Source organism: Sturnira hondurensis, unplaced genomic scaffold (genome assembly GCF_014824575.4).
Source record: "Sturnira hondurensis isolate 20B ecotype Veracruz unplaced genomic scaffold, ASM1482457v3 Scaffold0014384, whole genome shotgun sequence".
NCBI lineage: Eukaryota > Metazoa > Chordata > Mammalia > Chiroptera > Phyllostomidae > Sturnira > Sturnira hondurensis.
This window is the reverse complement of record NW_028087015.1, coordinates 24430783-24574961: the sequence shown is the minus strand read 5'-3', so window position 1 is coordinate 24574961 and position 144179 is coordinate 24430783. Positions and strand designations below refer to the sequence as shown.

The window sequence follows — 144179 nt, the reverse complement described above, 5'->3', positions numbered from 1 at the left end:
ACTGGTTAGTGAACCAGTAAATTTTGGGGGATCCTCTTAGGTATTTTCATTAGCTTAGAATTTATCAAAGTTCTTAAAACACCTAGTTATTTCTGTCCTCCTAGTTCATGGTTAGCCCAGAAAACACCCACAGTCTTGTTTGGGAATTTCAGAAAGAAGATATTTGTGCTGTCATCATGTTTATTGCTCAGATGTACCCAAATACTTGATTACTAACTGGACTCTGAGTCTTTGAAGTAACTCACGTCTGATGTAACTCTAATGCTTTGGCTGAATAGCCAGATCTCTGTAGGTGGAGCACCATTTTCCTGCCTGGCCAACCACAAGGTTTTCCATTTTCAGAGCTAGTGTAGACCTCAGGGTGCTGTATATCTGTTTAAGTCCTGCAGAGTCTATGATCAATTAGGGACTGAAAAGTGCTCTCTTGCACCACCGCTATTAATTACAGAAATTATATCCTGCATCTGATGTTTCATTAACATTATTTGGCCTTAACACCCAAGGATCTCATCATGACCATGGAAATAAGTCCATGGTCCATAGGTTACTATTTTAATTGCAAAATCTCGTATTAGCAAAACTCCTAGCTTACATAAAACAATCTCTACAATACTTCTGAAAGATATCGATGTGTCATTATCCATGTATTTCTCAATGCCCAGGTTAGAAAGCATTGTTTACCCTCTCTCAAGAGATGTAAGGAATAGGGTGAGTGAATCACATATAATAAAGTCATTCTAATTTCCCTAATTAAGTGAAATTTTTTTATACAGAAAATTTCAAAGGGTTTTAGGCATCTCAGAGTCTTTATTTAGTTCATATTTTAATTATCTAAGCAAGCAACAAAGCAAACTCCATTATCATGGGCAGAGGTTAGTATAGTCATTCTAAACTTTATGAGAAGGATGATTATGTTAATATATATTGCATTATAAAATTATGGTCTGCAATTCTTCATTTAGAATTTTCAAAATTTATTTCTATGCCTATTTTCTAGATTCTGCTAACACAAATCCATAAATTCTTGTGTTGTTTTTATGCTTAATCATCTCTTCTAGAATTTGAGTTTCTAATGGTCTCCCAGGGGCATGTCTGCCTCTAATTTAGATCAGGAGATAATGAGAAGTGGTGGAGGATGGGCATCATAATAGTTTTCCCTTACAAGGTAACTCTCAGATGAGTTTGTAATTGGATTTTAAACAAAAGCAAAAAGGGCCTTCTTGGATTCAAAAGGAAGGAAGGGCTGCTTCTGCACACAGCAAAGACTCGGAGATGTTTGGGAGTTTGGGGACGTGAAGCCATCTATGTTCTGTCACACTTCCCTGCTCCCGAGTAAGACACATACTCAGATCTTCCTTGTTCTCTGTCAGTTCGCTACCTTTCCCACTGGTAGTAATGAGACTACGTACACAACCAACTTTTAAATTTTATAATTGGAAGGGTCAAACTTTTGAGCTCAGTGCTCTGCCTTAGGTAGGTCTACAGTTGTAGATGATACAAGATCATTTGATCATCCATAAAATTCCCACGGTTTTCTCTCTGGGCCCTGAGCCAAGATTTAGGGCATTGATCTTGTTACTCGTTGTCTTCAAGCTGTCAGGACGGTTTGATACAACCAATTTACCTTCACAGTTCACACATTCCTCATGCCATTTATATTGTTCTCTCAGAGCAGTCAGCTGATCCCTCCAGGCTTCCTGTGAAGTGGGCATTTTACTCTGGGTTACCACCAGTCATAATTTAATTAGCTGTTTTGCTACTGCAAACTGTGAGGTGATGAAATTTCATTTTTAATTTCAGCTGAATTTTTTTTGGGGGGGAGCCATGTACTCTTCCAAGACTGATAAGAAAGAGAAAGTTTCTTCTGTTGCCCTGAGGTTTCCAGTGGTTTCCGACAACCAGTTCTCCCAATCTATGTCATTTCAGATTTTGATACATATCGTTTGTGAGGCCAGATTCACATGTGGGTTTCCTAACGGCAAAGAAAGCTAAGAGATCTGTGCTTTGAAATTATTCCTTGGGAATCAGGAATTATAAAGCAGGTCATTCAATACATTGGAAATATATGTAAAACAAACTTGTCAGAAAAAATAATGACAAATATGTAGTATGGTGATTCTTTTCTTTTGGGCATTACCTACTATTTTTCAGACTATAAGACACCCCCCCTTCACCCCCCCTCCACCATTTGGAAGAAATAATGGTTATTAATGCCGCTATTGAGTTCTATTTACATTTACATTGGTGAAATATTATGTTATTAAATGTACCACATTTTTTGCTTCAATTTTCTTCCTATTTTCTCTAAAACCTAGGTGCATCTTATGGTTTGAAAAATAAGGTAATCAATTTTTTACTTATTTTTAATGTGGTTCTCATTTTTTCCTATCATTTTGTCAAAGTCCTTTGTCTCTTTGAGATATTTATTATTAAACATATATGTTGCATCTTTTTTTCAAATATGCATGTTGTCCTTTAAAAAACTTCAAAGACTTAAAAACATCATCCTCTATCATTGTGTCATGAGCTTTTTTTAATCACCCTTTGATTAATTTTGTTTTAGATTTCATTAGAATGCTAAGTTACTATGTTTTGTTTTCTCCAAGTGTCATTGTGAAAGAGCCAAATCATCTTTTTCTTACTGATGTGAAATCAATGTATACTTGGAAATATAGGTAGAGTCTGTGTTTGTCAGTTATTGGTTTTATGTCTTCATGTAAGCAAAACAAAAATCTTAATAGTCCTTTTGCCACTGAGTCTCCCAGTCAGTTGGCCTAAACAGGTTGTGTGGCAGTGGAGTGACCGTGCGGGTGCCATCAACTCCACATGGAGGCTTTTCTCCTCGGAGGTTCATGGTAAAGAGCAGAGACCTGCTGTGCTGACAGAAAGAGCGAGTGAAGACTTACAAATGGTTATTTACTTATTTGTTTGAAATCTCTTCCATTGATTTATGGTTAACCAGTTTTGTTCTTTGGTTCAGTTTTTTATTTTAAGATCTTAAAATGTTAAACAATAATCTCACTTTTATATTTACCCTTGTAGTGATTTGTAATTTTTTGTTGACATGCGAGACGATGAGGATCCAGTTCTCTAATAATCAACTCATTTCATAAGCGAATTTGGCTGAATATTTGTATTTTTCCATGTTTTAAATTAGTACCAATTTTTTTTTAAGATTTTATTTATTTATTTATCTTCAGAGGGGAAGGAGAGAGGGAGAGAAACATCAATGTACGGTTGCCTTTTGTGCGTCCCCTGCTGGTAGTTAGCCTGCAAGGAACCGGCCTGCAACCCAGGCATGTGCCCTGACTGGGAATCGAACCGCGATCGTCTGGTTCGCAGGCCCGCGCTCAATCCACTGAGCTACGCCAGCCAGGGCAGTACCAATTTTTTTTTAATTTGGGGAAATACTATGAGTATTGAAAAAATCAAATAAGCCAAGATCACTAAGCCATCAAAAATACCACAAATGATGTTTTGTTGTGATTATTGCCTTCAAACCCAAAATGAAGACATCCTCTCCAAAAGGCACATTGAGTTAGTGCATCCCAGTGGGAAAGCCAAACTCCGAGGCAGGTGCTGGTGCAGAAGGAAAGAGGGTTATTCAGGTGCCACAGAAGCTGGGAGAATGGGGGACTCGCATCTCCAGGACCATCTCATCTTCCTGCTCAAGCCCACGGTTCTCATAGGAATAGGGAAAGAAGGACTTTTTTTTTCCCTATAGAATTATCTTGCCAACTTTCTGCAATATCAGGCCCTATCCATTCATCTTTCTGACTTTGCTGCATTCAGTGTTAGAACCTCTCCCTGCTGCCACTTTGGCCAATGGGAGAGACTTCCCAGTGCTTTGAATGACAGTGGACAGCAACATTTCTTACAGAAGGTGACTTTTTGAGCTCCTCTGAACCCGAATATTCTTGCCTCTACCTTCTCCACCACACCGTGAGTGCCAGTGTTTCCAGCAAATATCTGGGGCAATTATTGCACAATAGAACTTCCTAAGCTTTAACAAATACACGCTGTAGTATAAAGGAGATTTTTTATATTTTTGAGTTTCAGTTCAGTGTGTTACAGGATAGAGACTAAATGTGTGCTTCAGAGTGCAGGATCTTAGAGATTAAATGGGATGTTTTGGAGAGTATATGAACTATTTTAGGGAATTTGGTGTGAGACAGTCTGTAGTGTTTGGCTTTTGGATCAGCTAATGCCAGTATTAACCCTTGGGGAAATAATGTACCCTATGATGACTCATTTTTTTGCATTTATACAATTACTGATTTGGATTAGATTAACTCTAAGGTCATTTTGAACTTTAAGCTTTTATGAAAATAGCTTTGAAATGAGAAACAAAATGGTATTCATGAAAACTTGGCTGGCATTGTAAGTTTGCTTATGAATTAATTAGCAAACATATGCTTAAAACCTACTTTTTTTCAGCACTTGAGCCAGATCCTACTAATCTCAGTCTTTATCTTTCTTTAAACTGACACGTTTTTGTTTAGAGTTTACTTTCCATGCTCATTTTTGAAAAATCTAAATATAGATAATTTCAGGTTATGTTAGAATTTTGTGGGTCTTGATCGAAAGCTGATTTTCTCCTATTCCTCCAGGTAACCTTTGGTAACAGGTGGAGACAATCTGGTCTGTACCAGTTGAGCACGGGGGAGGTACCAGTGTTGGCTGGAGAGAGGCCAGCGATGCTGCACGTTCTGCTTTGAACAGCCTGCATCCCCTGACAAAGAATTAACCAGTGTACGATGTCCATAGTACTATTTTAAAAAAATCTCTGTTAAACATGCACTGTGAATATAACTCGATGCATTTGCCAGAGGCTAGATTTGCCATTTTGTTTTAGAAATAACTGTGCAAAGATTTTTGACTAAAGAGATATATGTTTTAAAAGGGTGAGGCCTTAAATTGAATCAAATCACAATAAGGAAAGATTTGGGTTATTTTTAAAATCACTATTTTGCTTTGACGTTTTTGGAAAAAAACAAGATATATTCATAAGATATTTGCCACGGGAATGGTAGTGCATGCTTTTACAGGGCCAGTGCTATCATCCATCGAGTGTACTTAGCTGACGTACAAATTGAGGAACACATGACATTGGCCTTAGTCCCGGGTTCTAATAGAGATATGAATTTGATACTCCTGTATATCTGGAATCAATGAAAACATCTGAATGCCTACCAAAACATTCTGAAGGATAAATATCATTTTGTTTCACATCTAAGTTCTCACAGAAGGGGAACGATTGCTTGTAAAATACTTTGAAAAATGGAAAATTAGTTATGTCCACATTTCCCTAAATAATTGCAACCTAGTGATAGCTCCTGCTTTGTACATTTATTGGTGTTACTATTTTTAAATGCTTATTTATTTTATACTTTATTTTTTTGTCTTTCAACTTTAAGAAACCTCCCAAGTATAGGACCCACAATCAGAGTTCTTCTTTAGAAACGCAAACAAAAAAAAATCGTGAAAACCATATACTAACCATATTCCATATTTATTGTTTAAAAAACAGTTTCCTGATTCTCATTAGCCTTGGCAAACAAAAAAATCACCTTTTAATGACTTACCTAGTGAACACTTAAATGTTACTTGGTCTTTGCAGTATAAAAGTGCAATAACTGAAGTCTAGTTTTTACTAAACCTGGATACGGATTAAAATTATTACACACAGACACCTTCTTCCTTTTCACTTGTTAAAAAGAACTAAATTCATCCAGTATGATGTAATACATCCTTTTTTGAAAGAGCATAACATAAAATAATTATAGATAATGTTGCACAAAAATAGCATGATTCTCACTGATGTAATCTGGAGTAATTAAAGTGGAAGGCACATTGGCACCTTGTAATGTGAAAGGATAAATGCAAAATGCCGTAGTCAAAATCATTACCTCTAATTTCCAAGATATTTGGGGAGTTGAACTGCTGCTGTGGCTGATCACAGTAGGAACCACTTCATGCTGCAAGGCAGAATTTCCAAACGATATTGCGTGCTCAATCCAATCCCCTCACTGAGTTACATAGGCGAATTAAATTACATCATTATAAAGAGTGTCATTCTAATGGGCAGGCTTGCAAGTGGGAATCCAGACTGTTCTTGGAAATAAAGTAAAAGTAAGAGAAGCAGAGAAGTCTTTTACATTGTTTTGAGCAGTATATTTACCAGAAGAAGCACCACTCATGATAAATACAAAAGGTTTTAAGGAAGCTCCCCTGTCTTAGAAAGGAGCAGAGTTACTCGTTCTTTGTCTCATTTGCTTCATTGCTGACAGAACATTGATCCACAATGGGCGGAACATTGCTCCTTTATTGTGGGTGCAACAAAGAGCAGTAAATCTTAGTCTCTTCTACTGGTGTAGAATGTATTTCAGGGTTAGATGATGAAGAGTTAAACAGTAGATGAAAATAACAATAAGATAATTGTGTGATAAAATCTTTGTGAACGAAATGGATGGGGTGAAGTGAGTGAGAATGTTTTTGAGGGCTAGCTCTAAGTGGGGCAGTCAGACATTTCTGAGGAGATGATATTTGAGTTCAGACTTGAGAATGTGAAATGTGAAACATGTAAAATGTGATCAAAACTGTCTGCACAGGAAGTATGTTTTTACCCTCCTTCCCCCACTACCACCACCAACTCGCACACAAAAACAAGAAATGTTTTGGACATGATGCGTATGTTACCACCTTTTTTGGTGGTGATCACATCAGGTGTATATGCATATGTTCCCACTTACCAAAATGTATGCATTCAATATGTGTGTGTGTGTGTGTACATATTTATGTCAATAGTTAACTTAAAGTGAAAGAAAGCATATGTTAATAGTTTGGGAAGGTGGCCATGCTTATCAGGATACGAGAATGCCTCCAGGTGCTTGACTTCCATGGTTGAAAATGGAATGATGGTTGAACCATTGTCTGCCCATGTTCCTCAGCCACGGTTCTGAACAATAGAAAAGCACAGGGATGCTGTGTTAAAAAAAAAATCCCTATTCTCTTGGATTTTCTTAGAACAAGCAAGTGGTAAAGTGAAGAATGAAAGCCAAGGTAAACATGGGGTGCCCTCGATTAAACATGTGCCCAGAGTTTAGACCCAAATACCACATTTAATCTAGTTGGTGGAGAGAATTATTGCAGACACCACTTACATACTAGTTGTGCCTGCTTCTCTCTTTGCCTTGTCTGGAAAACAAAACTAAATGCTTCAGCAAATGGTGGCACCAACAGTGAGAAGGTTATGGAAGGCAATGGCAAAGAAAAAATGAAGAGATTGATCCTGATCCATTTTATAGGCTTCTGACATGTCGTGTTGGCTGCTTTGTCAAATACTTATCCATCTTCTATTATTTAGAATTTAAAACTTTGAACTATGTATCCTTAACTATAGTCATACCAGCAGATAGAGCTTCATGATTCTTACCTTTTTTTGTTTCGAATTAATATTGTCTAAATTCTGGACCATCTGACTGGGAGGAGTATGGTTACCATTTAAAGGGTTCAAGTTCTAGATTTAATTTCATGACAATAAGAGGTATTTTTCTATTTCTCTGTCGCTTTGGAAAGGTACTGTGTTGCATGTTGTGTTAGCAAAGTTCAGTTATTCAAACATGCCTTTCATCTGTATTCGTTAGCATTTTCTTATTATGTTTTACATTTTCTTTGCAGCAATGTGGTCTATGCTTAGATCTCACAGATTTTGTTCTATCAATAGCGAGTAATTGTTTTTAACACTTTCAGATCCACCATGTTTGTATTGTAGCTATAAAGTAACATTGGCTACACAATAGAACCAGAAGCCACTCTTTTCTAAAGTATTATACAACTAAGTTTCTGCCCTGAATGGGGTGCCTTAATGGTGCTGGCTTGCAAACCTGAGTCACAGGTTCAATTTCCAGTCAGGGCACATATCTCGGTTGCAGGCCAGGTCTCCAGCAGGAGGCACACAAGAGGCAACCACACATTGATGTTTCTCTCCCTTTCTTTCTCCCTCCCTTCCATTTCTTAGCTGTCCGATCTGACTCTAGTCATACTTTTAAACTCCATATTTTTACCTGCAAAGCAATTTTATTTTTACTATTTAGATATCTCTCCAAATAGATCATCTCTTTGATTCCAAGTTGTTATTTGACATTTCCCTATTAAACAAATATTTTAATCAACAAACCTCTATTGATTGAATAATTAAGTCAAGGTGTTTTTGCTCGAGGTGGGGGAAGAAGAGAAACCCAATCCAAAACGTCTTTCTGCTAGAAGTCTTTCTGCTCAACGCATAGTGAAAATACACATCTGTGCTATGTACTGTATCTTCATTAGAGACTAATTCTTTAACCATTCTTTAATTCTCTTCATTAGAGACAATTCTTTAACCATTGACTAATTCTTTATCAATAAATTGTTTGCCCCCAAAATAGTTTATTTACAACCTGAGACGATACCCAGCATGTTCTACATAGCAACACTATTCCAGTCATTCAGAGAATGCCTTCACCAGCTGACCAAACATTTCCAAGGACATTCTTTCATTTAAAAAAATATCTTATTTATTTATTTTTAGAGAGAGGGGAAGGAAAAAGAGAAAGAGTGAGAGAGAAACATCACTGTGTGGTTGCCTCTCATGTGTCCCCTACTGGGAACCCGGCCTGCAACCCAGGCAGGTGCCCTGACTGGGAATTGAACCAGCAACCTTTTGCTTCACAGGCCCACGCTCAATCCCCTGAGCTACCCCAGCCAGAGCACATTCTTTCATTTTTATTGTAAATGAAATCTGTCATTTTCTTTTTTTTTCTTTTCAGTAAATGGGATGCTTGCAACTCAAACAATGGATTAAATAATACAATGAAAACCATGAACCAAATTTGGGAAGCTACTATATGGGAACGAAAGAGAGAACATAGAAAGAAAGATGATTTAATCTCCTTGCCAGAAAGGCTGTAAAAGTGAATTACACTGCTGTGAAAATGAGTCTTGTCTAACCACCCAGTTATTTATACTTTCTTATAGATACATTAACAGCAGAAAGTACAAATGTATTGATTTTTCCTTGAGTTTATTTTTTGAGATAATTTACTAACTCTGTCTATAGTCAAACTAAACTTGAAATAATAACAGTTCAATGCTGATACTACTCTCCACACATTCTCTACTGCTGCTTGGCACTTTAATTAGCATTCAGTTTTAAGAACCAGATACCTCCAATAAAGATGGAATAAAAACCACTACATTGCACCCTGGTTGGTGTGGCTCAGTGGATTGAGCGCTGGCCTGCAGACCAAAAGGCTGCCAGTTCCGGTCCCAATCAGGGAACATGCCTGGATTGTGGGCCAGGTCTCCAGTTGGGGATGTGCCAGAGGAAACCCACTGGTGTGTACATTGTGCACATTGAGGAAACCCACTGATGTGCCCTTTCTTTCTCCCCAGCTCTAAAAATAAATTTAAAAACACTTTTAGTCAACCTATTACATTACACTGTTTAACATTATTTTTCTCTATGGAAATGCTCTGGGATAATCCTAGATGGTCACAGTGCTACCGACAATCATTTACTTGCAGTTTGTCCCAGAAACAGAAGATACGAGTTAGATCTCTTGGAGGGGCGTGTTCTCATGCTTGGCAAATAGGGTACTTACTGCACACTCCTGATAAAGGAACACAATCATCCTTTAAAAAAGCCAAAAAACTTAATGGTAATATTTCATCAGAGGCTGTCATTACCACATACATCTCTTGATGGATTAAAAAAAAACACCCTACATTCCCAAAGTTTAATATATATCATATCGATTTCACTATATTGATTAAATGGGACCATATCAATAAACTTGGGCAACTGAAAAAAATAACTTTTTAAATTGCTGTAAGAAATATGTGTATAGTTTTCTGGGTTCTATATTTTCTTAGTTGACTTCAGAATTCCTCAGGACCACTGTGTTCAGAAACCTTGTTTTTATTCAAATATCGCAGAACAAATAAAATAAAAATGTATATCATTAACATAGTTATAAATTATTGTCCTTTATCAGTTGTATGAGTACTATATTGTTATCAGCAAGAGAATGAACTTTAATTCATTGAACTATGTCATTGATTGAAAGATATCTTCTACATTCAGAGATGGTAAAATGTGGAAAATTGCATTTTCGAAGTGGTGAGATAAAATCCTAAGAAAAGAGGTTTACACCAAAAAAATTTTTTTCCTTATCCAAGGACATGATTGTTCTTTTTCAGAGAGAAAAGAGGGGAGGCGGGGGAGAAGAAATATCAGTATGAGAAAGATACTTGCATGTGCCCTGATTGTGAACCAAACCCTCAACCCAACTGCGTGCTCCGACTGGGAATTGAACCCATGACCTTTTGGATTATGGGACAGTGCTCTAACCAACTGAGCTACATTGGCCAGGGCACACCAAAAATTTTTGTTAAAGCTTTTTAAATATGTCCGATTTGAAACACGTTTATTGCATTGAAGCCACATTAGTAATGACATTTATTGTCACTAAGGAGCTAGTCTTTTCCAGTGGGCCTCTTAGACACTCTGTACCCTTTCTACATGTATTTGTATGATGCTAAGAAACTGATAGTTTTATTCTAGACTAATTTATTATAAAACTAATGTGTGCACATTACATTAATTATATATTAATGTGTAACAAATTATTGCAAAGTTTAGCTTCTTAAAGCAACATGTGTTAATTATCATAGACTGGCTGTGGGTTATGAATCCAGAGATGCCTGAGCTGGGTCCACGGCTTTAGAATCGTTCACAGGTTACAGCTGAGGTGTCATAAGAGGGACTCAGCAGATGATTGTTGGCTGAGTTCAGTTCCTTGTGGGCTGTTGGACCGAGAACCTCAGTTTCTTGATGGTTCTGAGCCATGAGCTGTGCTCAGTCCCCTTCCAAATGATCCTCTTCAGCATGGGAGCATGCGAATGTAGACATGCAGGCAGAGTAGGCAACAGAGTCTGCTAGTGAGATGTAATTCACAGTCTTTGAAATTAACTAATTTCCCTGCCCCTCTTCTGTATTCTGTTGGTTAGGAACGATTCCATAAACCAGACCAAATTCAAGAGGAGTAGGTCACACGTGGGTGCAAACACAGTGAAAAAGTAATTACTGGGGGTCACTTACATGTGTACCTATCTCAACCATTAATAAAAATCTGCTCCAAAAAGTAGGAGACAGGAATTTTTGAAAAAGATTTCCAGTGATTCTGTTTTATTTTCTGTCTTATAACTATGGTTTGCTTTTTTGTTTTTGTTTTTGTTTTTTTTTGTTTTTTTATAAGTTACAAAGAGTCTATTGTTAGCAGATAATGTAAATAAACAGGAAAGAGACTTAAAATCCTAGGTTAGTTACTTACTAGCTATATTGTATTAGACATGTTACTTCACTCCTCATCCTTGAATGATTTATCAATTAAATGGGATTAATGTGTAATGTGCTCTAGTTGTGGGTATCCCGTGAGGGAAAAAGTGTTACTTTCTCAAAATTTATTGAATCACTACATATACAAGGATCCATGCTGGATCTTAAGAATAAGAAACCCAAGCAATAAATAACCTTTTCCCAGAGCAGTAAATAATCTAATATGAGAAACAGCACTTAAGCTGTATAGAACTGTATCTGGTCTATATAATAGGTACTCAGCTAATGTTGGCTCTGAAGAGGTTTTTTTGTTTCTATTTTCTTTTACTGTCCATTGATTGCTCATCCTTTAGTGACAACAAAAGAACAGTTATTGTACTCTGAGGACATCAGTTAAAGGACATCATCCCTTTTTTCTTCAGAACTCTCAGCTAGTATTTGCATTTCTTTACCTCCTTATCCTTTCCCATGGTTTTCCCCTGCCCTCCAAGAGTACAGGAACATGAACATGAAACACTTAAAATCTTGAGTATTTCAACTAGGAAAATAAAAGACTAAAGATGAGCATATCGCCAGGAAATACTTATTAACATTAGTATAAAGTTTTTATCATAAATAAATTAAACAATATATAATATTTTTGTTCAAGGATCATAGTTCCCTTTGGTAGAACTACTTAACATTGCCATTCAGAGAAAATGTAATGTTTTATTCATAGGTGTTTTTTAAATAGAAGCCATACATTCATATTTATAATATGAAAAACACATTAATATTTAAATATCTGTCTCTAAATTTAATCAAATACAATTAGCATAATGGAAGTAAAAATACAGATGACCCAAGTCAATACAAATTTTAAATGGAGTATAAAACTACTGTTTACTGAAATTAAGATTAAAGAATCCAATTTACATTTAAGAAGCTGTTTAATATGAAGCTATATTCTCTAGCTTAACACGTGCATCAGGAGGATTCTCTGCCTTTATTTTTCCCATTTATTTTATATAAGTAATGTAATTCATATTATTCTAAGAATTAATTTAACGTTTGTGAAAGTACCTTGATCAGTGTTTGGCATATAATAATTGGTTACGTATGAAAGTTAATTTCCCAGAACTGTCTTAAGATAAAATTAGACTCTACAATCCAGGGTCAGCTAGCTAAAACTGTTGAGCGTGTGTGTATTAATCTGGAATATTTCTGGGTCCAGGGCCTTCATAAAATATGCTGGTAACTTTTACTGCCTTCCCCTCCATGCTCCTCTGCTCTGCACTCCTGACTTGCATTATAATGTCCCCTAGATACTATTGCTTGAATCCTGGCACTGGTATGGAAAGTGAACAGATACCTGAGCGGCAGGCAGCAGTATGATCAGTAATTCTGATGGGTTCCTAACCATGGAGGCAAAGCAGGCTGACCTGAGAAATTAGTAGACAGTCTTCGGTGGGGAGGATGGCTCAAGCCAGTTTGGGGATTGTGTTTGCAGGGACAGATCTAGCAGGGAGTGATAGAGACCAAAACATTGCAGGGAAGCTCACATGGCCTAGTGGTAGTGGCCCCTGGTCTCTTCGATTCTTTCTGGTCTCTGTTGCAAAGTCACTAATTCTTAAAATCTGACACCATATGCTTTTGAGGGATGATTGTTTTGGTGGATACCCTCAGGGTGGTGCTGGCCTCTGATGGAGTGTAGGTGGCTTAATGCTTTTGTTACTAGAGTAAAGAGTCCTTTTGCCTGCAGGCATTAAAGCCTAATCAAATGGAAATAGGAGTTTGCAGCCCAGATGGTTTATTTTGGGGGGAAATGGCACCAAGCCCAGAGTAACAAGTGAGCTAGTGTCAAAGATATGGCTTACTGGTGGCTTCCAGTGGCTGGGTTATTGGGGAAACTTATTAAACATCGTGAGTAGAGGAGGTAGGGTGGAGGGCTCTACTGATTGGTTGGGGTCTGGGTAGGAAGTAGTTACCGTATTTTGCCTCATATAATGTGCACTTTTTTTGGTCCAAATTTTTGAAGGAGTAATAAGGATGTGTGTTATGTATGGGTCATACCTGAAATACCTTGTATCTGTTCTTGTGTTTTATAATTAATTATTCATTACATAAAACTTCTTTATCATAGTATGTTAAAAAATAACTGCTAAAATTCCTTTATAATACAAAAAACCCAAATAACTAAATATAAATAAATAAATAAAAATTAAAGTGAATTTTATTTTCTGAAAGTTTTGGCCAAAAACATGGTTGTACATTATGGCAAAATATGGTTAATCATTGTGTCGGGCCCAGATGTCAACCAAGGCTTTGTTCTAATTGGTTTCATGAGGGTGTGGTCTGTAGTGTCTTTGGGATTTCATGGGCCTGAGGCTGAAACACAACTGAAATCAAGATGCTATCTTTAGTATGACCAAAGCTCTGCGTCTGCTTTCCACAGACCTGAGGCTTTGTTCTTAAGACAGTTTGATACTGAGCAGAATGTGATATCCTAAGGGCTTAATGATAAAGGGAGTGGAAAGACAGAAAATAGAAAGGGTCATGTTAAAGAAATGGAGTTTCTGTGTGGTTGGTTACACTTTGTAGCAGTGTCCTGTGGTAATCTGCTGCTGAAGTCTGTGGTTACTTTTTCTGGTTGGTTTGTTTTTCTCCCTCCCTTATAATGTTTGATCTGGTTCACGGTGGCTTCCTCAGGCATGCTCAATTGTATGGGGCCGCGTGAGGCTGTCCTCTACCTCACTCACCCAGACGCATTCACCAACCATTTCTGTCTACACTCAGTCTGTGCTTCTAACTTTTCCTCCCCACCCCTCAGCCAAGCCACATGTATGTTGACTAGAGACACAGAGGAGAAAGAAAGTGCCAGAGGCCGGGAGACAAGGGCTCTTTGACCACTTGTCATTGTATTTCTCCTCCTGAGAGCTGAGGGAGACCACTGTGAGTTCTGAAGAAGAGCTCTCAGGAGGAGAAACAGTGGTCTCCCTCTTTCCAGTGGGATGGGAATTCCACATTCTGTCCTTGGTTCTCTCCATACCGAGGTGCTTAATAAAGCTTTACAGATTCAACAATTACTGACTTATTTAGGCATTTATTCTACAAATATACTAAAGAACATTTGAAACTTAATACTATATAATCACAACTTTATTGTATTTACACCTTTGGAGCCTAGCACTCCAGACCTACATCCCAAACAGTAATGTTAAATCAAATGGGGTATAACAATGAGCAACATGGGCCGATGAAAAATTTTAAATATACAAATCTTAATATCTTTAAGAATGCTACTTATTCAGTTTATAATGTTACTATTTCTCTCTGTTGAATTTTAAGTTTATGTTAAAGAGTGTGGTGCCATTAAATCTTAAATTCTCTATCACTGTATCTGCTTTATAGTAAGTATTAAATAGTTGTTCATTGAGTGGTTGAAGTGATGGGATAATACCAATTATAATGGTTCATTATCACTGAAATATTGGGACAATACAATTCGCATCATTATGTTCTATTATGAAGTCTTTTGGTATAATATTCAAAACTTAAGTCCAGTCACGCTCCCCTTAATTGGTGGGATGCATTCTGACAAAATGCATTCTTAGGTGATTCCCTCATTGTGTGGACATCAGAGAGTATACTTTCACAAACCTAAATGGTACAGCCTGCTATACACCTAGGCTGTGTGGCATAACCTATTTCTTGAGCCTGAACTTCAAGCCTCTACAGTATATTAGCACAGGACAACATGAGATTAAATCAAGCATGAGGGAAAATGATGCATTCAAGAGAAGCAGTCTGTTGCCCTGGCTGGTGTGGCTCAGTAGATTGAGTACCAGTCTGGGAACCAAAGGGTCCCCATTTTGACCCCTAGCCTAAGTCACATGCCTGAATGTGGGCCAGGTCCCCAGAAGGGGAAGCGTGAAAGACAACCACACATTGATGTTTCTCTTCCTCAATTTCCCCCTCCTTTTCCCTCTCTAAAAATAAATAAATAACATCTTTTAAAAAAAGGGAGATGCAGTATACAAGAGATGCATGAATTTAGGCATACTGTTGTACAGTAAACAATGTTTAATAGTGAGAAAAAGTCCATTCTAAAATAACAGTAAAGAGCACAGTATAGTACATGCATACACCAGTAACATAATTGCTTATTATTACCAAGTATTACATACTAACATAATTGTATGTGATAGACTTTAATATGACCAGCAGCATAGTGGTTTATTTGCACCAGCATCACCACAAACCTAATTTGTTGCTCTATGACATTATAATGGCTATGACATCACCAAGAAATAGGAATACTTATGCTTCACTATAATTTCCTGGGACACTATCATGTATAGGGGTTTGTCATTGATCAAAATGTTGCTCTAGAGCACCTGACTGTAAATCAAGCAACTGAAGATTCACATATATTGCGTTGACAAAGAGAGTGAGAAAAGTCAACAGAGATGGCTCAGTTTCTACCAGAATCTATTAGTGTTGCCTGGCCTTCCTCATTACCACTGGTTGGAAATAAGATAATTCTGTTAGCAGTCTGTTAAATTTTGTAAGAATATATCTATGCTATTTTTTTTAAATACAAAATACTGTTTCACATGCACTGTTTAGTGTCCTTTCTCTTAATACCAGCATTTCTTGTCGAGGTTATTTCAGGGACAAATTGAGGATTCAAAGCCTTGTCAGACAGCTAAAATGTCCAGGTTGATTTTTATCAAGTAATAATAAAAACAGAGGGCTTGCTTTGCAATATAAAATTCCTTTTGGACAGTTCTGAGCTAACACTTTTTACCACCATATAATCTTTAATATTTAGATCAGGCTGCAAGATAAAACATTTAAAGTTTAATGAAAATACTATACAAATCACAGAATATTTGCTTCTGCTTAAATGTGAACAAAACTTTCATTTGTATGATCTCATGAAAAATTCTTCATTGTTCTTTGAATGGTACATAATTCAACTCCTTTTTTGAGAAATTATTAATTTGACTTTTTTGCATATAATATTAAAAGGTATAGGGTATGCCTTACCAGCATGGTTCAGTTGGTTGGGCATCGTCCTGTAAAGCTAGAGATGGCTGGTTTGATTCCCCATCAGGGTACATGCCTGGGTTTCAGGTTCGGTTCCTGGCCAAGGTGGATGCAAGTGGCAACCAAACTATGTTTCTCTCTCACATTGATGTTTCTCTCTCTCTCTTTTTCCTTCCTTTCCCTTCTCTCTGAATAAATGCATAAATAAAATATATTTCTTAAAAAGGTATAACTAATGGACATCACCAGGCACTAAAGTGTAAAATACAATATTTGGAATTCTGACTCATAGCTTTTTAATTTCTCTGTGATTTTTAAAAGGGATAATTAGAAAGCTTAGCATACACAAGTATGTCATAAAACATTACTTTTTTGTAATTTTTGTTCGAAATCTTTGTGTGAATAAAGTGGTGACAAGAGAAGCCTGTTGGTCTCTTTCATAGCATCTTGCAGACACTACAATTCTGTTGAGTTTGTTTCCCTGGTTGTCTTTCCCTAAAGTACACTCTCCCCTATTTTTTGCTGTTCCATCAGATACTTGTATGTCTAAATCCTTTTGAGAATAACTTTCCCACCTTTGTGTCTGTCTCTAAGGGATAATGTAATCTTACTTCAGTCATCTAATTAGCAGGAGTCTGTGTGCTGCAGGCTTCCACATCAGCACAAGTGTGATGAGCCAGCGCGCTGACATCAATGAGCACCATTAAATCACACACTCCCCTGAGCAGGCATGGGCTTTCTGAGCCCTGATATTTTATGCATCATTGCACGGACTCCCTGTTTTCTAAACTGCGAGTGTCCAGGCCACCCTGAGGGTATGAAGTCCTTATGAGATTATGTAGCTCTTTTTCAAAAAGATATTTGGCACACCATTAGGTGTTAGGTTTGGCCTGTTGTTTTGACAACTTAGAAATAGCTAGGATTATAGGATAACAGGAGATGATACTGGGCATATAACATGAGATGTGCCTTTCTTTACAACACCGATATCTCAGAGCAGAATAAAGGATCCATTGGTTTGCAAAAATTTTCAAAATGATAAACCTTTTCTGCATTCTGCATACATAGATTTGTAAATAGTATGTGATAGTTTTTGCTTCCTCAATAATTTATAGAAGTACACATTTTTATTTTGTATTTACTCAATAATTTATTTATTTATTTATTATTTATTTATATATTTTTTTAATTTATTTATCTCTAGAGGGGAAGGAGAGAGGGAGAGAAACATCAATGTATGGTTGCCTTTCGTGTGTCCCCTGCTGGGAGTTGGCCTGCAAGGAACCAGCCTGCAACCCAGGCATGTGCCCTGACTGGGAATCGAACTGCGATCGTTTGGTTGGCAGGCCCGTGCTCAATCCACTGAGCCACGCCAACCAGGGCTCAATAATCTATAAAAGCACATTTTTTCCCTGCTGTTTGGTAACACAACTATTTATTGCAATTTGATTTACACTAGCCAAAATTTATAGTCAGACTTAGGGCCCATCAGTACCTGAGTGGAGAAAAAAAAAAGCCCGGGGAATTCTTTTTATGTTGTACTCTTTTGCTTATTTTGTTTACAATTTTGGGGTTCCCCAGAACACACATTTTTTAAAAGCCCATATTTTTAAAAATGCTTTTAATATGTAAATATTTAATATTTGATTAAGGAAGGTACAAGAATGGTAAATATTTTTTCAAATGACACTTATCCTTCTATATAATTTAATCCTGACAAGTGCAAGGTGAGATCTCATTGTGATTTTGATTTACATGTTCATGATGATTAGTGACATTGAGAATCTTTTTATTTTCCTGTTGGCCATTTGTATGAAGGTATAATCTGCATAGGGTAAATGCATCTTTTCTAGTGTAAAATTTTATGAATTTTGACAAATGTATTGGCTTATAACCACAATAATGTATAAAATTAAAAAAAATATCTATCTCCCCCAAACTTTGCTCTTGTCAATTTGCAGTGATTAGGCCCTGGCAACCTCTAATCTGCTGTGTTTTGTAGCCCTAGACTTCTACTTTTTAAAAATCTCATATACAAGGATACATACACTATGTATGATTTTTTTAGCATGGTTTCTTCTACGTAGTATAATGCATTTGAGATTCACCCATGGTACTACATATATCAATAGTTCTTAAGTTTTTATGGGTAAGGGGCATGCCATTGCATGAATGTACCGAAGCTTGTTTGTACATTTACTCATTTGAGGACATTGGGTTGTTTCCAGTTTATGATTACAATGAATAATGTGGGTATAACCATTTACATGTGGTTTTATGTACACATGTTTTTATTTCTCCTGGACAAATGTCTAGGATGGGATTGTCATATCAAATAAGTGCTTGCTTAACATTTCAAGTAACTGCGATTTGTTTTTCAAAGTGGCTGTAATACTTTGCATTCTCACCATCGAGGTATAGAAGCTTCATTTGCTCTGCATTCTTGGCACCACTTGATAATGTCTTTTTAAAATTAAATTTACATTTAAATTGCCTGAGTGCCTCCACTGCTACCTGCAAGCTCCTGAAGGCTCTTGGGCTGCCCTCTTGGACCCCACGCCCCTTACTTAATACAGTAAGTCTCACTTTCCTGCTCAGTGAAATGGGGACACGGTAACTGTCATGCAGGCTTGCAGTGAGAATGGAGTGGCAAGACTGATGTTAAAGGAGGCGTGGGTTGAGAAATGTGTTGTGGCCTTTGGGGTCAAGACAGGCGGGATTTCAATCCTGCCTACCCCTCCTTACTAACTGGGCTATCTTAGGCAAGTCACTTGGGATGGCTAAGTTTCAGCTTCATTTAAAAAAATTAAAATCAATTATTTTTTCAATTGCAGTAGAGATACATTATTATATTAGTTCCAGCTGTACATTGTATTGATTAGATATTATGTAATTTATTGGTCATCCTGAAAAATCTTATGCCTATCCAACACCAAACATTGCTATTAATGACTATATTCCTTATGCTGTACTGTGCATCCCCATGACTATTCTGTAACTGCCTTTCTGTACTTATTTATCCCTTCACCTTTTTCATCGGTCTCTCCAACCCCCCTCCCATCTGGTAGTATCTTTTTAAAATTTTATTTTAGCTGTTTTAATGGTATACTGGTATATATTGCAGGGCTTTTAAAATGATTTTATGCATTTATTTTTAGAGAGAAGGAAAGGGAGAGAGAGAAACATCAGTGTGTGATTGCCTCTCACTCCCCCTAACTGGGACCTGACCCACAACCCAGGCATGTGCCCTAGACTTGGAATCAAACCTGCAAACGCTCAGGCAGGCGCTCAATCCACTGAACCAGGGCATATATTGCAGTTTTAATTTTCAAATTTTCATTTCATAAGTGTGGATGATGTGAGCATCTTTTTGTGTGCTTATTTGACATCTGTATATTTTGGTAGTTGTTAAAATGTCTGGTAAAATATTTTTTTCATGTTCAATTCAGTTGTTTTTAATTATTGAGTTCTATGTTTCTTAATGTAATGTGAATATTTTCTTTATCAGATATGTATTTACAATTACTTCCTCCAAGTTTTGACTTGTTTCTTATTTCATTAGTTACATCTCTTATAAAAGACATGATATTATATAAAAGTGTACCTATAAATACATGCTGTTTATTTTAGGTCCTTGATTTGGGGTTAACTTCTTCTTTTAATAGTCTATTAAAAGAAAAACTCATACAATTGATTTGAGAGTTTCTCTTTACTGAAATTTGTATTTAATGATATAAATTATTCTCTAGACCCTTCTTTAGCTACATCTCACTAATTTTAAAATGCACTGTTTTTTCCTATTTTTATTCAATTCAGAATTTATTTTTTGTGACTTTTTTGACTCGTGGACTACATTAAAGTTTTTAAAATTTTCAAATATTTATGGATTTTCAGATCTCTCTCTTATTAGTTATTAATTTAAATCTTTATAGAGTCAGGAATGTATGATTTTAGTATTAAAAATACTATGACTTGTATCATAATCCAGAATATGTTCTCATATATGTATTTGAAAAAAAAGTGCATTCTGATATTTTGGGGAAGAATGTTGAAGATTCATACTACAATTGTGTAATTTTTCAAAATTTTTCCTTTCAGTTCCATTAATTTTGCTTAAGGCATTTTGAGGATCTTATTCACGTTGCTGATCGATACATTTTCTATGTGATTTATCTATTGTTCGTTATATGAGATGAGACAAAAGAAGTTTTACAGTTGTGTACACAAAACAGTTTCTCCTTGTATTATTATATCTTAATTATTGTATTATTTTCCATATGTACAACCTTAAACCTACTTTCCCCAACTCGGTACTATGTATTCCTTTACTTTCAACCTACCTCTGTTTCTGCCCAGAATTAATTTCTTTTAAAAAGCATGTAGTCAGTTGTAGTTTGTTACCAATTCTTGTAGCCTGCAAACTAGGATACAGAGCTTCCTAAGTATTTGTAAGAATTTAGCTATCTTAGTAATTAACTACAGTAATGAATATGATTTATTCTAAGCTTATTATAGTTTGTCCCATTTTTATTTTTTATGATAAATCTACCTAATCAAAATTAAAGTCTTGTTTTCATATTTGTAGATCTTCTGCATGGACTTTGGCAAGTGTGGTACCATGAAAAGTGTAATTGTATGGCCTTATTTTTTTTTTTTTTGGTTAGTTGATTTTTTTTTCAGTTGAACAATTTCTTTTCACTTGTGATTTTTTACTCATGTTTTATGATTGTAAACTTAATATGCATAATTGCACTGTGCAGTAGACATACCCAATATTGGGGGGAGTGGTGAACTGGGAGGACCACTGTAAGGTTTTTGATCTTAAATGACATTTAGTTTTTGTGTCTTATCGTATAGTTTTATCATTCTTTTCCCACTGCCGTGTATTCTTGTTCTTCACAGCTTTAAGATAAATTCAGTATTAAATGTATGAACACACTGCATTTGTGTGTGTAGATGTGTATATTTGTGTGTATTTCCTGCTTGATTTGTATTAGAAGCCACAGACAAAAAGTACAAGCTGAACTGAATAGTTTGTATAACTAAACCCGAAGAGGGCAAAGTCCCATCCTTCCTTATGATGTTGTGTTCTTTGTTCCTATACCATGGATGTCTTATTTCTTCCCCAGTAGTCTTACTGTGCTTGTTTTGAAAAAATCAGTTAGGTTTTAACGTTTCATTATCAACTGAAACTGGCTGCAATACAAGATAAGTTCTGAGAGTGATCAATGGATTGTGCTTAACAGGGTGAATATATGTGTTTAAAAAAGAAATCAAGCCCTGGCTGGTGTGGCTCCGTGGATTGAGCGCGGGCCTGCGAACCACTCAATGGAGGTTCGATTCCCAGTCAGGGCACATGCCTGGGTTGCAGGCCAGTTCCCGGCACGGGACTCATGAGAGGCAACTGTACATTGATGTTTCTCTCCTTCTCTCCTTCCCTCTAAAGATGAATAAATAAAAAAAATCTTTAAGAAAGAGAGAAATCTTAAAGGCATACCGGAGGCTTTCATTCTAGAAAACTAGCACTTGAGACATATTCATTGTGACTGTTTACTCTCATTCTGTAGTTGACCTACAGAAGAAGTAAGTGAAAAAACTCAGTCTCAATACACTGGATTTTTTTGATGTGCCTCCCCACCCACATGTATCAAAGATTCCATTGTTCTAGGTGGTGGTAGGAGGCAAGAAAAAAGTTAAAATGCTCTCAAATGGAAACTCAAGTTATATAATACTTCCTTTCCTACACACACACACAGAGTAATAAAAGGAGGCCTTTCCCCAAGATGCAGAATTCATGTTAAAGGAATGGTTAAGAAGTCAGAATATAGCATCACGTGGTAAGTGTCCCCATGAAGGAATTTGGAATCATGTCTACATGGATAGATGGTGTACCGATAATCCAAGGGAGCTACCAAATAGCTCTCTGCTTGAAATAGTAGTTTGCAGTTAACAGAGTGAGTGCCATTTTATTGATTGTGTCTCAATCCAGATTTGTACCTTGCGCTGATCCTAAACCACTACATTGTTTTAAAATGATGCATTTTTCTACTTCTGATAGTGTTCGTGACTAAATACAAGTCAAGTATGTAATGGTTTAGACGCCAATCCATACTCTCCTTTAATGCCTGGATACTTACAAACCCCACTACCTCCAGAATGGTAGATTTTTGTTGTGTGTCTGTGTGTGTGTTGTTCTACTACACCAGATTTGAGCACTAAATTATTTAGTAAATCAGCTTTATAAACTCGAATACCTTCTTAAGTTTCAAAATAATCACAGGTCATGATTTTCCCATTACTGTTGGAACTACAAAAAAGGTCAGATACACATACATGAAAACCAACATTTTTTAAACTAGGTGGTCATAAAATCTGCCACCTGAAAGAGTGGAGTTGTATGTCAGAGGGGTCCAGTGGGAGTAGCAGGGGATTGGCCATGTTAAGGAGAGGACAGGGTGTGAAGTTCGTGTGTGTGTGTGTGGGGGGAGAAACCACTTATTGTAAGCATACCTTTGAAGAACATTTTAAAAATCTATTTATATTAACTAATTTACAACCATAACCACATCCAACTTTCCCTCCAAAGACACAATTCTTAGAAAAAGAAAATTAGCTATGGAATCTTTGTGCTCAAGGAGACTTGAATAACAAATTTACACTTAAAATTCAAAAGTCAGTGATATGTTTCAAGTTGGAAGCTGTCTATGGCATTTACATGTCTAAACACATTTTCATTAATGTTTTTAATAATTTCTTTTTTTGCTCAGAACATTACCATAGGTGTCCACATATTTCTGTAGTTTGAATTCCCCACTTCCAATGGGTCCATCTTACTTGTGCTCAGCAAACTGGAAGCTAGCCAGGATCTCCTAGGTGAGAGCATTAAAGTGTAAGTTGGAACAATAATAACTTTGATTTGGTACGAAATTATGCAGGACATTTCAGAACAGTGCACAAGGAATATGGTTATCTGGGTTATATGTCTGGTTATAACACAGTTTGAGACCGAGCACATCACCTAACATTACTTTTGAAACTGTCTTCTTCAATCTTAGGTTAAGTTATAGGATAAAAAGTTTACTTCAGAAGCTCATTTTAAAGATACATGATCTTTAAAGCTATGTTTGCTGCTAATGCCAGGATTTGTTTTCCTGTTTGGCAGACTAGGCCCCGAGCTTAGGGCCCTCCATACTTAAGGCAGGGGCCCATGCGAATGTTTTAATATCTTTAAAAATCAGAGGGAATCAGTGAGCTTTGAGGTCAAAGGTGATGCTTTAATATATAACATTAACATATTTGTATTGGTATGAATGCAGTTGCAAAACATTTTCTATTATTTTATCAAGAAGAAAGCCCAGGAAGGCAAACTGCGTAGGGCCCGTGAAAGTCCTGACACAGCTCTGGCTGAGAGAAAATTGTGGCTGAAAGATGGGATGATTTGGACTCTACATGGTAATAAGACTGGGCCTAAATTTAGGTTTGATTAGTTTAAAATTAGTTTCCACTAAAATTAGTTTCCACTTTGCAAATGCATATGCTCTTTGTATCTCTCCTGAGCTTTGCACATTCTTTCCCATGTTGATGACACATTACATACTCACGATCCATTCTTCCAACTCATGGACCACAATTCCATCCACTTTGCAAATGCATATGCTCTTTGTATCTCTCCTGAGCTTTGCACATTCTTTTCCATGTTGATGACACATTACATACTCACGATCCATTCTTCCAAATCATGGACCACAATTCCATCCTATTGTGTTGGCAGACCTCAGTTTAACTCCTTTACTTCTTCACTTATTTGCATACAACTCGCACACAGAGACAACGTAGTAGTCCACCACCTCTTACCTGAAAGTTAACTAGCACACAATTTCCCCATGAAAGATTTTCCAGACCATGCCTGTTTGCATTAGGTTGTCTGTTTATGATTCACACTGTTAATGCCTAGAGGTTGAGAACTATTTGTTTTGTCCACATCTGAAAGCTTCCTCAGCTACATGTGTGGCACACAGGCAGTGCTCGGTTCACATCGCTGAGAGAACAGTGCTGAGCCTGGTCACCCCATCCACAGAATGAAAAGTCTGAGGGCACTGCACTGAAAAAATCACACGCAGTCAATCAATAATGGGCAAGTAGTTCATGTTATAATGTAGCTTACTTCTAGTAGTATTTATAAAATGAATAGTATGTTGTAGAGTCAGGAGTCTGTACCTAGGCATTGATACCTTTAAAAATTAAAAAAATATACAGACAATAATGAAAGAAAACCATCATATTGTTTTTTTATTTTAGGTGAAAACTGATGAGAAATTTATTTAACATTGAACCAAGCATTATGAAAAATAGAAAATAAGTTACCATCTAGTCCCTTTCTGCCCTCAAAGATATGAAATTTAACGAACACAATACTCTTCCAATTTTATTTTCAGCTGCAGACTTTAGGAATTAATCCTTTTTTAGGTAATGGGCCTCACATAGAGATAAGATGGGCTATCTACAAATGGGCTTTTTAGTATTGTGTGAGTATTGGAACATAATTAGAATTAAAAATTAGTGCTGATAAAACTTTCTTCTTCTTTTGCTTAATCCTGACCATCCCATCAACACATGCTGCAGAGATGGCTTGTGATTTCTGTGCTTATCCCTATGTGATAACCGTATTTATACTTCTAAATAGATTTTTAATGACCAGTAATATATCCACATCTGTGCCTTTTCCATTTTTCACATTGGAGTGTCTTGCATATTTTTACCCTTTCAGGTATAACAGCAACAATTTTGCAATCCAGTTAATCCCGTTTTGGTGCATGTTCTACACACTCACACACTAAAGCACTCAAAAACGTGTAGTGATTATTTACACACTACTTAATAGTATATGCACAGAAGTTGTCCCTGCAAGTAATTTGAATGGAATTGATCTCTAAGGAGTTCTTTCAGCTGTGGATATTTGTTCTTGACATTTATACTAATAATACATTAAGTGAGAAATAACACCCCATCCTGAGTAGGACAACCTAATAAAACTCCCAAACTCTGTCTTCCCATTTCTTCATTCAGTGGTTTCCAAAAGCAGTTCAAGCTCTGGATCTTGGGAAATAGGGTACCAGATGGCTCTCATTCTAACGTCTTTAAGTTAGGAGACCATTCTTGCTGAGAGTATCCCTGCTACCAATTTCCATGTAATGAAATAAATCCTGGCTACAGTAGCGGGAAACTTCTAGGAGCAGCAGGTGTAATGTCACAGCTGTATTAGCACTGCTAACTTGATTGTGGATCAGGTTACATCTGGGACTGTGACACTCACTGCTGACATTTAAAAAGGCTGCTGAGAGAGTAGCAAGAACACTGGGGTGCCATTCTTTAGCTTTTTAGCAGAATCTTAGAGAAAAGGGCCAAACCAAGCTATGTGTCTCATTCACTACTGCTTTTTTCTACCACTGCCGTATGTTTTATCCACCCACCACCCCAAACATATACAGGCTATATTTGGTTTTGTAAATTATCATGTTAAGATGTTAGCATAGAGGATAACAGCATAAATATATTACTGCTTTGTGTGCAGGTTACATTTGTGGAGAATAAAATTAATTTCAAGTGGTCTTGCTTGGAGGGGAATTTTAATCTGAAAAGAATAGCAAGGATCAGAGCTTTATAGACTTACATCCATTGGAAATGACAGCAATATGTGATAACATCTGAAACTAGCAACACTTAGTTTTGTGTATTTTATTCAACAGTGGTGTATTGATACCAATTTGACTAATGCTTTGTGTGAGTTCTGTCATGTTACATATAAATAGAATTTAAGCATATAATAGGGTAAATGGTCCTCGACACATTGTTGTGCTTTCTTACGGAAGTGAACCAAATTTCCTTCTGCTTGAAATATTTGAGAAAGAATAACAATATTTAATCCAAATTCAAAAAATATTCATCGAACACTAGGAGCAAATTCCAATATTAGCAACTTTGGATGTAAGACACAGGACCCAGCTTCAAACTCACAGTCTAAACAGAGGTTCATATGCAAATGCATACTTAAACAGAGTGATAAATATTAAACGTAGAATTATATATTTGCTATGAGATTAGGGCACAGTAGGTAATATGTAATGAACTCTTGGAAAATATAATCAAGCATATGGACTCACATTATTTGAGTCCTTAGTGGAATGCTTTGATTCAATTATGTCACATGGTGCTTTAGACTAGAGGCGTAAAATGGTATCAGCACATAAAAGAAAGTATTTAGTATGCACAGGCTCATTTTAATTGTATAAACACACCTGAAAAATGTACCTTTATTTCTCACGGTTGAAATTCATTAGGCTGCATTGGTGCTGTGGAAGTCTGAAAGGATTAAAATTGTTCATCCGTAGAAGCTTGGGTTTGGGCTCAGCAATCATTAGCATTTTCTGTTATGATTATAAATGGTAAAATTAAAGAAAAAAGCTGGCACATTAAGATCTTAATCAGCATAATCAACTGACTGAAGAATGACTAATTCCTTTTATTAGTCAAGGGTGTATTGTAGCTTAATTGATCACCTGTGATGTGTGGAGACTTTATTAGTAAGTGAGGTGTGTCAAAATGCCTATTATATTATATCTGTGATCTACTGTCCTTGGCTTTTCATGTAAAAAAGTAGTGCATTATGGGAAAAAACAATGGTTATGATAAGTATTTCAGAATATGAAATAAGTGTTTCAGATAATGAAATCTCTGTGAGTATAAAAATAAAATAAAATTCAGTGAGACAAATGATTTTAAACATACACAGAGAGGAAATTGCAGTCTGTAGTATAAGCAACAGAATAACAAAGGTAGTGTGGCCTGACTTGAATCAGAAAGATTCTTCTGGTTAAAAAAATTCTGGAAAAAATGGACTATTGACAAATAATGTTCTCATCTCCCACATCAGTCACCTAATATTTTATTTTCCTGTCGGTGGGATAAGCTACATACCTGAAATGTGAGTCACAAAACAGGAAAATGTTGTAAACACACTCTAGCGATGTTTTAGGTTTGGAGAGGTCTGCATCTTGCAATTCAAAGTGTGTCGTCCAGACGCTTTGCCATTACAGGGAAGCTCGTGGAAATGCACAATTTTGGACCCCACCCCAGGCTTACTGAATGAGAACGTGGATGATTAGCAAGAGCCCCAAAAGATGGGAATACATATTAATATTTGAAAAGCACTGGCCTTGAAGGCATCAGGGAATGTAGAGTGCTAAGGGATGGTTTAACAATTGTTTGACTTTGTGTAATATTCGTATTGAATTACTTTTGAGACAAAAGTAAGAAAATGTGGTTTTGAAAGGATTTCTTGAAAAAAATTTATTTGCTGGAAATGACATTATAAAATTGTATTAATTTTCTTCATTTTTATTCCAGGACATATTTTAAATATAGTTTCAAACCACTTGATTTTTTTGTAATTATTATTCTGTTTTGCAATTTCAAACAAGTAATCTCCCTAACATAATATTTTCATACTCTAAAGTTTCACTTTTACTTCTTACCACAAGTAGTCAAACATATTTAGAACAATTTTTTTCTAAACATAATTATCTACTTCAAAAAAAGGTTTACTGACACCTGCATATGCATAATAATATACTGTTCTCTAGTGAGGGAAATTCCATGAACTGTAATCTCCTAGACATGACTTGGAATTACTTATTAATGTAAAGCAAATCTATACACATAAGAAATTACATGTCAGGCTTGAAATTAAAAAAGGAAGTATGTAGAATATTTTTTTAAATCATCTTGTTTCAGAGGCAATGAACTAAAAGTTCAGATTTAACTTTCCAGTATTAGACATGTTGAAAATTTTTAATTGATTTGGTTTTGATTTAGTGGGTTTTGAAAATTAATTTAGCTAATACCCTGTAGGATATATTTTAAATAAGAAAGATTAAGGTTAAGAAAACCTGTTGGTAGATACTGTACACTCTTTTGCATAAAATGGCGATGATTTAAAGTAATGTAGTGGGACATATAATAAGAAAAAAAAAGAGGTGACAACCAAGAAGAAGAAAAAAATGCAAGGGAATGGATTGACTAACAATGTAATAGGTCTACTTGGTTAAATGGAAGTATCAAAGATTTTTGTATTTTGAACCAGGTAACTGGAAGAATTATTACTTGTGGTATACATAATAAAGTCACATTGTTTTGAAAAGGCTTAGTAATAGGCTCGTAGCCACAGAGCGGGCACCAAGGAAGAATTAACATAAGGCAAACATTGTTCTGCTATTATCTTTTCTCTTTCTTTCTTTCTTTCTTTCTTTCTTTCTTTCTTTCTTTCTTTCTTTCTTTCTTTCTTTCTGTGTGTCGATTAGTTGTTCCTTTTTTATAGCAATTTTAGATTTTCACAAAATTGAGAAGATGCAGGATTTTCTGTATAGCACTGCCTGGTGCATGCATAGTCTCTCTCTTTATCAACATGACTAATCAGAATGGTACTTTTTTTTAAGTCAGTGAACATACATTGCTGTATTATAATCAGTCAAAGTCCATAGTGTACCTTAGAGTTCAGTCCTAGTGTTGTACACCCTACGGGTTTAGACTAACATGTGAGGATGAATGTAATGGTTTTTGAGGATCCCACTGATACATCATCTCTCTCACAGAGTCTGCAGCCATGTCCAGTCTACTAATGAGTCTATTTTAGGCATTCTTCATGTCTGTTCTATGTGTGTGTGTTTTTTAAGCGCTAGCATTTGTTTTTAAGTCTTTCTCAGGATTTTCACTTTGTGCTTACATTGTCCATCTGTTCTTGCATGCTGTCTCTTCATTAGAATCCTGAGCATGTTTCTCATAGTTGCTTTAAATTCCCACTCTGATAATTCCAGCAACACTACTATGTCTGGTCTGATGCTTCCTCTTCCTTCTCAATTTGTGCATTGTGCCTTTTGGTTTACCTGGTAAATTTTTTCCTGATAGCCAGGCATGATGTACTGGTAAATGGGACTGCTGTATTGTTCTTAGTAATGTGAGGGTTAGTTGTGAGAGCAGAGGAAGCATTTTACAGCCTGTGGCTAACACAACTGTCTTTTAGGGAGCCTGTGTCTCTGGACTTGGAACTCACAAGTGTTGCTCAGTTTTTCTCCTTCCTTTCTTAGGATGGAATGGCTTTGGGAGCTGGCTGAGATAGCTACTCCCCTTTCTCCAGGTCAGTTAGGCTCTGGTGATACTTCGGGAGATTAGGCTCTGGTACTGGTTTCTTCTGAGGGCAATCCTCCTGAAGAACAGTGATCTGAGGTATTTCAGAATGTTTTGTTTCCCCCTCTCCTTGTTGGAAGAAGCACAAGGGGATTTTCTCAGATATTTGCTGTGGAAACCAGGTCAAACTCCTGCAGGCGAATCTCGGTATTGAGCACCTCCCTCCCCTGACTGGGCCCTGTTGGAGTTATTAACGTTCAGAACTGTGTGTGCTTAGCCTCCCACAATTTGTTATTTTAGTTTAGGCTTCCTAGCCCTTACTGGTTCTGGAGTGGTTTCAGCTCGTGAGTCTCTGTGGTAAGCTGTGTTTCCCCCGCACCTCACCTGTCTGCCTCCAATCTCCAGAGCAGTAGTTTGTACTGAGTAGTTTGTACTCCCATCTCTTATGGGTCTCAAAATATCCAGCATGACCTGTGTACTGAAATCATAAAACATTACTGAGAACTCAATAATGTGTGCAATCTCAATAAAAATCCCTACAGGCTTTTATATATAAATTGCAAAGTGATTATAAAAAATAAATTGAACATACAGAAGACTTTAAAAAAGAAAAAAAAGATTTAAAGAAAGAAGTCCAAAGTTGGAGGTCTAACATTATTCAATTTTCAAGATTTTTAAATTACAGTAATGAAGATAGTGTGTAAAACAATTGGTATAAGTATAGAGGAATAGATGGATGTGAGAGACTGTGGAGTCCAAAAATAGAGCCATACCTATGCAGACAACTCATTTTTGACAAAGGTGCAAAGGCAAGTCAGTGGAGAAAGGATGGGCTTTTCAACAAATGGTGGTGGAGCAAGTGGATATTCACCAGCAAGATAGGAACTTCCTATCTCAATTTGTATCTGGGAATGTACATCAAACTTGGTTCAAAATGGACCATAAGCCTAAGTATAAGAAATAGGACTATAAAAATTCTTAAAGAAAACATAAGAAAAAATATATTTGAACCTAACTTAGGCCAAATCTATTAGAGAAAATAATCATAAGCCAAATTAATCAAAATTAAAAAATTTTGCTTTTTAAAACTTTATTTAATCTTGTCATTGTTTGAAATAATTTTATCAAATAATATTTATGTAAAGTACACTTTAATTTTATTTTAATGATCCTGCATCAGTATTAGTTAATATATTTTGGTATAGACCCTTCAGAAAATTGATCATTAAATAATAGAAAAAAGAACAACAATAAAGAAAAGATTCCATGCATATATGGAGTACCTGCCAATCATTTACTAACAACATTTACAAATAAAATTTCTACCAACAAATTCCCAAAATATCAGTGCTTAAACTTCTAAAATAATAGGTAATGCTATAATTGTATTGAAAATTATCACAGATATATAGTTGCTGGCAAGTATTAAAATTAAAAAGAGATGAAATAAGACCTGTTGCTTCAATAGATTTTAAAGATTTTTTTAGAAGAGAGAAGATACCCTGATTTACACAAACTCTCTACTAACTCTTAGGAACACTATAGTTTATAGAAAATAACATCTAATGTGTCCTGAAAAGGCTTGACAAAAGACAAACATCATTTTGGTAAATGTTCCTATTCCTTAAAATCCAATCAGTGTGAGTGTTTATGAAGTTAGTGCTTCATGATGTGAAACTGTTTTATGCATCAGATTATTTCCATACTCCAAGCACCATATCGCACGGTGCGGTTTAATACAGTTTTCCTGTGTCATGGGGTTCGCTTCTCATGCCGTGGAGACCTCCACTACCACTTAACACATTCAAGAGAAATGCTGCCTCACCATTAATCTTATTTCTAAAGCATGTTTACAGTAATCTGTAAATTTTCTTAACAATGAAACAAAAGAGTTCACAGGTTGTTTACAGATCACTGTGGATCAAAGCATAAATGTCAATGCTGGAATACTGAGAATGCATTGTCATGTTAGAGAAGCAGAAGTCAGTTCTTTGGTCCCCTAGCATATCCTGAAATACAATTCATGCCTAACAGAAAACAAAACCAAATTGAACCCAAATTGAAAAATTTTAAGTAAAAAAATAACATTTGAACAATAATATAAATGAACAATAAAATAAAGTAATTATAATTTTAAAATCTGTATTTTTGTACATAAATGTTGTGGCATAACTACAAAAGGAAGTGTGGCATTCAGATATTTGAATCAACTAACCATTCATTCATTCATTCATTCAATCCAGTGTTTATTGAGTACCTACTAGGTACAATATTCTGTTCTAGGCACTGTGAAAACTGTACCAAAGTATAGAGCAAAACTCCCTTCCTTTGTGGAATGATACAGGTAGACAAAATATATAAACAACAAATAAATAAAGCACATATGGTATATGGGTGTATATATAACATATTAATTGTGGTTTCAAGAAATACCTGAAGGAAACAGACCCCTTCGGGGGTCTTTCGAAGTTGCTATCTACAGGGAAAAGGGAGCGAGTAGCAAGGTCCTGGTTGAGGAGCAAAGCATATGATGTATGTTGCAGGGTGAAGTGAAAAGAACACTTTGGCTGGAAAAGCCAAATTTGGGGGAATGATGCGGAAGGTTAAAATAAAACAGGAGGTCAGAGAAGTGACCGGCTCTAATGAAACCAAGTACGGAATTGTAGATCTTTGTCAGACCTTGGGTTTTAATCAAAGTGAGATGAATAGTCAGTGGAGTATTTTGTGCATAGAAGTGACACGGTCTGACTGACATTTTAATGACAGTACCTGGGATATTTTGTTGAGAAAAATAAGCCCAGGAAGGGAGGTGGAGAGCAGTCAAGAGCATCACAGAGTTCTCACCCTGCGCAGCAGCAGTGTGTGCAGATAGAGGGGGCAGATTTCCCAAACATCCCCATATGCTTAAATTGTTCTAGACAATAGAATTACTACATTACAATTTGATTTGCTGTATAGTGATTTAATTATCTATTATAGGAAGTGCTAATAGTTTCAAGGACCGAAATATGGGGAAGAGAGAAGAGATCTTGAGCCAAAAGCACTCTAGCTTTGGTTTTATTTTCTACTTGTTTTAGCAAGATTAAATTAGAAGAAGTGGTGCCACTGTTTAAAAAAAATAAAACATTTACGTACGTGTAACATTGCATTGCACAACAGAGGCTTGTTTCCCATAGTTAATTTACCTCACCATTTAGTTTTAATGTTTTAATTTGTTAAGTTACTTTGGAAAAATTGATATGGAAAATTAACTATATTTTTACTGTGTAGAGATTATAATTCCTGAAAAGTTAAAGTGCCAGAACATAAAAAGAAATGAAAGCTTAATGTGCCCCTTCTTTAAAATGTGTTTGAAAAACATTATTTACCGTTATTTTTTTTAATTGAAAACATGTTACTAGACAAGTAATGGATCTCAAAATTAATCATTATTTTATCTAAAAGAGCAAAAATAAATATTTTAGTTGCTATTACTCATTAATCTTTGTCACACTAAGTTTAAAGTGAAGGGTAACATTCATAATGTTGTCAACTGACATTTTTTATTTGTTTGTTTGTTTGAAGCTTTTGGAAACATGTCGAAAACATTGATGAAATGTTGGAAACCAGTTGAAACACAGTAAAATTCAACTCAATAAAATAGGACAACTTTCTCTTCATCCACGTTGGGAATTTTCAAGAAGTGAACTATGACAATATATCAATTTTTACTACCATTTCTACTCTGGGTGTGCCTGCCACATTTCTGTTCTCCAGAGATGATGTTCAGAAGGACTCCCGTGCCTCAGCAGAGAATATCAGGTCCACGGGTACCTAGAAGTGATGGCAAAATTCTGCATCGTCAAAAACGTGGTTGGATGTGGAATCAATTTTTCTTACTGGAGGAATATACGGGGTCTGATTATCAGTATGTAGGCAAGGTAAGTCTGTATTGAAATGGCAAATATTTATATTCTTTCCTTGTGTGTTTTATTAAAGGTAATTTGAAGGACATCAAAACCATCACTCAAATTTGATTCTCTCAATATTTTTACAATATTTTATTTACTTATTTTAGAGAGGGGAAGGTAGGGAGAAGAATGGGAGAGGAACATCAGTGTGTGGTTGCCTCTTGAGCACCCCCAATTGTGGACCTGGCCCACTACCCAGGCATGTGCCCTAGACTGGGAATCGAACGGGCAACTCTTTGGTTCACTGGCTAGCACTCAATCCACTGTGCCAAACCAGCCAGGGCATGATTCTTTCAATATTTCTAAAGCAACTTTTGTTTATGGAATATGCATTATAATTTGGAAAACTGTAGAATTAATGAATATAGCATGATAAATATAGGAATTGATTTACTAGAATTCTGTCCACTAGTTCATGGATTAAAGAAGTATTAAAAATTGCAAATTTAGATTTTATAGCTAGAAATCAATGATAGTGAGAAAACTATGTCAATGCATATATATATATATATATATATATATATATATAGTTTGCATAGCTGTTGACTTTAGTAAAGAAAAAAAAGACATGTTTAAAAGTTGTTTAATGTGCTACAGAATGAGAAAGCAAATGTAAATATATGATCTAAGACCCCCCAAATTTCTTATTTATAAGAAAATATTTCCTGATGTTAGTGTTATTTATTTTGCTAAAGTCCCCAAATGGATACATTTATATAAAGAAAAAAATAAATAGAAGGACAAACGGGCAAAAAATAGTTTATTATAATATGATGTGTACAAAAATGAATGATCATTCTATTTAATTATAAAAGTTAGCAAAAAATATTTATGGTTGGGTATGATATGAAAAGTATAACATACAAGTGCTATAATGATAAATGCTTCTATAAACTAGGTTGTATTAATTTCTAATTTTCTTGGTTGGCACTATCAGAATCTACCTGATGTTACATAACGTCTTAAGAAAGAAGTCACTTCAATAGTTAGGTTTATTATTTTTATGGACAGTCTTTAAAAATATGTCAAAGAAAGGAGAGAAGTTGAACACATCAACAAAAGGACAACAGATATAATCACATTAACACTATAAAATGATGGTAGATACATTACATCTTGGTGACTTTTGCATTAACCTAAACTTTAATAGCTTAATTCAAATAATTACAACTGTGCTAAAAGTTTTTATTGTAAGAGAAACTATTTTTGAAGGATAGAAGCTTATTAATTTTAAAATGCTTTGGTGTATATTTTTTATGTTTCAATTATTTTAGTCTGTTTTAAGAGTCTAGTAAGATGGGGAACATGTCATTAAAGGTTAAATCTCATATTGACTATTAAGAAAAATAGCGATATTATCAGAAATTACGCAGGAGCAGGCATCACTGGCTTCATCTGATTGAATGACTAAGATCACAGGGTAAAAGTAAATTTTAGGGTGGCTGAAATGGGCAAGTTTTAGTTTATGAAACCAACCACGTGAAAACGTAGAAACCTGAACCATAGAAACTAGTTTCCTTGCTTCTTCCTGCACACGGTAATTATTTGCATGTGTTTTTCGACATTCAGTCCTTAATGAGGATTTAGTAAATGTTTGTAAATTGAAAACGTGAAAACGTAGAAACCTGAACCATAGAAACTAGTTTCCTTGCTTCTTCCTGCACATGGTAATTATTTGCATGTGTTTTTCGACATTCAGTCCTTAATGAGGATTTAGTAAATGTTTGTAAATTGAATTATCATTACATTATATATCTTCTCATGATATTCAAGTTACTTCTTATGTACTTTCATTTGTTGTCTCTTCGAGAATGTGATGACCTTGAGATTAAGAACATTTTTGCTCTTCATCTCCAGCTGTCAGAGTAGAGCTCATTATTTAGTTGATTGAATTAACCTGATTTGCATTGAATCGAATTTCCAGAGTCATCTGATACCACTTGGTTCTTGGTAGGGAAAGCTAGTCTGGAATTTTAAATCACTATGGGCAACTAAAGCTGGTAAATACTTCATATATAATTATGCATCTTGATACCCAACTCAGTTTGTGTACTTTCTTACTCCGCTTTTGAAAGGCAAATCAGAAAACTCCTTAATGATGGCAGGCATGAAGAATTTATGAAATGTGTTCACCAGTTTTTTTTCTATATAGTATATGCTAAATTATTAAATTAATAGAAATATATTAGATGTTGTAGCTTTAATGTACACAGTGTATATATCTAGCTTATATTTCAAGTCCATTTCTATCACTTATTTGTAATAGTTTCACAGCTCTGAAATAGTCATTTTAAAATTTCTTATCTATAGTATAATATATACTTATATTAATTATTTATTATTAAGTACTGATATTGCATTAATAACACACAACCGCTTTATTTTAAATATAAACATTAATTTGTATAAGCCAAAAAGGAAACATGGAATATATAATATTTTAATAAATATACATTGTAATGAGTATAAGTTGAGGCCGACATATTTCTGCATAAAGTATAAGAAAATTTAAAATCCCCCAGATATTTTTTCAATATTACTTCTAATGAATTTATTACGTTTATCCTTATTTTAGGAATTTTCCTTCCAATCCGTACCTCTTGCAGTGTAGGCATGTGCTATAGTAGATGTAAGTGACTTAACATCTCCAAGGGAGGTTAGACGTAGGAGTAATGCATGTCCCGATCTCTATATAGGAAGGTAGTGATAGACACCCACTGTGCTGAGAAACATCTGCTGGGCTCTGAATAGGGCCAATGGAGAGAATTGTGCTGGTGGACTGAGGGCAAGATTGAATGGCATATGCATGAGGGGGAAAGTTTAAAAATACCAGAAAATTAGCCAGCCAAATCCTATAAAGAGTAAATGATATATAACTTCTCAGATAAAACCCTTTCCTTCTTAAAGTGTTAAAGCAAAGGACGAAACACTTACTTCTCATTGGGTTAAAGCAGAAAAAAAGTTAGGAAAAGGATATAGTGGCCAATCAGAAGACAGAAGATGTAACCTTGTTTCTGCCACTAATATTCCGTCAATAGTTAAATCAGCTGTCTTCTCTTGTCCTTCATTTTCTCATCTATGAAATCGAAGTGCATTATTATGTCAGTGGTTCTATATATATATATGTATATACACACATATATATATCCATATTAATTTGTACACATTTAATATATATTTAATATATGTTTTAATGTGAAGATATATTCTTAGTATATTCTTAATATATATTCTTAATATACATCATATATAGAGAGTATACAAGTGTTTAAAACTTATTTAGGAAAATAAAAGAAGTGAAGAGAGAGAGAGAGACACAAAGGGGAAGAAAGCCCAGGGGCTGAATTCCTATTCTGCCGCAACTGTTACTAAGAAACCAGGCCAGTAACGAACTCAAAGCGTTTCTTTGTTCAGTGTTCAGTGACAGAAAGCAGTGTATCTAAATTCCATGAAGTACATTCTAAGGCAATGTTCTTAAGTTATTATTTTTTGGCAAGATAATCACAATATTGCTCTTTAAGAAATTTCTTACTCGGTAATACCTGCTCCCCTTCCAAAGCAATGAGTTTAAGATTTGGACTTCAAGTATTCCGCTTTGCACTGTTCAGATTGCAGACCTTATTTAAACATACTTAAAATTCCCAATTTAAGATTTGAGAAACATTATCATTATAAACTATTTTAAATTGATGGTTTTTTACATGTAGCTTGTAATCACAGGTTCCCATCACCTGATTCAGTTAGAGTGGATAGATCCTTTAAAATTTTTAGGCTTCCAAATAATCAAATAGATAAATATGACATAAAACTAGACACTCTTGAGTTTACTTTTATTTGTAACAAATGTAAAGCTTTAAGTGAATTACTAATTTTATGTACTACACAATTTGTTTGCATTTTATATAATTATTTTCAAGGGGAGAAAAGCATGTTAAAATAGATTTTAAATCAAAACCAAAGATTGATAAAAATCTCCAAACACCCTACAATTAATAATATAATTGGGCCACAATAAACCTGATTCTGAGTTGGCACAGTAAATTAGTTTTCTCAAGGAAGTAAACACATAATACATATTTTTAAATAACTTGGGAACTGTCTGTATTTTTTGATATAATGAAAACATGCACCATCCAGAGATGTGAAACATTCATGGGGCCTCCGAGCCATCGGGCCTAATATTACCTCATTGACTTCATCCAAATACAAACTACATATGGCACGTGCCTTCTTAATCTGTTGCTTATAAGTCTTGCAGAGCTCTCAGTTGTTCAGCATTATTGAAAAGTCAAAATTATGTTTAATTATTTAATTTCATATCATTTTTATTGAAGCACCGATGGCTTCCAGCAGTTGGATCAGTCAAAGTTGCTTTTTATTTTTGCAGGTTAAAAACAGTGTAGACATTTAAAGCTCTCCTTTCCTCACATTATTACCTGAGCTGCCCTTCTACCCTGGGGTGCATGGACCCCCGTAGTTCACAATGGCTTTGTCCTTCCATACTTTACATGTATAACCCAAGATGAACCTTCATGCTCTTTCTTGAGTAGCCAGTGGAAATTTTCTCCCTGTTCCTGAAAATCTTCTTCTCTTCACAGCTAACTACTTTTGTATGAGCAAACATGTTGCTGGTCAATTAACTTTTAAATATTTCATTTTGTACTTTTTGACTCTAAATGGTCTCATTACTGAAAATGATAGAATAAGTCATGCATTTTCTGGTTTATTTCAATACTATGCCTTTAGGGTTGTCATGTTTGCCCACATACCCCCGAAATGAACATGATGACCTGAATCAAAATGCTGTAGATCAGTGGTTTTGACTGAGGATGATTTTGTCCCCCATGGGACATTCGACTGTGTCTGGAGACATTTTGGTCGTCACAACCTGGGAAGCGGGATGCTGCTGACACCTTTGATAGACATGAGGGATGCTGTTAAAACTCCTACAATGCACAAGACAGATACTTCTATAAAATCATCTGGTTCTAAATGTCAGTAGTGCGAAGATCGAAAAACCCTGCCCCTAGACCTCCTGAGGTTTTAGTGCCTTCTTCATTTTCCTCAAGAGCTTGATTTTACTTCTTTCAGAATGCTTGCTTCTGTATCTGCTCTCAATTATAATCATGTTTCTTCCCTTCCAAGTTGCCTTTAGAGTTTGCTGTAGCTGGCATGGATTTCTGTCAAGAGCAGCTCTTCACATTCTGTTTATTCCTAAGACATGCATTTGGCCACTTGAATCATCCTTTTGTGCACAATTTTGGGTCTCATATACCCACTGTTAGTGAAGTATTTGTTCATTTGCTCAATTAATATCTAAAGGACTTTCTAGGTACTATTCTGGTATTATGTATGTAGTAGTGAAAATATAATTTCTCTGCCCAAAAAGTACTGCCTTTAAGAGGAGAAAGAAAGAAAGAAGGGTAACAACAAGTTTTGGGGCTGTTTTTGTCTCAGTTGTAGCAGGCTCCAAAAGCCAAGAGCAAAACATTCAGTGCCGAGTCTTCCATATTCTGTCTCTGAGATACTTGTGAGTAAGGTGTAAATGAAGTAGTTTTGGGATTTGCATTCCATGAATGAACGTCATTAAATGTTGAGGTTGGAAATTCAAGGTATAGGCTTCGATTTTTAAATTTATTGTTCATTTATTTGAAAGTGTTTTTAATGTAACATTATTTTTCAATTATAATTGACATTCAGTATCATTCTGTATGAGTTTGCGGTGTACAGTTTAATGGCTAGACAATCTTATACTTTAAAAAGTGATCCCCCAATATGTCAAGTACCTACCAGTCACCATATATAGTTATTAGAATGTTATTGACTATATTCCCTATGTTGTACTTTACATTCTCATGACTATTTTGTAACTACCAATTTGTACTTCTTAATTCTTTCACCTCCTTCTCACCCAGTCTCTCTACTGCCTTCCTCTGGCAACCATCGTTCTTTGTACCATGAGTCTATTTCAATTCTGTTTATCCATCTTGTTCTTCAGCTTTTACATATGAGTGAAGTTATATGGTACCTGTCTTTCTCCGACTGGCTTATTTAACCAGCGTAATATTCTCAAGACCCATCTGTGCCGTCACAATGGAAGATTTCAGTCTTTTTTATGACTGAGTAATATTCCATTCTGTATGTGTGCCAATACTTTTTTTTTATCCATTTGTCAGTTGATGGGCACTTGGGCTGATTTTATGTTTTGGCTATTGTAAATTATGCTATAATAAATAGTGTTTTGTGTTTTTTAAGATACATATCCAGAAGTGGAATTACTGGATCATAAAGCAGTCCCATTTTTGATTTTTGAGTGACCTCCATACTGTTTTCCTTAGGGGCTGCACCAATCTGCATGTCCACCAGCAGGTTCAAAGAGGCTTCCCCTTTCCCCACATCATGACCAACATGTGTTTATTGATTAATTGATGGTAGCACTTCTGACAAATATGAAGTAATATCTCATTGTGGCTTTAACATACATTTTTCTGATGGTTAGTGACATTGCAAATCTTTTCATATGTCCATTGGCCATTTGTATGTCCTCTTTTGGAGGAAAACAAAAGGAAGAGGTGGAAGAGGTTTCTGGCATAAAAACAGGCCCATAGGTGAAAGAAAGAGAGAGCAGATATTAAACCACATCTACATGGTAAATAATATATGGCAAGGGATGGAAGAACATAGAGTGGGGTGAAGACAGCTTATTCCATAAATAGTATTGGGAAGACTGGACAGATACATGAAAAAAGTAACACTAGACCATCTTCTTACACTACCAGAAAAACTCAAAATGGGCTTAAGACTTGACTGTGAGATTCAAAACCATGAAAATCCTAGATAAAAATGTAGGCAGTGGAATTTTGGACATTTCTCTTAGCAATATTTTTTTTCTGGTGTATCTTTTCACAAAAGGGAAACTGAAAAAACAAACAAATGAGACTGTATCAAAGTAAAAGGCTTTTGCACAGCAAAGGAAACCGTCCACAAAACAAAAAGACAACCTGCTGAATGAGAGAAGATATTTGCCAATGGTACATCTGATAACAGGTTAACATGCAAATATATATAGTGAACTCACACAATGCAATATACCAAAAGAGAAAAACAATTCAATTAAAAATTGGCAGAGATGCTGGAAGGGGGTTTTCATGCACAATCCTTCATATTAGAAGGGGTCTTTGGAAATTTCTAGAAACACAATCTCCCAGAAAATGTGAAAACGTGATCCATGAGAGAATAACCCAACTTTAAACATTCGCAAATCCCAGAAATACCAACTGTGCCAAATATATTAGAATGTATCACTTCTGCTCTTAATATGAACGGAAGTCTAACCTGGCTACATTGCTGTACCAGTGTACAGCAGGAGCACGTTGGAGCAAGGATGGAGAGAAGAAGCTGCCCTGACCTCCCCACTGCAGTCTTCTTAGGGTGAACTAGATCTCCAGGGGACACTGGAGAAACCTCATGTTATATGAGAGTTCAAAGAGATGGAAACACTCACTTGGATATTTTAAAAACTGTAATGTTGAAACAAAAATTCTCAGGCAACTTATTTTAAAATCCCAACATGACCAAAAAGCAAAACAAAATAACAAATCAATTTAGCTGCTCACACACAGACCTTATTTTAGTGGTGGAATTGGGGTATGAGGGGTATTGGTATAGCATTATTTTCTATTTAAAGTCAATTAATTACAGTTATAAAAAGAATGGAGTATGAAGTGAAAACATAGTAGGTAATTTTAGTTAGATAAAGTCCTAGAAGAAAATAATTAGGATGATTATAAAGCCCTTCCTGATGAGAAGACGTTTAAACATTTGGATGAATGTGGACTTTATTCACTAACAGATAAAGACCACAGAATAATGTGAACCTGCATGAGCATTTGCAAGGACTTTATACTAATCCACAAACAATGGGTAATAATAGCATTTTAAGATAGAAGCATGCTTTGCAGAACCCTGATGTTTTCCAGGAAGAACACCTCTTGGTTTCTGACTCTTGAAAGGCACAACAATACTTACCTCTTTCCATACAGCGATATTTCAGCCAGCAGGCCTATAGGGAAATATGCTTACATCCTTAATGCTTACTGTAACATTCAAGGAGATCTTGAGTTGCATTCTAAATACACTTGTAGAACTTCAAAATCACTTACTGATGGTTTGAAGATAGCAAAGGCTGTCAAAGAGAACAGCCATTAAGTATCATAATCACTTTAAGAACCTACGCAAATTTTCATTAAACTTTAAACAATCAGTTAACACTGGTTTAAGCATTTTATATACTAACATATAAAACATATAACATGTTAATCATATGTAGAGATTTTACTGTGTTTTAGTTACCTTTTAAGAAGTTGGTTATGATTTTGGATATACTGTACAAAAATCGTATTTTTTTCCACTTAAAATTATGGACAATAGGCTTGCTGTTAGTATTTTAAGCAAAATGTCAAATATTGACAATTAAGAAAACAGCATTAAAAAATAAGTATGGGATGCTCATAGAAAAATGATAACCACAATCATTCTTTCACTTCTAAGTTCTTATGTGTAGTAGTGATAACAAATATTTGCTAAACTCTGTGATGAAGTTGTTTATGTACTTTGTTATGCAATATCAGGAGTATTCATGTACATATGCAGCAAGTTCACTTCAGTGATAATAACCAAAACTGAGATATGCACAGCACCCAAACGTGTAACCACACTCTACTGGCCATACTGCACTCTAGAGACCTGTGGCATGTCTGTTGAGCCTCCTGCTCCTCTCTTTCCTGCCTCGAATTACTAGCCCAGGCATGTTGTGTTTTCATCTTTCCTTTCCCGTCACAGCCTTATCTTGTAGATTTCTCTCTTACAGTCGCCATTTTATTAATTCCCTCCACCCACAAGCCTCTTCATCTCTTCTTTCTGTTTCTTCAGTCTGTCACATAACTCCTTTTAAAATTCACCCCCTTATAGTGTGCAATTTGAATTTTATTAGAGTATGTTTTTACAAGAAGTAATTATGCATTTATTTTTAAATGGCTATCATTTCTATAGTTATAGGCCAATGAATTCACAAAGACTAGTAATAATTGGAAGTAGATAGAAGGGCTAATAGCTGGAAGGAGATTGAAGGACTCAGTAATAATAGATAAATAATAATAAAACAATGACTCAAAGATTTTTCTTTGCCAGCTCTGGATGGTGTAGGTCGGTGGATTGAGCATGGACCATGAACCAAAGGGTCATCAGTTTGATTCCCACTCAGAGCACATGCCTGGGTTGTGGGCCAGGTCCTCAGTAGGAGGCGTGCAAGACACAACCTCACATTGATGTTCTCTCCTACTTTTTCTCCTTCCCTTCCCCTCTCTGTAAAAATAAATAAATAAACAAACAAATAAATATTTAAATAGTTTTTCTTTGCCAAATACATTTAGAAAAGTTTACTTGTTATTTTAAAATAGTTAAATTCAAATAAAATTTTAATCTACACTTAACTTATTGTTTTTCAAACATAAAACTTTTAAGAACTATATTATATAATGAAGATTATATAAAATCAACTAGATGACTTTTAGCAAAAACTCAATATAAGTGTCTATAGAATGAAATATATTAAATCACACATATTTTCTTTGCATAAAGTATCTTAATATAATTTATCAGTAACAGGTATGTGTTTAATGTCCATGAAGCATGGGAAATTGTTATTATGGTATTATGAATATCTACCAAAGCTCTCTTATTTTCTTTCTTAGAGGCAATATATAATTACATATTGAATTAAATTTGGTCCCCACTGTACTGAAGAGTAATGCTCTTTTCAGTGAAGAAAATGAAAATATGAAATGTATGTTATTGTGTTTGCTCATTAATGTCTCATTTAGTATATATTCATATTCTTAGTTGCTTCTTATGAAGGCATGAATAGAAGAGGAGGGAATGCTTTAATAAGTTTTCTGAAGTCAATTTTAAGCTACTCACAGTTAAATAACAGTTAAATTTGAACAAGCATTTTATTAATATTATTTAATATTAATATTTTATTGTATTCTAATTATGTTGCTAGTTAGATAACGGAATTCTATTGCTCCTGGTAATTGGAACTAAAAGTTAAAAAGAAAATTATATAACCAGGTTGATCAACAAAATTTAGAAACAGAAACACTCATTTTGTTGGAATATAAAAACCTTTGATTCTCTTCTTAAATTCCTAATTGGCAAAGAGCATTTTATATATGTTTCAGATTCCCTCTACAGTACAATTGTTTTACTAACTTCACATGTAAAACTATACTTTATATATTTATAGATTATTTAAACATTTAACTTTAAAATGGTAAATTAAGATGTCAAATCTCAGCCCAGAATTCACTTTATTTTGTTTGTAAAGAATTGAGTGATAAGCATGTGTGCCATGATAGAATTTTTTCTAGAGGAACATTTTGTGTTTTGGCCAATTGCTTAGCTTAAATTGCATCACTGGTTTTCTCTATTCAGTGGTGTCTTTTCCAAACATCCCCCGCAAAAATCTCCAAGACCTACGAGTTTTTCAACTTTTCTTGACACCCATTTTATCACTATTTTGAAGCCAGCATTCAAATCTAGTGCCGAATTTTGTTTGTATGTGTTTGTTTATCCTGAGTCCAGCGGACCAGAGGGATGGGGTTGGAAGTCATGAATGAGCTGCCTCTGGGGTAGCTGAGCGTTCTCTTCACTCTGTTTCTTCATGCATCTCAGAAATTCAATTAGGAATCACTTGCTTTTGTTTAAAATAAGTGTCTCTATCAGTGTATGATGGCAATGTCATCTTCAGCTTTGTTCATCTGACGGTATTTTTGGCATTATGTTAAAAATGTAATTCTTGTGGGTGTGAAGTTTAAGAATAGAAGCTGCGTCAGGTAACATTTCTCTCTCATGGATTATTAAAAGACTGTTGCTTCTGAAAAATCAGCCGTTTTTTGTCTGACTTCTTTCAAGTTTTTCTTTTTGGGTTCCCTAGTTTATATATTTTCAGTCTGGCTTAAAATGTTCATGAGCTCCAGACTGTAGTCACTGCTTGTTGTGGTCAATTGTATTTTTCTTTTTACCTTTAGTTTACTGAGGCATCTTCTTTCTTTTATTTCTCTAGTTTTGCTTATCGTGAGGTAACTTTCTCTGCAGCTTGAGCAGCTAGTTTTATCTCTGGTCGTGAGTTGTATACCTGCCACCCCAAGAGGACAATGGTACTGAAAAGAAGTTTTTCACTATAAATGTATTTTTATAAAAACAATTTCATGATCTGCTGTTCCACTTACTTAGTGATCTAGGTTTCTGCTTCTCATTAGATTTTTTCTGGCATCTTGTCTTTATCACTTTTATGGAACTTTTATTCATATTCCTCCTTTTCATGGCTTTGGAGATCATTTCTTTTTAGTGCTGAATGATATTTCCATTGTCAGGATTCACCAGAGTTAATATGTCCAGTCACTGATACAGTTTCTGTTCTGGTCCAGTTTTGTCCCATGCACACAGCATGTAATCGGAGACAGGAGTGCAGGATAAGAGTTCTCTAAATGTGTGAGTATGGTATGAATATGGTGTGAGTAGAGGCAAGATTATTTGCTTGATTTTAATTCTTTGCAGCCAGGTCAAATTTAGAGGGTATAGGACACATCAAAATGTAGGTTTCTTATGTCTCTTTGTCTCAGACTAGCATAGCTTCCTGCAAATAATGACTTTTCTGTGACTCACTGGACCCTGTCACGTGTGTGCCAACACTGGCGCTCTCTTCTGCTGTCAGCCCACATAGCTGTTCCCTTTTCCCTAAATAAGACGGTGTTGATTTTTCTCTTGCCATGTGACAGTAAGTATTTAGTCAAATTGAACCCCAACAACTTTTTTTGTCGATCATCAGTTCCAGGTGTCCTCTCTTAGTGACTTTTCCTCTTGCTCTTTTCAAAGTCAGGGCATGTGAGTAGCCTCAGGGTATCACTTGTTTTTTTTTTTTTTTTTCAAAGACGTGTTTTTTCCTCTTGATCCCCTAAAATCCTTTGAGTCTTTTCAAGAAGAGGAAGCGAGAAACCTTCTCTATAGGTATAGTAATTTTTTTCTTTTTTCTTTTTTCTTTAATTCTTATTCAAGTAGAGTTTTCTGTTTTATATTTTTTTTAACAGAGTTGTAAGGCGAATTTCAGCACCGCAAGGCTGTTTTCTGGATGTCCGCAGGATGGTGGACTTTATTCCTTTAACCCTGTCACTTTGGTTTCTTAGATCCTTTTAGCTCAAAACTAATTTTGATTTCTGGCCAAGCCAGCGTTCTAGGATAAAATCTTCAATAGCCACACAGATAATGTTTTGTTTTCTGGATAGCAGTTTAGTAAAAATATGAATTTTTGAACCAGAAAAGCATTGTATAAAATTGAGTCTACCCTTTCCTGAACTGATTACTTTGTTGAGTTTCTTTATTTTTAAACTAGATTTAGCACTATTACACCGATGTAGCTTGCTGGTGCCAGCTTGTAAATGCCTGGTGTTGATTTTTCAGGATGTCGCCGTGCCAGTTGGTGCCATGGTGACAGTTTTCAATGGAGTACGGTGTGATGGTTACACCACGGGCATGGTCAGGGACTACAAATCAGGACTCCTGCCTCTGAGAGCTAGTTGTTAGTGATTTGCCAACTTACCGCTGGATATTAGAATTTTTCCCATGAAGATATTGCTAAAATTGAATATAATAGTTTATGGAATAACTATGTTTTCTGGCACAATGTAAATACTCAATAAAAATTAATAATCTGCGAATCTACTCTAACTAGTGTCTTAACGTCAGTTCTCATGGAATTCCTTGTTTCTTGATTGCTATACTGACCTTGACTCAAAACAATAATAATGCTTTTTTGACCTCTGACTTAATTTACTCTCCTTTCCCTCTTTTCTCAGTTACATTTTTCTCAGGCATTTTCTTATGGCTGACCTCTGTGGCTTGTAACATGAATCAGTCTCTTAGTTTACTGGAAGCAGTTCTTATTACTTTTACTTCCTGGTTTTTTATCTTTAACTTCTTAAAAATTTCCCGATTGCCTGTACAGTCTTCAAGGTTCATCATGAATCTTGCTATTAAATGCACAGAAGCCTATCAGTTATTTAATAATATATCCTATATATACAATTCATAACTACTGAGATGCTGATTATGGAGGAGGAATATCACTATACAGTAAGGGAGGACTGGTTCTCCCTCAAAACTTTTACATTGGGTATTTACTGATACAAATTTCCATTTCAATAATATGAAACTTATAAAAGAAAGGATGAGTTAATGGACACTATTGCTTTTTTTCCCCTTCAGATCAAAATAGGAAAAAGCTATTAGGTAACAAAACTTTAGTAAAATAAGTAATAAACCAGGAGAACTTCAAAGGCAGTAAATGTTGACACATTGTTTGTCTCACACTGCAGAGTCTAGGCAGGTCAAAACCACATTTGGAAGCCAGAATAATCTCAGAGCATTCACAAATGTACCTTGTTACTAACTACTGACATTTAAATGGTGCTTAATTTTCTTTAAATTAGTACAGCTGTGATTGTATTTTTATTTATCAATTGCAACAATTAGGATCTTCAGTATTATTTTAATGGAAATGATGTGAATGGAAAATCTTGTCTTGTTCTGACCTTATAGAGCAGTCTTCTGCCTTTTTACAGTTATTAACCACAGAAATTATGTAGAGTAAGTAGAAAATGATGTTTTGAATTTGTTTGTAATGAAAAACACAGTTAACGCTTACCTTGAAATGGTATATTTTAAGATGTGTTCAATCCCATGCTCTGCCACAATTATCAGTATGATTATGGAAAAATCATTTAATCCCTTGGGCTTCTGGTTTCAACACATCTAAAAGCAGAGTAGTTGTGTACATTAAGGTTGAGACACCATTATATACTTTACAGTTTGTATTTCTATGTTGATATGGCTAATAAAAAGACAAGAAACAAAAAAAAATCTACACTCAGGGAAAAATGGAAGGTAACTCTTGGCTTTAACCTTTCTCTATAAATCTCTTCAAGAAAAGTGTTTTATTTTATTTTTGAGGTATAATTTTCATAAAACATGTTTCCTTCTAAAATTGTGAATATAGTTATATAAGTGTATATTTTTAAATTTACATGAGAGACATTTTGCTAAAGTAATTTTATTCTTCATCTTCTTCTAATTGACACCATCGGTATTTTAAAGATTATTTCTACTCAGCAAGTTTTTGATATAATTGGTCAACAGAGGCAGACTTTTGTTTATTTTAATGCACAGTGGGAATAGATATATACACTGGCCTTTCCTACAGTTCCAAATTTTTGTATTTAATTAATTACTATGGTTAGTGCCCATGACTTCTGTATAATATAAATTATAAAATCATTTAAAGGAAAAGAAGAATGAAATGGACTCTTTGAAGCTAATCACCAATTAACCTTACATTAAGAGTAAACTTCCTGTAACATTGCTGGATGTCTCCTTCTTCTTACCACCAAAGTTTATTTTCATAAATTTCTTATAGAAATATTTGTTAATTGTTTATTTACTTATTTAATTTAAGACATCATTTTTATAGCATTTTTAGGTTCCTAGTAAAATTGAGGGGGAGGTACAAATATTTTCCATATCACCCCTACTCTGACACATGCATATTATCAACGTTACTCAATAAAGTGGTGCAGCTGTTAGAACCAATGAACCTACGATGATACATCATAATCATCCAGAGTCCAAGGTTACATTAGGGTTGACATTGATTCATCAAAGGTATAAAACAAAGGCATAATGATATGCCCATCATTATGTTATCTTATAGAGTATTTTTCACTGCCCTAAAATCCTCTACAGTTGACTATTAATCTCTTCCTCCCCCCCATCCCTGTCAGTCATGACCTTTTTACATTTTTCAATAGTTCGCCTTTTCCAGAGTGTTACTAGCTAGAATTCAATACTATATAGCCTTTTTCGGATTGGCTTCCTTCACTTAGTAATATGCATTTAAAGTTACTTCATGAGTTTTTATGGCTTTCTATCTCATTTCTTTCTTAGTATTAAATAATATTTTATTGTCTGGATGCACCATTTTACTGAACCATTCACTCATGGAAGGGTATCTTAGTTGTTTCCAAGCTTTGGCATTTATAAATAAAGCTGCTATAAATATCCATGTGCAGTTTATTATGTGGACTTTAGTTCTTTCAGCTCCACTGGGTAAATACCTAGGAGCACCATTGCTGGATCATATGGTAAAAGTATGTTTAACTTTGTAAGACACCTTCAGACTTGGCTGGTGTAGCTCAGTGAATTGAGCATGGGCCTGTGAATCAAAGGATCACGGTTCGATTCCCAGTCAGGGCACATGCTTGGGTTGCAGGCCAGTTCCCGGTGGGGGATGCACAAGAGGCAACCCCATACATTGCTATTAAAATTTTTTTTAAATTTAAAAAAGAAACCTTCAAACAGTCCTTCAAGTAGCTATACCAGTTTACGTCCCCACTAGCGATGAATGATGATTCTTATTGCTGCACAACTTTGCCAGCAAAGGCGTTAGTGTTCCAGGTCTGGGACTTTTGAATAGCTGTGTAGTGGTAACACAGTTATTTGAATTTGCATTTTTCTCGTGACATTTAAGGTAGAGGGTCTTTTCATGCGCTAATTTTCCGTCTTTATATTTTAAGAGCTCTTGTTACATTTTAGATAACAGTCCTTAATCACTGTCTTTACAAATATTTTCTATTTTGTGGCCTATCTTCTCATTCTTTTTCTGTTCTCTCTTGCAAAACAGGATAGTTTGATTTTAATGAAGTCTATTTTACCAATTCTTTCTTTTATGGATCATGCTTTTGATTTTTTTGTACGTACTTTATATAACTAAGGTTTGCTGTAGGTTTTCTTCTATGCTATCTCTCAGAAGCCTTTAGTTTTGCATTTGGAATTTAAGTCTGTGATCCATTTTGATCCAATGCAAATCTGTACCAAGCACATATTTCTGAAATAACTAATACATAACATGAAATCCGTGTTAACCTCTCTGAAATTTCTATATTCAAATCCATAAGTATTCTGTTCCAGTTATTTTTTGTCTATATTTAAAGTAATATTTGCACTATATAAAAGTGAAATATGTGTAACACTTTTAAACATTAAGTAATAAACATAATATTAATTACCATTTTCCAGGGCATAGTTCATGTCCATTTTTGTAGACACTGTAAATGCTCTAATTTACACAACGGCATTGCAATACGAGGATTGCCATTCCTACTCTACCAAGAAGAAACTGAAGCTTAGAGAAGGTAGTTATTATATCTAACTACTTAGCTCTTAAATTATTATACAGCTAGGATTCAAGTGTATTACTATATTACCAGGAAACTTTAATTATTTGACTATAGTATACTAGCATAGTAGTAAATAGATGTAAAGCATCACAGAGAAAGCATAACTTTTCTCTATTTCATTTTATTTTTGTGCATAGTATTCTCAGTGGATACATAAATCTATCAGCAATACATTTAAACCTGAAATTCCTTTACTCTTAAAATACTGACAACCATTTGTAAAGAACCTTGAATTTTAAACTTCTGCACAGGTTAGCAGCCAAAATTCTTGGAAACCATGATCTAATCTCTTAGTCTTAGTTTCCATACTTTTAAAGAAAATTATAACATCCATTCATGCAAGCTGTAACTTTGGAAATCAAAATTAGATGATGGATATGCAAACTCTTTAAAACCTATCAGGCCCTGCCTAAATGCACAGCATTATTACAGTTTGGGGCACACATAAATGAAAAAAATACAATAGCTTCTAACAAAAGCGTATTTAGTTCAATGTAGTTTTAACTACATAAATGAAGAGAGGAATCTGAAGGACGCACTCCAAAATGGAAGTGGATGCACAGGTAAGAATTACATGTCGGCCATGTATTCGTGTTGGTGGTTGCACTCCTTTATGAACATATCTTCCCGCTGACCTGTTTAATATGTCAGAAACATGCAAGCAAAAGGAAATGCATAGAACATTGAAACACACACATTCAAACACGCACATTCACTCATATAGGACACATTTGGAAATGTTTCCAAATGAAGCATCATTACCTTATTGTAATTTAATCAAGAAAAAGTAAAACATTGCTTTTAGGTGGGTTTGGGAAGCTGGGATAATGGATTACTCACTTAAAATCATCCAAAAAATGTTAAATTCAAGGCAAAACACAAATCAGATGTTCACAAATTTGGAGAGAAAGTAGTGAAGATTAATAAGTCATTTAAGAGCAATGACATGAAAATAGCAAAGTATAAAAAAACCACACTTTAAAGTATGGAAAGTATGCTATACATTTAATTTGTCGCTGGCCTAAGAAGTGTACCAACTGAAATCTGGCCTAAAATAAAGTGGTTTTTTTCCCCATTTTAATCAGTTAAAGAGGTCTAAATAAAATTTTTCATTCTCCATTTCTGAATAGCAATTCAAATAAATTGTAATGTTTCTTTTTAAATGAAATTTGGACTTTTTCTCAAATATTTATTTGAAACCTGTTTTTTTTCCCTTTAAGCCTCATCAATCATTGTTTTAACCCATTTTATTGTTAGATGTAACCACTTTTAATAATATTTAACTACAAATTTGCTTTTGTTAGGAATATTGTTTTGTCTTTCCTAACCAATATATATTTTCAGTCAGACAGAGAACTTTTAAGTTTTCTCTGTCAATAAACACATTTTTTTAAGTTAAAGAAAATATTGTGGTGTGAATCATCCAATAGTAAAATGGCTAAAAAAAGAATTGTTCTGACATTGATCTAGGATCAATATACGCATACTGCAGCGGGGCATTAGGTTAGTTTTGAAAAAAGTAATTTATTAAAAACATTCTATTTATGTGCTCAGACGTACATTTGTGTACGAAAATTGGGACCCAAAAATGTCACAAACCAACAGATTTCAGCGGATGTCTATTCAGTGCTGACGTTGTCTGTGATGCACAACTTGGCTAACGAAGGTTTGTGGGGCGATCCACCCGCCTGATGGGTAAAGTGGCTGCCGCTTCTTTTCTTTACCTGTTTATTTCTACTAAACGGGGGAAAGGTTAATTCTATTGAAACTTGTTTCTTAATGGCATATTTATTTGTGTGAACTAATAAAACAAATTAGAGAAACAATGTTTGTATGTTTTATGGGAAGGATTGCCCTCATTAAAAGTCTGGTTAAAACAAATAATTTATATGTGGTTGGTCCCCTTGTTCCAGACCACAACCCACCACCACCACCACCACCAGGCCCCCCCTTGAGGAAAAAAAATGTTTGTTTTTAAAGAATGGAGTTTTTAAAAAATCAATAAAACATTGAAATAAATTGCTGAATGAAATAAGATTAGGCTCATGAGAATATATACTAGATTTTAAATCACATAATTGTAATATATTTCAGTAGTTAATGTGAAATATTACATTTCATACTGGCAGGTCACAGCAGGGCAAAAACAAAGACTTCTCCACCCCTGAACGCTTGGTTCTGACATAGCATACTTCCTAATTGTTTGTTGGACCAAACTGATATAAACTGTAATAATCTGGATATCTTTTCTTACAATATTCTTTGATATTTTTTTTATTCGTTGTTCTTTTTTTTTCATTGTTTATACTGACATCTCAAGTCTCGACTCTGGCCTTTTTCTTTGTTTTAATTTCAAAAGTATACTCTCAGAAAGGCCATAAATTTTAATATTTTAAAATATATATTTACTCCCTTTAGAATTGAAAAGAACTTTTCATGTAAGTGTGGTCATGTAAGATAAAAATATAGTTTTCTAAATTAATTTATTTTACTATAATTATAGTCTTTCAAACTTCTACTCCAATAGATTATTACTTTACTAATTTCTTATAATTATTTTGTCATAATGTCCTTACTTCCTAAATATAAATAATAGTTTATAAGAATATTTGAAATTCTGAATGCTCTATAAAATTCAGAATCTTAATCATAGCTTATTAATAATGTACAGCTAAATAAATTTAATAGTGCAAATTCTGTATATAATTTCTGTATAGACAAATATTCTCAAATGATAAAATGTAATAGTTTTATATTAAACATCCTCAGTTATAAAAAATTTCCCCAAAACTTAAGTAATTTTCAACATCTACTTTCTGAAAACCTTACAGTTTCTCAACAATTAGATGATCTTAGGTTTATAATATACTTACTTTATTACTCTCGGTTTAAAAAACATTGTCTTTTCCTTTTTTCTATACCTATTTTGCTTGATATCACATACAATTATAATAGGCTCAATGTATTTTATCTTTATACATTTGTCTTGTTTCTAAAAACTAGAATTTTGAGGGTGGTTAAAATTTCAAGCAAATATATAAAATTTCTGTAGTGATTTCTCAAAGGAGTTAGAAACAATTAAATTCAATTCATGCCTGAGAAACCTGATTTGCATCATTAGTTGTGTCTTCAATCCATTCTATTTAACTTATTCGGTTTAGTGACTATGCCAAATTTTAAGCAATTGTTAAGTTCAGCAGGGAGGGCTTAGCTGAATTATCATCAGTGGCTGCAGAAATTGGAGTAATTATTTGTTCTCATAGACAGAGGTAGTTAGTGACAACCTTTTATTTTTTCTAACTGAATGGAAATTCATCTCATTTTCCTCTCTCTTGACTTATGATTAAAGAATGCAATCAAACAACTTAGCTAAAAATGAAATTATGCTATTGAATTTTAATGGTGTATTGTCCTTATATTTACGTGAAGAGGATCACTAATAAAAGTAAGCATGAAATTACATGAAAATAGATTGAATTCATTTTCAACCAGCAGGTGATTCTATTTCACTAAAAACAGAATGGATAAACATTCAAAAGGACAAAAAGGAAAATAAATATAATTTTAAGGGCATTAGAATAGGAGAAAAATATCAAGCTTTCATTGTTACCAATAAAGTCAAATCACAGGTAATGCAGAAAAAGCCAAAAACTTTCCACTTAAAAAATTGTTAAGGTGGTATCAGTGGGAGATAGGAAGCATCAGAGTTGAAGAGTAAAAAGTAAATACAAAAAAATGAATGGACTTTAATAACCCTACTGTTACCTGTTTTCAAATTGTAGAGCATGGTACCAACAACACTGAAAGCCAGTGATTCTCCTTCATCATGTTACCACCCCATATGCACATGAACAATTTTCCAAGAATTCAGGCAAAGGAAATGAAGTGGCTTGGTCAAACTTGAAGAGAGTACTTTTAAATATAATTTATATTTATGATATTTTAAAAACAGAAATCATGGGAATAAAATTTATCAATGTTGTTTCAAAATCACTTCAGATATCTGAGTATGTATAAAATATTTTTGTGAATAACTCTAGAAAACAAGTAAGTATACAATAATTATCAATATGTAAAAATAAAGAAAATGTTATGCTCAATTAATTTCCTTATAAACTGTCATACACACTGTCATACATTGGTCTCTATTATAAATATATTAAATGTTTTATTTTAAATCACATTTTTTCAATTGTATAGTCATTAAACTTAAAGAATCGCCCAAGCAATTACTATCTAATGGTTAGCTAAAACCTTTTGTTTGTCCTGGCTGGCGTAGCTAAGTGGATCGAGTGCCTGCCTGCAATGCAAAGGGTCACTGGTTCAATTCTCAATCAGGACACATGCCTGGTTCCCAGTATGGGGCACATGAGAGGCAACCGCATGTTGAAGTTCCTGTTTCCCTCTTTCTTCCTCCCTTCCCCTCTTTAAAAATAAATAAATGAAATCTGTAAAACAAAAACAAAAATAGTTTAATCAGTAGTAGTAAAGGGAACTTTGGTAGATTTTTCAGCAAGTTCAGAAAGTGATTTTAATTGAACCTTATTTTAAAAAGTCCTTTTCTGGTTTGTCTTTTTTGATTTAGTTTAGTTTTATTTTTTTTTAATTTTAAAAGTGTATTTTAGTTACAGTTTATATTCATTATTACTTCGTATTAGTGTCAGATGTACAAAATACTTATTAGACAATTGTACCTTACAAAGTGTTACCCCTGGTATTTCAAGTACCCACCAGGGAACCATACATAGTTGTTAGAATATTATTGACTCTCTCTCCTATGCTGTACTAAAAAGAGCTCTTTTGATTTAATCATGCAAAGCAATTAGACTCTTATAAATTTTAAATATCCTTGAAATTTAGAGATTCTACAGCCAAAAATAGAAATTAACACAATAATCTTCACACTTGCATTTTATATTGTAATTTAAATTAAGTTATTTGGAGAGCAATTATAGCTACAATTTCAAAATGATCTAGTATAATTGCATCATTTTTTAAAAGAAATATCTGTTTTCTTTAATTTGGTAGCCTAATAACTTTTGTTTATTTCCTTTCTCGTCTGAAAAATAAGGAAAAAAACATATATAAAAGATTATATATATATATATCCTCATGGTCACATATTATGTATATGTGATTATATATATTAGATTATATATAGATTAGATTACTAGCACAGGGAACAAACTGATGAGGCTTCAGAGGAACAAAAATGATGGAGACTCTGTGGGCACTTAAAATGGAATGGGTCACTGGGATAGCTACACCAACTCCAGAGCACAGTAGATGATGGTAAGAGTCATATGGGAATAAGGTGAGATGGAAGTATTATTTTCAACTTTAATTGGGACTCATTGGTTATTTAGTTGACTTCCTCAACAATCAGCTGTGTTAATTGGCTTCTCCTTCCTACCTCCCCGCCTACTAATAGCATAAGGAAAATATTCAATCAAATAATTTTTGGAAGAGTTTGTGGCTCTCAAATTGGGCATTGCTAATGCCAGCACATGCACATTGTAATGGAGATGGGACCGCTTTACCTTCCCATTTCTCATTTGCACAATTTATTCTGAAGTCCTCAATGCCAATATACATATTCTATTCTTGTCAGAAGACAATTTTTAATTTCTCACCTTTTTTCACTTCTAGATATTAGCAACCAATTTGCTTAGATTAAATTACATTGTGGAATAGTAAAATAGAAACTGACTACCCAGCGATATTCCAAGATAGTAGAATCCTCGTGATTTGCTTCCATTCCAGAGAAATAAAGGTTATGATAGAAATTCCCTGGGGGGTTTCCTGAACTCAGTGTCTCTCAGCTATAACACAGCCACATATACACAGTGACTCTGTGATGCTGCAGCACCCCTTGATACTTGAGGACCAAGGGGAACTGACACAGGCATGAAACTTAGGCCATCTGCTCTGATGAGCCTAGTGAACTGCCTACATCGATTTGGGTTCCGTGTGTCTTTAGTGGCCAAAACTACAGAACTGTGGCAAGCCAACCTAGCAGCTGCCATCACGCACTATTTAGATCCTGCCTGATGATCCTGTTTGGGCAGTGCAGAGTCATGACCACTTAATGACCAGGCTTGTAGGAAAGGAGAAAAATCACTCAAGCTTCTAATGAACCTTTTCCACAAATGTAAAGGAATAACAAAATGTCACTAACACTTTAGAAAATCTCACAGCACACAGAAAGAAACACCTCATTTGATAAACAGAGCATTACTCTCTGGAATAGAAGAAATAAGTCACCCTGAGTAAAAAACTTTGTAATAATTAAATTGAATTTTCTAAGAAAATAAAAAATGTAGGGCATTTTTATAAGAAGAGTCATTTGAAACATGTATTTTATTTCAAGTGAGATATACTCAAAAAAAACTTTAAAAGGAGGTGATGTAGATAAAAGAGTCAAGGATAAATCCAGATATCTAATAAACTTCTAACAGAAAACCTAGAAAAGGAGAAAGGAAGAGGGAAGGGGAAGAAGAGAGGGAGAGAATAATGTCAGACTAGAAAGTGCTAAGGTAATCAAATATAAAACATCTCAATATTCTTTCCACAGATGAGGAGAGACATCAAATGATCAAATGGGAAGGACTCCAGAAAACTTAAAAATGAAGGAGTTCAATTTCTACAATTGTTTTTATAAGATGTTAAAACCACAAGTACACGGTCTCCAGTATAAATATACCCAGAAAATTATTTTTAACATAATCAAATGAAAATTAGATTCTGACTAGAAAATTTCAACAAAATTGGGTGTTAGAAGAAAATAGAACAATTTCTAAAATTTTCTGAGGAAAAATTATGTGAAACAAAACATTATATATCCAGTTAAATTACCAATCAAAACATGGGAATAAGTCTGTTAGTGTAAGTCATAGAGAAAAGCACAAATAAAAAAGCAATTTCAACGAATTAGAGACTATGAACTCGTAAAAATACCCTCCATAGGTATGCAAGATAAGTGTACATTAGTGTAGAATTCAGTATTAATTTATATGTGTTACACTCAAGAAATAAAATAGATCGCTCTTCTGATTAACCATTGTTGCAAAACACCACAAATACAATGGCGTACCACGAAACAATAATTTTGTTATTTGTCTTTCTGTCTCTTCCTCTCCTCTCTCTCTCCCCCTTTCCCCTCCAGCTGCCTAGCTGAGATTGCTCAGAACCTGAGAGCTAAAGATCAACTGGGCAGTTTGCACAGTGGCCAAGGGCTATAGGCCCAGCGCCTTAGCTGAGTAATGCAGAAAGTCTAACTGTTTTGACCTAGCCTCAAAAAATCCCACATCGCGTTAGCCACATTCTGTCCATTGCAAGAGATTCCAGGGGAAAGGAATTGCATCCCACCTCTTGGTGGGGATTCCAGGGAAGTATTGAGCTTTTCCTCTTGATTAGATGATCACAAGTTAGAGGAAGAAACTATAGGGTGGAATTATTGTTGAAGCAACTTCAACACTATCTGCTAGTTGTTTAAAAAGGTAAATTTACAGAGAAAAAATGTCTTTGGTATTTAAAGATATGATGCTAAATATAAAAATCTCAAGAGATGTCATGGAGAATAATGTTAGAATCATTACCTAGAAATTAAAGCAAGAAGACGAAGGTGGAAAATTCGCGGTAAGAACAATGACATTAAAAGGAAAAACAGTAAGGAACAATGTCTGAATAGTAAGAAATTCAGACCAAGAAAAAAATGGAGGAGATGAGATATCAATGAAAAATGCACTAGAATGTCCCAGAATGAAAGATATGAGATAGCAGAGTGAAGGGCCTGGTTGAGCATCCTGCAATTTTGATAGAAATATATAAACACCAAGGGGCCACACTATAAATTTTAAGGAATCTGGATAAAGAAAATGTTCTGCAAGCTCACAGAGAAAAACAAATCCATGAGTATTATACAAAGATCAGACATCAGAAAGACTATAGATTTCTTAATAATAATATTGATAATAGTGATGGAATAGTATATTCTATATTCTCAAAAATAATATTCAGTTGTGACTTCTTTGCCCAATAAGAGAATATATGTTTATCTAGCATTTGGATATCACAGAAAAAAATCAAGAGTAACAAATAAAAAAGAGGAAATACATTCTGGAGTTTGGAGAAGCATAGATTCTTGTGAATAATGATCAGAAGGTAAGAAGTATAAATAAAGTTTGAATCTCAGAAGGTCCCTTTGGAACATGTCAAAAAGCTCTGGGAGATTGTCTTCACGAAGGATGGAACCAGTTAACTTCAGCAGCTTAGAAGTAGTTTAGGCAGTTGTGGAAGAGTTTGTGGTTTAATGTAAACTAAAAAATCAAAGCTCAGAAGGCTAAGAATGTGGCCATCTATAGAGTAATATATAATTCAACACATGTCTTATGAGAAGCTTGGCAGTGCATTTGAGGACCTTCATTTCTTCAATATTTTCATTCTAGTTCAATGTGAACTCTAATTTTTTCTCTCATTTCCTTTTTATGCTTTTTTTTAAATAATCACAGGTGCTTACCTCCAAGTCCAGGCCCAAACTGTTCTCTCCTCCCAGGTCTTAGTTCTTTCAAGGTGTACTTGAAAATGTACCTAGTTCTTTCAAGTTCTTCCTGGTGTACACAGCATTTGGTGTTGGGAGTATGATTTTTTTTTTCTTTTTTTGGTAATCTGTCTGGCTATTCTATAGGTTGTCAGTGACAATGTGGTTCTGCTATTATTCCCTAACTATCTTATTATAGTCTTAAGATAAATTACAGATGTCTTCAATGACTTGTCATATAGCTTCAGAGACAAATTTATATTTATATTTCTACCTCTCACTACTAATGAAAAAATTAAATTTGTATGATATTCATGTGGATATATTCCACTGAATCAATCTTGTAGTTAACTGGAATTTCAATCTAACTTGCAGCCCCAATCCCCTTTAATATGAAAAATGTTTTTTAAAAGTACAGTTATATTTATAATGTAGCATAACCAATGCCCCCTTTTTATTATAGACTCTAATTTCATTTTACTTCAACCAAAATTCTTAGCTTTTCCAAAGAAATAACACAGAATGAGCTCTTTGTTTCTCATGTTTGTTGCATTTAACTTTGATGTCTGTTCATCTACAAATAAATGTGTTCTGTGAAAAGTTAGGAGTCCAACAGAATAGAACATTTGATTCTTAACATCAACAGAAGTGTATGTGTAACTCCATAATAACATAAAAATAATAGTTCAAAATCTGCATAGGTGTTATAAAATTATATGTATATATACATATTCATACAAAATACACAAATTAGAGTTGGGACACAAAGAGAAGAGGGGTCAATGTAGCCTTGAAAAGGTATTTGAAAAAGGACTTCCCATAGGATATAAGGCGTACATAGGAAATTTATAGATGAGTAAGAATTTGCAAGGTGGATAAATCAAGATCATGGGAAGGACATAAGTTATAGAGGCATGATATTATTTGATAAGTTTGGGGAATAAGTCTCATAATTTAACGAAGGTATGAATGTCTCTCAAGCAAATGAGCAATCTTGTTTTTGATGAGGACATTTTCTTGATTTTTTTTCTGTGTGGAGAAACATAGAAAGTCAATCTAAACCAGGGACTTTTTAAAATCTAGTTTATGGCTATATTGCAGAGGTATTTGAACTTTCTGATATCACACGAGGCATTGTCTTTTACACCCAGACAACACACACATGCACACATTTTTCCTAGGATAGTGTGCATTTTTTCATACCCTTTGTTTAGATTCTCATTTTAGCCAGCTCTTCAAAAAAGTGCAGTAAATGTAAAGATCAAAACTTTATTTTATTCTGTTTATTTTTATCTCTTCCTTGACCATAACCCTTAGAGAGAGCAGGCAGCTGCGTGGTCCTTCTCCTTTGGGCATCCAGTCATGTACTTTTCACTCAATGGTTTTCAAGATACAGACCCAGCAGCTTCAAATACTGTCTCTGTAGCAATAACCTCTAAAACTTGTGAGTCCTAAAATACCGCACTTAGAAGTCTCATCACTCTCTTCAGTTTAGTTTAGTTCAATCCAGTTCAAGAAATACTTATTTAAATAAACTCTTTCAGTAAATACTTGTCCCTAACCATCTTCCTTTCACCTATTCTGTCACTGTACCTTTCTTGGCAGAAAGGAAGAAGGAAAGGTCCTCAGCCGCTTCCGTAGCCCACAATAAAGAGGTGGTCATTCATTATGTTCTCATCTCTAATTTTTTTCACCTTGTTACTCAAAATAAATTTGGTTTTCACTATTTTGCATTTACTCAACAACTTTTTAGACATTCATCTACATATATTCTTATATTTTAAATCCAAGATACTTAAGAAGACTTGAAGTTTTGAGGGAAAAAGAGGTATGAAATGTCCAATGTCATTTTCAGTCCCCAAGGGGATACTTGGTATAATTTAGTAATTTTCAAAACTGTAAGAAAGAAGATGTTAGACTTCTTGTTTTATAAATTTATTTAATTGTTTTCAAGTACAGTTTTCTGTCTTTTACTCCCATCCCAGCTCATCCCCCAGTGTTCCCCATCTCCCTCCCATTTCCACCCCCCTTAGTTTTTGTCCATGTGTCCTTTATACTTGTTCCTGTAAATCCTTCCCCTTTTCCCCCGAAATTTCCTCCCCTCTCCCCTCTGGTCACTGTACCCACTGTTCATAGCAGCACAATTTACAATAGCCAAGTCCTGGAAGCAACCTAGATGTTAGATTTCCAAAGGAATATAAACTTTCTCTAAACTATTTTCCCCAAAACTCTCTTTTGAAAGGATAAATTAGTCATTATAAAGAGTGTTTCTACTGTGTTTTACACATATCATTTGAGGTCTTAAAGCATATAATGCATTTTAAAAAAATATGTCTATGTGAAACTTTAAGTTCCTTCAATGTAATTGTGGTATCTTTACAGTACAAGTAAGGAGATGCATGCACCCTCTTGAGACACTTTAAGATGTGAGTCAGCAGCATTTCTAGCAGGTGATGTTTTCTTGAATTTTTATAGCACTCCATAAAGAAACTGGACCTGTTACAAGGTCTTGCGTAATCCCTAATGTCAATAAATGGTTCCCTCAATACTCTGGAAGAATCCCAGACTGAACTCACCAGTCAGGGTGGCAAATTTTCAGCTGTCTGTACTTTTTTGGGAAGACCAAGTGGGAAGGGGGATTCCTAATTATTAAATCCAGATCCCACTAAGGTTTATCCTTTTGGAAGAGATTTCTAGAGAACCTTTCAAATGTGGAAAATAAATTACTTATTTTTCTTAAAAGGCTTTATTTATTTTTATAGAGGGATAGGGAGGGAGAAAGAGATGGAGAAAAACATAAACGCTGTGATTGCCTCTCATGCACCTTCCACTGGGGACTTGACCAGCTACCCAGGTAGAGTGGGAATCGAACTGGCAACGCACTGATTCACAGGTCAGCATTCAGTCCACTGAGCCACACCATCCAGAGCTAAACCACTTAATTTTTGTGCCAGACCTTAAGCTATGTAGATTTCCTTGTCCATTCATGGTTTAATCCTCTGTGCTTTCCTCTAGCTCCAGAAAGAAAGTGTTCAGAAAAAGGATTTATCCATTTATATCATATATAAGGGGTATTCTTAAATTATTATAATTGTTTTTACAGTCCATTCCATTGTTAAACTCTATTTTCCCCATTTGTACTTTTGAAGGATAAAAAATTGATGTTATTTGAATTCATACAATTTAGCCTATTATTTTCTATGTTATTAATATTAAAATAACGCTCAGTCTTCTCTGTCAGCTTCATATACCCTATTTTAAGATGTTTTATTGCTTTTTCTTTATTTCCCAGTCTCAACAAAATGAGTAACTACTATTGACTTCAGACCAGATTGTGTTTGCATGCTTTCACATGCTTTCAGCTACTTCCTGATGCTGGGCGATCTTCACTAATATTTCTTAGTGGGTGTAAATTTAAAGTTATTTGATTTAATGCCTTATTTTCCACTTGATGTTGTCTTACTAGAGCAATCAGAGCAAAATGCTAATGATGATGCTACTGGAATAGCGTAGCATATTTGCTGCAATCTGGATTTTTTAAACAAATATGAAATCTATTGGTTGTTTGGAAGAACAGCAGGCATAAAATTATAATTGTGCCTTAGCCAATCTATTTAACAATTTCTTAATCTTTTAAGTTAATGAACACACCCAAAATGCAAAATTGTTAAATCAGAAAATGAATGTTACATTCCTCGTGATTCATCTTTCAAAGAACTACTTCAACAATTAAAAACATAATTATCATACACTTCTACAAATATAATTCTAATTTTCTCAAGAACATTTTCCCAGTTTCTGAAGTATAACCAAATCCCAACAATTACCACTATCCAATAGGCATCCATATTCTGAATGAGAAAGAATCTCACACAAAAATCTGTCTTTCCAAACTAGTAACCCACTTCTACAGGCAGAATTGACAAATAGTGTTTTTCACTTTTTAACTTGCTTTTCATTTTTCTTCCAGACAGGGTGAAAATATAATGTAACAGTTTTATAGGTTATCTTTCTGGTGATAAATTTCATAGATTCCCTATATTTCATAAACAGATTAAAATAAGTTCTCATTGAATGTGAGAAACTGAAAAATAAAAATGAACTGATGTTAAGAGCTCAAGTTTCCACTAACATAGTACTTATCCTGAAGTGTCTTCCTACTGTAACTTCTGTGAGTTGAGGAATTAGTTTGAATCTGTTTCTTCCTTTATTCTAAAAGTTAAAAATAAAATTTGAGAGGACCTTAAACTATGTAAGCCACAAGACCACTTTTAGATTATAAAAATTAGTTTTAGACAAATCTTGAGATGAGTGTTTGACATGAAATATTGTAAAAATAGCAGAAGCCTCCTGCATGTCAAATTATAAGACTTTCATTAAATGATCTGCACTTAAAAAATTCTTTAAATTCAATGGATTGTTTAGTTTTAATTATTAAACTCCTCAATATAAGCTGTGAGTTATAATTAACCACCTCCAAAGAAAGAGTGAAATAGTGGGAAATGCCTTTTAAATGTGCAGTGCAAAGCCCATTCTGTTTTCATTAATTGTCTTGTATCTTGCCATGTCCTTTATCTGCTTGTGAATTTACAAGGAACATAGCAGGTTGTGAATTTTTAATAGGTTTTCCTCAAGGAAAGAAAAGGTCAGTATTAACATAAAATTCTTCTTAAAGATTTGTGACACAAATGTTTCACACCAAAGAACAGGTGTTACTGAGGAACTAAAGCCTCAATAATCTGACATTTTTCTCCATTTAAAGAAAACTTAATGCCTCACATAATAAAATAGCACAAGGTCAAATCAATATAAAAGTTATTTCAAAGTAGATGCTGTAAGTTATTTGACACATAATCCATAACCCCACTTCTCGGTAACAGATACCACTGATTTTATTCAATTAAATGTTTAATAGATCCACGTATTGAAAGTAACATCCAAATATAAAAGTCAAGATTAGCAAGTAAGAGACAATTGTTAGTGCTAACACTCATGTGATAACTACTTAGTATATGAGTTAAAATAAGAAATAAAATTCTATTAACACACAAGAAAAGGAGAGGAAAAAATACCAGGGTAAGGGTGGAAAAAATATACAAAGGATCTTGAAATAATTAAAGTAATAAGAAGAAACTTAAGAAAGAAGAGGGGGAGCTTAGGTAAGAGACTTTAACTAAAGGACTCTGTTCCTTGCTCTTTTTCTTTAGCTGTTTCTTTAATTGAGGAAATCATCAGTATCAATGTAGGTTGCCTGTTATTAGTTCTTGTCTCCCAGCTGTTTTCTTCAGAGGAAGGAGTAACTCCCCCAATCTCATGAGGTCTGGAAATGCATCTTCCTGTCTTGTAGTTGCTGTTTCTTTTACTTGTGCATGGCTCAAATATGTATATTGAAATAAGATTTTGGGTAAACATAAGCTAATGGCAAAGTGCCCAAACATGGTTTTGGCCTTTCATTCTAGGGTTTGTTGTCTTGTTTCCCTCTGTAAAAAAAAAAAAGAAGAAGAAGAAGAAAGCACTTTTCTGGTGGTTCAAGAAAGTGTTATTGTAAGTCTGGCTTTCTGGATGCAAACTTTTACAAATTCGTAGTTCTAATTATTGTTCTTAGATATGAGAAGGTAGCAACCTTTTTATTTCAGATTCTCAAAACCACAGTTCAACTTATCTTTGAAGATCCGCTCAGGATCTTCAATCCTTATCTTTTTGTTTTCCTAATACCACGTTCAATTTTCTAATCCAACAGAAACTCCCAAGATGTGAGATTTAATTTTTACACTCTAGTATAAGTGAAGATAAAAATTCTGCTGTGACTCATATTCCAAAAGTGAACATGATTAAAATCAAAACCTCAACAATACTGGCAACGTTCCTTTGCATGATTAACTGATCAAAGTAACAGAGGTAGTGTTGCTTCCCCGTCTTGCCTTACAGTCTCTCTGCTTTGAATCTGTGTTTTATTTTACTTTTTTTTAAGATTTTATTTATTTGTCTTTAGAGAGGAAGGAAAGGAGAGACGGAGAGAAACATCAGTGTATGGTTGCCTCTTGTGAGTCCCCTGCTGGGAACTGGCCTTCAACCCAGGCATGTTCCATGACTGGGAATCGAACCATGATCCTTTGGCTCGCAGGCCCGCACTCAATCCACTGAGCTACACCAGCCAGGCCAGAATCTGTGTTTTTTTTTTTTTTTTACTAATCCCGTATTTCCCATGAGATATACAATTTGGAAAATGCAAGGAAGTCCTTAAGTTTAAACCTTTTCTTATTCTTTATTAGGTAATTTAGGTGTTATATACTTAAGAAATCCTTACTAGTTTCTGTGGGCTAGTTTATGGGTTGTCTTGTGAATTGTCATTATATAGTGTTCAAATCTTCCACAGCACTAGAGTGGAATTGTTGATTTTCTTTAGACATACCTGATACTTATAAGAGTAAGCAAACATTTCTCAATTAAAATTGTTGAAAGAATAGACATTAAACATCAGAACTGTGTACTATAATCCACAAATTTATATGAACAAATAATTATGATTGGGTTGGCCAAAAAGTTTGTGTGTTTTTTTAAAATTTATTTACTTTTCAAGTACAGTTTTCTATTACTCCCATCGATCCCACCCCTCCGTGCTCCCCCCTCCCATTTCCACCCTTCTTAATTGTTGTCCATGTATCCTTTATATTTGTTCCTCTAAATCCCTCCCCTATTTCCCCTGAAATTCCCTCCCCTCTGGTCACTGTCCCCCTGTTCTCTATTGCAGTGTCTTCGGTTATATTTTGCTTGCTTGTTCGTTTTGTTGTTTAGCTTCCTGTTAAAGGTGAGATCATATGATATTTGTCCTTCAGCACCTGGCTTATTTCACTCAGCATAATGCTTTCCAGTTCCATCCATGCTGAGCAGTTTGTGTGGTTTTATTTCCGCAAAATAAAAGACATACCTTTCATTTTCAACAATAACTGTACTGATTTGGAAATTTTGAGTGTTTCAGCTGTCTTTGATGTGTTATAATGTTGGTTGCTCTCAATTAATGTCTCGATGTCATAGCTATGAACTTTACCTGGTCTACTGATGGTGGCGCATAGTCCAGCGAGAAATCTACAGCACAAAACTTCACAAAACACCTTCACAAACTGCCTTTGCAAACCACTTTTGGCTTATTCAATCAGTCACAGCACCTTCTCCTACACTGCACCAATCGTTTTTTGTCTTTGTGTTTCAGTTGTATATTTACTTCTTACATTTATTTATTTATCATTTTAAAGATTTTACTTATTTATTTGTTAAAAAGAGGGGAAGAGAGAGGGAAGAGGGAAACATCAGTGTGGTTGCCTATCATGCGCCCCACACTGGGGACCTGGCCTGCAACCCAGGCACGTGCCCTGACTGAATGAAACCCGCAACCCTTTGGTTCACAGGCTGATACTCAATCCACTGAGCCACACCAGACAGAGCTCATTCTTACTTTTCTTGAAATAATAAAGCATGATATGCTCAAAATGTTGCTTATTTTATTTCATCTTCAATATTAAAATGACTACACAAAAAATCACCAATTTTGATTTTTTTTTGGATGCACATTGAGAGTTAAAGACAACTCAGAGCTATCAGAGCCATCTCAGGGGGAAAAAAACGAATAAACTTTTGGGCCAACCCAATAATATCAATAATCATTCCTGAACTATTTTGATTCCCACACAGAGTAAAAAATATGCAACACTTATGCCTGCCTTTTGAAAAATTGGCACTATGTCCCATATTCATATAATTGGAAAGTTTACTGGCAACGACCTGCAATTTCAGTTACTAAAAAGCATCAGTTTTTTGACTTTGGAGAACCTTTCCTTGTACAACACAGTGATAAGTTATTTCTGAGAGGTTTTTAGTTAAAAGCAGCTGTTTCTGGAAGTTCTCCACCTTGCTTTGTTGTTTATGAATGGCAAAAAATGCTGAAAATTGCCGCCTGACTTCTTTTCCTTCGGAGTATGAATCCATTTGGGGTTTTCTTTATCCATAATGTCTGTAATAAAGAGCTGTTTGTCCAGAAATCATAAAAATGGAGTCTGATTCAAATTTGATGACCAAAGCTAATTACTATAAACCATTAACAAAAAAGTAGACTGCTTTTGAAGAACCAACAGTACCAGTAATATATTAGACATATATATGGTTTAAAGTATGTATTTAATTTTCAAAAATGTTTGGTGTTTGTATAAAAATATTTTCACAGCTACATTCATTGACATAAGCTCCCATAAAGGAAACCTTCAAATAAAGAAACAAAATTCTATTTAAATTGAAAAAAATCAATGTAATATTTTGTACATGTAATTAGATGAAAATGTTTGTTGTTGTAAGTCATCTAAAGAACAAAAATCAAACCTATTTAAATAGTATGTCTCTACAACCTCTACAATTTTTTGTACAATTGAAAAATACATTCTCCAATGTTTAATTTTATAAGCTACAGATTAGTGTGCCTATTCTGATTTATTAGTACATTTTATATGAATATTAACAAAACTTATTCATGATTATGTCTGTTATTGTAAATTCTGTACAAAAATTTAGAAGTTTACACATCATTTTTATATTTCTTATCTGAATAAAAAACAAAATAAAAAACGTTTAATGTATAATTATTGCAAATAATCAAACTATAACCCTAGCATAAAAAGTATTTGTGGTTGGATGGTATAATTAAACAGAAAGTTATAGTTATTGTGTTTCACAAAGCTGTGATGNACATTTTATATGAATATTAACAAAACCTATTCATGATTATGTCTGTTGTTGTAAATTCTGTACAAAAATTTAGAAGTTTACACATCATTTTTATATTTCTTATCTGAATAAAAAACAAAATAAAAAACGTTTAATGTATAATTATTGCAAATAATCAAACTATAACCCTAGCATAAAAAGTATTTGTGGTTGGATGGTATAATTAAACAGAAAGTTATAGTTATTGTGTTTCACAAAGCTGTGATGTGTTCCTCCCGTGACTGAGCTGGTCCCTTCAGGGTAAGACTTCTATGGTAGGCAATGGAAGGGCTGCAGATGAGATTCTTGGAACCCATTATCCCCTATCAAAAAACATCCCCGAGTTTGTTTCTGCATCCAAAGAGAGTCTCTTTTCCAGGTCTGACACCTGAAAGCCAGACTAGCCAACTGTTACGTGCATTCCTAATCTTGAGGGTTGGCCTAATGGGCATCTGTGAAAAGAACAACATAGAGGGAATTTGCCCAGGACCCATGGGCTCTTGGGCTAGCAGTGGCATTAAAATAAGGTGTGCACTGAGTTGAGATGTTTACATGGATGTGAGCAAAGGTCTCTGACATAATGACTTGATTCTGGAAGGTAGGTGTTGTGAACATGAGCCAGGGGCTAGGATAAAAGACTTGTCCTGCATTGCCTTACTCTTGCACAGAATTCTGGTTTGAGGTTGTTAAGAACATAGATTTGACAAGGCAGGAGGCTAGATACAACATTTTATTTTATAGTTTATTAGCTCAGTTTATAATTTTAAAATATATAGAAAATTGTTATGTGGACATCTACTTGTAATCTTTCTCCGAGCTGCACAAAGAGCTGTTGGTGAGTCACTTTTATATGAACCCCAAATGATGCATGGTGTCGCTAACACACAAACTGTGTCCCATACAACTTTGCCTCTTGTACTGTTCTTAAGTTATCTCTACTACTCCTAGTGGAAATACAGTAACTAATACATTTTAGGAGATGAATTTTTTTTGTATAATATGAGAACAAAAAGATTTTCCACTCTGAAAGAAAGAGAGAAGCAACATTTAAACCAGCACATTAAGACCGATAACTTATGTCTTTGAAAGGACTTTTTTGCTTATGAAAAGTCATTTACTTAGCAAAGCAAAGCAGGGAACAGTGTTTGATTTATTTTTATTACCAATTAGAATAAAAACCATGCTAATATGTGAAAGGCTAGACCTGTAGTATATAGTATATAGATGAGGGTGATCATACTTATTCAGCTCTCATTTCAAAAACTAAGATAACTGACCCCATTATTCAGTGATGGGACATGAGAGGCCTTTGTGAATTCTTTCAGCATTATGTACCTTTAGACATTATCATGGATAGACTCTTTTTTATTCCCTCAGCTTCATTCAGACCAAGATAAAGGAGATGGATCACTGAAATATATTTTATCTGGAGATGGAGCTGGTACTCTTTTTATTATTGATGAAAAAACAGGTGACATTCATGCCACACGAAGAATTGATAGGGAAGAAAAGGCCTTTTATACTCTACGTGCACAAGCTATTAACAGAAGAACTTTGAGGCCAGTGGAACCAGAGTCTGAGTTTGTGATAAAAATCCATGATATCAATGACAATGAGCCAACATTCCCAGAGGAAATTTATACAGCTAGTGTTCCTGAAATGTCCGTTGTAGGTAAGTTTATTTACAACAGTTATTATGGAATTCAAAAAGTATTGAGACATCAAACATTGTTTAAATATTACGATCAAATTATTGAAATCACCTCTGATTCCCTACTAGGAATATATACATAATTTTCTCATTTAGGATGTAAGAAAAATGAGTGCATTTTCCAGTTCCTATGTATTTGTAAATCTTACAATACAAATGAAGTAGACACTTTCCTCAAAAATCCAAGAAAATACCATTTAGCTCAATAGAAAACTATGAAAATATATTTTTGAAACATGGATTTGGATAATAGCTGTGTAATATTTCGGCACTAAATGTACTGTAAGTGCATTCAGAACATAGATATAACATAGAGTATTTGCATATATACTCCAGTCATTTGCCTAGAGTTTGTCTGTATTACCTTGACAAAATGCATGATGGAATTGATGAGATTATCCACTTATTTTACATTAGGCTGCATTATTTGTATGAAATAGATGATTATAAAAAACATCAGAAAATAATAAGTTTTAGAGATATATTTGGATTTAGTAAAGTAGATTCATTTCTCAAATGTGGGAGAAATTGTATTAACCAGTAAAACAAGTGCAATTTTTGTCTTGTAACAGTTGTGATAGCAGATTTTTATCTCTGCATTTCTCAAAAGCATTGTTCTGAGATTATTATTTAATATTTACTTCATTAAATCCCGAGGACTTTTGCCAGTTGCCTTATTATAAAGCCCTTTAAAATATCTTGAACTTTATTAAATAGCTTTTAATAGTTCATGGAACATGGGATCATCTTGGATTGTTTCTAAATTTAAACTTTAATCTATTCATAAAATCGTATTCTGGAGCAGATGTTAATTATTTTTGTAGTTAATTAGTGAAGAGAGGAAAAGAGGAGCATACTTACTCCTTTGCGATTAGGTAGATATGCCCTTTATGTGAAACAAATCTATTATGTGAAAATGAATTTAAGTATCGAATCTGAGCGTTTGTAAAGTGACTGCATTTTTTATAATCTAGTAATTCAAGTGTTATCTATCGCATGCATAAATGTACACTAGTTGGCTAAGTAAATATGTAGTTGAATTCAGAGTTTACCTATAACAACTTTACATATGATTTTTCATCTACATTATCAATAAATATTTCTTTAAGAGGTCATTATTAACACCAAAAATCATTCAAGTCTTCCATGAAAACCAGTGCTTTTGCTCCTCCTTCTGGTACTGTGCAGAACTAAGCTGAATTTGGATACTTCAGGTACTTCTGTGGTGCAAGTCACAGCCACCGATGCCGATGACCCTTCCTACGGGAACAGTGCCAGAGTCATTTACAGCATTCTCCAAGGGCAGCCATATTTCTCTGTGGAGCCTGAAACAGGTCAGGAGTCATGAACTGGTTTGTTAATTCAGTAGTCTTTATGATCCTCATGAGTAGAAAAAACAGTGGGAAAATTAGCACAAAACATTAACATCAATAGCCCCAGCAGAGTGATGATGCCACGCTTAAGAGATTTACAGTCTCAATGCTGAATGATTGAGTTAGTGAAAATATAGCTGTTGTTATGTTTTCACATTGGCTTTAGGTCACTATGCAGCACATAGAGTATTTTTTAGAAAATAGAAAAACAACACAAGTTGTAAATGGTATGCGTTGAATCACTTTTACAATTTCTAGGCAATGAAATTTCATAAAAAAACATGTATTTTTCAAAACTCACTAGTTTAGACATACAATTTGTGAGCTTAATCAATAAATAATTAATATTTTAATAATGGTAACAGATGTTTTTATATTTTCTTCAAGGTATCATCCGGACTGCTTTACCAAACATGAACAGAGAAAACAGGGAGCAGTACCAAGTGGTGATTCAAGCCAAGGACATGGGTGGCCAGATGGGAGGGCTGTCGGGGACCACCACCGTGAACATCACGCTGACCGACGTCAATGACAACCCGCCGCGCTTCCCCCAGAGTAAGCTGCCTTTCAAGGTCTTTCTGCAGGGCAAGAGTTCAGAGTGAAAAAATAACAGAAAAAACAAAAATAGCTGTCGATTATTTCATTGAAAACGCGTTGAAAGTGCGCTACAAAAATGAAAAGATAGGCATATATACTGATGAATTTATTATTTAAAGATTAAAAACTAGATATTTCAGAAATTTTGTTAAGAGACAAGGAAATTACAAAAACTCTTCATATGCATACTTTTCATCTACAGTTGTAATCTAAAACTATTTATTTTAGTTAGCAAAATAAAATAATGTTTTATTGGAAAATAAGTCATAATTTGACAACAAATGCGTTCATTTCCACTTACAATTTAATAACAATTAAATTGTTATTAAATTGTTCATTTCTTACAATTTAATAACAAAGATTCTAACTTGAGGGCATTTTTTTTCAATAAACAATATAATTTGACATAATAGAAAGGGCTACCTAGTGAGAACTTTACAAACTAATCATATTTGCATTTAATATATTTGTATTAGGGGTATCATAAATAAAACATTTCATGTACTTATTTATTTGTATATATATTTTATGTTATAGGGTTAACCTTAAAATTATCAAAATAGATCATAAATAGGTTAAAAACCATTAACTTCTGACCTTATAACACATGTCCTTATTTTCTTTCCTCACAATTTTGGTAGATGTGCAACTAGAGAGGATTCTATTAGGTCTCAGTGGCCACTCCCAAATGCTAAGTGATTAGTCTGCTAATCTCCTGGTAATACCAGCCAATTTCCTGGTATTCTGAAAGATCCTATGCTCAAGTCGAAATTTCACGGTATTAGGAATGTGGACTAAAAATGTAGACTCTAGTGTGATCCACTTACTTAATTTTTAGCATTTCCTGTGCATCGGCTTCTGAATCAATGCTCTAATTTTAGGTGGGCAAAGTATTAAATTTGTGACAAAGTATTAAATGACACTTATTGTCTTTACATTTTACACGAAAGATCATTGCAGAGAAAATTATGGTCTAAGAATTCACTGTCTTACCTGGACTCTTTATAAAGCATTTTACCTCTTTTCGTGCTATTGTTTTTCTAACTGCAAAGTTATTATTCCTAGTACATTATTTGAACTGAATTGTTTATAGTTAGGTGTGTGGAAATATTGCAAAATCCAAGTAGAATTTTGTTGAGCAGACTAATCTTATGCTTATGCGTTGCAATGATTATTTGGATAATTTAGATTCATGACTGTCAGGTCTGCCAGTGTTGGTGCCTAGCCCAAAATACTGGGGGAAAGGTGTTTGCTCATGCTCCTTTCAAATAACAAGGTTTCAGCTCCAGGTTACATTTACTACTGGCAGGGAAAAGGAAACCAATTGTTATCCTTTATAGTTGTTTCAGAACAGTTCTAAAGATGTGTCCAGTTACACTGAACTTAAATTTCCCATTTTATATATCATATACTTTATGATATATTTAAAATATATATTTTGTTATTTTTATCTGTTATAATACCTCTATTAATTCATTTGATAATTATTCTTTTTCCATTGGATATCTGGTAGGAACATTATTCAAGACCTGAGATAGTAATAATAATGACAATGATAATAATAAAGCATAATTTATATTTTCTTTTTAAAATATATTTATTGATTATGCTATTATAGTTGTCCCCATTTTTCCCCTTTTTCCTTCCCCTACTCAGGACCCTCATTCCCTCCAGCAGTTGCCCCCTTAATTCATGTTCATGAGTCATGCATATTAGTTCTTTGGCTACTCCATTACTTACGCTGTTCTTAACATCCCTCTGTATATTTTGTACCTACAATTTGTGCTTCTTAGTCACTGCAACATTCTTCCCATTTCCCCCCTTCCTGTTCCCAAGTGATAACCCTCCAAATGATCTTCATAGCTATAATTCAGTTACTGTTCTGCTTGTTTTCTTAGTTCATTACTTGGATTCAGTGATTGATAGGTGTGACTTTATCGCCATTTTGATATTCATCATTTGGATCTTTTTTTTCTTCTATAATTTCCTTCAGCATTTCATATAATAATGGCTTGGTGATGATGAACTCCTTTAGTTTTACCTTGTCTGGGAAATTTATATTTTCTACATAGCATTTTTATTGAGCCCTGCACCACTTTATTTAACTACCTGCTTAATGCAATTAGAGCAGGTGATTCAGGTGAGTTTTGTGGCCTCCAGTCTACAAACGAGTGACGAAGGGCCACATTGCAAGTGATGGCACGTGTGGGTTGTCGTCAGTCCCCCCATATGTACGAACAAACCCACTTAGAGAAATTTCAGAGCGTACTATATCTTGTCTCGTTACTTTTTAATTATAGATAAAAACTAATTTATTCATTTGCATTTTCTCAATTACCTTTTCTTCTACGATACTTGCAACCATATCTTACTCTTGGGAACACTCAATCGCAGCGACTAGAATGTCACTTGGTAATTCGTCATCTAACATCTGGAACACTAGTTTTTAACTTTTAACATCATTGCATTAACTAGCCAAGGTTTGGAGAGGGTCCTACAGTTTATGGAGCCTTTCACATGGAACATCATGGAAATCTCACATTGTTATTTTTATTATACTCGATAATATGGAAGAAGTAAAAGAGGTTCGGAGAGGAAATGATAGCAAAAACAAATCAGTGCTGCTTCATAGAAATATGCTACAAACCAAAAGCATGTGCCACATATGTAGTTTTAAAATTTCTATCCGTCATGCATTAAAAAATTAAAGAAGAGACATTTATTTAATTATTGTATTTTATTAACCCAATGTTACCTGTTAAATACATCATCAATGTAAAACTCATTCAGATATTCTACATTCTTTTCTCCCATCACTCTTTGAAATACCCACTTACATCAGGTATTTTCTAGTTATGTCAAGTCCCAGTTCAGACTTACCATGTTTAGTCAATAGGTCTGTGAGAGCTGGTGGCCTGAACAGAGGCTGTCAAGTCAGACAGCTTTGGAGCAGACTGTAGAGTTACCCTGCCTGAGTCCCACTGTTGACTTGTTCACTTAGCACTTGCCACCTTGGTCAATCAAGTAAAACTGAATAGCAATGAGTATTCCATGGAGTGATAAAGCTAAATAATTTAATGAAACACTAAGTGATTTCCCTTAGTGTATGATGGATGTGCTCAGGGATGGTGATTTGTGCAATTGCTGTCCTATCGTCATCATCACCACTGTGCAATATTATAAAAGTGGAGTTAGAACTTGAACTTCCATGCATGTGGGTTGACCCAAATTCAACATTCCTCAATATGCCACATCTGTAGAGGATAAAAATCTCAGTCATTCGGAAGGGAAAGTGGCACAGGAAAACTCAGATGTCCTCCTTCACTGTTTAGCTTATTTTATTGTGTGAATCTCTAACAATTATTCTTAGGCCAAGTTTTGCTCCCAGAGAAAATGACTGGAGGCATTTTTTGCTTGTCCAGGTTGGTGGACACTCCTGGCATCTAATGGATGTGAGCCAGGGATGCTGCTAAACATCCTTAGACTTCTCGTAATGAAGAAAATGTCAATTGTGCTGAGAGTGAGGAACTTTGATACAATGTATAAGGAACTCTTCCAGTGAAATAATGAACTCTTCCAGTGAAATAATGAACTCTTCCAGTGAAAATGAACTCATTTACTTAAAACTATGTATTGAGGATTCTATTACACCAAACACTACTTTAGAAGCTAGGTATATTAATTTTACCAAAAATTAATGTCCCTATGACCTTTCATTAAAGCAGGGGAGGTAAATCGTGCATAAACAGAGCATTGTATAGATACAGGGGATTGGCTCAGTCCTGGATAAGGAGGAGTCCTGTGTGTGATTCTGATGTTTAGGGGTAAAATAAGGAAATGACTCATTGAAGAGGTAGAATTTCTTCTAAGATAAAATAGACCCAGCCATACAGAGGGACTGAAGAATCCTGCAAGCAGAGAAAACAGCATGTGAGAAACCCTGAGGTTGGAAAGGGAATGATATAAGTCAAGACCCCAAAACAAAGTGATGCTACATCCTACCAAACAACAAGGAGGTTGGTGGGAGATTAGACCACAGGGCACGTCACTCACGGGAAATGTTGGCAACAGTAAAATGTCATCAGTACCAACAAACACAGAACTGTGTGCCTGATCTAAGTTCTCACAGTGATCTTGTGGTTTTAGAGGTGAGCCTCGATACAACATGTGCTCCTTAGTAATCTTCTAAAACAAAGGTGACAGATCCAAAGTGTGGGGCGCACCTGAAAACTGGGTTCCAAAAGCACATTCTGTTCTTTTCCTCTAGGTATAAAGTTTTCACTCTTTAAAAAAGATATCTCTGCTAAAATTCTTTCAGAATCTCAAGTTATTTCAAGTGCTTTAATTTAATTTTAAAAACAGTAAGTGAAGGGGAAAATCTATTTGTTTCCTTCCAGGAGAAAACACTTTATTTCCAATTATGCAAATGAAGATTAATGAGTGTTGATTCTTGATTATGGGTGGCTTATTGTCTGGCCTAATATTTCAGTGAAATGATAAGGGTGATCACTGATGTGTGCATGGTGCAATGGGGGGGTCAAGGAGTGGCCCTGGACCAAATATGGGGGTAGGGTACTGACTTCATCCTTTACAGTGGGAGCTATTTTTGGAGAACCTAGCACTTGACCTAAATCCTTTTTAAAACTAGTACTTAAAACTACTATAAGCCAAAAAATAGGAAAAGAGAGGTCAAGGAGTTAGAAATTAGCAAAGTCACCATTTATGAATGGGCATCTTCTGCATAGGCAAAAAACATGCTTCAAAGTGATTGTGAGGATTATCTTTGGTGATGAAATAGCAGGTGATTTTAATTTTTGTTTTTCTGTATTTTCTATTTTTATATATACATTTTATACTTGGGTAATTCTAATAAAAAGGAATAATGGGATGGAAAGGACAAAACTGGCAATAAAATGATCAATGGAGAGTAACTATTGGAATTGACATAATGTGGAAAATCATGGGTGGTCTATCCCAGTTAGTTTTAGCGGAAAACGTTTTGGAAGAAGCTGGAGGATAACAAGTTGAGGAATAAAAGAAAGGCAGAAAGAGGATTGAACAAAGAATTTCTCTGTGTTAAGTAGCTGAAATACCCACTTACATCACGTATTTACTTTAGAAAATACATCAAGAAAATACAATAGAAAAAGAATATATTGTATTAGAAGAAATTGGGGATCAGCATGGGTCCCTAGATAACTTTTGAGAGCCTCCTACATCCCAGGTTTGAAGCAGGAATTGGGCTGCAGTGGTCAGCAAGGGACCTGAGCTACCTGCTGAAGGTGTAGACAAAAAAATGATAACCATAGGAATGTAAATATGATCTTTGGCTGTGTATTAAGTGCTGTGAAGAACATAAAGCAGGAAAATGACTAGAGAATTGAAAGGGATGTTACTTTAAGAAAAATGAATAAGGAAGACTTCTTTAAGGAAGCCTGAAAATTGCAAAAACTGGGCAATTTAACTCCTCTAGACCTCATTTGCTAAATACACAATACTTACCTTGCAGTGTCAAAATGAAGAAACATGTTTGCATATATAAAATATATCCGGCAGTAATGGTAACATATAATAAGTTCTCCAGAGGTGGATTTCCTCCCCTCCTCTTCCTTTTGAAGAAATGTGTCTGATTTTCTAAACTTACCTTTTTCCTTGTCCCAATACTTTGCTGTTATTCTTTTATGGCCAACCAAAGATTAAATAAAAATAGCTTAAGTCTGGAGAGATTTATTATCCCAGTGGCCAAACAAATGAATGTACTTACCATGTGTGAAGAAATGAATGCTTCTATGTATGAAGAACCCAGAGTAAATTTTCCTGCTCTCCAACCAGTGAAACATTCAATGGTCCTTAAATTTTGATATATTTCATTGTTCTAAGATAGAAAAACTTTTTATAGTTCCTTATTGTAAATCTAGCCACCAGTAGCCTGCAGGAATATTTTAGTTTCATTCACTCTTTGTCATTTCTTTCCTTCTTTCCCTAAAATCAGATAAACAAAACAGGCTCCTGTTATCTTGGAAAAGTCTATAAAATGTTAAATTATTGGAACCTGATTATTGTAGGGTATGGTAAAACCAATTGGATAACAAGATTTGTGCCAAAATGGCCTTTTTATTATTATTATTTTATTTTATCAAACCTCTCTGGGAAAATGGTAAGATACTGATTTTCTTTCAGATACTGGTAAGTAATTAAGGTTATCTGATCTGTAGAAGCCAGATTAGTACAAATATCTTTGCATTAATAGAGCGGAGAATGCTATGGGATAAGACTGTCAAATCCATTTATTAAAACACATGCACGCACACACACACAGATACATGTTAGAAAGAAAGTCCAGGTCTAGACAAACAGAGCTTCTGAAAGCAGTTGAGTCTAGATGACAGGTGGTCAAGCTCCCAGCCGGCCAGCTGGTGCCTAGCACGTGGCTCTGGTTCTTACATGGGGCAATATGTTACTACGACTCCAGAAGAATAAAGAAGAGTAAGCAGCTGCCTCACAAGCAAAAAGTTCCAACCCACAGACGGGACAATTCTACAATCTACAACCCAGTTCAAAGGGACCACAGCTATTCATTCACATTTAGCTGCTTTCCAGCACATCATATCACAGAGAAAAAAGACAAAATGTGTATATCAACTTTCTAATTCTTTCTGATAGTTGTTATGGGCTCCAGAAGAACTGAATTCTCATGTTTCCGTGTCTCTGGTGTGTTAGCATCATCATAGACATATTTGCACACAGCTTAGGTGGACAAGGAATGTCAGGGACCAATAATAAGCACATACTGTCAGCTGAACTGAGACTTTACAGGGGGGATATTATATAAATGGAGACGATATCATGTGCTTGAGTGATAATCAATTTGCATTTATTTTTCTTTGACTGTCTCATGACATGTTTCAGGATATGTTAAATACAGGTAATATCAAATTTATGAGAATTTTATATATTTACTGTGTAAATTTCCAGATCTGCCCAAAGAGCACTCAAAAGAGTGAATTTATTGTTGTCTACTATATATTTATTCTTCTTTAAAAAATGATTTTATTTATGTCTTTTCAGAGAGAGAGGAAAAGAGGGAGAGAGGGAGATAAACATCAATGTATGGTTGCCTGTTGCGCACACCCTACTGGGAACCTGGTCCACAACCCAGGCATGTATCCTGACTGGGAATCGAACTGGCGACACTTTGATTCTCAGGCCAGTGCTCAATCCACTGAGCCACACCAGTGAGGGCTATTTTTTCAATTATTGGTAGTAGAAACAAAACTCAGTTCTTCAACCTTTGATTGTTAGTTGTAAAAATTAGTACAGCATTACTTTTAGCAAGTTTTTATTAAGTTAAATAATAGGCGATGGTACATTTTGGGTGTGCAAAAACATGTACTTAGATTCAATTTTCCTGAGTATTTTGATAACATGTCCTTATAGTTTATACCAAATTATCTCTAAAGATTATATATAACTACAACTAATTCACAAGTGAGAGTAAGCAATTCTGGAGTCACTCTGAGCCTAAAAGTTATTTCATATCAATCTTTTCCTATCTGAATTACCTCAACTGACTTTATTTAGGGCATTAAAGTACATAAATATGGATTTTCTAATTTGCCAAACTTAAATAAAATAAAGTGTTAGAGTATATATTAAACACAATAAAATACAATACAGATATTAACTCATTTAAGTTTCACAACGTATGTATAAAGTAGTGCTTTTTTGTTGGTTAAAATTGAAGAACTGAAACAAATAAACTGAAGTCTACAGTCAGGAGATAAATGCGAGGTCGGGGAGGCAGGTTCTTTGGCTAAAAAATCTGTACTTCTAACCATTACACCCAGAAAGAAATTGGTACATCAAAGACTCTCTCTTCCCCAGTATATCCCATATTTGCTTTATTTCATGATTCACTACTTGTATATATATCTTATACAGACAATTTTAGCATGGACATTGAATTCTTACAATGTCCATGCATTTTGGTGCAAACACAGGAGAATCAAAACTTGGCTGGTTGATGTTTTTTCATGGTACCTTAGGACCAAACACAACTGGCTCCTTTGCCCGGATCAGCTATGCAAACAAGTTTGGGCCAAAACATAAGCAAGTTTGCACGAGGAAATGTATATCAGGAAATGTCTGTGTGATATACATAGGGATTTAAGACACGCACATTCAGTGAGCTGTGAGACTGCCTTGATCCCTGCCTGGTATGGGAGAGATTTGATTTAATAAGTGCTGATTTTCACTCTGTAAATAGAGTCAACCTCTCCTCTTCTGGGGATTCCAAGGTAATGTAGGCCCCAGGCTGATCTGCATATTTCAAAACTATCAAGCACATTTCACCTCGAGCAATAGTCAGGTATTTCCCAAGGAAGATACTTTAGCATGAGAAAGAGGGGAATGATATTAAAAATGTCACTTTTTTCCTTTTATCCAGAAAAAAAAATACTTATATTCAAAGCTGTGCTACAATTTATATTGGTTAGGTATGGCTATGATTTTTACTGTTACCATCAAAATACCCTCAAATATTTGGATTTTTGGTCATGGTTTCAATGCCTGTACTTTGTAAGAATTACAAAGAAATACTATTATCAAAGCATTCCTTGATTTATTAAAAACTGACTGAAGCCCTACTACATGCCAGGAGACATGCTAAGAAATAATACTAAACTACTAATGTTAAGGTGAGAAATAAGACACAGGATACATCCATAAATTATTTGCATTTTGAAAGGTCATTGTAGTCACAATCTATTTCTTTCTCACTTAGACATACATATTTAATTTGTTACATTGTTGTTTTTAGTTTCACATACATTGTCTCACTCTTTTCCTTGTTTTTGTATGTAAATATAGGGTGTGTATAACCCTGGCTGGTGTAGCTCAGTGGATTGAGCGCAGGCCTGTGAACCACACAATCGCGGTACAATTCCCAGTCAGGGCACGTGCCTGGGTTGCAGGCCAGTTCCCAGCAGGGGACTCACGAGAGGCAACTATACATTGATCTTTCTCTCCTTCTCTCCTTTTCTTCCTCTCTTAAGATAAAGAAATACAATTTTAAAAAGTCAGTTTAAAAATATATATAGGGTGTGTATATATTATGAAAAATATAAGTACAAAGACACATATATGTGGGTATGTGTATATAAACCAATGTACACACATATAGTTGGAGAATGATGCAACAACATGTATGCTGTAATTGTCATTTAAAACCCAAATCATGAAATGATAACTTTTCAGACGTAGGAAGATCAGGATGGAAATAGAAATTATTCGAGAGTTTTCTGGGCAGGACAACACAGGACATTGAAAGAGATGTTTTTGTTAGGGACACAGGAGGCCCAGAGGCGGCAGTCAGGGAAGTGCGAATGATTTGGTACGGCGGGAGCCCAGGTTTGAGCGCGGGCTCTGAGTGATGAGAGTGGAATCGTAGGCACTGCTGACATCAGGGGATGGGTTTGATATAAAACTAAAATGCTACATATTGTCTAAGGGACCATTTTTATCTTTACAGAAATATTTTATTACTTGGATTTCCCCCCTCAGCCCAAATGCCCCAGAATTTGAATCTCATGTGAAACATTAATGGATTTCTGTATTTCACTTAAAAATGTTCTCTGGGAACTGTTATAACATCAAAGTGACTCTAGCTACTAAAAGGCATTTTCTTTAGCTTCCCAACATGAAAGAAAATTTTTTTTTCAAAACAAAAGTTAGAAAGCAAGATGATCAAGTACATTAGATATCCTTTGATTTATGGAAAGATACAAAGAAGTTCAAATTTTATTTTCCTGGGATGATGGTAGAGCTCTTCACACAGTTCATTCCTATGTTTTTTTTTTCTTATTTAGTCTTTATTGTTTTTTCCCATTACCATTTAGTTTGCTTATTCCCCTTCCCCCAGCAATCACCATGCTGTTGTCTGTGTTCACGAGTCTTTTTCCTTTTTGCTCATTCCCTCCACCCTGCAACTGCCCCCTCCACTAGCTGTCATCTGCTCTCTATGAGTCTGTCTCTGTTTTGCTTGTTAGTTCAGTTTGAAGAAACCATTTTTTTAAAAAAAGAGCACAGGTATGTTTGTTCATTTTAACTAATTATTCTGGCAGCAACTAATTATTCTGATCTAGCAAACTGCTTGGATCCAGAGTTGACAGGAGTCTGAACTAATGCTGAAGAGAGGAGGGATTTTGAGAGATAATTTAAGTGGGTGACACACAAGACTTTGTAAGTAGGTCGACAGGTGGTTGGAGGAAGAGAGCAGAACCAAAGGTACTTTCTGGCTACCTACCAGAGAAACTTGTGTGAGGAGACAGGGATTTTACTTTGATTGAATATTTGAAATGAGATGCATGCAGAAAGATAGTGGAGTGTAACTATGTACTGGATCATGAAATGAGAGATACACATGACATGCAAGTAAAAACAGACATGTATGATATCAGGCTAAGTGTTTAGGATGACGTACCTGGGGAAATATACAATCTCATGAGTGTAATGAACTATACAGGGTGGGGCAAAGTAGGTTTACAGCTGCTCATGTGAAATAGAATGCAATGATTCACAATACAAAGATAAACTATTTCGCATACAACTGTAAACCTACTTTTGCATGGAAATTATACCCCGATCCACTTGAGACTCTCCAGCTATTCCGGTGGAAAGCTCCCCTAGACTAGATTGCTTGGCATTTTGTGTAAAGGGATTTAAAGTTCTTGTTATGGCTTCCTCTGAAACAAATCTGGGGGGAAATGTGGGTAGATATAGATATATAGATATAAAACTAACTGTGCAAATATGTTTAGACTAATTAGACTGCTTTAGCGATCTTTACTATGCCTACTTGGAGACACATTGCAAGGAGATTGAGCACCTGATGCAACCTCAAATGTTTGTGAGTGACTGATTTAAGGTTGTGCTAACCTCCCCCAAGTCTGTACACTTACATTTTCACACATTGCGATTGTGTGTGTCCATTGATGCCAATCGACTTGGAGACAATGTCACAGAAATATATCGGGACGGATTCCCTGGTCTCTGGTGATCAATGGCAGCCCTTCTAAACGCTATGGCCTGTTACTTTCCTCAGTGGCATGAGCAGGAAACGAAGACACGGTACGGCAGCTCCTTTTGCCCTAATTTAAATTAAACGCCCAAAGCTAAGCTGGCGATCCCGTCTCCAGTGCTCCCTAATTGAGGTTTCTGTCTTCTCTCTGGTGAGAGTTTTCCCATTGCAAAGCCTGCATCCTTTGTCAGTCTCCGGTGTGACTTTGAGCGCTCTCCTCTCCTGTCTCCTAAATGCCCATTTAGCGTCGCATAATTTCCTTAACTACTCTGCAGTTTCCTCCAAGGAGCTCTATCTCGTTTTTAATTTCTTCCTGTTAAGCTCATTAAAAAACATCTTTTAAACATGGTACAATGGGATGGTTTATAAACGTGCATAATTGTGTCATTTTTCTTAAAGCAAGTATTGTTTGAGATTATTATGTAGCATAGAGATGTCACAATAAGATTACATATAAAACAAATTAAAAAAATTAAGCTAATGTTAAATTATTGTGTTGATTCACATATGTGTGTGTGTGTATGTGTGTTTTCTCAACTCTGGAAAAGCAAATGTGAATAGGAAGACGGGCAGGAACAAAGGAAAAAAAGACAAATTATCTCCCTTTGAACCTCATTGCTTCATTGCTTTTTATCAATAAAACCAAACAGCAGCTATTTGTAGCAAAGCTGCAAACCTGACTTTGCCCTTGCCCTCACTGCTCTTTTCCAGCATCGCTTTTTCTGTTCCTGCGGAACTCGGCCTGTCCCATCCCTTACTGTGCCTGTGGTGTTTTTCCTCCAAATCCTCTTACATTGAGCCATCAATTTCTTCTGCAAAGGTCCCGTTGATAACATTTTGGATAGAACAAGTGATTTGGAATATGTAGTCTTTATTCCTAAAAAGCCAACAAGACGTCAAATTTGTTTGAGATCTTTAATAATGAAAATTCCACTGTGTGAATTTGTAGCAGTCTCCAAGTACACTTATTTCAAGAGACATATTTTGACCAGTCCCTAAGAAGCTGTCGTGATATTACTTTTTTAGATTTTTACTTCTAAACACAACTTTCCACTTGTTTTACGGAACTGGCAGTTACCTCTCTCCTCCTCCTATTTATGCCTTTGTACTTGCATTGAAACCAAACTAAGAACGCAGTCAGCAGGAAGAAATATTTGTCTGCCCCAAACACGAAAAGAGAAGCAGATGATTCAACCTGACACCTGGGAATAAATTTAATCTAACTGTAAATTGGAACTGATGGGAAAATGGAAAGCATACCACATAATTAAAGCTTCATCAACTGTAAGATAAAAAAAAATGAGATGGGTGACAGGCACCACTTTGCCTTTGTCAGTGTGTGTAACAATCTGCCTGCTTCCTGGCCCCCCTCCTGCTGTGCGCCCTGCTCGGGAGACACCCTTTCGGGCTCTTAATTAAGTTTGGTTTGCTTGACAAACTAGGGTAGCTGTGTTCAACAGACTGGTCTTGGAAATAAATAAAAAGTATGAATAGGTAGCTCTTTTATACATTTAAAGTATAAAAATGTACCTTTTTTAAAACGTTGAAATAGAACAAAAATCTTGTCCCTGAAATTGGCATATAAGCATAATTCCAGAGAATGTGTTATTGAATTATTTATCTTGGGCACTGAATAAATATTTGTTGAGTAAATTAATTACTAAAGTTGCTGTGTAAATAAAGCAATCATGAATGTGTGTATTATATATTTGTATATAACATATACCTATATAATATAGCTTTTTAAATTATAAAACAGGAGAACCAAATTATAAAACAGGAGAACTATTTTGATGAATAGATCAATCATGGCTTCTCTGAATGGCATGGATACCTTGAAAACATTTCTATTAATGTTTCAGGGAAAAATAGATATATGTATGTGCATGTATACACACATATAACTCAATCACCGTGTGTCCCTTCCAGTAACTTATTGTGAGAGACAACTGATGTATAGTTAAGGCTTATTAAAAACAGACCAATGCAGTCCGATTACTTCCCTGGTTCATCTTGGGAGGTACTGAAAATTAGCATGGATAAAACTTACCTTAAGCAAAATTAAATAAACTTTGGAATAAAAGTAGTCTCTGTACCAACCAAGAAATAAAATGAAATGATAAATAAGTTTGGATCCTAGAGCAGAACAGTAATAAGGAGACAGATTTTCAGAATCTAAGCATGTGCCTAAAAATATAAGCAATCTTAAAAATAAAGCCCAAGCTAAAAATAAAAAGTGGGAGAATAAATTCTCAGAGACAATACACTGAAATCTAAGTGACAGTAAAAATTGAACAATAAAGTGTTTCTTTTGTTCTTTCACTCTGTCTGTCTCTGGCTCTCATTTTCTTTCACTTCTCATTTCTTTCTTTTTATTGTTCTCAGTTCTTTTTAATTTGGAGTTTGTACTGATTTTTAAAACTTTGCATATTTAGTTCTATGATCCACAAATATTGTTTATAAGCTAAAAAGTTGTACTGAATTATCTAGCTTGCAATGACAGAAATCAGGTCTGATTTAACATATGTTAATCAACTACATTTTCTTATAAATGATCAAGTTTTCAAAATACTGGCCACTAGAAACAATGTAGATTGGTTTCTTTGTACTTTTCTGTGATCCCATTAATCTTTGATAGAGCAACTAATTTCTTTCTCAAAAAAAATGCTAATTTCAATTTTCTCTTCATTGCTCAGACTTAGAACAACAGATCTTCAAGAAGATTTAGAAAAATACTTGTATTACTGACCAGTGTTTGGGTGTTAGGGTTTTGTTTCATGCTTGTGAAGTGGAATTATGGGCCTTTTTGAGTGAAAACAATTGAAACAAATTGTGTAGGGGATTTACAAGTTCTAATAAGAGTGTTCCTATTTAAGTAATTTCGTTGTGTTACTGTACAGGTTTGCTCTTACTGAACAGTTTTAAGTACTAGTATTGTAAACCACAGTACTCTAAATTCCTTTTGAAAGATGCAGCTATTTTATTTCTAAAACAAAGATCAATTAATATAGTAACAGAAAATAACAGTATTATTTCAATTTATAGATCAAAGATATAATTAGATGTCTTAATTCTAATACATCTAGTTACCATCCTTCTTAGCTTGTTGATATATTTGCATATTATGAAACAAGAGTTACTCTCTTTATTAAAATTTCTGAATATATTCACTGTTCAAAACTTCATAATTCCAAAAGGTGATCCTCTCTCCAGTAAAACAAGGAGTTAGTTGGAGACATTGTTGATTTCAGGTGTTGGGCACAGAAAATGTAAAGCTAACCTATAATGTGTTCTGGTGGCAGGAATCAAACAACGACTCAAAATTATGAAGGTATGTTGAATGGGCACCAGAGCCACCGAAAAGATCACCCAGTAATTAAGCCTATAAGAATTTGCACAAAGCAGAAGTAACCATATTATTAGATCATAATACATAAATGTCTCTGACTTATGATATAAATATATAATATAAACAAAAATAAATGAATAAATAGGAAGAAGTGGTGGCTTTCCTTGTAGAAGAATTCCCAATAATAAATGTAGAAATAATGTGAGAAATTGCCATCAGAAAACCACAGTGTTGATTATTATAGGCAAGACCACTGAGTGTCTCTGAGATTGATGGGTACATTTTTGAAGCAAGATAAGTATTTACATAATCCTAAAGTATGTTTCCCAACATATATTAATTATAAAGTAAAATACTTAACTTAGCAAAGGAGGAAACTGGCAGAAACACCTTCTTAACTGAGTGATCAAGGTTAACATCATCAGTCATAAGGCATGCTGACATCACTTATTACCTGATCTGATACGTTGAGAACAGTTCCGTTCTGTGAAATCCTTGGCAAAAATGCTTGATAAGAAAATATGAGACGCACCCAATCCGAAAGCCTTTTTTCCAAATTAACAGACCAGTATTGTCCCAGGAGAGTCAAGTTGACAGGAGACAAGGAGAGACTGTGATAGAACTCTCACAGACTAGAGGAAAAAAAGGGGACTTGACAATCAAATGCAAAGTGGGATCTCTGGAAAGAGTTTAGTGGGAAAGCTGGCGAAGCTCAAACCGGGTCTGGAATTTGGTTAATAGTGAAATGGGTAAAGTAGCATCTCTCATAAACTAAGCTTTATATTAGTGATTGTGAATTGAAAATTAAAAATGAACTTGCTAAAAGTTATACAGCTGGCTGTGGTCAAGCTTGAGTTTTAACCCACACAGCACAACCAACCATTAGGCGCTTCATGACAGGTTTTGGAGTCAGGGTCGCACTGGCTCAGATAACAACTTGGGAAACATTTCTCTTCTCCAAAAGACATTGCACTTGAAGTTATAAATTACTTTTACTGAGTAGAATCATTTTCTCTGCATCATTTGCTTTCATTTCTCTTCATTGCTTTTTCATTTTTTAATCTCCAAGTTTGTATCTTGTTTGAACCATCAGTTACAAGAAGTTATTTTTAATTTTCTTCTAAAGTTTCAAGAATATGAGTATTCGGGGGTTATCTCTTTTTATATTAATCTCTACTTTAATTGGAGTATGTCCAAAAAAAATAGAAGATTCTGATTTATGCTAACTTGTCTAGGAACTTAATACTCTATAAAATTTGTTCAATGCTTCATGCATGCTTGAAGAGAAACTTTATTCCCTAGACTATGCATGTAGGTTTTTTATACATTTGTATTACCTTTATTTATTTTGCTAAATATTACGTGCATTTATAATATTTTCAGTCCAGTTGATTACTTATTGGAAAGGGAAATCATTAGTGTGGCTGTATTTCACATAGAATCTAGATTTGACACTAGACAATCATGGCACTGAAGATTTCAATGGAAACCAGATTCCATATGACCAAATGGGAAAACTGAGAATTTGTCCTAATTATAAGCACTTACAATAGAGCAGCGATACCGTTCGTGTGTTATAGAAAGACTACTTCTATTTCAGTGCAATATACATCAATGTCCTAAGGTTCTGCTTCCATATGATTTAATTTTTTAAAGAAAGAGCTCGTAGTAAGTAGGCTACACTTGATGATGTTCTGGGGTGAAATGCAGTTAAATAGATCTATATCAGAAGGGAGAGTCCGACGTTGCCAGGAAGAGTTGGATGGTAAAGCTTTCATAGGGAGGAAAATGTACTGAGTTGAAGTAAGAAAAGAACATTGGAAAAACCTAAAGGAGACCAGTTTTATGAAGAAAAATAAAGAAAAGAATGGCAGCAAAGAGGAATCAACTTGTGGTGGGCCAGCCTGTATATGTGTTTTGTTTGTTTTTGTCTTCAGCCATGACAAGTATCAGTCAGTAGAGGTATATAGTTCATGAGTGAGGAGTTAGAGCAAAGCAGACGGATGCCTTGGGAGAAGCCCTTCCAGTTTGGTGGTGGGCACTCCTGGCCCTGGGAAAAGACTGCCCATTCCTCTCTCATCTTTGTTGTAACCCTGTGCAATTGCTAAATTGATTCGATCAGTAACTACTGGTGTGTTTTAAGCCCAGTGCAGACCATCAGAATATTTTAAAGCTCTGCGTAATTATTGATAAAAATTGCCATTTCCCAAAGGCTAATATTGCTACAGTGTGTACAGAGTATCTAAGAGTCGATTGGATTTGGGCAAGTGCTGAAGCTGGTGGAATAGTTAGGAAGTTACTCATTTATTCGGTATATAAATGAGTATGCTGTGGCTACTCAAAGAAATAGGGTGGGATTTAGTGATGGCAAAAAATTACCTGTTCTATAGCACATCTTCATGGTGCTTACAAATACATAAGTAGTATAATGCCTAGCAGTGGCAAGTAATATGAGGAGTGATAGGCTGTTATTCTCATTAAGATGACTGGATGAAGCAATTGAAGAGGTCACAGTGAAGCAGTCCACTGATCCTCTGAAGGAACTAAGCGAGAGAGCATCAGACTGTCCAGAGACAGGTGTTTCTAGGAGAAGCAGTAAAAGTAAAGAGAGCCAATGAGACAATAGCTAAGGAAGAAGTTGAGAGTTTCTTTCAACAGTGTTACCAAAAATAGAAAAATACAGACAAAGGAATAAACAACACAGACTAACAAACTAACTGTGATGGAAACTGAATTGTCCTGTCTCCTGGGAGATGACTTTCGTAACGGAGCAGATGTGGGTACAAGGTGCCTATATTAGTTTGTTAGGGCTACCATGTTGTAACAAGGTGCTGCCGACTGGTAGCTTAAACAATGATATCTTAGTTTCTTGTACTTCTGGAAGCTACAAGTCCAAGATCAAGGTATCAGCAGGATTGATTTCTTTTGAGGTCTCTCTTTGGCTTGTAGATGTGCTCTCCCTGTGTCTTCAAATGATCTTCTCTTTGTTCTTGTTTACATGTAAATCTCTTCAAATGAGGATACTATCATATTAGATTAAGACCCACCCTAAATATTCTCATATAACTTTAACTACATCTTTAAATGCCTTATCTTCTAATGCGGTCATGTTGTGAGGTACTAGTGTAAGTTAGGGCTTCACATAAAATTTTGAGGGGCACAGCCATTCAAACAATGAGGCCATAACATTGTCATTTTTCTGATTTGTTTAATTGAGTTACAGTTATGTGATGGTTGTGGGAAAATAATTTTATGTGAGAGGAAATAGCATGCAAAAATACAAAGAGAGGTGTAGGAAATTAAGTTTTGAGAAGAAAACAGAAAAGTTCAGTTTAGTACAAATCTTTATAGAAGGGACCAAAGGAAAATGCTTTAGAAAAGATATACTCAGGCAAGAACATGATTACTTAGGAGTTTTTGGACTTTATTATGTATATTAAGGAGAATCACTTAAGGTTTATGAGCAAGAAGCTGCTATAATCAGGAGGGTGCTTCAGGTCTATTAACCTGTCAGTAACATATAGTTTATGATCAAGTGCTAACACATAAATCTTACTAACAGTAGAGGTTGTTCATGCTGGAATGCATCTGTGTGCACCAGGGGTTTGGTGAATTCTTGTTTTGCTCTGGAATGAAGGGGAGTTTTGTCCCAATTTAGTGTTTTTATATTGTCACTGGGAAGGGCATCTTTGTATTTCTCCCATGGGTTATCCTTTGTTTCTCCTGTCACAAATAGAAATAGGATTATTGCTGATTATGGTTGGTGTCTTGAAATTATGTAATGTTCTTCCTGGTATTGGAAACAAGATGAGAAGTATATAAATACAACAAAGGACAGACAATTAAATATAAATAGCTGCTGCTCATTCTATAATTTGTTATGACTGCATAAATACGCATAGTACATACATATCTGCACTCAAAGCTGATCTCCACTTATTTGTGCAAATGCAAAACCCACAACATGCTCTTTTTTAAAACCAGAATTCCTAATACAATTAGAGGTTGGTACTCACTATGCAAAACATGCATGAACAAAAACCCCAAAGTTCAACTTTCTCTGCCCCTAGACTTATTTAATATTGCTTTTATTATGTATATTCAACTTATTACTTAGTCAACAATTAGTCTACATCCAATGCAGAGTTTAAGATTTATAAAGTTCTCTCATAACCCATTTACCTTTTCATATTGGGTTGATAAACATCTCTCTCTCACTCTTTTTCTCTCATTGTCTTTACACTTTGCAGGCACCATCCATCTTCAAGTAGTTGAATCCTCCCCAGTGGGCACAGCCATTGGAAGCGTGAAAGCCACGGATGCCGACACTGGAAAAAATGCTGAAGTCCAGTACCGAATTATTGATGGTGATGGGACTGACATGTTTGACATCATAACTGAGAAAGACACACAGGAAGGCATCATAACTGTGAAAAAGGTGCTCAGCATCAGTATAAGTAATCATCCAACTCTTAGCTGAGATTTTAGTGTGCACTTCCCATTCATACATCGTCCACTGTCCTGTTCAAATGTAATTGGTATTTGAACAACATTTATGTTCAAATGTAGGCTGAGAAACCTAAAACCTAAGATTTTGAACCTTTTTACCAATGTTTTGTTGATTGAAGCTTGAAACCTGGGATGCATAGGATAGGGCAAAACTAGGTTTAGAGTTGTTCATATGGAAAAGAATACAATAGTTAACAAATGACAACGGAAGAATAAACTCTGCATTTTATGTACTCAGAACTGTAAAGTTACTTTTGCCTCACCTTTCATGTGAGATTATACTTCTGAGCCACATTAATGAAAGCCTTCCATAATAAAATTGTTTTCTTAAAGAAAACAGTGAATAGCTAGTAATGGCAATCTGTCATCACAGTTGGAGGCACAAAAAGTAGCACACCAGCTACCCAGACGTAGGAAGTCATGATTAGAGCTGCTAATAAAAAGAGGCAGCATGGATTAGAGGAGAATTTAGTCATTCACATTTTACCCCTTCTACATAAATTAAGGTTTTCTGCTAACATATGTTTATTGATATGGTTTAAAGGTAACTAATATTTTTATTACAGAGTCAGTATCATCATTATAAAAAATAAGGCTCTATAATATTTAAGTCCTCATGAAATATCCTGAACACTCTGTATGCATAAAGTAACCACTGAGCGCTGGCTAGTCCATCCTGAGATTCCATGGCATGGCCCCAAGGTACACAACCAGTTTTAAATGGACAGTGACCAGCGAGCAAAGGGGAAAACAGCTTTCTTATTCATCTTCATAACCCGAAATAATAGTCGTACAAGTGGGATCTCATAACAGGTGCAAGTTTAAGTCATAAAGTACCAGGAATCCATTAAATTGAATGGAGATATCACAATGTAAACTTAAAAAGATAAGTAAATTTTTTCTTAGGAAAACTAGCAGTGACCAACACCTTAGCACATGCACACACAGGGTCCATCAACCCATTCTTTTGTAATGAGTTACTACCTTAGGTTTTAATCCTGTCTAATTTTCCAAGATTTAAAATCTCAGGTTCCTATGTTCTGATATCATGTATTGAATATAGTAAAGAGATAAATTGATTCCTTTGACATGTAAATATTATTATTTTTATTACTTTTATTTATTTGTCATTAATGGACAACTTAGAACTCAATGGAGCTTTAAAAATCATACTGTAACTTGGAAAGAACATATAATCCAATTACCCTCACTTGAATTTCATGTTTTCTTATAATTATTGTTTTGTGTACAGCCACTTGACTATGAGAGCCGAAGACTTTACACTCTGAAGGTTGAAGCAGAAAACACCCACGTGGATCCGCGTTTTTACTACCTAGGACCCTTTAAAGACACGGCCATTGTGAAAATCTCTATAGGAGATGTGGATGAACCTCCTGTTTTTAGCAGGTCCTCCTATCTGTTTGAGGTGCATGAAGATATTGAAGTGGGCACAATTATTGGAACTGTAATGGCGAGAGACCCAGATTCTACTTCTAGTCCCATTAGGTAATTATGCCTATATTTAAGATGAAAAGAAACACAATGGAAGGACATATGCATGTCATGAAGTTCTGCTGAAATATTTAATGCACTGAAAGATAAGAGGGACTCTCAGTAAGTTGTACATAAATCCGTCTCTGTTGGAAAGTAGGGTGTCACGAGCTTATGTTTGTGACATAGTCTTTTATGTGTCAGCTGGGCAACTGCTCAGCTAGCTGCTGACATGTGCGGATATCTTAAGAGCGTCTCCTCCCTAGATGTGACTGCTCTGACTACATGGGCAGATGTGCTTCCTTGCCAGATGTGTTTACTCTGACTTAGGTAACTTTCCTCTTGAACCCGAGTGTCATGGCTCACGGACAGCCATTTTAGTTGACATACGTGACTCCACTTGGTTTTATATATCATACTTTGCCATGTATAATGTGCACCCACATTTGTGGCCTGAAATTTCAGGAAAAGAAATTTATTTTAATATTTCAATTTATGCAGATGCCTGTATTTTTGTACTATAAAGGCATTTTAGAATTTATTTTTGAACATATTATGGTACAAAAATTTTATGAAACAAATAATTACAAAACACAAGAAAAAATACAAGGTATTTCAGGTACTGCCTATGTATAATGTGTACCTTTATTTTTCCCTCAAAAATTTGGGCACAAAGTGCACATTATACACAACAAAACACAGTACTTTGTGCTATCTTGATAGGACCGATGTCATTTTATTGGTCTTGCTCTCCACAAAAGGCACACACATTTTGTAGTTTGCTTCAGTTCTAATCATTCCCTTAAGCCTGAAATGTGTCCTGAATCATCTCCCTGTCTCTTTAAGGTATTTGTTATTCTGATTCCCAGTATAGATAAAGGACACTATTTTACTATTTCATATCTACATTTAAAATGTAACTAAATTACTCTATTTGTACTTTCAGATTCTTAAGTAATATGTGAGATTGATAAGAGTATTAACAATTAAAATATAATCATAATGTTTCAGGGCAGTTACATTATGGTATTAGAAACTCCCTTATTAATACTGCCATCAAAGAAGTGTTTTCTGTGGTTGTTTTGGTTTTATCAAAATTTATTAGACCATTCCAGAAAGATAAGAGTAAATGGCACCTTGAAAACATATGGGATGTGATAAACACACACAAAAAGTAAAAGGAGCTAAGTTTTCACTTACTTGTACATTTTAAAGAAATACAGATGCCTGTATATAATAGCATCAGAATGACTGCTCACTTCAAACTTTCTCTCCATTATGCATTTTGGATTTCATTTGCTTTCTTAATTCTCAGCATACTGATTCTGCTTGCCCCTTGTTCCATGTGACCAGTCAAGTTGGAGTTCAAGTGGTGGGGCAGTTTCCAAGTGCGCTCTTCCCTGCTCTCTGGAGAACCTCAAAGTTTATGTGCCATGTGACTCTAGCTAGACTTAAATATTCTGTAGGTTCTGCAATATCTTCAGTCAAGTCATAGTTTTTGCATCTATGTGTGTGTGTATAATACATACACACATTAAAATTCTTATTTAATTTATATAATTTTATCCGAATATTGTCTTCTGTTCACGTGTGGCATCACAGGTTACGTATTGGCAGAAGAAACGTGCACCTGGTAACCACGTAGGGCTCTAGTCTGCCAGCATCACTTTTCTATAGGTGCCTCTTCTCCGATCCATTTATCTTCATTGAAATTACTGCATTCTTTGGATTTTTGTTCACCTTTGAGGCTTTTAAATAACCAATAGACACATTTTGATTTACTCCATTAAATACTTAGCCAACATTTTCCTGGCATAGCTCAAAATGGACTTTAACGAGCTGGGATTTTGAAATGCCCTTTAAAAATATGAAATAATATTTTTTAAACATTTATTTTAAATTTAATAGCATTGTTAGCTAGCAACGTGAAGATATTTCTCCACACAATGCCATACATGTTCATCCTTTTGTGAATTGATGATGAATTTTGTCAAAATATGGCTGTGGATTTTTTAAAGTATATTTTATGGATTATGCTATTACAGTTTTCCCAATTTTCCCCCCTACTCCCCTCTCCACTCCGCACCTCTTAACCCTCCCGCAATCTCCCCCCTTAGTTCATGTCCATGGGTTGTACATATTATGAATTCTTTGAATTCTCGATTCTTATACCATTTTTGATCTTTCCTAATTTATTTTATGCCTACCGATTATGCTTCTTATTTCCTGCAACTTTCCCCTGATTCCGCCCCTTCCCTTCCCCACTGAAAACCCTCCACAGTAAAATGACAACAAACTCAGAGCTATCAACAAATGAGCCTAAAAAAAAAAAAAAGAAAAGTAATGAAAACAAAAACTAAACAAACAGTAGAACAGGAACAGAATCAGAGAAATGGCTTTGGATTTTTGAAACAATAATATAATATTTAGCCCCGGCCAGTGTAGGTTACTTCATTGGAACATTGTCCCATAAACCGAAAGGTCACCGGTTTAGTTTGGTCGGGGCACGTGCCTAGGTTTCAAGTTTGGTCCCAGTCGAGGAGCACACGAGAGGCAAGTAATTGATGCTTCTTTCTCACATCGATGCTTCCCTCCATATCTCCCTCCATCCTTTCCTCTTCTCTCTAAAATCTATAAGCATTCCTTGGGTGAGGAATGAATATATATAAAATATTAATTAGAATCGAAGTCAAAGGACCAGCAGAAAAGAATCCATTTATCTACACCATATGCAATACAATTAATAACTTCACTGATTATTAATGACAGTGTCTATCCCATGAAGGTTGATATATACTAGCATTATGCTGTGGTGATTTAGAAAATGCAAATAAACATTTCATAATGTACTCTTGATAGACCATGAAGTTTAATATTCTTTAAAAATATTTTAAAGGAATAAAATATCTTTATTAATGAAATGTAATCATGGAATGATAGTATTGGCATGCTTTAAATTGTCATATATTGTAAATCTGTAAATCATGATGCAGTTATCAAAGACATGTATTTAAAATGTGTTTTGGAAATGATTTTGAAAAGGAAGATGAATGTTAACCCACAATTTGCTAATAGGTATTTTAAAAATATAATTTATAAAGATTGAGCAAGAACCAGAGTCTTTGTATCTTCAAAATAATCCTCTCAATTTTGTCATTATTCCTTTAAAGTAAACTATAAGAAATAACTAGCTCCAAACATGCATAAATTGACTTGGTGAACATAGTGATGCATTGTATTGGTTTATATATATATTGAAACTTCATGTCATATTTCTGTAGAAATAAGGAAGACTGTCATTTGCCAAAATGCCAAATAATTCAGTCATTTCTCTTTCATTTAACAAATATTTGTAGATTCCTCACATCTGATATTCTCAAGGAGTTATCAGTCTTATAGGGAGATGATTTAGTATGGGAAATAATATTCATTGAGTGTCTACTAGACTCCACATAAGATACCTGGAGTTTCCATGTCTCATTTCATGTAAGAGATGTAAGATGAAATTAATTCCTGTTGCAGTGCGGTAAATGACAGGGATGAATGGTAAAAAGTACTTTATGATAGAAGGGGCAAATAAATTATACGTCAGGTAATTATGGAACACTCGAAGGAGGAAGTAAAATTTATGTTGAGACTTTCAGAAGTAAAAGTGTTTTGTTAACTTGGCATTGAAGTCGTGAATTATTCCAAATGTAGAGATACAATGTTTTGCTTCATTTCTAAATGGTAAGATGTGTAGTTTGAATGCAAAACTTATTTCATATTATGTTAATAGAAAGAACTAGAATTATTAAGATTTATGAGTTACTGGTTTATTCTATTTAAAATTGGTATAAATAAATTCCTATTGATTATTATAAATGCACAATTTTGGAACACTACAGGAGATTTTTATGGCACCTTTTAAATTATTTTGTATTATTCACAAATCCAATTTAAAAATAATATTTAATATACTTTTTCTTAAAATAAATGATAGCTGTGGCTTAAGGAAAGATAGACTATAACTCAGTATTACTCCTGGTCTTGTCAACTTTGTTTTATTTTGTTTTTTTTAATATTGAAAATTAACTATAACTTGGGGATTATGCTTGCTAACTCAAGACCTATGAAACATTTGTAATCCACTATGTTTGTGAAATGGCAGCGACCAATGATGGTTATAGCTATTTTCAGCGTTGGCTGACAAACCCACAAATAATGTCATTTATCTGAAGTATATCAACTTAGCTGATAAACCTGGTGTTTAGCTCTAGAATATCTGACACAATGCCTTTAATTAATTTGCAGAATATGTTTCTAATACATATACTAAGACTTTATTTGATACAAATGTATAAAAACTTCTATTCCAAGCTTTTCTATTTTTAAAATTTCTCCATTTAAAATGTGTACGTTTTACAGTAACACATTCAGTTAAAAAACTGAAGCTACACAGATCTCATGCCGTGAAGCTGGCAAATGCCATCATGAATTGCTGACCTTCTACTCCAAGGAAACTAATGTTGTCTATGACTTTCTGACTAAGAAAAAGATTTTGCTTCTGCAAATGATCTGTTGCATTAGATCTTATAGTTCCTTAAGAGAATTTTCAGTTACTAGGTGGTCAGTTGATAATGTAACCACATATAATACTGACTGTTTTGTTGAAAAAGTGTATCAAAATCAGTTGAATATGGAAATAGATAATGATAATAACAAAATTTAGAAGACTAGAATTTGAGTACAGAGCAAAGTGCCACCTCAAGCCTTGGGAAGAACTATGTGTGTGTGTGTGTGTGTGTGAGAGAGAGAGAGAGAGAGAGAGATAAATTGATAACATGGTCTGCATTCTCGATCACTACAGTGTACATTCCTGAAATTACCATATATCTATACACTTGTATCTCTGCATTTTATGATTTTTATCATAAATACCATCAATAACACTGCCATGTACTTTCCTTGGCTTTCTCTATTCAGGTTTTCCTTGGATCGCCATACTGACCTTGATAGGATCTTTAATATACATTCTGGAAATGGATCCCTATATATATCAAAGCCTCTTGACCGTGAACTCTCTCAGTGGCACAATCTGACTGTCATAGCTGCTGAAATCAGTAAGATGAATTTTATGTGTGTAATATTTAACATATAATTTCATTTTTATTTTATATTAAAATAATGTGTTTTTATTGTACACATGTTTATATTTTAATCTGAGTTTTATTTTTTATTTTTTAAAGATTTTATTTATTTATTTATCTTTAGAGGGGAAGGAGAGAGGGAGAAAAACATCAATGTATGGTTGCCTTTTGTGTGTCCCCTGCTGGTAGTTAGCCTGCAAGGAACCGGCCTGCAACCCAGGCATGTGCCCTGACTGGGAATCGAACCGTGATCGTCTGGGTTCGCAGGCCCACGCTCAATCCACTGAGCTACGCCAGCCAGGGCTTGAGTTTTAAACAAGCTTTTCAATACCTAAAATTTTCAATAGTTTTTATATACATGAGTGATATCTATAGGTCTAGATAAATCTATATTTTATATCAACTAATTAAAATCTATAATTGGGAGCTAAAGATAGGCTCTATTAAGAAAATAATATGCATTAGCCCTGGCTGGTGTAGCTCAATGGATTGAGCACGGGCCTGCGAACCAGACGATCACAGTTCGATTCCCAGTCAGGGCACATGCCTGGGTTGCAGGCCAGTTCCCAGCAGGGGATGCACTAGAAGCAACCATACATTGATGTTTCTCTTCCTCTCTCCTTCCCTTCCCCTCTAAAGATAAATAAATAAAGTAAAAAAAAAAAGAAACACACTATAAAAAAAAGAAAATAATATGCATTAGATTTGTTTCTTGGACACTAAGAATTAGAATCTGTGCTAGATACTGGGTGTATATCGTTTAATTTTAACAACAAAGGTGCAGGTAGACACCATCACTTTCGTCTCACAAATAAGGAAACCACAGTAACTGGAATGATTGTAGCAAACACTCTGTGCCAGGTGTTAGACTAAGAATTTAAATTTAATTCACTCTTAGTAATATTTTTATTGACCTTATTGGAAAGGGAAGGAAATAAGGCTCTAAGGATTTTAGTAACTCACCCAAAATCACAATGCCAGAAGTAGTGAAATGGGGATTTGAAACTAGTCATTTTATTTCCAGATCAAATATTTAATTCTGTACCTAATTTACAGAATTTCATCCAACTAATAGTGGGCAAAACCAAGATTCAAAACCACATCTGTCTCTAACAGAAAAACTTCTTTCCTCTACACAGGACTGGCTGCATATTTGCATATTTATACTGAGCCCAGTATAAATTGAAAGCATCAGGCTTCTTATTTAAAATGATTAAGAAATTTAACGTGGGACAGCGGAGCAATGAAACAATAGTGCGAGGCCCTGTACAATTAATTGTGCATCAACTCTGTCCACCTACGCAAACCCGTTCATGGTTTCTGATGCCTGTACTATGATGGGCATGGAATAGCGCAGCTCTTTTTCTTTAAAAAACACATTAATTAGGGACTGAACCATTATGGAAAACTAAGCCTATAGATTACCAGATCTGAATACTAAGCCGAATCCACAAACACGTGTCAAGGTCAAAGTATTTGAAGCATCCATTCCAGGATTTAAAAGGCCACCAAGAGTCTCAGAAGTGTGGAACTAGGGCTAAACAAACCACCAACAATAAATTCAAAGCTTTAAGATACAGTAAAAGATCCAGCTTCTTCCTTCAATCTGACTTAGAAATATGGATTAATGTGATCATCCAAATGATCTAATGTGTCTATAGTGAGATATAAATGGGTGTGCTTTTTAAAACTAACAGAAGATTTTTGGAGTTTTTTCTTTTGAAGAAAGCTTTTATTTTCTATGCCCGACTCTGTATCACCATGGGTAGAAGTGCCTGGCAGGATCCAGCCTGGTCGTTCCAGAACCACACTTGTGGTTTGTGCTCTCTGTTGATTCGAGATCCTTATTCAAGCCAGTGAGCTAGAAATTGCATTTTCCATTTCAGATACTTTGAGAAATTTAACTTGTAAAGCTAGTCGAAGTAATTACGGTTCTGTAAAAAGGGAAGCCAATTATGTACTTCTTTTAAAAAACTGAACCTATTTCTTGCCCTTAAATGAATCAGTCCATGGAGCACCGCTGGGAATGTCTACCTGTCAAACCACAGCCATCAGGGGCCCACTCTGCTGCACTGGGCCTTCCAGGGAGTTGGGGAGAGAGGGGGACAGCACACAGGACATTGTTTTCACTAGATTTTAAACACTGGGGTGATGGTAAGCGTGTCTACGCCAAGCCCTAAGCAGAGCAGATTGACGACTAGTTTCCAGGCACTGCCTCTAACAGTTTAATTCTACATTCCACTGCAGTATGTCACAGCATGTGGCAAGTACTCCTGCAGTAGTTATTTAGTGCAGTAAGCCCTGAATAACTACGCTGTTTCTTTTCTAAAAAAGCATTTTAAATGCCATGTGAAGAATAAAAACAAGTCTGACCTTAAGGTCCCAGTCAGGGATTGTTGCACACATCGTCATGGGGACCCACGAGTTCCTTCCCCACATCCAGAAACTTAACCATAACCCTGGCAATACATTCTGAGAACAGTTGAGCAAAGTTTATGCTTAATGATCGATTCCGTGTTGATACCTAAGATACAGGTAGTGGAATGATTTCCTTATTAGTGGAAATTTGTGACCTAAGCAAATAGAAAAGATAGTGTCTATCTAAAGCCTGCGATTCCTAGATAATGGCTTAATGTCTCCTTCTGGGAGGTAATGGAAAAGCCTGTGGAGACGTAGGCGCAGATTCACCTTTGGACATAATTTTAAGATTCTGTTCTGCTGATACTTTCTTGCTAAAACAGTCTTTGCCTTCATGACTCTGAGAGAGACTCAGGTAGGTGGTAAATGCATGCCAGCTACTATTTAGTGTCATGCTTTCTTCAAATGCTTTACAGTTTTATTTATACATTGGCTGCAGTGTCTGCTAGTAAAAAGATCAGTGCAGACACTATTTTTTGAATAGGTGACTCCAGGGTTGATGTCCTACAAAAGCACATTTATTCCTGTGGGCTTAGCTTTTTCATTTGAAGAGCCTTGGGTTGTTTGTAAGGAGGCTGGAGAATCTCTATATACTATTGTTAGAGAAGGGACTGACGTTGCAGTTCTTTAGATATGAGACTTTTCTCTCTCTCTTGATTCTGTGAGATAGTCAGAATGTGAACTGCTACCCACAAAAGAGTTACTTCATGTCAAGAATGTATTTTGAAAGAAAACATGTTTCTTAAATGTAAGTAGCTGAAAGAGCCCATTCTAGAAAATGTGGAAGAATCATACCTCCCTGATCTTCTCCAAGTAACTTTAGATAGTTGAGTGTTCGGGTGCAGCCGAACACTGTGCTTTTCTGGGTGTGAACAATTGGTCTAGAAGCAGGAGAGGTCCGAGAACTGTGAAGAGCATTTTCTCCTCTCTCCGCTTTTCCCCATTTGTGCCCCTCTTCACACCCACATGAATAGTAGGGAAGCCAGTGAACAGGTTTTCGTTGTGCAGATGCTTTGTGTGAGGACAGAACATATAAGCTCTTAAATAATGTAAGGAAGCGAAGAGGATATGAGTGTGATAATAAAGATAACCTTAAAAAGAAAAGTCAACACATATTGGGTACTTACCAACAAATTGATACTTTGATCAGAAGTTTTCATCCATTAACTCATCCAATCTTTCAAGTAATTCTGTGAGGAATTTTATTTTGATTCCTGTTGCATAAACTGAAGCATTAGGGAGGTGGAGTAAATTGAGCAAAGCCATGCAGTGAATGAGTGGGGCACCTGAATATAAAAGTAGCTCTCTCTGTCTGTCTCCACGGTCTGAGCTCTGTAATCACTTGACACATTAAGAAGGGAACAATATGCAGCAATAGATTAGCGAGTAGGAAATCAGAAGCTGAGAACTGAATACATGTGGGTTTAGAAGACTAAGGAATGACTGAAGAGGACAGGCTTTTGAAAGTTTCTCTTGAAAAGAGGAAGGAGAAGTAAATAGACTTCCAAATGGATTTAGAATTCTGCCTGCTTGCCTTTATACTACTCCAGCCTTTTAAATTTCCCTGTTGAGTAATTGGTTCTTACACAATATTTTTAAAAAGTCCTGATCTCTTTGTTTTAGTAACCATAATTACATGTAGAGAAAGGAGAAGAAATAAATTCTTTTTGAGTTGTGACACACTCCCTATTTGCACATGATGAGGTTTTTACCCTGGTATCTAAAAATTATTTGGATAAAATTAGATAATTTTTAAAGATTGTATTTATTTATTTTCTAGAGAGGTGGGAAGGGAGGGAGAAAGACGGAGAGAAAGATCAATGTGTTGTTGCCTCTTGTGCATCCCCAACTGGAGACCTGGCCCACAACCCAGAAATGTGCCCTGACTGGGAATGGAACCTGTGGTCCTTTGCTTTGCAGGCTGGCACTGAATCCACTGACCCACACGGGCCAGGGCAGAAAGTTAGATGACTTTAACAAGAGTAAATCCTATTACTCTTAACGAGTGTTCATGGAGATCGTTAAATAAGATTGCTTCTGTCCCTCAGATGCTCTTTGCATTTTGTTTTGCTTTATTTAAGCATTTCTTTTCTCCTTTTATATTGATCTTCAGCCTGAGTTCACCCAGGTTCACACAGAAGTTGAATTCTATTCAAAGACTGATTTTGATATCACAAAGGGTGATGAATATACTCTGAATTGAAAATGTTGAAATACTCTCAGATATCTGTACAAATGCCTAGAAAAATCCATAATGGAAATAATGTAATTACAATTGATACTAGGCTGTTACCCAGACATTTTTATTTTAAAATTCGATTTTCCAATGGAAATAATTTTCAAATGTATATTTTTATGTGAAAAGTTTGATGCTGTTGTTTTTCATCTTTGTAGCAAAATATCGTAGTTATTATGTTATAGGTTACTGGAGAGTTGATTTTGTTACACAGAATTTTGCCTGGATTGTTGAAATAGTACTAGCAATAATTATATTAATGAAACATACTTCATTGTAAATTGCTATCCAACTTGTAAAATTAGCAGCTGTATATTAAAATTTCCAAAAGAATTGTTGAGAGTAGCCATTGGAATGCATTTCAATGATAAAAGTAGTCAGAGGGTAAGTTGTAATGTAAAAACTACTACTTAGGAGTTAATGACCTTGGGCAAGTTACTAACTTATTAAAAACTGCTGTTCATCCAGTAAAATGAGGAAAGATTAAGTAATGTAATGCTGTATAAGAAAGCTTTATTAAATATTTATTTTTGTGATATATATGTATATACACATCTATGTGTATATACATATATATTTAAATAGTAAAGACACAAATATAATGTGAACTCAATTACACTAAATTGTGCTTTTAAAAATATTTTCTAAAATAATAATAGTACTCTTGGGCCCAATGACTGAATTCATGACTACTTAATTAGGCTTTTAGTAATTGTCTTTATTGTGTTTGCTCATTATGTGAGTGGAGTTGCCATGATGCTTACTTGTGTGTGAGCACTTAATATCCACAGACACTTGTATAAGGTTAATCTGGTGCAAATTGTGTCTCCCTAAATGTTTCCTTCCCTTTTCTAGACAATCCGAAAGAGATGACTCGTGTGGCTGTTTTTGTGAGAATTTTGGATGTTAATGACAATGCCCCGCAATTTGCTGTGTTCTATGACACTTTTGTATGTGAAAATGCCAGGCCAGGACAGGTGAGTGCGCATGAGATTTAAAAGCATAGGGAGATTTTGACAGCATGCTTAAATATTTTCTTTTTGTAATCTTGAGAAGAATGAGAAAATAAAGATAAGAACACTCATATGAAGTTCCAGCAATATGATTAAAAATAAACATGGACAGGCTGATGTTTTTAAGGTTGAAGATGTTATACTTAGTGGTATAACAAATTTCATATGTGTTTTGTAGATTTGTAATGTATATAAGATTTTATGTTGCCACAAAAAATAGTGTAAGAATAACTTTAACTTTTAAATTTCAAAAACAAATAAACAAACAACAAAAGAAGGAAAACCATCAGCTGCACCATTAGGTAGAGATTGATAATTGATAGATGGCAAATAAAAGTTAGGGAGAACACAGACAAATATGTGGGACCGACAAAGCAATCCGTCAGTATCTCACTGCATGAAAACAGAGTTCGGAAGTGGGCCGCAGAGTTTTTGCTCCTCACGTCTACACTTGCATTTTATTATTATAGCAACACATAAAATGCATAATGACTTAGTTTTCGTCCTTTAAAGCATTCCGCCTCTATCAGCTTTGTTTATAACTCTTTAAGTTTTTTCCTCAGTGGACTCATTTTGTTGTTTGAAAAGCTCCGGCGTATATAAGAAATGCTCTTAATTAGTTTGAGTGCTATCTTCACAGAAGGAAGCTGCATCTTATAAATAATAATTGGAAATCAAATTTGATTTACTGAAGAAAGAGAAGCCATCATAAAACTGTATGGTGTTTTGACATCATGTGATGCTCTTTATGAACATCGATGTCATTGTTACATTTTTATGTAAATTACATTGAGGAATAACTTCAGATTCTTCTGCAGATTGTAACAGGAATTCAATAGCCTGTCTATTGTTTGAAATGGTAAAATTGTTGCAGTAGGGTTCTTTTTTATTTGAAAATATTACAGAAATGTTTAATTTGGAATATTTAAGGGACTTAGCTACTTACAAAGTACTTTTTAATAAAACAGTGTGTGCGCTGAAAATACCATTCCAAATAGTCCTCTGCTCGCCAGGCTCAGCATGATATAAGTTGAAGCTTCTTCTAAAAAAAGATAAACCCACTTGGCAACTGCCGCATACGCTGCTTCTTCTATGGTTATTTGATTTGATTTTCAAGAGATATCTTTTTCAGAGCATTGGGGTCATTATAAATACTGATTTCCAACTGGGTTCGAAATATACAAAATAAAGTATTGTCTTTATTTTTCCTTGTGACGTTATTTAATTTCCTTTTTAAACTTTACCTGGCTCAGTCGGTAAGTTTATATTTTTGGGATTTTAAACACAAGTTGGCATATTGAAGGAAAATATCATCAAATAAAAAATGATTTAATAAAAAGGTAGTTAGCCTATTTTGACAAACATGACAGAAAAACATGATTAATAAATTTTGTCTTAATTGACTGCATATGCCATAGTCTATCGCGGCAGTTGTTTTCAGTAAGAGCAGTTTGTTAAAAGTCGTTTTGGTCTCATGGGCTGGAACATGATTGCTTGAACAAACCTGTACATACCCAATGCTGGAATTCTAGGTTCTGACATCCTGGCAGGAAAACTCAAAGTGGTTATTGGGTATGGTCCTTCTACCAGGTCCTTTCTTGAAATTCATGTATTAACTCTGTCTTCCTCCTCCAAGGGAGTAAGAGCTTTGTTAGGACTTCTGAGTGTGCTTCAGTTTTTTAAAGAGTAGTTCAGTCCACCCAGCGCTCCTCTGAATCAAGTGCTCTTTAAGAGCAGCATTTAGAACAATAGCGGGGAAAATAATTCCATTCAGAGGGTGTGTGGACAAAATGAAAGGACAGAAGTAAAGCTAATTGCCACCCTCAGCTCCTTTCTGCAGGGTAAGGAGACTTCCCCCTGGGAAAAGATACAACTTACAATTGATGTAGCATTCATCTTTCTTTCGGGTTTCTGAGCTGGGGCACTTGACTCTCCATTTTTTCCTTCCCGGAGAGAAGGGAGAGGCGCTTGGAAAAGGGGAGAAGGGAGGACCTGAGCTTTTTCTATTCTTTTTTTTTTTTCATTTTCCCTCACACACGCCCCACTCTTTCAATCAGTAAAATGTGTTTCAACAATATATAATCTTTGTGGGAAGGCAATAGCATCTCCTTCTCACGGATTTCCCTGGGTCGCACGCAGGAGGGAGTGCCGCCTCCGTGTACTCGCACAGTACCATCTACAGTATCCACACTCCAGGCCCTCTTCAAATGCAGCACATTCTGCACATGTTTTCTCTAAAACAGTGTCTAATTTCTTCCCCAACAACTGAAAAGTGTCTCTTTACCAGGATAAAGAGAATGTTTTTGTCAACAGAAGCTATTAGTCTTCTTATATTAAAACTTAGAGACCAGTTTTTTAACTTTAAACATCTTAAAATCCATTCATCACCCTACATGCCATTATACAGTAGCAGGATCACTAAAGCACCCTTCAAGTTGATTTAAGGTTATTCTTGAATAGTCCAGCAAAAAATATAAACAAATTATACAACTGCTAGGGAAATAAAACCTAAGTGACTTATCTGTGTATGTTATCTATGTGCCTAAAATGAATCCTGGACATCACTAGTTATATTTTTCCCTAATTGTGACAACCTCTTTCTTTTTTTCCTTTTTATTTTTGAAGTGGATCAAAATAAATTTGTCTCCAGGAGAAAATAAAGTTGTGAGTGCTTTTATAGAGAGACAGAGGAAATAGTGTTATCTCCCTCCTGTTACTTCAGATTTCTATTGCAATGCTTTATGGTGATACACCAAAGCAAAGTATCGTGATGTTTTGATGCATGACTGAAAATGAAGAAGGAACAATAGATTGAAAAGTAAATCCTGTGAGTGGAGGAGCTGGACACCAGGAGCCGAGTTGTGTCTCAAAGAAAAAAAAATTATGAAAAGGAAGTAAATGCTTCCATCCGCAGTGAAGAAGTCTTGGGGTCATAAATATATGTTGTAATCCGATAAAGATTTCTGACATGTGATTGTATTGTATATGCATTAATCTGAGCTTCACTTATTTTCTTCATAACATTTAATGAAAATGTATGAGTGAATCGCTGATTTTGAAATCTACAATGCTACCATCTTTTATTAAAATAATATATTTTAATCTAGAGTTTTTATGTAACTCTTCGTAATTTCTTATAGATATAAGTAAATGCGTTGCCATTTTTTCTTTTAAATATGTATTTTGCCCCATAAAAATGAACTGCAATTATAATTTATAATCATAGTTGCAAGTGTATATTTATTATGAGACATAATTTTTATTTGAAAAGATCATTTGCTTTTCAAATTTTTTGTCACATTTGCTTGTCACATTTTTATCATTTATGTGTCTATATATATTAATATATTAATCTTAGTGTATTTTCATTACTGTATTTCCTGATATATTTATCCAATTTTTTATCCTTTATTTATTCTTACAAGTCACTATTTAAAAAATAAAATTCTTTAGACTGCTCAACAAACAGGTCAGTCAAAAAACTTTTTTTTTGTATTTTAATTTATCCATTTGAAGATTATTAGTTCATATTATTTTAACATTTTTTTCTTTAATTCATTCATATATGTACCTTCTTTCAATTTTTTTTACTGAATGAGTAAGCCATTAGCCATAAATTCTTCCTTCTACTTAATTTAAATTACCACTAACATTTCACAAAGAAGTTATACTTTAAATTATTCAAAATTTACAATTTTTGCTGCTTATTTCTAGACAATAAACATTTATCTTTGGTTCAATTATATCTCTTGTATCACTTTGAAATAAATCATTTGGGTTATAATTAAATAAGGACTGCCTCAAATTTACAACATTTTAATATTTTTAAAGACCTTTAAAAGAAAAATAATACAGTACAGCTAAAATAATTTCTTAATTTTTCCAATTAGTTTACATAATGCTTTAAACTTGAAATCCCTCTTTCAATCAACAAAAACATCAGGAGGAATAAATATTACTACTAAAGATCCATACATTGTTTTTTTTGGAAGTTGTAACATATTTTATCATACTTTTTTGCATTTTCTGGAATTTTGTCTCTTTTTAAGTTAAAATATTTTTTTATTGTTGTTCCAGTACATTTATCTCCATTTCCCCCCCATTACTCTCTCCAGCTCCTTCCCATTCCTCCCAACTCCCATCCTGATCCTACCTCCCTTTGGCTTTGTCCATGTGTTCTTTGTACATGTTCCTTGATGACCCTTTCCCTTTTCCCTCCCGTTATCCCTTCCCCCTCCCCTCTGGTTACTGTCAGTTTGTTCTTTATTTCAGTGTCTCTGGTTATGTTTCATTTGATTGTTTTGGTGATGAGGTTCCACTTATAGGAGAGATCATGTGGTGTTTGTCTTTCGCTGCCTGGCTTATTTCATTTAGCATAATGCTCTCCAGTCCATCCATGAGTAAATGAAGTAAAAAGTATTTACTTTTTAGTTAAGCATAAATTTGACCATATTGTAGGAATCAGTACATATATTTAGCCACTTTGGAAGCTCTTTTGCAAAATTAAAATATGCAAAAATGTATGCACAATATTATGTTATAGACAAAGTGGATATGTATGCCAAAAATAGAGTTATGTTACATAGATATGTATCATATTAATTAATCATATTAATGTGTTCAAAGCAATTATCTGATTGTAGTATAAGGTGTTAACTTTTCTACTTTGTTAGTTGGTAGCTTCTTATATTGTCTCTTACCCCAAATAAATCAAAGAGTTGACTCTGATAAAATAACCATTCTTTATAGTATGAATATGTTCAATTTAAAAATATATAATTTTATCACCAGTGCCAATGAAGTGAACTTTCATTTGTTAAAGTAGATAATAAAATGTGTGTCTTTCCTTCCTTCAAAACTTGTGTATAATATTGTCTGAAGAATCTATACATTGTTTGAATAGTTTTTGCTTTACTTTTAATGAGAAAAGCCATAATGAAATAACTTTCTAAATTTTCTTGACATTAAACTCTCCCAGATCTATCTATCTATCTATCTATCTATCTATATATGAAATAACTTTAAATCTGGTATCTTAATGAATAACATTTTCAAGAACAGATTACCACTTGACATTTTGAAGGAATGAATGATATTTAAGAAAAATTGAGACAGGGGAGAGACAGAGAGTAACACAGAGGGAGAGTGAGAAAGAAAAAGATAGAGGCTTCGTTAAAATCAAAGCAACAATAAAAAGGGTTGAATAATTCTAATAAGGACGAATGCATGGGGAAGAAAGTCAATTGCCTTTAAATGTTTTCAGACAAGACTGGGTGTCAAAAATGACACATTACAAAGCAGATTATACCCATGGAAGTTTGAAACAGATGCATTTTTCTCTTTTCTGCAGCTGATACAGACTATAAGTGCAGTAGACAAAGATGACCCTTCAGGTGGACAGAAATTTTTCTTCAGTTTAGCTGCTGTCAACCCAAACTTCACAGTACAGGACAATGAAGGTGAGTTGTAGAGCATGTTCATTGTGCTGTATGGGGACACGCAAGACATTTCTCCTTAAGTAACCATGGCCATATACACGACGTGCTAATTTATTAATCTACACTACAAGATTTTGTTTTCATCAGATAGTTAATGAGATATCACGGCAACTTCTTGATTGAAAGTGTTTATTTTCTTAAATTTTAAAATAATAACATGTGTGTGAAGGCATCTCTATGTGGGTCCTCAGTAAAAGACTGAATTTTGAAGACATTAGAAAGGCTGGAAATAACGAATTCCTTCAGCAAAAAGCACAGGACGCATGAAGAGGATTGAGAAGAAGGAGAAGCCACAGATTAGCTTGTGCTGGGATTAAGCCCTATAGACTGCAGGGGGTGGGGTGGAGGTGGAAGAGGGCCTGGGGGAGCATGAATGGTAATGGAAAAATACAATGAAAAATAAACCATTTTAAAGAAAATGTAGTTTGCAAGGGCAAGACATGCTATTTTCTTATATGATACATAGATTTTATGTCTCTGTCATCAAAAATGCCAAAATTATATATATTTGTGTATTTATAAAATGGTCAAAATATATTTTAGAAGAAAAGGATATGCAAATGGTTAGTATTTTTAAAAAGTTTAACAGATCTTTCTTTGAAGAATATATGTGGTAATTAGTCTAAACAGAAGTATATAATTAGCTTTTCTTTTCTTCATAAATTTATGTTACACTAATCACATCAGCTAGTTTTTATTGAAAAGCATACTCATTTTAGAGCATCTGTAGATGTAGTTACTCTTCAAATAAACCAAACTACACTGGCACATTTACAAAACCATCAGAACAGTGTATATAGGCCGGCAGAACCAGGTTGCAACAGCATCTTTGGATGGCTTTCAGAGCATCCGAATCCAGTTTAAGGTCATGAATAGTTTTTTCTTTTTTAACATTTTATTTATTTATTTTTAGAGAGAGGGGAAGGGAGGGAGAAAGAGAGAGAAACATCGATGTGTGGTTGCCTTTTGAGCAACCCCTGCTGGGGACCTGGCCCGCAACCCAGACATGTGCCCTGACTGGGAATTGAACCTGCAACCCTTTGCTTCACAGGCCCGGGCTCAATCCACTGAGCCATAGCAGCCAGGGCTAAGGTCATGAATAGTTTTATGTTGAGCTGACTAGTATCTGTGACACTTGATGCAGTAGCAATGTTGCACACATGTATGCTCACTCTGACTTTTTTGCAATATCCAAATTTTCCATATGTCTGGACACCTAAGATACCTGCGATTGGAAAAATTAGCATACAATCGGCATTCAGAATATGAAAGACCCAATGACATCTGAATATCATAAAACACAACACCCATCATTGAAATTTGCTGACTCTGGCAACATAAAGATAGAACTCAGAATGGACGTATTATCACTTTTTCTAATTAAATTTTAACTTCTTTTTTTGTTCTTGTAAAACTGAGCCCTGGGTCCCAACAAGCACATGTCAATTTTAGAAAGTAATAGAGACTTTAAATAGTGTGATTTAAAAAGAAAGCATTTCACAGTTATCGGGAAAACAACTCAAGGTTAATCTTAATCCTTGACAGGTAGTGCTATGTTCCTGTATTAGGAAGAGTCCGTGACCCTCTGTTACTGAACTCAAGGGTCGAAGCCACATGAATATAAATCTGAACATGTCGCCATGTGAATACCACTAAAGTCTGATGGAATATTTGACTTCATCCTGCATAAATTACTAGTTTTCTGTTATTGGGTGGATTTAATGTAGAAATTCCAGTAACATGGGGATTACTTTAATTTTTCTCTTCTTGATAAAATATCCTAGCATTTATTTGTAGGTTGATCTTAAAAATCTTTAATTCTTTGATATTATTCATTTAAAAAACAGTAATTTCTTGTTTCTCTAATACCACATTTGGGGATTTTCATTATTACAATTCACTTTCCATTAACTTTATGTCAAAGGCATTATTATATGATGATTTTCTGTATATTTATGAAATGATTTCAATAGAATGGTTAGTTGAGAGTAAAACTTGGGTTCTTCAATATATCAAACCTTTTGTATGAAAAATTAAGATTTAGAAACTTTTATAAAGTTAAAATACGAGGTAAAAAATTCTAAAAATACCACATCTATATAAATTTTATTTTAGTATAGGTTTGAAAATAGAGGAATTGGTATTCTAATACTTCTTGAAAGATAACTTCAAATTGTAAAATTACCAGTATTTTACTTCATTTAAAAAGTCTGCTTTTATACATCTATTTTTGCTGATGTACTTTCATAGCTTCTTTAGTTAACTGAATTTAACTTCTCATTAATAATTTAGAAAATTAAATTGTTTTAAGTTGAACCACTGTACCTGAAAAAATCTGTCTTTTTTTTTCTGCCCTATTTGATTTAACTATTGGCTAACCCACTCCTTCCCCTATATGGGCACTTAAAACAGCCCAGTGGGGTTGGCTAAACTGGACTAAAAACACTGGGCAAACCCAGGAAGAAATGATTATCCAAGTATACATTGATTTTATTTTTAATACATATTGGTTAGATATGGTTAGAAGATATCTCTTTTTACTAATCCCCTTTCCCCCATTCATGGATACTGGGTGAGGTGTCAGATAAAGAAATGTCAGTGGTGGTGTACTTGGTAGTGAGATGCTGGACTTTATTAAACCCCTACCTTTTCCTGAGTGTCCACCAGGCACTCCACACCACTCATCGTCTTTGAGTTTCACCCACACTTAGAGTGATGCATTATATTCAGTTTAATGGGTGGAAATCAAAGTTCAGAAATATCAAATAACTCGTTCACCACAGTCCATATGTTGGAACTTATAAAGTTTCTTGATTACATTATTAATTCTAAAACTACAACTTTACTGAAAACTTCCACAAGCATATCTTTCTGCATGAATATTGAATTAATGTGTTGTGTGTGGGTGTGTGTGTGCATACACACACACACCCACACACACATTTGTAAATAAAAAAATGTTTACTGTAATTTTTTACTGGATATGCATATTTGTTTCGGAAAACAATATACTATCATCTGTGTAGTCTTGACAAATGACTAACATACACAAATTTTACCATTTTGAAAACATCTGTGCATTAATTGAAAATCTAATGTATAAGCAATCACAGTATTAGATTCCTCAAGTTATCTAATTTGTCTTATCTATATTTTAACAGCATCGTGTGCAGTTCCTACAAAAACCGATGTTGGTTTTATACTTTCCATAAACATCACTTTATTTATATGTCAAAACCATGTGGATCAGGATGAGACAGATTTGCTGGTCTGAGTCATTTATCATATTTAAACATTTATTTTAGATAATACTGCCAGGATTTTAACCAGAAAAAATGGATTCAACAGACATGAAATAAGTAGCTATCTGCTGCCCGTGGTGATATCCGACAACGACTACCCAATCCAGAGCAGCACAGGCACGCTGACCATCCGCGTGTGCGCCTGCGACGGCGAGGGCAACATGCAGTCGTGCAGCGCCGAGGCCCTGCTCCTCCCCGCCGGCCTCAGCACTGGCGCCCTGATCGCCATTCTTCTCTGCATCATTATTCTGCTGGGTAAGGAACTGCAGAGAAAATACGATTACTTCTCGAATTGCTTACTGCAGTGTACGTATAGATAAGAAATGTTGCTATTAAAATACTTTCCCCTAAACAAACCCCAACATTTAAGATAGCCGTAAATCAACAATGGAATGTTGTTCATATTAAAATACTTTATCTGATCAGACTTATCACCTTCCTTTTTCAAGGTAATAAATGAAACTGATAATAAAATAACGAAACTGTAATAATTCAGAGATATTCAAAAAACATTTTCTAACGTTACACAGTTTCTGAATGTATGAACCAAGGTAAGACACTGTATAGTTTCTTGTTGTTTTTTTTTTTCAGTAAATCTAAAATTTATTTACACATTTTTTTATGGCTGTTTGGAAGCCTTACTATCTTACCTCTTCACTGAAATAACGTTCAAATACCCTTTTCAGTTTGTACAATTGTCCCTAAAACAATGATACTGAATTTTAGAATCTACAATCTTTTTGACTGCCTTTGAATTAAGAATCAGGATGAATTTACTCTGTAGTTCCATTGTCATAAAACTATGTGACTATTCCCATGACCTGAATAAAAAAACAAAACAAAACAGTATTTGGCGTTTTAAGAAGCAGTGAAATGGACTTGGATTTTGGAGCCCAAGACCCCCACATGCAAATCTTGTCACATTGAGCATTTAGACTCTAACCTAGGAATTTGGAAGGGACATATTCAGTTTATAACAATAATAAACCCTATAGTCTTTAAATGTTTGTTCAAAAGAGGCTAAATAAAAGCATATATTTCTTCATATATCTATTATATATATATATATATATTTTTTTTTCACCTCTGCTTTTTCAAATCACCATAAATGGTCAGGATAAACATCCTGACCAAAATGAGGATGGGAAACTAATGCCACCAGATGGAATTTAATATTATTTTTCTCCTATCTTTTATTCAATTACCATTATTATAACTGAAATTATGACTACTATTGATACCTGGCTGTGGAATTGGAGAATGCCTTGGAGTGACATGCATTGCTACTTGTGGAGCTACACTTAAATGTATCCAGCCGCGGTTCATACACAGTTTTCATATTAATGCAGTGCATTAATTGAAATTCAGTGCATTAATTGAAAAAATAGTTTTTTTATCTCATGCATGATATATATTTCCATGGAAAACCTCATACATTTCTAAACCAATAGAGCCTAAGTGTTTGGCCTTTTCTTCCTAGTAATTAAGGCCTTCTTTAAACAATATGAGAAAAAAAAATCTATGCAAACCCTTCAGTAAAGCTATTTAACAGAAACCAATACTCCATATCTTGTGAAGAACGCTACTTTTAAAATTGTGTATAAGGGTGTAAAAATGTGGACATAGTTTTGCCCTTCTTGACTGTTTTATTGAAGCAGAATTCAGTTTGTGTCTTTTTTATATAATATCTAGGTCATTATTTAATGCAAAATATAAATAACATCTGTACAATCAGAAACTATCTTTAAGCAGTTCTTAGAAAAATAGATAACGTAAGCCACTGAATTGAGAAATATCCCACATAGCTCTAAAAGAAGTTAAGTACGCTGCTCTGAAACTCTTCCCATCCTAGCTAAATCCTCCATACCACCCCCACATGCCCCGCCAAACGGATCGAAGTACAAAATTAATCTTAAATGCTCACCCGTCCTGGAAAACCTGTTACTTAAACTCCTCTGGACAACTTCCACTCGTTATTTATCCAGTGTTGTAGAAGGAGCTCTAATGTATCTTTCTTTTTTCAAGTTATAGTAGTACTGTTTGCAGCTCTGAAAAGACAGCGGAAAAAAGAGCCTCTGATCCTGTCCAAAGAGGACATCAGGGACAACATCGTGAGCTACAACGACGAAGGCGGCGGCGAGGAGGACACCCAGGCCTTTGATATCGGCACCCTGAGGAATCCTGCGGCGATCGAGGACAAGAAGCTGCGGCGAGACATTATTCCGGAAACGTTATTTATTCCCCGGAGGACTCCCACGGCGCCAGACAACACAGACGTCCGGGATTTCATCAACGAAAGGCTGAAAGAGCACGACCTTGACCCCACCGCGCCGCCCTACGACTCACTGGCCACCTACGCCTACGAAGGAAACGACTCCATCGCGGAGTCGCTGAGTTCGCTGGAGTCAGGCACTACTGACGGAGACCAAAACTATGATTACCTCCGGGAGTGGGGCCCTCGGTTCAACAAGCTGGCCGAAATGTACGGTGGCGGGGAGAGTGACAAGGACTCGTAACCTGCGGCGTCTGCTCTGTTTCAGTAAGAGGACGTAACTTTACCACCACCATCTCCCCTTGACAGTATTTGACATTCAGGAGCATTTTCCTGCCACTCAGCACAATTTTTTCCCATTTACTTTTAAATTTGTTCATTAATGGCATTAATCCTTCCCTGTAGGATGTCTCATGGAATATATATGACATTTTATTTAATCACTTCCAAGAGCCAAAGCTATGGAAATTCCGTGCTGTCCATTTTAGAAATAAAAGATAATTTCAGAAACATACACAGGATAGTTCTCCCTTAAGCAACCTGACAAACAAGCTGCTTCTGTTAGGTACACGCCCTGCCCTTGCAAATGAAGCTTTTACAAAAGGTAAAGAAAAAAATTAAGGTATATCCTGTTCTGTACATTAAATTAAAAAAAATGTACATGTGGTGTTAGTCGGTGTGATATGCAACCTGGTATACAAAACGTTCGTGCAATTTCATTTCATCAAATTCTATCTGCTAATGTTTTATATTTATATTTTTGTATTTATTTTTAAAAAATAAACCAGTTTTTACAACTACTTTGCCTCTAGCTTTTTCTTCTCCCCCAAAGGAAGAAAAGTTTCACCACAGACCCCAGATCTTGGTACAAAGTTTACATGGAGTGCACAAAAAGACATGATGTCTCTAAATTACTGTTGAGAACTCTGACCAAGTTAATACAGTTTAGGTAAAGATTATTTTTCCCTTTAGTTTTGTTGGGCTGTGATATGTGAACAGTTCATCCCAGTAAAGTGATAGTTATATATAGACCACTTAAAATATTTCCATTTAGGCAAATTTAGAACATAGCCATCCTTATGCTACATATCCCAAAACACTAGCAAAGCAGTTACATCATTTCATTCATGTTTACTAAATTAATTTCTGAAAGAGTAAAACACGTTCTTATTTTTGTATGGCACTTTTGCTATTGAAGTTTATAGGCAAGAGAGTTCGGACAGATCGCGGACTGAAATAATTATTTAATGGAAAAGGTACTTACTTCCCATGGTGGTTGAAAATGCATAGTAATGAGAGTAATAATGCTGAGTATTCCATTAGGATAGAGCACTGTAACTATCTTGTTTTCAAAAATGCATTATATATTTATTTATTTTCAATGAAGTCTATTTTTTCTGTCAATGAATGATTCAAACAACAACAAAAACAAACAAACAGGCATTTAATTATTCAGAGATCCTGAGACCAGCAGCCACTCAATGATCCCTCCTTTCACAAGCTCCAAACATAATTTATTTATAAATGGGCCATTTGTTGGGCCTACAGTAAGATTTGTGTTTCCTTCTGAATATATGGTAAACAATACCAAGGATTTATATTCCCTCTAATTAGTGAGAATGCCTTTTTTGTGGATTGAGTCGGAGAGTTAAGTTGACATATCCTTAATGCAGAATTAATTATTTCAATCTTAAATGATTTTCTTTCCCCCGACTTCCAGGCTGGTGAGGTACACAGCCTTCTGACCACAGACGTATGAGTTTGCATAGTAATCTAATTATGAATGGAAAAAAAAACCCATGTGGTCTAGTTAAAATTACAGCCACATTATAAGTTAAAGTGACACAGTAGACCATAGTAAAACCTAACTTGGTCTACTCCTTTTATTCCAAGAACCCATTATGTTCTCAAAATGCTGTCAAAAATTCAAAGTTTAAGAAAAAAGAAAGGTTTGATCATGTATACTGAACTGAAGGAAGAGAAACCCTTCAATATCATAGGATTATTCATTCAAATAAAGGCAGCAAAAAAGATAAAAGAGAGTATACATTATGACCTTTTCACACAAGTTGTAATTCAAAATATAATATCCATTTGATCAAAAGTTAGTTTTCCAAATTTCCATCATTAGCTATTTTATTAATATTAGATGTCAGTACTTACATTTTTTATTTGAATATTTTCAATTGTTGTCATAACTTAAAACTGACATTAACTTGCACTGGTATTTATTTTTATGAGCATAAATAATTTTAGTATCTTTAGTATCATCCAGACCATGTTTCCAAAGTTTCTCTTTAAGGAGATTAACTACCAGGCCTACTTCATAGTGTGTAAAAACTATACTCTATAGAAAACATTTTTCGGTTTACTGAAACAGTCTTCGATAATAGATACCTAATATTTTTAATAAAGGTGTTATGTGATTAATTTATTGAAATAAAAAATATGCTTATAGTGACCTATTCAAACTTTCTTATAATCTTTCTTGCATGATACTCTCCCAAAGGTATGCCCAATATACAGATTATTCTATGTCTAATTTTTTTATATAGGGAGTGGGGGAAATGTTTCTTAGTATCATGTTATTGATTTCATCAGACCACTATGGACATAATATTTATCCATTTATCCCTTTTCATCAGATATTGTGAGCATCTATCATATAAGTCAAAGTGTCCTAGGCCCTAGAGATGTAATGTAAATCACATATAATTTTATATATGTGTATAATTCTTCTATTAGTGAAAATGAAAAAAGGCAAAATCACTATCAAAACAGAATTTATAACAAAGCACCTAACTTTTACTATTATTACTTTTTAAGAGATTTTATTTATTTATTTTTTAGAGAAAAAGGAAGAGAAGGAGAGAGGGAAAGAAACATTGATGTGTGAGAGAAACATCTTTCAGTTGCCTCTGGCAAACCCCCAACTGGGGATCTGGCCTGCAACTCAGACATGTGCCCTGACTGGGAATCGAACCAGCCAACTTCCAGTTTGTGGGACAACACTCAACCCACGGAGCCACACCTGTCAGGACTATTACTCTTTTTTTAAACAACAACAACAAAAACCATCCTGAGTTTTAATTATCCAGATAAATGAAGTAAAACTATTTCTAAACTTTTGGTCATTAAAAATGGCGATTAGGCTAATCAATTTTATTGGCTCTGTTTTCAACAAAATATCAGAGTTTACGTAATGATGAATTTGTGCTTTTATGCTGAGGTTTCTCTGTACATGTCAAGTGGATACAGTTACACAAATGTAAGATTACATTTTTCTTTTAGACTTAAACATAATACATTATAAGTAATTGGGGGTCTAGGGTAATCTAAAATAAACCTACAATTTAGGATTACGTATATCTACATGTCTGGGTTTATTGTTAATACATTCAATTAAGTGTCTGTATAAAATGTTTTCACCCGCTGCAACGTACGCTGCAACGTACGCTGCAACGTACCCTACTGACCATCTGTTGCATGGCACAGACTTAGCACGGGGCGGCTTCCTTTCCTGAGTGCTAGCGTTTGTGCGAACACCACTGGGTGGCGCTGCAAGACTGCCTGGGCAAGAGGCACTACTGGTGGCCACAATGGGAGCCTCCCTGACACCTCTCCAGATCTGCTAAGAAGAGAGCAGCCTGTCCCCAAGCTTGAAATAAAATAGACCCTTCTTCTGTCCCCTGGCCACTCTGCTGGACTGTTCGTTGCTTGCAAAGAGGGCAGAGAAGGTTTACTGACCCACAGAGAGAGTTCAGGGCTCAAGCTTTAGTCACCAAGTCATCGCCAGGGTGTTTGCTAAAGGGGTAGCATCTAGGCGTTTACTTATTCTGATCAGAGCACAACAGAGGGCCCAGCGTTTCCCTTTTTCTTCCAACGTTATGCTCAAGGCCAAGACTTTGTGGTCGTTCTGGATCCTACTTCTCTCAAACCCCACATCCAAGAAGTTGGAACTGTTTCATTTATATGTGTTCGTGTGTGTGTGTGTGTGTGTACACAGAATATATATGTATATACATATATACATACATATATACACACACACTCATTATATATATATATATATATATATATATATATATATATATATATAATCCCACCACTTCTCTCCATTTCCATCCCCTGACCCAAACACCAACGCTCCTCCATAATTAGGAGCAATAAACTTCCAAACTGGTCTTTCTCCTGTGACCTCCCCCCACTCACACTCCACTACCAACACCGAGGTCAAATAAATGTTTTCCAAGTGTCTTTCCCACTGGCGGTCCCCTGTTTTTGAACACTATTACTCTACCCTCAGTTTACTCAGGAGAGCAGTTTATTTTCTCAGCTCGTCTCTGGCTCCTTGCTGCTCCTTCCTGCCCTCGTATGTTTCCACTGACCATCCCTCTTCCTCTGGCATTTACCCCCTTCAGTTCTTTATCGAATGCTAGCGTTAATTGTGGTGTGCTCTTTCTATCCTATTCAGAGTTTTGCTGTTTCCCTAGATTGCCCATTGCTCTTATACTGCCCTTTTCTCCCTAACATTACCAACTTTTTAACATGGTGTATGACTTATCAGCTCATAAGCATTATTTTCTGTCTCTCTCAGATAGACTGTGAATTTCACGGAAGCATGGGTTCTTGTAGGTTTTGTTAGTTGTGATGCCCAATAAATGGAATTATGTTTGTCTGTTTAGACGATCAACAGACATTTGTTTGGAAAAGTAATATATATTGTATCGTTATGTTTAATTTAAAAATATATGTGTGTATATATACATATTATATGCATATGGTATTTGTGCTGCTTCTTTTAGATGGCAAACTACTCAAAGTCGTAGGATCTTAGTGATTTTTTTGTTCAATTTCTGGGAAATCCTTTTCTTCCACACGGTACAGTATAAATGAAATTTCAGTAATAATCATTTTGCCTAATTGTTCTAGAAAAGTAGAGATAAATCTTAAAGTATACACAAATCTGAGAAATCCAGAATATTATTTTGAAGGGAGTTATATTAAAATATGTTTGGAATATTTGCAATGTGCCAGAGTTCATGGCAGTGGAAACTAACACAAAATAAAATCTGCAGGGAGAGAGTGACGACCTCTTCAGATTCCATTCTCCTGAGCTTGAGAAGTGCGTCATGATTTGGGGGACCTTAATAACGCTTTGGGAGGGTCAGACAAAGGGAGTGTTGATCGGAAGAGTTTGAGAAAGGTCTGGATGAACGGGAATGCTGAAGCAGAAGAGAAGGCCAGAGAACTCCAGGGGAACTCTCCTGCTTCCTTGCTAAGGGGCACTGGAGTTCACTTTTTTAAATTTATTTGTTTCATGTATTAATTTTTGTTTGTTTTCTACAGGCTGTAATTACCGTGTATAAAGAGTTAGATTTGTATTTTACTGATTACTTTAAAGGAATATTATCTGTTAAGAGTATTATTGATATACAAAGAGGATAGCTTTCAAATTTACCTAAAGGTGGACTCTAGAGAAATCATTGAACCAAGAGCCCACATCAAAACCAAAAACAAAGAGCTCAGAGAATTGATGTGAATGAGCCAAGGTACTTGGAGCCAAAGGTAAATTTTGATGATGGAAAAAATTATTTAAGCATACAAATATAGTACTCTTCTCCCTCTATTTCCCCAAAAGCCTGCAAAACCACATATATTATTAAGTCCACTAAAACATTTATTATACACATTACAATTTGCATCCAATTTTCCTGATAATCTCATTATTTCCTTAAGGCTACAAATGTAGTACTCACCTCTATGCTGAGCTCATTATTTCATTTTAATATGTGGAAACCAAATAAAGGCCAAAAAAAGGGAAAGAGAATTTTCACAATTCTAATGAGTAAGAGCAAGCAAAAGAAATTCAAAGGTAAATAAAGATACTCTGTACGACCTTTTAACCTACTAACACTATACATGGAATCATTTTATCGTGTGCAGAAAGTATCCCAATGGATATTGCATATTAAAGGATGTCTATAGGAAAAGATTAATGATTAATAAGAGCATAATAGAAAACAAGTAATCAGCATGTGGAAGCTTTTTCCCAGCTGTGAAATTTTTCTGAATTTGGAACTTGACATTTACAACTACGCAGGAAGGCTAGCACAACTTCATTCCCAAATTTATCTGAACAAACCTCCTACACAAAGTGAAATATTTTTCTGGCTCTTGGCGTGATCTTTCCCTCTTTGCTTTTACACTCAAGAGGGTTTTAATTGATTTTTAATCAATGTGTAAAATCCATGCCATTGTGTTACAGTTTGCATTTATTTTCATTATCCCCTCTAATAATACAGCTTACAATAAATCTCTCCTAAATGGTTTTGCTAATGCCAATGTATCTTTGAGAAAAACAGCCAAACTTAGTGATGGATTCTACTATTCTACTTTTTCTTTTTAGAAGAGCAAGATGTTAACTTTAGAAAGTTGTTTGTTTTAAAATATATTTATCTTTTCCCAGCTTTATAGAGATATAATTGACATGTAACATTAAACAGGCTTAAGGTACACAATGATTGGATGCATATACACATGTAACTGCATAACTTGTAAATTACTGTTTCTCAAAAAATCACATTTTATGGTAGGCAGAATATGAGTTTACATTTGTAATAACTGAGCATAGAAGATATTCATTCAAAAGGGCATAGGTACTTATGTAGTTCCAACAGATGGAACATTCTCTAGGCAGGTCTATGTAATTTAGATTAAATAAACTCTTTGATTTCAGGTTACATTTGGTTAAACACGTAAACCTGGTAAAATTCTAGTTCTAAGCAACACACTGGACACCTAAGTTGTTGGTATTACATAAATACTTGTTGAGTGATTGATTAATCTTGGCATTTTAGTACTTTGTTTTCTAATTTTGGCACTGTGGAAAATGTCAGAATCCATGCCTTTCCTATCCTCAACCAAAAAGGCAACATGTTTCATTCATATTTGAAAAAGCATATTCTAGAAATGTCACAGTAACCTTTTAAGATGACGGTTTCTGCCTGGGAACTCTTGACAGCAGCTATGCACGACTATGCCAGCCATATATTGAAACCTCTTACATCATCTTCCCACGAGTGATAGCCTGAGCAGACAGCATTTAGGTGCCTGGGAGGAAATGCAAACTCAATGCACTCTTTTATAAACTTTATTTTTGAGCCAGAAATAGAAAAGGTGAAATTCAATTTCTGGTTTATTTATTGCTAGAGTGAATAAGTTGAGTTATTTAAAGAAAACCATATTATGTCTCAGTTTTCTTCTCTGTGAAGCTAAAATCTCAGAGCATTACTAATAGAATACTGAACACAATTAATTTTGTATTTGACACATTCATTGGTATATAGATTTTTCCATTTTGTTAAAAAGTAAGAAAAAAAACAAACACAAAAGTTAGTCTCCCGATCACTCAAAATATAAATTTAAGGACAGAAAATGTCAATGACTAACTCTACCTTTAGTGAATGTTCTTGGGAAATGTATGCATGGAATTGTAAGGTTGTGTCTAATTGATGACAGTAGTAATGATTAATACAATAGGATAGAGATGATGATGAAAATGATAGTAGGAATTCACATGTATGTGCCCATTATATGTCAGGCATTGTTCAAAGTGTCTCACAGATACCAGTATATTAATTGTCACAATGACTCAGGGAAGTACTTTTAGTACCTCAATTTCACACATGAGGAAAATGCAACTGAGACTAAATAAAATAGCCAGGTTTCTACTCTCTTGACACAATGGACACAACTCAAAGTTTAGTATTCGTAATGCCAAACCTGCTCTTGGTGAGGATAAAATAATAAATCTTGCAATATCTGGGAGTAATGATAGTGAAAAATTTCTGTCAACAGTGTTGTTATAGAGAATCAAGTTTTAATTAAAAAACATAGTATGGAAGATGGCAAGATGATTAAAAAATCGAAATGGTAAACGGTGAGAGGATGTGAACTGTGTTCTTTCTAACAGTCTAAGGAAGGTGGGCTTCCTGAAACCCTGGCTGGACTGGCTTTGGAGGAGACTGGCAAGTGGTGTGGGTGATTTGGGAACCCAAAGACCAGCAATTAAGCAGGATGAGAGCTTGGGGTAAAACATCTGTCCATTTGTGGGGATGGCTTATTTTTAAAAGTTTTTTTTACATTTTTAAATATGTTTTATTGATTGTGCCATTATAGTTCTCCCATTCCCCACTTCATTCCTCTCCACCCTGCACACCCCTTCCCCTCAATCTTCCCCTTTAGTTCACGTCCATGTGTCCCATGGACAAAATATAAAATCTTTAGATTCTATATTTCCCATACTATTCTTGTCCTCCCCCCCTGTCTATTTTCTACCTACCATCTATGCTGCTTATTCTCTGTACCTTCTCCCCCCTTCTCCTCCTCCCACTCCCCTGTTGCTAACCCTCCATGTGTTCTTCATTTCTATGGTTCCAATACTGATCTAGCTGTCCTCTTAGTTTGCTTTTGTTTTAGGTCTGGTTGTTAATAACTGTGAGTTTGCTGTCCTTTCATTGTTCATATTTTTTATCTTCTTTTTCTTAGATAAGTCCTTTTAACATTTCATATAATAAGGGCTTGGTGATGACGAACTCCTTGAATTTGATCTTATCTGAGAAGCACTTTATCTGTCCTTCCATTCTAAATGAAAGCTTTGCTGGATAGAACAGTCTTGGTTGTAGGTCTTTTGATTTCATGACTTGGAATACTTCTTTCCAGCTCCTTCTTGCCTGGAAGGTCTCTTTTGAGAAATCCACTGACAGTCTAATGGGAACTCCTTTGTACGTGACTGTCCCCTTATCTCTTGCTGCTTCTAGGATTCTCTCCTTCATTTTAATCTTGGCTAATGTAATTATGATGTGCCTTGGTGTGTTCCTCCTTGGGTCCAACTTCTTTGGGATTCTCTGAGCTTCCTGGACTTCCTGGAAGTCTATTTCCTTTGGCAGATTGGGGAAGTTCTCCTTTATTATTTGTCCAAATAAGTTTTCCACTTGTGGCTGTTCCTCTTCCCCTTCCAGTGCCCCTATAATTCATATTTGTAAAAGTTTGATAACATCTTTCAGTGGACAGGTGAGTCTGGCTCCTTGGGTAAGCAAGGAGAACATCCCACCAGATTCCATGTTCTAGAGCCCAACAATGAACAGTTTAGGAGGTGAAATGGGTACCTTGATTTAAATCTATAATATCTGCTGGGGCAATAGGGATGGCACATACCTGGTTAGGAAGGTTACAAGGTAGGATGCAACATTTCTGGTGGAGCAGCTACCAGGAATCGGGTAAAAGTTATCACTAATAGTGGTCGTGTGTTTACTAGCTCCAGCAGAGGGCAGCAGCTGTCCAACAAAATCTATCTGCCTTTGTGACTAGGGTCTGTCACACCAGGGGCACATTTTCCTACCTGGGAGCTTTCCAGGGTTCTTGTTTAGGAGCAAAGAGGGCAATTATTTACCACCACTTTGGCTCAAACCGTGGCATCTTTATGCTTGCATTCCCGGTCAGCGAGTGTCACCACTTTCATATGGTCTGATGTAACACGGAATCGCTCTGCTAGTAAGTCTGGTACTCTAGGGGTGGCTCATGCAGAGCCTAGAAACAGGCAAGAGATTTGCATAAGGAGGCTGTAACATTATTATGATATCCTTCCACTCTTTGTGACTTGCGATCAGTTTCAGTGATGAGTTTGCTATCTCTTTCACAATGGAGACTTCCCAGACAGACTTCCCTTGAATCATGGAATTATCCTTTTGCCATTGTTCATTCTGTACTGCAAGGTTGTTGGCTGTCACCCAGGAGACAGTGAAAATGTGTGCCCTTGGGAGTACATATTCATGGCTCGCTATAGAGCCAGGTGCGCTACTACCATCTCTGCCGATTGAGCTAAGCCAGGAAAGCCCTCGCCCTTGAGGTCTCAGCTGACCACTCCTTGATGTCAACTGACCTTGGTGGCTGAGCCTTGGATCTTGGGGGGTGGGGGGGCAATGGCCCATCTTCCCCGCTGCAGATACTGTGTTAGTAGGTGTAACACAATATTCCTGTGGGGCATCATCAGAAAGATCCAAGAGTAGAATATAATCTATATAATGTCAAATGCAGCAGTGGGTTAGTGTGAGTGAATTTGGATTAAGTGCCTTTAGATAACCCATGGGCAGCAGGCTGAATGTGTCCTGGGTGCCCCTGAAATTAAAACAGATTGAGGTGGTGAGTCTTCAGTGGTTATCGGGACTATGTGAATTATATTGGCTACATTTAGGACAGCAAAGTAGGGGCCCTGAGCTTCTTGGATGCCAGCTATAATCTCTACAATATCAGGAATGGGAACCTCAATAGCGGGAACCTAAGTTTTGATAGTCAATTGAAGATCAGTTTTGATCTTCATTCATTGGTGCCAGTTTCAACACTGGCCACATAGGCTATGGAATTTTTGATGGTGAACTGGCTCCAGGGTCAAGCATTATCTCTAGCTATGGTCTGAAGGCCTTGTGTACTTTGTTTGACTTAATGCTATCCAGTACTTACTGTGTTCACTGGGGTGAACAGTTGGACAAGTTCTCATTTCACAGCTCCCTCAAAAAAGAAGGCCAAGAATTCAGGTTTGGTCCATTGAGTACAAGTGCATTCTTACCTACAATAGGGGAAAAAAAGGAGCACTGCCACAGACAACTGTTTCAGAAATATGGAGCCCATAGGCACATTCAGCAAACTGCACAACCACAGAAGGACCTGGGTCTCAGTCACACTTGCCTTAGCCAAGGATGTGGCTTCTTGGGTGAGGGTGCCCCCATCAGACTGGTGAGAGCCAGAGTCCTGGTGCTGCTGGGAACAGAGCTGTCAGGGCAGAGGTGTGCCCCTCTCCTCTTCTAAGGGCAGGGCCAGAAACCTTCACGCAGTAGCCCGCAGATGGCAGAGGTTTGTCACTCCTGTGTCCAGGCTATTAAGTGACCCATCAGGACTCAGTGAAAATCGTAGCCAATTTTCCTGACAGTCAGCAGCTGAATCTTTGCTTATAGTAGGGAAACACATTCAGAGCCCATTACCCGGCTGGGGACTTCACCCCAGTAGGGTGTTAACTGGTGGAAAACACATCCGTGCATCTGAAACCAGCTCCATTAGGCAGTGCTCAGAGGTTCAGAAGGACTTTAGTTATTTTGTTCAAAGCTTGCACAGCTGAACACCAGCAAGTGGTGGAACCCTCCCAGGTAGACTTCCCAGCAGAGACAGAGTCAGTGAGTCACTTCCAGCTTCAGGCCATCCCCCTGTGGTCCACTGCAACAAGACTCGATCCATTCTGGGTTGTGGTGGGCAACTGTAATAGATTTATGTAAGGTTTTTTTTCTGAAATATTTTTTGCGTTATACTTTTATATGTTCATTGTTTGGTTTGTTTTCTTCAAGAAGTCCAACTCTGTTTCTACCTATAGAAAGTGACATTTTGTAGTGTTCTCTGTTTCTCGGTGATGCTGAAGGAATGGGGTGTGTGCATGCTTCACTGCTCATGCCTCTTGCACTTTGGGGGAAGAATATGGGGAGAGCATCAGATTCAAGCAAACACGGTTTCCTTCAGAGCCAAAGTTTTTCTGTGTATCACCCTTTACAGCTAAAAAGCTAAAACTTTCTTACTGCTCAGTACAGCAGAGCACTAGTAAAGATGGATCGTAACAGGGTTTTTCATGTTTTCTGGGAGACAAACCCTACTGTACAGTCACCTGTTATTTCTTCAACTTCTAAGTACTTGTTGAAACGGGCTAAAATAAAACTAAAATTATTTAGAAAAGCAAAACTGTTTCTTTAAAAAATTAATGGAAGTGCTATCATTAGAATATCTCAGAAGTAGCAAAAAACAAAACAAAACATCATATGCAAATTCATAGTTTCATATATTAATCAAAAGATCACGCAGACATGACACAATTATTTCCTCTCTCAGTTTCCAGTCACAATTTCCACTTTGAATTAGAGGGCTTTGAAGTAGATGATCGCTCTTTCAGCAACTGTGGTTATATGCCTAAAATCTTTAATTGCTTCTTATTTCTAAAATTGCTTTTTGTTCCTGTTTCATGTCTTGAATATTCTCTTTTGATTTTATTTCAATACTGTATACACAGATGCATTCTCACACATGTGCACATATTACTTCTGATTTTTCTTATTCGTTGCCCACATTCCTCATCAACTTTTACTGTGGTTGTTTCCCTTAAGACTCATGTGCTCATTTTCTTGTTTTCAAGATTTTATTTATTTATCTTTTAGAGGGGAAGGGAAGGAGAGAGGGAGAGAAATATCAATGTATGTTTGCCTCTGGTGTGTCCCCTGCCGGGAACTGGCCTGCAACCCAGGCATGTGCCCTGACTGGGAATCGAACCACAATCACTTGGTTCAAAGGCCCGCGCTCAATCCACTGAGCTACACCAGCCAGGGCTCATGTGCTCATTTTCTTAACATGATATGTTATTTTATTCTTTTAAGATTTCATTTATTTATTTTTAGACAGAGGAGAAGGGAGGAATAAAGAGAGGAAGAGAATATCAGTGTATGGTTGTCTCTCCCGTGTCCCTATTGGAGACCAGGCTGGCAACCCAGGCATGTACCCTGACTGGGAATCGAACCAGTGACCCTCCAGTTTGTAGGCCGGTGCTCAGTCCACTAAGCCATGTCATCCTGGGCTCATGTGCTCATTTTCAATGCTTTTGGATTTTTATTTCAGTCTAGCTGTTAATACCTAACTGGGGTTACAAGAGGAGTGAATATGTACACCTTATCATGAGTACTTTCTTTGAAACTTTTAAAAAATTGGAATTTACCATGGAAAACATAATTTTACAAATTACCTTATTAAAGTAGTAATACTTGTATTTACTAAATTGAGTGCTAATAAAATGTCAGATATTGATGGAATCTGACTTTCTGGGTATCAGGGTTGAGCTACACAGACGGACATCTGTGTTCTCACAGGATTAACATTTTACACAAGTCAAGTGATAGATAATGTGATACACCAGTGTTTGATTACCTACAACCGAGTTATGTCTAGCAGTCTGAACACTGCCCGTCCAGTGAGGGAGGAAGTGCTTGATCTGTTTGGTGTCTCTCCCAAAGGTGTCCCTACTGCCCCCAAATAATTTCTCATCCCCTCTGTTCCAGGCCCCACATAACTCATACCCTGCAATTGTCTGCTGTAATTGACAAGTGCCCTGCCAATGGTGCATGTTGTGGGGTAGATTGGGGCTAATGAGATGTAACCTACAGACATAACTTACTTCACACATTGCTGGTGCCTACTTATCCATATCCACTCCCAGCTCCCCTGTTCTTTATTATATGGCATTGGCTATTCTTCTTGTCCTCACTGAGCCAACAAGCAGGCTAAGATTATTCTTGGTCAGTTTCCAAAGGAGCAAAGGCACGAATAATATAATTTCCCTAGCCTGTCTTCTACCATTAATATGTGGCTTCTTGTCTGCTATCATTTGGGGGGTTTTGACAACTATATGGAAAGTATAAACCCCACCCTGGTGAACTTATGGAATGTTTTCATCATTGCTGTATGTTTCTCTGATCCTGTTTCATCCAATAAATATTGTGTTATCTATGTTTTCCATGCATATCATTTATCATACTGAAGATGTTACCTTCTAGACCTAGGTCACTGAAGGTGTTTATCATGGCTAGGTTTTGAACTTGACAAGTGCCTTTCCTACATTCTTTAAAATAATGGTATTGATTTCATTCTCTATTCCCTTGATGTAGTAAATCACACTAATTGATTTTGAATGTTGAACACATTATCTAAATCTTATATATGTCAACTCATTTAATCCCGATAACATCTCAGTGAACAAGTACCCAAGGTCACACAGATAATTATAAAGTAACATTTGATACTGTAAGTTTAATACCCAAATATATGTTCTTAATCACTCCTATATTTAAGAATAATTTTTAAGCAGTTATAAGCACCTAATCATTTACCACTTCCATAGAAAACATATGCAATAAAAATGTGTTGCATGTGAAGATACATAAACACTTTAAAATTTTCAAATGATACAATATACCAAAGGCCAAACTCATTCTGAAATCATCTCCAAGTTTGAGCATTTGGGGAATTGAGGCAGCCAATCTCAGTTACCTTCTTAGGCAAGAAATAACAAATGTCTTTTCTTGGCAGAGGTCCCCATCCTGTCAATTTCACTTGGTTTAACTATGAGAAAAAAATAATATTTAAAGACTGTTAGTTTGGCAAGCATCTAAACAGTAAATACATTTTAAAAATCTGACAATGATCAAATGATGATCATTTTTTAATGTAGAAAGTTAAAAATTGTCACAGGTCAGAGCTCCAAAGAACTTTCATCAAAGAATTTAGTTCTAGCCAGTTATCTACTGCGGTATGTAAACACATTTTATTTTCTTTGATAATGACAATGAAAAATACCAGAATATTACAGAATAATCAAATTCAAATGGATAACTACTTTCATATTTTCATACTAAATAAAATCAGTTTTGAGCCTTTTCCCTATATTTCATCCCCTCTCCCAAAATGAACTGAATCAAAGTGTAGTTAAATTATTTTCCAAATACTGTTCAAAGGCACTTATTTTTATAATAAACAACACTTTTATAGCATGTTGTTTCAAGATATAATAATATGCATGATTTCATTGGATGGCTAATAAATTCTGTAACTGGGAGATTCTGTTTCATATTTATCTTCTTAGCCACATTTCAGTGGTACTTGCCTGCTACTAATTTTAAGGTGTTTATTCCCCTAATGATTTCCTTTCCTGAGTAATTGTTATTAATTCTTAACCTTAAACGTGATTTACAAATCTATTGATTTCTGGGCATCAGTAAGAGATGGTCTCAATTTCCTTAAAAATTTTGTTTGGAGGCCGTGGTCTTAAAGACAACATAAAACTAAGACCAGGTGTTCCCTTCTTCTGGTCAAAATCATACCCCTGTCCGGTTGTTGCTGTTTCTGCGGCCCGGTCCCCAGAGAGAAGCACGTCGAGTCAGGTCACTCTGTTGTTCCCAACCTGCCAGATGCCACTGCAGTGTTGAGGGGAAGAAGTCTGAACATCGTGTAAGACTTAGGGTAGAATGGAGAACAAATGCCGAGTTTCACCTGGGGATGGTGAAGATTTCCTAAAGAAAAGAATTGGATTCCATCTTAACAGGGTATAAGAGGCCTCCCAGCAATGGAACATTGGAAAGCCTTCTGGGAATGCAAAAATGAAGCATCGTTTTGGAAGACAGTTTGACATTTTCTTTTCTTTTTTTTGAGGATATTTATTTATTTATTTAGAGAGGGGAGAAGGTAGGGAGAAGGAGAGGGAGAGAAACATCGACATGAGAGAGATACATCCGTCGGTTGCCTCTCGCACGTGCCCCAAGCAGGGACCAGGCCCGTGAACCTCGGCATGAGTGAGGACTGGGAATCCTACAGGCGACCTTCCTCTCTGTGGTACAACATGCAACCAACTGAGCCACACCAGACAGGGTTCAGTTTGGTATTTCCTTACAAAACTAAATATACTCTTCTCACATGATCCTACAATCACACCTTTGGTATTTATCCGAGTAAGCTGAACACATATTTCCATAAGAAAACCTACACATGTATATTTATGGCAGCATTGTTGAGAATCGCCAAAACGTGGAAGGAATCAAGATGTTTTCCAGTATGTGAGCGATAAATAGACTGTGGTACATCCAGACAATAAACTATTACTCAGGGGGAAAAAAGAGCAATCAAGTCATGAAAAGACACAGAACAGCCTCAAATGCACACCACTAAGTGAAAGAAGCCAGTTGGGAAAGGCTATGTACCGCATGATACTGACTCTAAGACATTCTGGAAAAGGCAAAACCGTAGAGACAGTAAAAAGATCAGTGGTTGCCAGGGGCTGGGGTGACGGAGGGAGGGGTGAACAGGTGGAGTACAGGGGATTTAGGGCAGTGAAACTGTTTGGTGTAACACTACAATGGTGGATACGTGTCATTATTCACTTGTCAAAAAAAATAGACGGGACAACCCTGAGAGTGAAACCTAAGGTAAATGATAGACTTTGAGCGATTGGGATGTTTCCTTCAACGGTCAGGGGATGTTGATAGTGGCGGAATCTATCCTGTGTAGATATAGAGTAACTGTGATTTTTTGTTCAACTTTGTTGCAAACTCAAAATTGTTTGAAACAAAGCCTATTTTTGAAGTGTTACAACTATTTCTGCTTGGGAATATATCTTATCTGGGTCACATACACCTTAAGGAGTAGATCAGCGTATGAAATGTCTGATAGAACAATCTGAACAGTATCATTTTCACTGGAAATGTAACAAGGTAGAGAAAATCATGTTAGTAATATTTTTTGCAATGGCATACTACCATACATGTTAGATTAAATCACAAAAAATTGTATAAGCCAAATTTCATTTTTGCATGGATCTGCTCAATTTCCCAAACACTATTTGTGAATAAGTTATCTTTGGTCAATTGTATGTTTCTTCCTTTGTCAGATATTAATTGACTATACAGGTATGAGTTCATTTCCAGGTTCTCTGTTCTGTTCCATTGACCTATATATCCTTTTTTATGCCAGTACCATGCTGTTTTGATTGCTATGACCTTTTAGTATAGTTTGATATTAGGTAGCATGATTCATCCAACTTTGTCCTTCTTTCTCAAGATTGCTTTTGCTATTTGGGATCTTTTGTGGTTCCATATAATTTTTAAAAGATTGTATTTATTAATTTTTAGGGGAAAGGGTAGGGAGGGAGGGAGAGAGAAAAACATTGATGAGTGAGAGCAATATTGACCGGTTGCCTCTCACAAAGCCCCCAACTGAGGACCTGACCCACAAGCTAGGCATGTGTCCTGACTGGGAATTGAAGGAAACTGAACCAGTGACCTTTCGTTTTATAGGACGACTCCCAACCCACTAAGTCACACCAGTCAAGATAAATTGTTTTTAATAAGACTAGTCTTTTTTTAAGACAATATTTTGTTTATTTTTAGAAAGAGGGGAAAGGAAGGAGAAAGAGTGGGAGAGAAACATCAATGTGTGGTTGCCTCTCACGTGTCCCCTACTGGGGACCTGGCCTGCAACCCAAGCATGTACCCTGTCTGGGAATCGAACTGGCAACCCTTTGCTTCACAGACCTGTGCTCAATCCATTGAGCTACACCAGCCAGAGCAAGACAAAATTTTTGAATATTTGTTCTAGTTCTGTAAGATAAGCCATTGGTACCTTGATAGTAATTCTGTTGAATCAGTAGATAGCTTTGGGTAGCATGGACATCATAATGATGTTAATTCTGACCATGAACATGGTATATGCTTACCCTTATTTACATTTCCTTTGATTTCTGTGTTGGGTGTCTTATAATTTTTCAAGTACAGGTCCTTTACTTCCTTGGTTAAATTTATTCCTAAGTGTTTCATTCTTTTTGAAGCAACTGTGAATGAGGTTATTTTTAATTTCCTTTTTCTGATAGTTCATTACTGGTATTTAAAAGGTAACTGATTTATGAATATTAATATCATACCCTGCTACTTTATTGAATTCATTTATTAGTTCTACTAGTTTTTTGATAGATTTTTAAGTGTTATTTATATACAATATTAAAATAAATTTAAGACTTAAATGTTAGATTCAGAACCATAAAAATCCTAATAGAAAACATAGGCAGTAATATCTCAGATATTTCTTATAGCAGCATTTATTTTTTTCTGATACACCTATTTGAGCAAGAAAATAAAATAAATAAATAAGTGGGCCTACATCAAACTAAAAAGTGTTTACACAGCAAAGCAAACCATCAACAAAATGAAAAGACAACCCACTGAATAGAAGAACATATTCACTGATGTATCTGATAAAAGGTCAATGTCTAAAGTCTATAGAGAACTTTTAAAACTTAACATCAAGAAAACAAAGAATCCAGTTAAAATATTGCACCACTGGTGGGAATGCAGACTCATGTACCACTGGGGAAAACAGTATGGAATCTCCTTAAAAATCTAAAAATGGAACTGCCTTTTGACTCAGCAATTCTACTGCTGGGACTATACCCCAAGAATTCTGAAACACTAATTCAAGTAGCTTATACACCTCTATGTTCATAGTGGCACTATTTACAATTGCCAACTGCTGAAACAGCCTAAAGGCCCATCAATAAATGAGTGGATCAGAAAACTCTGGTACATTTATACAATGGAATACCATGCAGCAGATTTTTTGGCACTGTGGAGGGAACTGGGGAGTATTATGGTAAATGAAATAAACCAGTTGGTGAAAAATAAATACTATATGATTTCACCTACAGCATGAATCTAATGAACAATAAAAACCAGTGAAGAATATGGACCCACAGGCATGGAGACATGGAAGAGACTGAAAGTGACTGGGGTGGGGGTTGAGGAAATGGATAATGGTGGAAAGAAGGGAAAGGGAGTATTAGTCAAAGAACACATATGAAGGACCCATGCACATGGGCAATGGTGCAGAAATTAGCCGTGGGGTGGGATGGGTGGAGGAGGGCACAGGGGGAAAAATAAGGTCAATTGTCATAGAATAACAATAAAAGGAATTTAATAAAAATGCGAAAAAAATGGGCAAAGGACCTGAATATACAGTTCTCCATAGAGGACATACAGAGGGCCCAGAGACATGAAAGGATGCTCAGCATCACTAGTAATCAGAGAACTGCACATTAAAGCCACAGTGGATGTCACCTCACACCCATCAGAATGGTTATCATCAACAAATCAACAAACAACCGATGTTGGAGAAGATGTCCACAAAGGGAACCCTAGTGTACTGTTGGTGGGAATGCAGACTGGTGCAGCCACTGTATAAAGCAGTATGGAGTTACCTTACAAAATTAAAAATGGAACTGTCTTATGATCCAGCAATTGCACTATGGAATTTAGCCAAAGAAATCCTAAACACTAATGTGAAGGAATATATGCACTCCTATGCTTATTGCAGTGCAATTTACAACAGCCAAGATTTTGAAGCCCATCAGTAGATGAGTGGATAAAATATCTATGTTACATTTACACAATGGAATACTACTCACTGTAAAAAAGAAGAAAACTTTACCCTTTGTGAGAGCATGGATGGACCTGGAGAACATTATGCTAAATGAAATAAGCCAGTCAGAGGAAGACAAATGCCATATGATTTTACTCATATGTGGAATCTAATGAGCAAACTGAAATAACAAGCAAAATAGAGACAGACTCATAGAAAACAGACTGACAGTTCTTAGGAGGTGTTGCGGGGCTGGAGGGATAGAGCATAAAGAAGAGAGAGAGAGAACTGATGAACACGGACAACAGTGTGGTGATTGCAAGGGGTGGTGGGTGGAGGTGGAAGAGAGTGTAGGGGAAATCAATGCTCAATAAAAGAAAACTATATAAGTAAATTTAAAAAATAAAAATAAAAAATAAAGTCCATTAGGGAAACTAAAAAGCAAGTATAGAAAAAATAGGTAAAACAAACAGATTAAGGAACCCTGAATCTGTCATTTAAATGGAGGGAAAAGGAATAAACGAGACGACAAAGGCAACTTTGAGGTTTTGTGTGGGGATATTGGGGGAACATTTTTGCTCTTTCCTGGGGAAAAGAAACAAAGAATAAAGGAAACAAGAACATTTTCGAATGAAAAATCTCTTTGTTAAAGCCACAAATTGTCTGAAAAAGAATAAAACATTCAGAATCTTGAAAGATACATATAAGGCTGCAACCCAGATAATAAGTTGAAGATGATTAAAACACTGCAACAAGATAATGCCATCAGAAATACACATACTTCATCTCTCATTTAACATCCCAAGAATAGACCAAAAGATATTTCACAAATCAGGATAAATCTATAACTGTCTTGAAAGATAAGGAAAAGTATTGTCACTTGAAAAATAGACTGAGGAGATGCTAAAATTTATGAAGTAGATACACTCAGATCTCAAGCATGAAGAAACCACTTCCAGAACATAGACAGCAGAACATTTTTGCAAAAGCAGAAAGAATGTTAGGGCATGCCAGGCTGAGTCAATGCATGCAAGATGCATGCAGTGTTGAACTTGCAAACGCATTGTCAAGGAGACTGATGGGGAACATAGATTTGAAACAGTCAGATTCTTTAAGTTACTAGAATTTATTTTTAGAATTAGCCATTGTGGTGCTTAATTCTGAGATGGAGCAGTGAGTGCCATCTCTGAGAGGAAAGAAACAGAGAAATGTTCTGGGGAGCCCATCATAACCAGGAGGGAGGAAACAGCGCAAATCCAGGAGTGACCTGGTACATGCCTCTCAGTAGTGACAGTGCATTCTGTTCATTTTATACAAGTCACCAAAATATTGGAAAAAACTTGTATAATGAGACTAAAACAATGAATTAAACCAGTAGATTAAACATGCAGATATAAACTAGAAGATGTTAGAATTAATATAATTTAAAAATCTTCATGTCCATAGACAACAGTGTAGTGATCGCTGGGGAGAAGGGTATATAAGGGTACTTAACATAACAGAAAAAATATGATAAAGATTAAATAAAAAATCTTTAGAGAGATGTCTTTGGATATTAATATGTAAATGAATCAACCAATGAACTTGGCAATTAGAATTTTATTTTCAAAATAATGTAAATTTTAATTTTGTGTAGCATTTTATATCAGTTAAAATAAATGTTTGGTTTTAATGGTGAAAATTTATACATTTCTTTATAAAGTAGTTGCTTTTACCTTATAGTTTCTTGAAGCTTCTTTTAGTTAAGAGTATGCCTAAGAATTTTCAAAGCGTTGTTGATTGATTTAGAGAAATACATTAACTTTCTTGGCAATATAATATTAAGGCACTCAACAAAATTTCCTGGGATTTGAAATTGTATTCTGTGTTAAGACTATATATACTTAATTAAAATTAACTAAGCCTAATTCATGCCATTAGTTTTTTGATGTGAAAATTGCCCAGAGGTGTAAGAATGGAATATTATGTTTCATATTGTCACATAAATTCTGTCTTTGCTCATTGAGTATGTAGGATTCACATTCCAACTTGCATTTATGAGTTATTTTTATATGATTTCTCTTGCTGAGTATAAATCCCTTGAATATAAACTCCATTTTCATTCATTTTCCTCACAAAAATTGTGCATAAGATCTACCATGTACTCAACATTGCAAAAATGTTTTGTGAATGAATGAATAAAAATATTATTTATAAACTTTAAAATAGCTTCTTCAGTGGGAACAATGAAACATTGACAAATGAGTCTTTAAGAGAACAATTACCTTACTGTGCTAATTTGTTTCTCAAAATCATTTTTAAGGATATAATGTTAAACTGAAATCAATAGTAAAATCAGCTTCAATTTAGAAGTGCTGAGGAAGTTGGGTACTTCAGACTGATTTTCAAAGAGCAAATAGAAAATTATTTTTCTCTCACACTGTGCTTTTTCTTGTCCCTGTCCTTCCATATTTGTGAAAATATCAGGGAAGATTTTTTTTAATTGCTAGGAGATTGTCTGACACCTAGTGGGCACTCACTAAATGCTTAGTGAATTATGTTATGAAAATAGAAGCTAGAAAGAAATGAGGACAACATCAGTAAAGTTTGTAAAGTATCTTAAAATGCCTAAGACTATAGCTGAGATAGGGAGAAGGAGCTGGATCTGGGGAACTAATCCAAATTGCCTGAATTTTTAAAACTAACAAGAGATTCAGAGTAAAGCACACTAATCTAAATATGCAGACACCTTTTAAGAATAAGGAAAATTAATACAAGAAACATGTTTAGGATTAAGTGGGTAAAATAACCTAATTATAAATTGTAACTTATTCACATAATTTGATATCACATAGGGAAAACGTGAGGCATTGATCTGAACAGATTGTATTTTATTTTTTATATTTCACACACTGTTATTGAGTAAGTAGTTCTAAGTTTACTTAGAGGTTTACAATCAAGGATCCTCATACTGAACAATGAAGCAGTAAAAGAATAGGGATAAAGAAACAATCATTTTACCTAGAACCAATTAGGTAAAAATATAACTAGTTCAATAAATGTACTTCTGTGTATTTGCATTATTTACAATAAAATTTTTAAATAAAAGTGGGCATTCTAATTTTTTTCTTGAATTTTATATGCTTATATTATTTAAATGTAAGGCATTTATAAAAGATAATCCTATGCATATGCCCAGTGCTTCTTCAGTACAAATCACCGCACATTCATTTTTGGCCCGAGACCATGTACGGAGAGAAACACGAACAAGAGAGTGGCTCTGACTGAGAGGAAAGGTCTTCTGCTCGGTCCTAGGTGCATTTACGGAGTGTGCTAGCTGCCAAGCCCAATTTTGCTGACATGACCCTGAAAGATTCTGACCCCCTGGTGCGGCCCAGTGCCACAGAGGCAGATGGGATTCCAGGGCCTCAAAAGTGAAAACAGGTGTCAGCATTCATGTGAACTTTCTCTTCCTTCAAAGAAAAAAAATCATGAACCTTACAGTTCAAACAGAGTATGGACTTCTAAACTTTCCATCATCCACTAAATTTTGGTTATTAATTGGAATTAATGGTAAAATTTGGAGTTATGTCACAATATTATATGGCTATATGAAACAATAGAAAGTTACCTGATTTTCTTGAATTAAAGAAATAAAACAAAGACACACATGGGATAGATCTCCACCCCCCCAAAAAAAAGAAATACAAAAGGCTAATTTGTCTATTTCAATCTGAGATAAAATAAAGCCTTTTTAAAGCACTGTCATATATTAATAACATTTTTAATATAGCCTACATAACCCCATGAATTCACAGGCATAAGAAAGACATATAATTTGGGGTCAACAGGAGAAGATATAAACGAGTCCATGGAAAACATCTTACAAAGTCAGTTGTACTTTGCAAGGTAGTCCACTGATCATTTCATACTTACGCTGGCTCTTTAAAAGGACCTGTTAATCCATCATAATATTTTATACTCCTGAACAACAACATGCATATTTATATGAATAAAAGGAGGGGGACTGGTCTTTATTCATTTCACAATAATATATTGCCCAGTGCTGGGAACTTGGCACTTTGTTAGCTGCTAAATAGACAGAGCTGGTCCAGACATGCACCCTCGGCTGAATGGAGTCACCATGGAGTGCGGGACAGAAGTCACGGAGCTGGGTCCCGGGAAGCACAGGGAAAGATGACTCAGTGTGTCTGGAAACTCAGAGAAGGCTTGGAGAGAAAGACACTAAACCATCTGAAAGTTGAAGGTGAAGCCGGGTATCGTGAGAAGATAGGTGTGGAAAGACTCTCCACACAGCAAGGAAAGCATTTGAGAAGGAGGAAGCAAGAAAGGATGATTTTTTCCTACCAGATTTTCACTCAGGGTGGTAGGTAACGTGTTGATTTTTTTTTGCTTAATGTCTTGCAGGATTAAATTTACCTGATCCAAAGCAAACCATTTCTTCACCCTCCACAGTCATTCTGTTTCAGAATCTCACTACCTGCCACTGAGTCATTCTCATTTCCCACAAATAGATCCAGCTCTCACACGGGCCATCTCTTCTCCCCATCTGCTTCTGCTAGGAGCCAGCAGAGCATGAGGATGACGTATTCTGAGTGTGGAGTCAGACACCCAGTTCTAGAATGCCAGCCACACCTTCTACTGCCTCTCAGACCTTTCCCGCACTATGGTGGATGCCTGCTAAATCTAGGTCCTGCCGGCCCCAGTGTGATGGCCACTCCACCTGTCAACTTGTCTAGGCTGCAGTGCCCATTGTTTGCTCAAATACCAGTCTTGATGGTGTCAAAAAGCTTTTTAGGTGCGGTTAACATTTACTACCAGTACATTTTGAGTAAAACAGGCTATCTTGAAGGCTATCTTTATCACATGAAGGTCAACCAGGTAAAGGCCTTATGAGCGAAAACCGAGGTTTCTTGGAGGGGATTTTGTTTGAAGACTGTGACGTAGAAAATTCTGCCTGCATTTCTCATCTGCCAACAACCTTAGGGATTTCAGACTTTCTAGTCCCTGCAATGATGAGAACCCGTTTCTTAAAATAAATCTCTTTGTCTCTCTCGATATATATATATATATATATATATATATATATATATATATATACGCATATATATATATATATAGTTTATTGTTTCTAGGTATGAGGCTCTAAATAAATTCAGATAGTGCTTTGATTTTTATCATCAACGTTGTTGCCTGCTGCCTTTGTTCTTCAGACTTAATGGATGTAATCTTCTATGAAGAGATCCACAGCCCACAGTGGCTTCTGGAATGAACTTCCAATGGATTAAAACCCGGGTATAATGATAATAGTAACAATAACAACAACAATGATAATTGGAATCTAACTAAGATTAAGTGCTACTTTCATTACTTGAATTGTGTTATTTTATTTAAACATGACAATCTCATAAAATGGGATTTACTTATCCCCATAATTGAAGCATGAAAACCAAGTCTTACAGGTGTCAAAAAATTTATCCAGAATGAAGCAGTCATTACTGTCGAAGCAGAATTTAAATCCAACCCCACTTCAAAGCCCCCTTCAACTGAACGTTTAGGAGTCTTTCTCTAGCTAAGCTACACCTTCCTTCCACCTTCCTTTTCCTCAAAAACACTTTGCTCATTCTGCTTGAAAAATCTATGCACTTTAAAGTTTTTTGTGTGTCTTTTCCCTATTTTCTACCTGGTGCATCAGGCAAACTATTTGGAACACTATAGGCTTCTGAGTAAAAGCAGTTTTCCTTGGAAAAGCTCCCCTGACAAAACAATCCACGTGGAGACAGTGTGCACCCTGCTCTCTGATACCAAAGTAACACACACTCACACCCCTTTATCACACCAGGTATTATGTTTGGCTTTGGCTATTTCTCCTGCTTCTGAGGAATCTGTAACACATAAAGTCAAAACAAGGACACAACCTATTTTTGTTTTTACTTAGTTTCCTAGCGAAATATCTGATGCATAGAATGAATAGTTGATAAATGAATGCATAAATGAAGTAAGTTTTAGGAAAAACTGTAAATTTTTGTAAAACATCATCCTTTTTAAAATGCCAGCAATGTAGTGATTAATAACAACATTAATTAATTTTTAGCATATTGGTTAAGAATGTTGATAATAAGAATTAGGTTAGGCAAAGTGAGATAAAATATGGTTTCTTGATTGAATTACATCTGAAGGGCTCTATATTATTCTGAATTTACGGATTTTGGACAGAAGAGAAAGAAGTTAATTCAGGACTTAAATTGATTAGACAATCTAGAACTTTTGAAATCCACAAGATAATTACACGCATTTCTACATAGCTTTATATCTTTGACCCAAGAGTCAAAAAGAAAGAAAAAGGGAACTTTATAACTTCAGGCAAAACTAAGCTTCCCACTAATTGCTGTGAGTCGTTTATACTATAGAAGCCAAAAATTCTTCTACTAATGAATTATTTTACATATGCCTAATTATTCCAAAAAAATGGAAATGGATTTGTGCAAATGTAAGTACTCAAGAGAAGTTATAAAAGAAATTCTGAAATACAGGTTGCTATCATACAGAACACCAGCATATAAAGTCTGACAATTTTGCGTATTTTTTCATGTGATACAAATTAAAACATTCCTCCATGTGAGAAACACAGCAGTTTTCATCATGAATTTGCATAGTGATTTGAGATTCTGCAGACAAATAAACTGGTAAATTTCATTTTAAATCCAAATGATTAATCAAAGCATAGTCCATGGAACAGCTAATAAAAGAAAGCTCTATGGGTAGTATTAAGAATACATTTTTTTTGAAGTTACAATGAAAAACCTCAGGTCTAGTTCCTGACACTTTCTTTAGACCGCTCGGCCATCCTGACTGTTTCCTGACACTTTCTTTCAGTATTTCTCGTCTTAAGTACATAGTAAGTTCTTACTATACCTCTGCTCTCTGATAAGTGATATGAGGGTGAGAATATACTTTTTCAAACCTCGCAGATCTGGCATGAATGTCAGATATATTAATCCCTATGAAATTGCTTTGGAAATAGTAAAATAAAACATTTCTATTGCTAACATTATTAACATTGTTATTTTTATGATTTTGACAAAAATGGGAGATTATCCCAGAGTACAAAGTATAGAATAAGGATGGAAAAAATCCTGAGAAAGGAACATTTAATGAATGCTCCTAGGAAATGCGATTTTTTAAAACTTGGGTTTAGAAGTATATTTTATGCTTGATTTTTCGAACAGTGTTGTGAATGTGTGCTTGGAGGAATGACTTGTTTTGGAATGAGAACAAGTCATAAATTCCTCAAATTGGCTGATTTAATCCAAGTATGACTAAATGACTCTGCAGAAGAAGGCTGAAGCTGAAGGAGTACATTTTAAAGGAGTCCTGATAAAGTAACAACATTAAAAGTGCACAAACCTTTTGTATTGGAGAAAGATAAGATCGAGTGAGTCTTCTTGTCGACTTCAGAAACAAACTGTGGGATTGAGTTTGAAGTTGCAAATGATTCTTGAGTAAAGCTGAACAAGAAACACAGAGAAACTGCTCTTTCTAATCTTCTCAGTCAGGCTCTTAAAGCACAGACCTGTTTATTGACGATGAGAGAATAATGAAAGAAGTAATAGCTTCAAGTAACCTTCTGTCCATTTCTCTACGCTTGTTCCTGAAACAACTTTCTCTAAGAACAGCCCGAAGATCCCTGGAGCACATGGGCCTCACGGCAGTGGCTCCTCCCGCGCAAGACTGCCACTCTGCTGCCCCTCACGGGCATCTGGGGAGGAAGATGGAATTTTCAGCTCAATGAGCTGAAGAAGCACGATGTGATGGACTGAATTGGGCCACCCTCCATTCATATGTTGAGGCCCTTCCCCCTAACGGGATGGCATTTGGAGGTGGGACCTTTGGGAGGAGGTAATTAGTTTTAGATGAGAGCGTGAGGGTGAAGTCCTTGTGATGAGATTAGTGTTCTGTAAAATGAGACCCGAAAGCCTGTTTTTAATCTCGGCCGTGTTCAGCAGGAAGGTGGCTGTGCATAGACCAGGAAGGGGGGCCTCACCAAAGCCCAACCACGGAGCTACCCTGATCTTGGCTTTCCAGCCTCTAGAACTGTGAGAAATCGATGTCTGTTGTTTACGTCATCCAGTTTTCAGCATTTTGTTATAACATTTCAAATTTAAGACATGGGACAACCAGTGAAGTAGTCATAGGCAGGCTCTAGGATCTGGAACCTTTAGAGTAATGTTTCTGTATAAATAATACCATTAATCTCTCTTCCTTAAGGTTATTGTATAAGAAATGGAGACATCACTCTTAACTGGCTTAGTCAACTATAACTCTAACTGCTCAGAAACAAGATTCTTTGTATTAGTGTAAATACTAATCTATGTAAAACAAAACTTAGTGAAATGGGAACAAAAGTAGAATGTTTAAAATGGGAAATTTCCGTTATTAGTTTTTTTTTTTAATTTCATTCATCAATTTGAAGAATATACCATCACAAAGGAAAAGAGTTAAGTAAAATATATTCATTGTGCTCATATTTTTAAAGAAAACAGTTCGATTCTACTCTCTATGAGTCAGTCTATATTTTGCTTATTAGTTCAGTTTGTTCATAAGATTCCATATATAAGTGAAATCATATTGACAGCCAAGGGGTTGTTAGAGGGTGGAGGGACTGGGCAAAAGGGGAGAAGGGCCCATGAACATGGACAACAGTGTGGTGATTTGAGGTGAGGAGGGAGGTATAAGGGCATTAAATGGTAATCGGAAAAACATTTCTAGTAAAAAATAAGATAAAAAACTGATCCAAAAAAGAAAACAATTTCAAATAACAAAAATGTTTGAAGACAACAAAATCATTTCCTAATTATATAGAAAATTTCTTTAGTGGAATATTATACAACTATTACTTTGTATAATGAGGAAACTTTATGAAAGAGAACATGCAAATTAAATGTCTATGTATATGTATATATATGTGTATATATATGTGTGTGTGTACATACACATTGTACATCTGTGTATATATAAACATACGTGCACATTATATATGTATACATACACAATATATGTGTGTGTGTATAATTTTACCCATGTGGAATCTAATGGACCCAACAGAACTAGAAAACAAAACAGAGATGGACTCATTAGATAGAGAGAGGCTGTCAGCTGTCAGTGGAGGGGCACTGCCTGTTGAGGGTGGAGGATTTGAGAATTGGATTTGAGGATTTGAGGATTTCTCTTTTTGAGAAAAAAAGAGTAAACTTATGGACGTGGTCAACAGTGCGATGATTGATAAATTGTAGGGGCAAGGAGAGGTGGGTTGATGTGGAAGAGGGTATAGGGGGATAAATTGTGATGAAGGGAACTTGACTGGGGGTGGTGAGCACACAATACAGTATATAGATGATGTGTTATAGAATTGTGCACTTGAAACTTGTAGAATCTTGTTAGCTAGTGTCATCCCAATAAATTTAATAAAAAAATAAATACATGGAATGATACAGTATGTAACCATTCAGGACTGGCTTCAAAAATGTATACATAGCCCTGGCTGGTGTAGATCAGTGGACTGAGCGTGGGCCTGCGAACCAAGGGATCACGGTTCGATTCCCAGTCAGGGCACATGCCTGGGTTGCAGGCCAGTTACCAGCAGGAAATGCACGAGAGGCAACCATACATTGTTGTTTCTTTCCCTCTCTCCTTCCCTACCCCCTCTAAAGATGAATAAATACAATATTTGAAAAATGTATACATATATACATACATAGATGCACACACATAATTGTGCTTACGTATATACATTATAAACTAAGTACAACTGTAAAAAATCACACATTGTGTATAGTTATTTTGGGGAAGATTAATTATGTGTGATTTTTAAAAATGCCCTCTAATTTCAATGTCTTTGCAATAAGCCCTAGCACTTGCATAACAAAAATGTTAGTCTTATAAGTGAAGTTATGTGGAGACAGGCGCTTGCTTGACAATGAATTATCATCAAAAAGAAAGCTAGTTTCACCTATGTTTATGGAAAAGAATTTCTGCATTGTGTAAATGATGAGATACTATGCATTATTTGTAGTAGTTATATCTAAGTTGGATACATGAAGTTATCTTTGTAGTATCTTTGTATATGCTCCTATAGTAAAAATTAGGTTATTTTATTACTAATTTTAAAGCAAGTCACAATTTAAGAGTCTCATAATTTTTATTTTGCTGAAAGCCTCAGAAATTTAGTGATTATAAAATAATACATGACTAGATATAGTTTTAATTAAAATTAAAAACAAGGTTACACTCTTACTTGTATCATAGAGGCCCAGAGGTACACATTTTGATAACAATAATATATATTGAGACAAGAAGATTATATGACGATGAAGAAAGAGAGGGTGAGGCAGAAAGCTGGTTCGTCAGTCTTCAGGACTCAGCCTAGACTTCTCTTTCCTGATCTTTTAAAAATTGATGCATGCTACTATATAACCCTTAACACACATTTCACTGCATTGCATTTCTTTATTTTATTATTGTCTGCTTTCTCCACCAGAGTATTAGCTGGGAGAAGGGAAGGCTGTGGTCTCTGTGGCCCAGAAGGCATGCTCACTGTATAGTGTGTGTCTGACACACTGGAAGTAATCTACGGAGATTTTAAAATTCATTATTGAGGAAGAATAAGCAATCAAGCCAAAATGAAACAGGGAGCAAGAGGAATAAGAGAAAAAGAAACTAGGCTGAGATAGTTGACATTGCTTTTAAATAAAACCACTAATTAATGATGTGGACTTTTATTTTTCTGTCTTGTATTTCATCTAAAACAGTGTTTTTATTTGGTGTAGATATAGATACTTGAGATATCTTTAAAAATATTCAGAGTTTTTAATAAAGTTTCTCAAAATTAAATTGAGACAGCAGAAATTAAAAGAGAGATAATATATTGTACATTTTTACCATGTAGATACTATAATTAGTCATTTTAGCAAAATAGACATCCCTCCAGCTACAATCGTATTAGTATTTATTTTTAGAAGTATAAACATGAATCCTTTTGTATTCACCTCTCCACATGAGAATCAAGAGAGCAAAAAACAAAAGAACATGAGGATAAATGAACTACTAACAGGAAAAATAAAACCAAACACCGAACAAGCACACTTAGAGTAATGAACGGTGAGTGGAAGTCACTGAATGTGATAGATTGCCATGTAAGGGTAAAAAATACTTGTGTCGAATGTTAAAATAAATGAAGTACCATAAATTATCCATCAGAGCCAATTAAGAAAATAGAAAACAAACATTTAATTTTTTTCCTATTCTATATTCAGTTTTAAAAAAAAGTTTGTTGATTATGTTGTAGGGAAACATCGAAGCAAGAACTTTCAATTAGTCATGAGCTGCCTGAGAGGTTTTGCTTGATTGGGACAACGAATTTGTTACACTCTAGGTCTGTACTGGTATTAGGTAATGGGGAATTACTCTTTGAGATATTGTACTCTGTGACTATTCCAATACGCCAAGAGCAGAGTGGCTGTAAATTTCAGAAAATCTATTCTGGGGCACCATGGGGAAAAGTTACAGTAAGGCTGATGAAGGTTAAATAGACCACATATTTTAGTTGCGGCTACAAATCTATAGAAAGTTCAAGCCAATGAAAACAAGTAATGAGTCTGATTGAAAAATCAAAAAAAGCCAGTTTAGGATTATTGTAAAAGATAAAATCTTTTACCAAGTGTTGAAATATGTGATTTAGTGATAATTTATTTTCTGTGGCTTTTATTGTGGATGTATCAGTTTCATTCAGTGAGTATTCTTTTAAGTATGTTTAAGTACCGGTAACTATGTTTTTTGTTTTTTTTTAAGAAAAATAAAGTTCTGAAAAATGATTGAGCTTAGTATTTCCTTGTTTTATAACATCTATACTACTTCTACCTTGTGTATAGGAGTCACAAAATGTTTAAATTGTTACAAATGGTGCCTGTTAAAAATATTATTATTAATCAAAT

General features: G+C 35.3%; 1 protein-coding gene across 2 annotated transcripts; it reads left to right on the top strand.

Moving 5' to 3' along the window:
• The first annotated feature begins 33154 nt into the window (after positions 1-33154).
• LOC118998709 (cadherin-10) lies at positions 33155-113889 on the top strand. 2 transcript variants are annotated; one of them, XM_037063048.1, is made up of 11 exons: positions 33155-33507; positions 68554-68848; positions 70102-70221; positions 70648-70815; positions 89534-89721; positions 91045-91298; positions 96249-96385; positions 101922-102043; positions 107430-107538; positions 110883-111134; positions 112911-113889. In XM_037063048.1, exons 1-11 carry the CDS (start codon positions 33277-33279, stop codon positions 113393-113395), a joined length of 2361 nt encoding a protein of 786 aa, XP_036918943.1. In that variant the 5' UTR covers positions 33155-33276; the 3' UTR covers positions 113396-113889. The 2 variants fall into 2 exon arrangements, with proteins under 2 accessions (XP_036918943.1, XP_036918942.1); XM_037063047.1 differs by having other exon boundaries at positions 112905-113889.
• Positions 113890-144179: the final 30290 nt, after the last annotated feature.

What these genes read in the sequence shown, in the direction of transcription:
- LOC118998709 (XM_037063047.1), top strand. Translation starts at nt 33,277, where the DNA reads ATGACAATATATCAATTTTTACTACCATTTCTACTCTGGGTGTGCCTG. An exon ending in TCCTGAAATGTCCGTTGTAG is followed by an intron (nt 68,849 to 70,101) that starts GTAAGTTTATTT and finishes TGGATACTTCAG; the next exon opens with GTACTTCTGTGGTGCAAGTC. An exon ending in TCTACTTCTAGTCCCATTAG is followed by an intron (nt 91,299 to 96,248) that starts GTAATTATGCCT and finishes TTCTCTATTCAG; the next exon opens with GTTTTCCTTGGATCGCCATA.